The sequence below is a fragment of the Melospiza georgiana genome, chromosome 11, assembly GCF_028018845.1.
Source record: "Melospiza georgiana isolate bMelGeo1 chromosome 11, bMelGeo1.pri, whole genome shotgun sequence".
NCBI lineage: Eukaryota > Metazoa > Chordata > Aves > Passeriformes > Passerellidae > Melospiza > Melospiza georgiana.
The window spans coordinates 23,563,541-23,686,317 of record NC_080440.1 but is presented as its reverse complement, the minus strand read 5'-3'; the positions used below and the strand labels follow the sequence as shown (position 1 = coordinate 23,686,317).

The following is a 122,777-nucleotide window of genomic DNA, read 5'->3' as shown; positions in this document are numbered from 1 at the left end:
GCAAAGTGCTAGTTAATGTGATTATTCTGAGTGTGTTGTTATTTTTGAGTGTTATTTTGAATGTTTATCTATAAAAGTTTCAAGCAAACATTCATTAGTGATTGTTGGGAAAATCACTCAAACCACTCAAAAGATAGCTTCATCTGTCCTTTCCCAGGAAAGGAGGGGAGGATGTTGCTTCCCAATGCAAATGCAAGTTTCCCCAAGAAGGAAGTAATCACAGCTGAGGAGGGGATGTTTTTCCTTATCCTTACTGGTATCTCAGAGGTACCCTGAAAGCTGATCTGCCCCTTACCTTACCCAGCCCTGTCACTTTGGGACACACTGCTCCTGAACTAAGCCATCAGGTTTGATAGTTATCAAGTGAAAGGATTGTAAAATGCCCTAGGTCCAGCAACTGTTTAAAAATCTCAAAAAGCCCAAGAAAGCCAACTAACAATCTGGATCTGATTCTAGAGTACTTCTGAAGCAAAGGTAATACACTGAGTGGGAGCAGTATAATGAAAGCTGATTTTTGTGACTGTGCTGGAGAAAACCTGAGAAAAATTTTAAAATTTAGACCAAATCTATACTGACATCTAACCAGGACAATGTGTGTAATGTGTTGTTTGCAGTTGAAAGTTACATACATGAGCAAAGCTTGAGTTAGCTAGATGTAAATGAGGTGAGTTTAAGGCAGGCTGAAGTGAGTTAGTGCATGTCCAGACCTCCCATCAGCCTCATGAGAATATGAATTTAATTGAGCTGAAAATTACTTTCAGGGTAGAACCCCCAAATACTGTGGCTTTTGACTGAATCGTGTCATATTAGAAGTACACTGTATGTAGCCAAATATCTACCCTTGTGACTATCTTTACATTGCAAGAATTTTGAACAATTTTATATATTTGAAGCATCTCTGATGTTACTTTTAAAAGAAATATCAGCAGGTGGACATTTGGGCTCTGAATGTGCTAGGCTAAAATACTGTAGCAGGCTTAACAGGCAGGAGAAACTTCCATACTGATAATTTAGTATATGGTTTTAAAGCAATCGTAAGAGGAAGAAAAAAATGTTAAAAGAGTGAAACTTGTAAAATTGAATTCTCACTAGCAATCACACAGTCCATTCTCAATAGCATTTAAGGGTTTTTTTGAAACTGATCATTTCTGCTTTTCAAACAGTAATCTATTTGAGGAATTACAATACTTCATTTTTAAGGAGAGAATAAGAAACAATTGATTTAACTATATGCTTCTTCATATTGCTTGACATAATTTCTTTTATATTTTCTCCACAAAACCTTACTCCCTATTTTTTACACAGAAATTTTCAACATTGTCTCAGCATTCAGACACATGCTACCTCACATTTAGCGAAAAAACTCAATTTGGCATTTCTGTAATAACCAACAATTTCCCCTTAATTTCAGGTGGTGAGACTGCTACTAAATATGACAGTTATTTCTAATTATATTGACTAAACATTCAGGCAGCTTCCACCAATCTCAAATGTTGCTTAGCTTTTTTTCCTCTGTGGCTTCTACCCTGGAATTCAAATTAATGCACCTCAAAGCTTTATCAAAGGATAAAGAATGAAATATTTGATCCAGCAGTGAATCATCAGCTTCCTTCTGTTGCCAGATGAACAACAAACCTTTATTGAGCCATGTATCAGAGCCCTGGAGCTGGTGCAGAAACCTCTCTCCTGTTTAGCAGGATGTCTCCACCAGGAAGCAGTGCTGACATGCCATGCACAGTGATGGAGGGAGGTTTTATCATGTGATCTTCTCTAGGGAGTATCCTAAAATTACCATGCCTTATTAAGATGGGAAAAGCATTAATTCTTTTTAGCTGGTAATCAAGAGGTTGTTTAGTAAAAAGTCTCAAAAATAAGATTCAGTTTGTAAAAGTAAGTTCCTTGTGGTTTTGTTTTTCTCCAAGTGGACAGAATTCCCAGCTACCAGCTCTCACCAGTACACATTATTACCCAGTTGCTGAATGTCCAGAGCAACTCCCTTTGGAAGTCAGCTTGGAGAAATAACATTGACTGTGTTCTGCATGAAGGGAGGAGAATCCATGGTGTGAGTTGAAAAATAGTAAGAAACATAAAAGGGATGTGGCCCTTATGCCTGAACATGCAAAATATAATTATTGGCAGCTGTGTGGAATCAGGAAGCAGTTCTGGCAAAGAGCACGTGATGGCAGTGCCAGACAGCGCCAGAGAGAGACACAGAGGGCCAGGCAGGGCCTGGCAGAGCCAGACAGGTCCAGAGACGGCCAGGCAGGGCCAGGCAGCACCAGCCAGCAGGACTCATCAACTCACAGGACCCTCTGCTGCTTCAAGGAAAATGGGAGCTGAGAGCAGATCAAAGCTGGTCACACTTCTACACTAAGAGATATGACTTTTGTCTCAAGAATTCTCCCCTTCACTCCTGCCCTTCTCCCTTTTGTTCAGGTTTGCCACGGTTACCTGTGGTTACAGCTCACCTTAGATATATTGCTTGTTCTTTGAGCGAGTTACTGGCTTGGCAGCTCAGGGGTATGAAGCTTTATGGATGGATGCCAGTGCTGCAGGTGATTACCCTGAGTCACATGAGAGGCAATAAATGGAACCACAATTGTGAAGAAGTTTTTTTTTTTCTCTTCTTTTTTTTTTTTTCTTTAATTGCTCTGGTAACACAGTTCACTTCCTGAGTATTCACCATTTGTCCCTATTTCACATAACTGTTCTGGGCTTGTGCAGGATCTGTTGGGCATAGAACACTGCACAAATTAACTGCTTATTAATTTCAGTGCCTAGCAGGAATAGACTGGGCAGCAAAAGCTGTCTTCAGCTGTGTGTCAGGTCACAGGTTTGACAGAGTGGTTGGCAACCACTGGGAGTTCGGTGTGCACCTTCCCCTTTGCTCATCCATAACCCCAAGTCTGAGAGCACTGCTTCAATCAGCATGGCCAAGGATTGATCCCAGCTGAGTCCAGCAGCCAGCAGCCAGGCTGGGAGATGTGGCTACCTGTGAGTGCTTCCACATATTCTCAGCTCACCACTCACTGGCGTTGCCAGCTTGCGGGGGAACTTTGTGAAAGGTAAGAAGCCAGGCAGGCAATGCTGAGGGTCCTGCAGCAGACATCATCCTACTGTACAGAGAGAAACAAAGCTAACATTACTGAAATCAATCAAAAATCTCATTAGGTAATAATAGCATGGCCACATACACACTGCATACACGCCTAGTTTCATTAGTTTAGGCAGTTTTGCTGCCAAGAGCTGATGTGGAAGCTACAATAAGTCCCAGTGGCATAGCTGCGAAAATTGGTGTAATTTCTCACTAGCAGATAAATCTGCTACATTGAAAAGTAGTAAATAATTCTATTATTTAACCAACAATTAAAGGCTAATAGCACTCCTGGAAAGATTTGATTTCTCTCAGAGATTTGAAGGAACTCCACCAGAAACTCCACTCTTGGATCTTCAGTTCATCTCCAAATGTATTTTTTTACTTGTGAGTGAACAGTTGCTGCTGGTGGAAAGGTATTTAAGCCTCACAAATGGATTGCTAGTGAAGACCACACTACTTAAAGCCTGCCTTTGCTCATAATAGTGACAGCTAAGAAAATATAGATGTGAAGACAAACAGTCTAACATCTCCTGTCTATTAAGTATATCTATTAAGTATATATATTAAGTATACACAAGGTAAAAACTAAATCTAGTATATATTTTGGGAGATAAAAATCTAGGAAAAAAAGTGCTTTGGCTAAAAATCCACAGATTGTAACTTTCAAGGAAGTTCAGGCTTTGTATAATTTATATCTCCCATGTGACAGAAAACAGGCATGTCATTGCAGGGCAGGGCTGTATGTAGACCTTTCCCTCCACCTCTGCTTTATGCAGGAATTTGGTGATCACCCTGGGATGCTTGAATAGCTCATGACACTATTGAAATCACCAAGATCCTGGTAACACATAGACCAGCCAAGTCTGTGAGAAGAGCAATTGATGATGGCTGGTGTGAAACTTTATGAGAACCTTTGCGTAGTTTCATGAAAAGTCATAGAGAATCTTGTTTTCAAAAAGCATACATCTGTATTCTGGATAATTTAATAATAGATTACAGAAATATTGTACTAACCATTTTGCTTTGGGTTTTTTCCAGAGCTAAGTTTTACTAAGTATTTTGGCTTCAGCTAATTTGCTGGGTCACCCTTCAGTAACGGAGTGATTCCATAATTGATGAATTGTACATAGAGTAACAAAAAAAAAAAAAAAAAGAGATGAGAACTCTTTTATCAGAATTCAAAATGAGTCAGTGTTTGTTTCTGAACCCAGATTAACAGTGACTAGGGTGACAAAAATCAAGTGCTGAAAGTTCCCTCTTTCTGTTTAAAAGCTATACCTTATGTCTGTCAGACCACTGTGGCATGTATTAGAAATCAACATTTCTGGAGTAAATTTCTAATCTAGTGGTGCCCAGGAAAAAACAGTATTTACCTCTCCTGTTTGACAGAGATTCCAGTTTTACTACCTTTCTAATCAAAGCAGCAATCTGACAGAACCTCAGTTTGGCTGATTTCAGGGTGCTGAAAATCTTGAGCAAAATCTGCAATGTCCTTTAGATTATTTAATTTCTGAAAGGGCTTAACTCTAATTTGCTCATTGTTAAAAGCACTTAGGTACCTCTGTGCTTTTTCCTTTTGAATAATGAGATTTGTGTTCCTGAAAGTCATTGACTGCAAAACACATCACCCTTGATGCATGATTCAATTCTTAAAGCACATCTTGTTTTTGAAGGTAATGCAAAAGTCAGTGTTGTTTAAAAGTGTTCAATTGAATGGTGACAAGCTATAGCTCCTCATTTACTTTATAATGTGATACAAGAATAAATTATGAGCATGGACCTGAAAAAATCTTCTGGGTCACTGAGTTCACCCCCACAGCTGCAAATTAATGTGCACATCTGACAAGTCTACAGCTTTAAGTAATCCAAAATATAATGCAAACCCACAGTAAACAGAACCTAATCTATACACAGAAGTTTCTATAACGCTGCTGTGCTCTGTCATGAGTTCAGTCCTGGTATTCTGGTAACAGCCAATAAACAGAAAGACACTGAACAGGTGAGGATTCTGGTGTCTGTCACACATATTGGCTGTTAGCTAGTGGTCAGTAACACCTCCTCATCCTCATCGTCCTCTCTGGTGAGGACAGTCACACATCAAGTGTAGCCTTTCTGGTCAGCATATTATGAGTCCCCTAATGATCCACCCTCATTTTATACCCCAGAGACAGAAGTGAATGAATCCACCACCCTTGTATTGTAGCTCAATGGTTTTTTTTTGTCAAGAAATGGCAACAGGATTACTGTTTTGCCCAGCCCAGCATTTAAAAGGTGAAGAATGGCTCTTGTGCCCTCCTTGGACATAGAGGACATTTTCAGTTGTGAAGATCAGGCTTCAAAAACAGGTGATGCACTGATCATTCCATTACCTGTTGTATGAACCTAATTCTGCTTTCAGAGAGCCCAAATAATAACTCAGAGGTGTATTACCTTAGAAATATCTGAATCAATTTAAATGAAAAAAAAAAAAACCAACAAAAAAAAAAAAAACCTGTGAAGTCAGTATATAAAGAATACTAGTGATATTAGAAAGTCCAGGATTGGAAATGCCTCATTGCTAAGAAAAATTAACATTCAAGCCCCAGTAAATATTTACATTCAATTACTTCATGATGTGCAGCTAAAATACTATTCCAGTCTGCTATAAAAACCTCATGCAAGAGTTTAAAGGCTGCCACAGGACCCGTGTCCCAAATGGAGGGCTGCTTTACTTTTGTCTGCAGTTCCTTATTTCTGTATATTGTTCTGTGGGTTTTTTCTTCTGGATTCTTGGCTGCTGTGGTAAGAGGGGTTGGTGAATAAGGAATAGACTTGCTATTGCCTAAGATATCATTAAAACAAAACCCAAATCCTACAACAGTAGAGTTTTGGCTTAAATAAATTTTCCCTTGAAAACTAGCTTTGATCAATCATTTCTTTCAAACTTGTTTTTTTCAAATTTAAAAGCAACAGAATAACTTTCAGTGCTCCCATAAAATTTATTTGTTTTTATTGCATTTTCTGGTTTAGTTTGTAATGAGAAATAAAGCAGTTCTGCTTTATCTGCAAGTGCAAAGGCCCAGCCTCAAATTAATGAGAATGAGATTGCACAAATACTCAAAAGACGTCACAGTAATCTTCAAATCTTAATTTTCACATGAAAAATAGTCTTTTCAGAATGAGAAGAAACTCCAATCAAAATTCCAAGATTTATAAGTAAGGACTCTGTGCACAAAGGAACTCTGTGTTTGCCGTAGAGTGTCATGTGCTAAAGCACATGAAGGTCACCCCAAGGATTATGTGATCCGGACCAAACACAACATGCATCTCCTACAGGAAAAGCGCGTCAGAAAAACCCCATGTATTTGCAAAGCCTTGGCTTTTTGGTCTCCAATGTCTTTTTAAATCTAGAAGAGGCTATTCTTTCCCCCATTAAATCTATCTTTCCTGGACATGCAGTGGTAATCCTCATTGAACTGCAAAGCCTATCATGAAGAAAATTTACTTTGTATTGAGACAGCTCATCTTGTAACAGAATTTTAATGCAATATGACAGGCAAGTTTTTTATTTTTGGAGAGAAAGAATATCTGTATGAACTTTGCTAACTGCTCACACTGCATTTATTGGCCCTTTACTCTTACCCTTGCACACACGTGCATTAGATACCAAGGGATTGAAAACAATTTAAAACTGGCCCAAGATAAGGACCGTGTTCAATGACATTGCCCAGTGCTTTAAAGCTTAAAGAAGCTTTAAGCCCATTGTACTGGGCCCAAAGTAGAATTCACTGCTAAAATTTAATAAAACAAAGACCTTCAGGTCCTCAGCAAGGTCCAGGTCACTGCAGGAGGTTTCCAACCAGTTTCTAATCTATCTAAAAGAATCTTCATCTTCTTTGAGACTAACATTGTGAATGGCAGAAATCACAGAAATGTTGACAAGGCAGACTTGTTTCTATTATGACTTCCTTCATAAGACATGAAGGGAAACAGCTCATGTAACCACTTCTAACTTAATGAGACAGGTTAGAAGAAAAGGGCTCTATAGAGCTGAATATATATCTACTGCCAGCAACTCAGAGAAAGGTGGCATCCCATGCTTGTTACTCAAGAGTCACCATTACAAACTGTGCTGTAAATGATCTCAGGAACATTTTGCTCCTCACAGTTTTAAAGGATTGCATGCCTTTCAATTCAGGTGGGAAGAAAGTTCCAGATTCAGGGGAGGTGTCCCAGCAATTTCTTTTGTCTTCTTAAATCTGTTCTGTTTTGCTCTTTTTCTGGCAGCGTCATACCACCTTTTTCTTAGCTTTTATTCCCTCCAGTTCCTAGCAGAGCTGCAAAACAGAGCCCTTCTTTATTACTTACCTGCTGAAACTTCTCTCTGAGACCATACAATTTACCTTGGTTGGAGACATGGCTTATTTCCCAGATGTAAAGAAACTGACACTGGCCCTCTGTTACAATTTTGCTGCTCAAAAGTGATGGCTACAACTTGCTTAAATTGTTAACTCACTCCAGAATAACTTAACTGATTCTGGTCAGAGAAACAAATGCTGCAGATAACTCAGACTGTAGATAGTGAGTGCCTAAAATGAAAAATGGTCCAATTCTCAAGAAAAAAAACAAAAAAACAAAAAAACAAAAAAAAACAAACAAAAAAAAAAAAAACAAAAAAAAACAACAAACAAATCAAAATGCTGGCTAGGGTGGGGAAAGAATTGGACAGGATATAAATAGGTAATTTTAAGGCATGCTGGTTATTTGGTGTTCTGGTGCTATATCTAACAAGTTTAAATGCTTAAAATAAATCTTGTCTCAGCTTCACAATTTATAGCATGGACCTTGCTTCTATGAGAGCAAAGAACCTGGGAAATTTCCAACAATTTGTAAGTTTGTTTCTGCTGCTGTATCTCCATTGTACCTGATAACCATGCAGCGATGGCTGGCCAGCTTGGCTCTTTTCTGGTGAAAATGCTATGGAGAAGACCCACTTCATTGACCTAAAGGACAGGACTAATCTAAGAGAGCCATATCCATTTTTACAGTAATATATTTCTGAAATAATTTGTTGTGTATTAAATTTGTGTATGTATATTAATGCTTTAATGTAGGATTTGGAAAGTAACAGGTTGGATTTTCAAAGTGACAAAAAATCCAGATTGGTTCATCACTGATGAATCTGCTTTCTTACTCTGGTTTATCTAGACCCTATTCATAGACTTCATCTAGAACAGCTACTTTTGTTCCGGAATGATTAGTCCATGGAAATTATTTTTGGGAATGTCACTGCAAAACTGTGTTTCCATTCCAGCACACTACTGAAGATCTTGACAGTATATTTCCACAGTAATGCCTGCATCAACATTGGCTATTTCAGGGGGAAGGTAAAGAGCAATGACGAACTACTGGGTAATAAAAAATAGACTGAAGCCCAACACAGATAACTTTTCATTTTATTGCTTTGCTATTTTTTTCCTGAAGGTAAATGCCTTTGTGAAGACCATTTCACATATCTTTTGTTTTCAGTGACAGATTGCTTGATAGGTACTTTTGTTTTTCTTTGTATAATTTACTCCTTGTGATGAGGAGCTGGGAAATCTCAGAAAGCTCTCCTTTAAATATGTGCCTCACCTGAAGAGGCAGGGTTTTACCTCTGTGGAAGGAGCACTTCACCAGGGCTACAAAAGAGAGCATCGCCCTCCAACTCTGCTGCAATCCCTCCTACTTACAGCATCCTACTCCCTGTCCAGGCACAGAGTAGTGTGTCAGGTGGGCTTTCGGGTCTGGCTATTTAAGAAACTCTTGTTTTTTGGAGTGGTTCTGGGAGCTGGGAAGAGGCTGGCAGGGTTTGGTTCCCTCAGACAAAATTCGTATCTGAATTGCTCTCTGATGCGTCCATGGAATAACAGATCAGCCAGAGAAGCCATGCACAGCCCGAGGTCTCTCCTCTCGGCTTGTGTCGCACAGCCGCCCCCAGCAGCTGCACCGAGAAGCTTTTGGCTCCAAGGGCAACAGCCGGGGTAGAGCCTGTGGCCCTTAGGTTTCCTTTCCTAATCCTTGTGACGTGATTTTGAGCTTCGCGCTGGGTTCGCCCACTAAGGGGCCCATAAACACCCCTGTGGCATGCGAATGATGAGGAGTTTGAGCGCCTCTTGCTCCCTGCAGCTGCATCCCGGAGCCCACTGGTTCGCTCGGGGGCGAGTGGGATGCGCACGGTTAGCCCAGGACGGGTCTGGCTCAGCGGGAGCTCCTCGCAAGGAGCCACGCAAGCGGCAGGCGTTGCTTCCCCGGGGTCGGCCGGGAAGGGGGCAGGAAAGGGTGTTTTCCGCCCTCCCCTCGGCCCCCGCTCCCGGCCCTGGGGAGGGGCCAGCCCCGGCGGGTGCGCCCTTTGCCCGCCGCTGCCCCCGGGCCGGGCGCAGCCCCTGCTCCCCTGGCAGCCGGGTCGGCCCCTCCGGCGGGTCCCGCTGCCGCTTGGGCCGAGCCGGGCCGGGGCGGGGGCGCGGGCGCATCCCGCCTCCGCCGCCTTCAGGGGCGCCGCGTCCCGCTGGCGGCGCCTCATGGCGCGATGCAGCTGCAGTGGGAGGGAGAGGAAACCCACCCCCCTCGCCCGGCGGCCGCCTTTGTAACCGCCCGGCCCAGCTCAGCGCGCAGCGGCTCGGGGAGCGCCGGAGCGCGGCGGCGGGAGCAGATGGAGCCGGAGGGTAAGGCTGCGCCCAGCTCCCCGCGCCCCGGCCGCGATCCCGAGCGAGTTCTCGGTGGAGGCTGCGGCGGCCGCGGGGAGCTGGGCCGGGAGCGAGGCGGCGCCGTGGTCCCGGCGGGCCGCGGGGTCTCTGCGGCGCGGGCGGGAGGCTGGTTCCCGGGCCGGCCCCGCTCCAGGTGTGCGGGCCCGCCGCCGCCTCCTTCCCCTGCCCTCCCCTCGCCGGCCGGCGGGCGGGCGCGGTCCCGCCGGCTCTGCCGGCGCCAGGGCCCCGCTCCGCCCGCGCCCTCGGCGGGGAGCCTGGGGTCGGGCCGCTCCGCCGCGGGGAGGCGGGGGCCCAGCGGAGCAGCTCGCACGGACTCGGAGGCGCCTTCAATTAACTTTCTTTCTTTAATTGATTTTTTCTTTTCGTTCCCTGCCCCCGCGAGCGGCTGGCGCGGTTCTGATGCAAACCCATCGCCCGGGGGGCCGGCCCGCCCTCCCCAGGCTGGACCCGCAGCGGCGCTGCCCGCGCTGCCCGCGGCCTCCCAGGCGCCAGCTGCGGGCTCGCCCCGAGCTGCCCCCGCACACGCACCCCGCACCCGCCGGCCCTGTGCGCCTCACAATGGCCAGGGAATCCATGTTTGAGTAAATGCAGCGCTGAGTTGTGTAAATATATTTTTAGTTCTCGTAAAACCACACAAAATCAGTTCTGTTAAACATTAATTTCATTAAGACTGCTATTAACTGTAGAGATTAAATTTATTTCCTGCCAATCCATATTTAGGCACTTATGAAATGCTGAGGTTTTTTTCCTTCTCTCCTTTTTCAATACCTTTTGGAACTGTTAGTACTCTAAACATAAACCATTTCCAGTTGCAAATTGGAAATCTCTGAACCATAATGATCTGCTATGTTTAGCTGGCTGCCTCTCTAAAACCAGGATTCTCGTGGGAAAAAAAAAAAACAAAAAAACAAAAAACCCCCAAAAAACAGAAACAAGGAAGGAAGGGGGGGAAAAGCCCAAAAAACCCTGAAGAGATTTATGTTTAGAAAACTGGCCACATTCATCGTAGCTGTTTTTTAAACCTCAGTACCTATGTCACATTTTCCATTCCAAATATTAAGAGTGGTGTAACTATGTTAAAGGGATATACTCTACTTTCCATTGCAAGCTTTAGGGAATTTTAACACAAAGGAAAACAGCTCTGCAACATAAAAGAATCTTGCAGTGCCTGATACACAGCGGCACCAAGGAATCGGAGAGACTATTGGCAATTGTTAATGACCAGAATTGGTTTTGTTGAGAAGCATGCAGAATGGAAAGGGGTTATGTATGGCGACCAATACATTGATAAAAGGATTCTTGCATTCTTTAGAAGAAGTTTGTCTTTCATAGAAAACTGTTTTTCACAATGCTAGGAGGATGTTTTAGAGTTCGTACTCCATCTAGCAGAGCTGTGTTTATAATATCCCTTGGAATAATCAAGCTGGGTTGTTCCTGATTTAGCTCATTTGTGACCCAGTTTGTTATGTTGTAAGTGTTCTTACCTTAATAATGCTAAAGAAAAATTATAAAAATGACACTGAGTTTGAAGGAACTCCCTTTACAGAAATAAGTTCTTATTTTTAAAAAGTGGAAGTTTTCTGTCCCGTTTTTACCTACAAAAGTTGGGTCAACCTAGGAAAGATGATGGCGAGTTTCAGAGCTGCTGAAGTTCCCCACCTGCCCTGGATCCAGAGATATTCAGGCAATCTGACTTCTGGCACCTCCTGAACTTTGTGTACCAATCTTCAGTACATTAATTTTTAGAGGCTGGTCCTCCCACATGGGTTGGAGCCTGCGGTAGTGAAATGCCCATGCTATCAGCCTCTTGCTCTGTTAGTGAAAGAGTCAGGGCTCTCATGTCAATTGCTTGTGAATTGCAATACAAGCAGTATGTAATTGCAATGTCAGTTGCTTGTAGATTGGTGCAATATGTGTCCCTCTGTATGTGTGTGTTTGTGATTTCCTTGAGTGTGGTGCATCTCGCTAAAGAGCATCAACCAGTGAGGCTTACTCCTGTTTCCAGAGTCAGGGGACTCAGTGTGGTAATATAAGGGAAATAGAGCTTGCTTGCTCTTGTGGCTGTGATCTGATGTGCCCTGCTTGCATAGTCCTGGCTGGAATCCTTCTTGAATGGAGCTGGAATTGCTGTTGTTTGGTCATATTTGCCACAATTTCCTGCATTTAAATGTATGTCTAAAACTCTTGCTGAAAGTGGAGTCAGGACTTTCTCTTTCCAGAGGACCTTTGCCTCTTGCCGAGTGTGCAGATCTAAGGCCTGGCAGGTAACTTCTGCAGAAGCAGGAAGAAAGATGGAGTTGATACTAGGTTGCCCTTTCCTTAATGAAATCCAGTGTAGCATGCGAATGCTACGGAAATACTGACCGACACAATCCTTGTGGGTGTCTCCCCAGCTCCTAACAATGGCTGAGGTGATAATGTAGGACAAGGTTGGGACTGCAGAGTGTATTTGGTCTTGGAGTGTCTCAGTGGTGCAAGAGAGAATATTACATTCAAAACAATAAAAGCAGTAGAATCATAGTGATGATGGTCCCCATGGCTTTTTGTGTGGGATGAGCTTCTGTAGCGTGGTCCAGAATGAGGAAGACTGCCTTAGGCCAGTGGTAGTGGAAGCGGGATGTTGAAACCTTGTGACACCAGGAGTGACAGACTTGAGAAGTCAAAATCCCAGGTGATGATTTTTTAGTTGTGCATTGTTTGCACTGCATTGTTTTCAAGGCAGTTTTTGTCGCATGGTTTTCCAATGGTTTTATACTCTGAATTCCCTGATCAGGTTCAATGTGTTTGGTTTTGAGGAAGCTTTGTTCTCAGAAAAGCTGTGTGAGGTGCAGTGGTGTGGGCAGGGCTGCTCTCTGAAATATGACCTAAAGTCCAACTGTTTCCTACTGCTTATCAATGAAAAATGTACGACTAATTTCTGCAGGAAGTTTTGGGAACAGCTATGTCTTCCCATGTGTCTATAAGCTTAAAAAACACTGAATTTTCCTAACTGAAGCATGTCTGTTCCTGCGGACCAAGCTTAATAATTATGGATGTATGGAGTTTTTTTCCAAATTGTCTGATTGGTTGTTTTAGGGATCTTGATAAGATTATTGGAGATCAATAATAGTCCTGCTTTGATCAGTGAGTGTGACCAAGGGGTCTGTGTGAGAACTGAAAGGGCAGGGAGTATACATGCAGCAATGATGTGATTAATGCTTTAGTTAGTTTCTCTGACTGTGCACTGCTTTCTACCACATAGCACACAGAAGCTGTGAATTTCTGAAATGCTTTTGAGCAAGATTTTGAGTAAGATTAATTTTCTTCTTCAAGCTGTTTTGTTGAAATTTACATTTTAATTTTTAAATTTAAATTTTTCATTTACTGAAAACTCAATTTGAAACTAAAAGAGGTGACTGGTAAAACCTAAGTAATTAATATTTCTAGCTCCCTGGATACAGATATTGTGTTAGACATTTGAGCCATTGATTGCATTTGAGTTGAGTGAACAGTGGTGGATAAAATCAGTAATAACTACTGTAGTATCCATTTGTATTGGCAGCATCAGATTTGTGAAATTTGATGTTTCACTTGAGAGACAATGACTTGTGATTCTTACACAATGGTGAATATTGATACTCTTTTGAAAATATGTCTCTTGTTTCAAATTCTCTGAACTAGCTGAAAGTTCCTTTTAGGTAAAAAAATAATGTGACTTCATATATTTCAGATGTGGGAACAGAGCATATGACATAACCTGAGCTAAGATGGACTTGGGTATGACTGAGAGAGAGGAGGAGGAAAGTAGGAGGGAGTATGGTTGAAGTCCTGTCCTTGATGTGACAGCTCTTGAGCCATGCTGCCTGCCCGTCACCAGCTCTCAGGGCTCTCTTTTTGTTCTCTGCCAACCCCTTTGAACACCCTGCTGAGAACTGAGCCTGGCACTCCTGAGCACAGGACCCCAGACCTCCGTGGTGAAAATCCATGTGAAATTGAAAATAGATGTCTGCAGCTCACTGTTGCATTCTCTGGAGCATTTGGGAGGCAGTCAAGTCACAGCAAGGAACTCTGGCTGGTTTGGAGGTTATGAGTGGTGAAATTTGAGATGCCTTTGTTGGTGGAACAATAGTGAGGTATACTGGAAAGTGCTTCCAGGAGAACTTTTTTCTCTCCCTCTACTCTCCCCCCTCCCATTCACAGCCAGATCCTAAAAGCAAGGGTTATTATAACTTGATTTACATTTTACACTTTGCAGCATCTTAAAATTTAATGGGTCTTTGGGTTTTATTTCACAGTTTGTGGCTGTTCATTCTGTCTGTACTGCCTACAGTTAGGAGTTGCTGATATTGCAATACTGAGTGTTTGCTTTACCTGGGTACCCAGCGAGTAGTGTGCCAGCCTGTGCAGGAAGATGTGCTGGTATGGGCTGTCCCTGCTGGTGATGCTCGTTGGAGTGACAGCCTCATGCTCATCTCCACTCCCTTGGTGGTGTGGCTGTTACCTTTTCTGTCAGTGGTCACCGTGTCCTCTATGAGAAATACCCAGGTCTGCAGTTGTGGTCTGGCTTCTCAGGGTTAACTTGTTGAGTTTAAGTGGCATTATTTAAAGCACATTGCCTCTGTGGTTCCTGACCACTACCTCACAAAATGCTATTCTCCCTGCCTTTTCTTCTGGTTTTGCTGACTTCCATTGCTTTTTTTGTTGTTCTGTGAAAGAGTTTATTGGTATTACCTGCTTCCTTGTTTCCTGGGTTGCACTTTTCTTGCTATTTGTCTGGGATTAAGACCCTTGTGTGGGACAGAAAGCGAGTGATTCAACTGCTGTGAAAGGGCTAGGTGAAGAATTGAGGTGGAAGGCTGAGAAGTGGAGGTTGTTGACATAGCATAATCTCAATCATGGCATACAAGACTCCCTGCAGGATCCTTAAGGGGCTCAGCAAAGTGAGTTCATCAACTCCTCATTTGTAATAACCTCCATTAACAGAGGGATGAAATTCCTATTGTGAAGCCAGGCCGTTTGAGTAACATTTCAGATATGGGCACAATACTTTTGTCCCTCAGTCTTTCTTTTCTCCGTCTTAGTGTAATTAATTTTGTGGTTATGGACTCTAAAAACCAACAGCTCTTCCACAGATAACTATCAGCATAAAAAAGTTGCAGGAGTGCTAAAATGGGATTTTTCTCCTTGTTGAGGAGCTTGGCGGTGCTTGAATGATGTAATGTATGTTAATGGTGAGCCTAGTAAATCTGGCTTCACTGTCACAAGGCATCCCCAAGAGGCATTGTTGGTCCCTCTCTGTGCTCGTGTTGGGCACCAATAACCTGAGAAAGATGTTTTGTGTCTCAAAGAAATATGTCAAGTGTTACCAGCTTTGGTGTCTTAAATGCTGGTGAATTTCTAGAGAGCTCAGAGTACTAGAGGCAACTAGTAAACTAGCAAAACTAGCAAACTGTTTCTAAATTTTAAAATTTCATAGGCCTCTAGAGTACATTTAAATGTGCTGGAAGTATTGATAGCTGTTCAGAGAGCACTCTTGAGGCTGGGTCAGAAGCAGTCATTGGGCAGTGAATAGAGTAAGGTAGAATTAATGGTCTTCAAATCTGTTGACTTTTTTTTTTCCTAGTCATAGTAAAAATGCATCTTTTGGGATGACAGAACCTTCAAGGTACTGGCAGGGACAGAGCAGACCACTGACCTTTGCTGTGAGAGGTGAGGAGCTTTGAAACTTTTTAGGTCCTCATGCATTTCAGCATGGCCATGAGCAAGTTCTTTACTGTAATTGCATTTTAAAATCCTGAAATGTCCCCTTTTGCAAGATTGCTCTGGTTCTTTATTTCTTCTTTATTCATCTAACTTGATGCTGCTTCGCAGAAATTCTTTTGTTTAATGAATATTCAAGGAGGGAGCATTTTTATGCTGGACTATTGAACGAATCAATTGCACATGCAATTTGCCATTTTTCTCTCTTGAAGCATTTTGAGTAATCTCCACTGAAGTATACAGAATCACTGCTAAAAGTGTAGTACCTTTACAGGTAGATTCTGGTGCTCATCGAGCTGGTTAATTAATGTGAATGGCTAAAACACTAATAGAGAGTCCGAAGCTGACGCTGGTGAGATGTCAGCCTGTTATTGGAAGCCCAGCCTCTATCCTTGGGATGGAGCATTTGGGTACAGTGTGTGCAAACAGCATACACACCCCTACATGGCATCACGGCAATCTGGATGGAGATTTTTGGAGGACAGCAGTCTTCATATTAAAGAATCTAATTTCTAAAAGTCTGAGGAACCCAGTAGTCCCAGTATTTTTTGAAAGACAGGGTGACATCTAAATATCACTTGGATGTCGGAGGTTTCTCCTCTTTATTTTATACTTCTGAAAAACAGGCAGGTGTCTGACTATAATGAAGGAATTTATCACTGGGCTCTAGTTTTCTTAAACTCTTGGCCTCTTTTTATTCTTTCTTTTTGGGCTTGCAGGCTCTGAGCAGAAATTCTCTCTTGGTAATTTAACCCTGAGCAAATATTTACATTCATGAGATTCTTGCTACTTCAGTAATCATTTTGAACCGTGAGGTTGGGACAGGGTGAAAGTTAATGTACCAAACACTGGGGCAAGGAACTGTGAAAGGAAGACCAAAGAAGCCTCCAGCCATGGGTTTACCATGTTTGATATGAATCACCTGCTAAGTGTAATTTGGTTATCACTTCCAGAACGAGATCTACAGAAATACCGTGTTTTCTGCCACTGGCCCTATGTGTCTGATGGGGGCTTGTGATTTGAATTTTAAAAAGCTGAATAAAACTGTTTGTGTAAAAACTGAATGGAATGAAGAAGTAGAATAGAAGACTGTGATAAAAAAAGAAGGAAAAAGTTTGTACCATGCAAAAAACCCTCATAGGGGTGTAGGAAGAGATTTTGAAGAAAGAGGGTTTTAAAGTCAAATTAGTAAGTAATCTGAATTTTGTGGAAAAGGAAACCTGTACGAAACGCTCTGGAAGATTAACCTGTGGGCAGGTGAATTCCCTTACTGCAGAAGTGAGGGGAAAGTTCTCCAGGGTAACACCAGCAGAGAGCTGAATAAATGCAGTAAAGGAAGGAGTGATCTCTCTGCAGACCAGTGAATGAAAATACCACCAGATCTCAGCTTCCTGTGGGTTTGGTTTTTTTTCCCTGGATTTAACTGTTTCAATCCAGCATCGTGCCCTGTGCTGGCTGCAGTGTTTCTGGGAAAGACGGGGGATGAGAGTGTACTCAGTTCTCACACCTTTTGGGGGAGAAATGTGCAAGGTTTCTCATGGAGGTTCTTGGTGGAGGATGGAGCTTCCTCATACAAGCCCACCCTGGCCACACCTTTTGAGATGTGTTTGGAGCTGCAGAGATTTGGTAGTGGTGTGGCCCTTGGGTCACGCTGCAGCTCCATGCTGCTGCTGGATTGTGTGCACCTGCATGGGATACTTGAACACAGAATCCAGTGCAAGCTGGGCATTGTATTCCCTCTTAAATTGGATGGAAAAGGGGATTGTGCCCCCATAGGTAAAATTGTACTGTTGGGTGACATGGTTGTACTGGAGCTGTGCTGAACCTACAAAAACTGACAGTGATTAAGGCCTAGCCCTCAGGCTGTAGTAGTGTACATCTTGAAACTCTTAGAGGTTTGTATTAAAATAACATATATGGTTTTTCTATTTAATTTTTCCCCTTTTTTCCTTGTTTGTTGAATATCTGCAAAGCCCTTCACTGGGGGTAGATGCATTTTGCCCGGAGGAAACTTCAGCCATTCCAATTTCCTGTTGGAGCCAGGTGTGCCACCTCTGTGAGTCGCTCTCACTGGCTGTGGGAGTCATCCATTCACAGAGAAGTTTCCCACAGAGGAACAAAGGGTGCTGCCTGCTGTACTCTCCTGGATCTGTTTTACTAATTGCTATTGAAATTCTTACAGCCTGTTTCTTGGCTGTAGAAATTCCGGGGCCAAATATCAGCACTGTGGGGAGAAGTCCCCTTCTAATTGTGGCATGGTTGAGAAATGCGTTTCTTAAAATTTTTTTCATCTTATGCAAATACATGCCTTGCTTTGCCATTTCTAATTTACTGTTGGAAGTGCAAGTGTTCCCAGCTAGGGGAGAGTAAGATTTCCTCAAAATAGTAAAATAAAAGTAGTAATTTAAGAAAGTCCTGTCTCATCCATGCTGTGTGGGGTTGTTGGAACTGGGTCTTTGATTGGAGTTATGGCTGCTTGATCTTGATGGCTGTGCAGTCAAAAAAGTTGCTTCACTTGGAATGCAGAACAGATGCTTTTCTTATTCACTTGAAAGGATAGTCTGGTTTTTTATTGGTATTTTCCAGACCATGCAAGTCCCAAAAGTTATTTTTAAAACTGCTAATCCTCTTAGGACAAAGGAACTGCCGAAGCAAATGTTGAGTATAGGAGAGCTGCTGAGTTACTTGTCCATTTACTTTGGGGCTCTGGCCACAGACCGAAAACCTTTGTAGCAAATGGTTATGGAATAACTGGCAGCAAGAGGTGGTTTTATTATTTCTTTTCTTCCCCCTACTCTCAATTGTTTAAAAATTCCGTTGTGTCTTAAAGCTAGAGGGTTCATTGACTCACAGAATTCACGGCCTCCACAGAAATTGACATTTTCTTATGGCTGGTAAAGAATTTCTAGTCGTTCAGAAGCTGTATACAGAGTTGTGCCATGTTGCTTTACTTGCATGTTTGAAGTGTTAAAATGTTGTATCATGAAAATATATTAGGAGGGTGGGGTGGATGTTCCAACCCACTCCTCTGTACAAAGTGTTGAGTTTTGTGTTTGAGCTGATTCATTCAAAGCTGTAAGGAGGGTTCACATTATATCTGTTCTGAGGCAGGTGAGTTGCCTCCAGCTGCACAGTGTGCACGGTTTTATTGCTCCCTTTTCTCTACTCCCTCTTTGTTGGATTTTCATGGAGAATTGAGCAGGATCTTGCTAAATGATTTTTGATGACAGCAGAGCCTCCATAGGGTGGTGGCTTCCTCTCTCTCCCATGGAGGGTCAGAAACCCAGGAGTCATAGGTGGTGCCTGTAATCTGGGAGAGCCTTGGTGAAATGCTCTTAAAAATCTTAAACTGTGAGAACACGGCTTTTAAATGTGGCTGTTTGATTCCCCTACATCTGCTTTTGCACCTACATTGCTTGGGTCTGCCAACCACAAAGGTCTTGGCTGCTAAGACTATATTCCAAATTTGCCAAACACATTAGATTTTCCTGTCTCCTGGTTCCTGATCTGTTCCATTAGCTTTATAGGATGAACATCAAACTCCTGTTGAGTCCTGGTCTTCTGTTTGTCCCACTTCATAGTACCTGAGGAATCCTTGAGTACTACTGATGTGGCTTAGCATCAACCTAACACTTTTTTTTTTCCTCATTTCCAACTATTCTTGGTCTCTTCCCTCTGACATATTCAGTTCTGAGTGACACAGTTCTATGGAAGCTCCAGGATATTCCTGATGACATCTGTTCTAAAATGTTTCTGCTCTTGCGTCTGCTTGGCGACTAATAAAAATTAATAAACCCCAAGTTACTGCAGTTGGAGCTGAATTTAGCCTTGATCTTCAGATCGTTCTGGAGACCAAATTGCAAAAATGCACATTTTTGTGCATTACTTTCTGCCCTCTAAAACTTTTAGTTTCATATCCAAAACTTATTGAGGTTTAGATAGATTGTGTTTGTGGAGTTATGATAACTCTGTGCTGCTCTTTCCCTCATTTTTTAATTTTATTTCATTTAATTCCCACCTCCCACTGAATTTATGTTCCTCTATCTTGTGATGGAAGAAGTGATTTTGCATATTAAATGAGAGTTTTGAGCATGTAATCTCTTGGTGTAGCTTGAAGAATTCTGGGTGTGGTAATATGATACATAACAAAATCCATTGTCATTGTCATTCCTAAGTACCATGCATCCCACAGGGAATCCCTTCAGGCACCTACTGAGGAGGTGCTTGACACTAAAAGCTGATTTTTTATTTCACCAGATAGTGAGGAAAATAAGATGAGACTTAATTTAATATCCATTTGATTGGTAAATCAATATATTGATCTGTCTTTTGAAATGCATTAAACATGTTTAAATAACATATGTCTTAGTTTCTAAAAATACTGCAGAATCATCATTTGCAGTAAAGGCCTTAAAATACCTTTTTATGAAATAAAATTGTTTTTTCTTTTTAAAATGTTAGTAAGAATTTTCAAGGGGATCACATTTATAGAAGGGGGAGTAGTTGGAATATGATTCTCTAACTTCCATTTTGGTTTTGTTTGTTTTTTTAAGACTTGAAAATCAGATGGTGGTGTAAGGATTTTTTAAGTTGATGCTGGGGATTGCAGTGGTGTGCCCTTGCTGAGAAGGCTTGTGGCAGACCTTCAAATCCAAATCCTTACTTTTCAGTCTGGTGTAGTGAAGATTCCGTTAATTTATTTCACTTAGAAGCAGAGTAGGATTTTCAGCAACTTTGGTGTTAAAAGACACAACCCAAAGAAATTTTACAGCTTTCCCCCTGATGATTCTGCTGCCAGATAGATTTATTGGAGGGCAGTCACACTTCCAGGGATTAACACAGCCTGGAGCAAGATAAATCCTTCTCTAAACAGAGTAGGCAGAGCTTTGCCTGGGTATTGCTTCTTCGATGTCTTCCAATGTCAGTGGGTAACCAGTGCAGGACTAGAGCTGATAAGCCAGATTGCATGCCCAGATTGCATCCCCAGAGAAGGGGAATCTGTTGGAAAAAATGCTTATCCAAAAGGGAGCCTGAACTGGAAATATGGTGGTAACGTTCAACTTACGGATGGATTTATAATCAGAGTTCTGCTTAAAATGATGCATCTTAATTGTATGTATTTTTAGATCATGTTGCAGCTTGGTAATAGACTTGTGTAAATGTGTCTACTGAATAAATGTGTAATTAGTGTCCAGAATAGAGGAAATGTAATTAACAAGATTTTTCTTCATAAGGACCGCATTTATCAAATAGGTTTGTCTTTTCTATGTTAGCAACCTGGTCTAGTGGAAAGTGTCCCTGTCCATAGCCAGGGGATTGGAATGTGGTGGTTTCTAAGGTCCCTTCCAATGCAAACCATATGTAATTCTGTAATATGAATATGCAGAAACTGAATGTAGATTGTTATAGGTTCTTGTTTTGGCTTTGACTTGTACTGGGTTTGGTTTTCAGTGATGAAAATGTATTGCTGCATCTTTAGCTGACTCTTCAGCTGACTCTGAATTTGTCCCCATGCCCTGCACCCAGCTGGTCTATTCAAGATGTGGTGTAGAGTCTTCATTTCCACTTGCTGATATTGATTAAACTGTAGTGCCCAAATTTTTTCCTCTTCCTTTTGGAATACATTAAATGCATTTTTTAAGAGCTGGATGTCACAGTTGCAAGATTTGAACTAGTTTGTTCAAAAACTGGAAGTGTGTATTTTTTCTACATTGTTATTTTTAGGTTTATTTAATGACAGTCATGATAGAGGCTGATTTATGCAGGATTTGAAGTGTAGCTCAGCTGTGAATTTCTACAGCAGTTTATAGAAAGCGTAGAAATGTTAGTGGAGGCTAGATAGTGACAGTGTTTGGTTCTGTTGTTTGGCTGAAATAGGTAGCATGATCATTAAAGATATTGACATCTCTGGTCTCTTGGAGTTAACCTAGATAGTCAGTGTTGCTGCTCTCTGTCAATCCTACACATTATATCTGTTCTGATTTTCTGGTTTTGTTAATTGCTGATATTCAATCTAATGTGTTTTTTGACTAGGGTTTTGTCTTGTAGGGTTGGGATTTTTTTTTTTTTTAACTAATTGCTTTTTGAGGGAAATCAGAAGTATGGCTTCCTTCTTTCTATTTTTTTTTTCAGTGCTGGCAATTGTCTCCTGAATGTTGGATCTGAGCTGACAGATCCACACTCCATCATGCAGACCTGCTTCTGAATACATTCCCAGCACACTAACTATTCCAGAAAGCTAATGCAAACACCTCCAGTTTCTTCTTCCCGCAGCTTCTGTCACACTGACCATGTAGAAAAAGCTATTTGTGTCTAGATTTCATTTGTTTCCCTGTGCTAGTCTCCAAATTTGGAGCACTCATTAAGCTCTCTTCTGCTAAAACAACTTGCAGGTAGTCTGCTCCTTCCTTTTGTTAACAGGCTGTCCCTGTTAACTCACCTGGAATCTAGCCAGCATGGCTAAGGGTCTTCTACCTGGGAAGATAAAGAAATCTTTGTTACAAGTACTGTTTTGGGGGTGATTTTCTTGTTTTTGTTGGGTGATTTGTGGGGTTTTTTTGTGGGAGGAGGATGTGGTTGGTTTTGTTTGATATTTTTTTTTTGTTTGGGGTTTTTCTTTTGTTTGTTTTGTTTTGTTTGGTTATTTTGTTTGTTTGAGTTTTTTTAGTGTGTTTGGTTTTTAAGAAGACCTTCAAAAATAACGTTATGTGTTTTATACATGCTGGAATAACTTCATCCCAGTGAAGGCAAGCAGCAGATCCTTGGCAGTATAGCTCAGTATAGTAAAGCTCAGGTTTCGTTTCCATTATATGTTTTTTGATCCCTGGATGGATTTTCCACTAGAAAAGAAGCATTATCTTCTGAGTTCAGGTAGGCTAGCCCACTATTAAAAGTTGGCTTGCAGTGTTTGTAAATGTGGGCACATCATAGTTTTATATCATGTAACCAGGATTGTGGTTACTTGTTTTCTGCTCTTTGTTGACATGCTCGGTTTCACGGTGTCATGATTTGGGAATGTACTCCCCAGCTAAGTGTTCCCACCTAGACTCTCCAAGCCATGCTCCACTTGCTCTCTCTCCCTTGTGGCAGCTGGATAGGAGAATTGGAGGCGCAGCAGATAAAGATCATGAGTTGAGAGAAGACCAATTTACTGAAACAGTGATGAGGTTAGAAAATTAACAGTAAAGGCAGCAATAGTAATACAGAATGAACAGGAAAGAGGCCAACAATTCATGTGCTCATCACCATGCAGGACCCTTGACAATACCTGACCACACCATGCTGTGCCACCTGGAAGGGACTCCTTCCCCCATCCTGGAAAATGATGTGAAGTAGTACAGCATAACCTCTGGGCTCTACAGTAAAAATTAACTCTGTCTTGGCTTGAGCCCAGGACAAGTGTTCTTTTTGGGATGATGCTTCAGAAACGAGTACTGACACTTGAGGTTTTAGTACTGTAGTCAGCTTGCAATACTAAGCAGACCCAGTACAGCAGAGGAAAAATGTGTGTCTTGTTAGGGAAAAAAATATTCTTCTGAGTTCATGGGGGTTCAGTATATTCCCTTGCAGATTCAGCTTTGTAAGAAAACAGATATTTATTTTCTCCAGATTTAGGTCCCAAGTATGCTCAGAGATCTGAACCAAATGTAGAGTTCCCTACAAGTCATGTTATGAGTGTTCTCCACATTCAAATGTTGGATAATCTCCTTAGATTATCTTTAAAAGTGTTTGAGGATACATACAGATTGTAAAATAATCTTAGTTTAAGATCTGGGGTGCTTAGCAATTGAGGATTGTCTTCAACATGTCAATATCATTAGGTAAAAGCCCAGGCTATTCTAAATAGTTCTTCTATTATCTTTTCCACTCTGTATTTACAGGCTTGATAGAAACTTTATTGTTTATGTGGCATGAAAGACTTTGGTCCATAAGAGCAGGAAATGACAGGAAAAAAACAATCTTTACTGCCTGTTACACCACTCTGTTCCAATGGGAAAATAAAAGTAGGAACAAAATTTTGTCTCCCCCCCCCTTCATTTTCCTCTTTGTCGGAGGGGGTGTGTTTGTTACAGTAGAAATTGTTTGAGAAGCTATTTTTGTGCTTCAGCTTGTGAAGCGCATGGGTCCATCTGGAAACACTAGATTTCTTTCAGTTCGGGGGATTAGGAAAAAATTGCAGGAGTCACAGAAAGGTATCTGTCATTTTTTGAAGTAAACAAAGGATATTTAGTGATCAGTGGCTAAGATAGTTACGTGAAGGCAAGGGAAAAATGTGATGCTGAAAAGTGGGAGAATTTGAGTTCTGCCAAAGAAAAGAGCTTTGTAATGGTCTTATTCATTGGTGAGTAATCTAAACTGTTGTCTCTGCAGAGTTCACGGGGTCCTGCAGTCACAGTGGTAACAGAGGTTGTCTTATAATGGCTGATCAGGTCTGAGAGAAGAAAATAATTTTCTGCATTTCAGAGGTGTTCACCAGTCAGTGCTCTGCTGGTGTTACAGGAAACTCCTAATTGCTAATATTGTCAGGAATGGTCCTCTGCCCCCCTCCCCCGTTACAAACTTGAGTTTGTACTACTGTACTGGCAGCCAGCAGTCTTGGCACCAGCGCCAAAGGCAAAACTAGAAAGATGCGTGTTCAATGAATCTGTAAGATGTATGCCAGGAAAAGATTCTTGAGCTAGAAGCTGGTGTCATGGTGGCTTTACATCTTTTTGTATTGGATAAAGTGGCATTTGATGGAGTCATCAGAAGACCACAGATCTCCTTCACTGGAAAAAGTGGATGTTGTAGGAAACTCAAGATACGGCCCTGCTAATTCTTGTAAATCTCTTGGCTTCTTTCCATGCATCTAAACAGAGGGTTTGCAATCCCTAATTGGGCATGAAGACTTCTCACTGAAGTGGCTTTACTTGGCACTGTGGTAAGACATTCTGATGCCTTGAGAGGTAACACAGCTTAATTTTGGCACGGTGCTGCCCTGCAGTTTGTGGAGGAGGGCTCCTCTTATTATGCATAGACAGTGTTTTATTCTGCTAGGACTAATAGCAAGATCATATTTATATAGGAGCACTGGGACTAAATGCATGGTATATTGCAGTAAACTGATTAAAAAACAAAACAAAACAAACAAACAAAAAACCCCTAACAATTTTATTAACCTCTTTAGCTACCTAGAGTATTTTTAGATTTCACCCAAAACAACTAGGCATGGAACTAGGAGATTACTGAGAGGTAAGGTGCTGCTCTAGTGTTCTAGCTTTCTCTGCAATTAGGCAGACCTTGTTTTGCACTTGGTTGCTTGAGGGTTTCTAATCAGGAGAATCAGAAGCTTGTCCTGTTTCAAGTACTGACTTACACTGTATAATTGAAAAACTCACTTTTAGGTATTAGTATATAGTGCTTACAATTTGACTGAATCAGCTACTTCTGAATTGAGCTTTGAGGTAATGCTTTTTGGTCTTTGTGGGCTCAGTTGGACCTCTGACAGCAGTTGAGTAAGTCAAGAAGAGGATTGGCTGTGTTTCCTCTGACCTCCTGAAGCTTTTTGTCTCTTCCATAATTCATCTTGGTCAGTTGAGGACTTTACTTGGAGTCTGTAAAAAACAGGATTAGGTTATTTGAGCTGTCTGGAAAACCCTGTTAGACTTGGATCAGCTTTAAGGCTACCCAAAAGATTGGGCTGGATATCTAGGCTAGTGTGTTGCTAGCAAGACACCTCTTGGCATGAAGAACTAGTGGTATTTTGGATAACCTTTAAGATTTCAGCTTGATCCAGAGTGCGCAGATACATGCTCTCCCTTGCAGCTGGATGGATTCTCTCCATCTGTAGCATTGGCATTTATTAGTGGCAACTGTGACTTGGGATGCAGAGACTAACAGTCTCTACAAACCTTTTCTTAGTGAATGCTTCCTGTTAGAAATTCCTGATAAGAAGTCTGGTCTCACTTGCTCTCACAAGACTGGACTTGATGGTTGCCTTCTCTCTTTTGTCAGTTTTGGGGAAAGACTGGATTTGGCTTGTAAGGGAGGAGTATAAAAAATTCTTGGAGTGTTTCTGATTGAGGTGGGGGAAGCAGTTATAGCGGACATTGTTCCGTTTGGGATGTATTCTTAGTTTTTGGTATTTAGTGGTAGATTTTGCTTAGGTAAGATGTTTACTTAAAAATATCAAAGAAAGAAGAATAGCTTGTATTTGCTATGTCTACATCAGCCTGTGGAACTGGATCTGTGGAAGGAAGATGGTGCTGAGGTTCACCATCTGCCCTGGGTGTGAGCGTGAAGGGCTTTGAGATCAGCTCACGGTAGGCCCTGAAAGACCACGTGCCTGTCAGCTGCTGTTGTGTGCTTGCACACTCACTGAATGCCTGTCCTCTTGAGAGAGAGCGGGTCATAGGCTCCCAGGCTGTGCTTGGCTACAAACCAAAGCACAGTAGTGAGGTGGGAGATAGCTTCAAAGGACCCCTCTGGCTAGCACTAAAATGGGGATCATGTGATGATCATTGATGGGGATCAATGGTGACATATCACTTGTCATCCCCTGGAAAACCCGCACAGTGGAGTTTGACAGCCACCTTCGTGGGGCCATGACTCAAGGCTCAAATTGAGCCTTGGCCACTCTTTTTGATCCCACATAGGAAAGAAGCATCAGAGAGCAGATTAATTCTGTGTCTGTAAGGTGTTCTTTGCTCATCAAATTGACTTTGGATAATGATGAAATTGATGTTTGCAAATGTCTGACTGCATAACACAGAACAAGCCAGTCTAACGCAGAACTCAGCCACTAGACCCAAAAACTAAAGTAGGAGAACCTCAATCCATTGCACTCCTTCTGGTTTGATGGCAGTGACAGCAAAAGATACCCAGAGCCTGGAGATGGACCACAGGTCAGCAGGAGAGCACCTGAAGGACAGTGCAAAGCAATTCCAAGCCAGTAGATTGGCATCACTAGGACCCAGCTTAAATTCCCCTATGCACATGAGTACAGCATGGGGAATGAACAAGAGGAATTAAAAGCATACAGTCCCATGATTGTACCAGCTAGGGCTGGAGCTATGCTGAGAGAGATGGAGGCGTTCAGCCTGGAGAGGAGAAGGCTCTTGGGAGACCTTAGAGTCCCTTGCAGTGCCTAAAGAGTCTCTAAGAGATTTAGAGTGGGACTTTGGAAAAGGGCCTGCAGTGACAGTGACGGTAAATGGCTTCCCACTGCAGAAGGCAGAGTTAGATTAGATTTTAGGAAGAAATTCTTGGCTGTGAGGGTGGGCAGGCCCTGGCACTGGTTGTTCAGAGCAGCTGTGGCTGCCCCTGGATCCCTGGCAGTGCCCAAGGCCAGGCTGGACAGGGCTGGGAGCAGCCTGGGACAGTGGAATATGTCCCTGCCCATGGCAGGAACACCTTGTTGAAATGAAACAATCTTTAAATTGCCATTGAGCCCAAATCATTTTAGGACCTTGACAAATAAAGCCATGCTGTGAAGGCTGGGCTGCCTTCTCTGACAATTGGCTTTTGCTGTGATTTCAAACAATTAAAACTTGCTTTAGTGCCATCAGTAGCCATGACCTTCCACAATAAGCAATGAAATTGTTTGAAAGGTCAGGAAGATGTTGCTGTTTTTTCTGCCTCCTAAGTTGATCAACACTTGTCTTCTTCCTATAAACTGGAGTGTTTCCTGGAGGTGTATACCCCATTGTTTGCTTATCAAGATTGCTAAATATGTTTTACAATCAATGTCTTTAAAGTAATATGTTCATTTGGAGGGGGGATTACTTTTAAAACTGAAGCATTAAAACTGATAGAAAATAATTTTGTGGTGATCCTGGCAATTGCTCCTTTTTGTTTGTTTATTTAGGTTTCATTTTTAAAAAAAAATTTATTTTTATTTGTCTCCAGGAACTTCATTAGCAGGAATTTCTTGTAATCTGTCTTTTTCTTCTTCGCTCAGTCTCTTACTTCTCTTTAGTGGAAATAAAAGGGGATGTCTGGTTTTAAAAATCAGTATATCAGAGCTAATTAACATTGGTTGAGAGAGAAGCACAGGATATACGTTTCAAAGGCAGAGAAAGAAATACAAAGTTTGATTTCTAGTTAAAAATTTACTTTTATTTAAAGGTTTGCAGCATCTCTGTTTGCCTTGATTAAGGCATCTGATTTTTAATTCCTTTGAATTTTTTTTTTCCTGATGAGGGAAAACAGCCTGACATTTTACCCAAGGTGACAAATTTCCTTTAAAGCTCCAGTTCTAGATTCAGGTAGTTACTTATGGATCTCAGATTAGATTAAAAAACTAGATAAATATTTGATTGAGATTTTTCAATGTTTTTGTTGGAGGCATACAGCTTTTTAGACAGTAAGTCATAAAAAAATTGCATTTCCCAAATTTCAGAGAGCTAAGTCCACCAAATCCCTGGATGTGTTATAAAAATTGTATGGCTGATTTCATAATACTTGCGCCTGGCAGAGGTTTGTACTTCTGTTCTTTTCATTTCTGAGGCCACAGGTAAATATTGTCCCTGTTTAGTACATTTATTTTTTCCTCCCTAGCAAAATTTTTTGTGTGAGGTTCTTTGGTGCAGTTCTGAGTCAGTCCACCAGATGACACTTGATGCTTAAGGATGAAAACATGAGTGGTCCTGCATGAAAAATTCTGCATTCCTATGTTGATTTAGAAAAAATTTCAGATCTTCTTATTTCCAAAACGTTTTCTTTTGATACTTGTAAAGTTTGAGGGGTATGTACAAATGATGCTCCCCGTCCCTGGGAGTGTTCAAGGCCAGGCTGGACAGTGCATGGAGCAAGCTGGCCTAGTGGAAGGTGTCCCTGCCCATGGCAGGGTATGGGATGAGATGAACCTTGAGGGCCCTTCCATGATTCTATACTCTTGTTTAATGAGAGGTTACTGGTGGGAGTAAAGACTCTCAGAAGGGTGTTTTCTTGCCCTGTTAAACTCATCACAATGTGAGTAGTTTTAATATCCATTAGTGTGGTGGAGCCCCGGTGCCTTTGCAGGTGTTACCACAATATTGGCAGCAATTACAGATCCTCCAGGCTGGGGTTTTACAGGCCATAGTTTACAGGCCATGGTATGTGTTTGTTGTGTTCTTTGCTGCCCTCCCTCCTCCCTTACCATCTGTTCCCCAAATCTTTTCTTTTTCACTTTAACTGTTTTTTCAGAACTTTTCTTATAGTATTCATGATCAACTCTTTTGTTCCCTTCAGTTTTGTCTCAAAACCCCATAAAAGAATTAGATCAAAACCATAAAGCAGTAAGTGAGACAAACGGAGCTTTTAAACTGTGTTCAGAAGAGATTTGAAATTGAACAAGGGGAGGTTTATGCATCCCTAATTAGAGGCAAAGCTAAGTAAGCATGACAGATTTATTGATGACAAACCTCAGTCCTGTTTAAACATCTGTTGAAGCCCAACTTAATAAGTAATAGCAGATTATTGCTGCCTCAGATGCAGTTCCTGGGTGCCTGTGGGACTCTGGAGGAGCTGCGCTGTGATGTGTTTGCAGGGCCAGTCCCAACAATCCTGGGGCTCTGTCCGCTCTGCAAGGTTTACTACAAGTGTCCAGAAAATTGTCTTAAAATCAACTTGTTTCACTTAAAAAAAAAAAAAATCCAGAATATTCCCAAGGTGTATTACTGAAGGGGCCAAAAGATGCATAAAATTTATTTTCTTTTGGATTAAAGAGGATCTGAAGAGCTCTTAAAGTCCGGCAGAAGACTCTAATGTTCCAAGGGCAACAAAATATTTACCTTAATATGAACGTGAAATTACTTGTGTGGAAAATCATGTTTTACAGGTTGGGGAAGAGTGGAGTGGGACACCAGTCACAGGGTGGTTCAGTGCAGCTCTGTTTTAGTGCTGCTGGCATTAACTGAGGGCATGGGTGGTTTGTTTGACTGCATTTGCACACATTTTCTCAAAGTGGGAAACTTGGGAATTTATTGGAAGCGGTGTTCTGCCTTTTCTATCTTCACTTTTGCCCTGCTTTTCTTCCTGTAGTCCAACAGGTCCAAGTTTCATAACCAGTACAGTAGTTCTCCACCTTTTTCATACAGAGATCCTAATTTTTCGTATTCATTTAACTTGGGAGGATGTTTCCTTGAGAAAGTGTGAGTTTTTTTAAGCCAAGAGTGCATTGCCAAATGTTTGTCTAAAGGATGTCACTAGTATGGAGGGAGCAAATTACAGCCATCCTAAGTCCAAACCTCTTGGCAGCAAGCTACAACAAAGAGCTTTTTGGACTGTCTTGTGCCAAACATTTAAACCTGTGTGAGAGGCTGTGCTTAAAAGAACAACATTCAAACCAGAAGCCCTGCGTGCCATAAAATAGGCAACTCAGTTCAAGACAAATGCATTGTGACCTTGTTCCTCAAGCCAGGGTGCAGTTTCATGGCTATTTGAAAAATCAAAGGACTACAGTAAATGTTCCTTCTGCAGGCACTGAGCTAGTTCTGGGTCCAGAGCATCTCAGACCAGGCTCTGGTCACAGAGCAGTGCTCTCCAAATTGCCATGCCCAGCGCCCAAAATGGCAGCTGGCAAAATTCAAAATTGAGTCTTTTGATTTGTAGTTCTTTGTCTAGGTGCCTTCACCAAAAGCTTATAAAAATCTCAGCTAGGAAGTGTTTGAATGTCTGTAATTGATATATTGTTTCATATGAATGGAAATGTTACTTCATGAAGTGCTTTGGGATTTTTGGGGGGTTTTGAAAAACACCTTTTGTATATTAAGATTATTATTAAGCCAGATTTATTCTGATTGAACACATTTAAAAATCCAAGATGAGGGCTCTAAAAACTACAGGCTTGAGTTGATTTGAATTTTGCAGATCTTCGTACAGGCACTGATTTTGGATCAATGCAATACTGAAACTAGTAGAATTTTTTTCTTCCTTTTTAATTTTTTTTTTTAAATTTGTATCTATAAAGCTTAAACTTTTCCTTTGGTGTGGAGTGAGATGCATGGATTTGCCATGTCAAGCAAGTGTGCTGCTGCTGTTTGCTGGCAATGAAACAAGAGCATTTGTACCTCTTAGGCCTGGTAGAGAAATGACCAATTGGGTCAATTGTAACCATTTACTTTACAGCAAAGGATAAATTGAAAGGCAAAATTGAACAAAAATACTTTTTCTTTGTTTTTCATGAAAGCATGCATATATACAACTAATTACAAAAGCTGCAAAATAAAGCTTTGAGTGTTAAAGCTTTTTTCATAAACCAGAAGTAGAGCAATAGTCCATGTAAAAATTGCTGATATAATCACAGGCTCTTTTTTACTGTGCAAATTTCTGCAGTGTTTTGTTTTAACACCATTTTTGGTGTTTCTGAATCAATTTGGGAACTAAGTAAGAGAAAGAAGGACCGCTGGTGGTGCAGTTGTATGTTTGATTGGAGGAAAGCAGTGCAGCATTCTGCGTGCTCCAGCAGGAGATGCTGTGCTGCGCCCAGCAGGAGCCCAGAGGGGAGGTCTGCTTTTCCTCTGCGCTGAGCACTGATGAGGCTGCGCTGCAAATCCTTGGCTCAGTTTTGGGCCCCGCCTTGGGAGTCTGGAGCGTGTCCAGGAAAGAGAACAGAGCTGGGGAAGGGTCTGGAGTGCTAGGAGTGGCTGAGGGAGATGGGGGCAGTAAAGTAGGGTCAGGGGAGACTTTGTCTCTTTCCACAACTCCCCGACAGGAAGGGGGCAGCCGGAGGTAAATTGTGATCTGCTCCCAGGGAGCAAGAGACAGGACAATAGGAAATGACCTCTTCCCCACCAGAGAAGATTTAGATTGACTGTTAGGGAAAAGTTCCTTCACTGAAAGTGAAGCATTGGACAGGCTGCCCACGGCAGTGCTGGAGTCACCATCCCTGGAAGTGTTAAAAAAATGTTGCTGTGGCACTCAAGGATGTGGTTTAATGGTGAACGTGATGGTGCTGGATTGGCAGTTGGACTTCATGATCTCCAGGTCTTTTCCAGCCTTAATGATTCTATGATTGCAGTGTTCTGTCACCCTTAGTCATGAAGAATAGATGTTAACTGAATGAATCCTTACACTTCTTTTTGTCTAAGGCTGCTGTATTATGGAATTTGGATGGGAATTGGCCCTTGTTTTGGACATCCCATTTTTACATTATAGATTGTTACAGAAATATGGTTTCTGTTCTGGATAGTGTTACTTTGGTATAAATCCTTATATGAGCCCACCTGACACTCTCCATGTGCTCACAAGTATCTTTAAAAACAATTTTAATGGGCTTGTGTCCTGGTTTAGGACAAATTAGGGGAAATCTCCAAAAGGGAGCCCCCCAAAACAAAACAAACCTCCAACCACCCCTCCCCCAACACCGGGTTCGGGAAGGAATTTCTCGGAGGAGCAAAGTGGAAAACAAAACCTATTTATTTACAAGTAACAAAAGAGCACTCCCCAACACAAGAAAAGGAAAGAAACAGACTTTGTGTATGGTGAGGGCGTCAAGCTTCTCTTGCAAGCTCCAGATGTCCTGGACGTCTCAGGTCAGGTCCGGAACCGGTCCAGTATCTTCAGGGGAGGGTAAGAAAGAGGGAACAAAAGAAAAGGAAAAAAAAACAGCGCAAAAAGCAGAAAGCAAGCAAGCAAAGCGGCTAGCCAAGCCAAGCAGCAAAAAGCCAAAAGCCAAAAAGGCCTGGTCAAACACTCCCCCCCTCTCTTCCCCGCCCCGCCGCAGCAAGACGGCCGGGGGGGGGAAGAGAGAGAAAAGGCACAGCTGCCAGACACAACACACGATATTGGGATAAAGGCTGTCAACCCACGACACTCCACCCCTTATCCCATATCGTGAATATACAATAAAAACTTTCATTTCACTTACTCACACCTTTGACACTTACGCATTCCTCTCATCTTACTTGCTCAGACCTTTGACACTTACAGTTTCCTTCTGTCTCACATTCAACAAACAATGACATTCATATATGAGTCTCATCCCACAATCAGGTCTCCCTGAGGTACACACCGTGTTGTTCCATCTTTCTGCATTATCCACCATGTATAACCTGGTCCTTGAGCAAAGACAATCCCACGGATGGGTTTGTCTGTACTCGAGGCAGGGTTGATCCATACTGTCTTTCCCAACAAACCTCTGACATGGGCCACTGGGGCTTTATCCCCATCTACTATATTAAGGAGCTCAGACTGAGCAGGACCCGCTCGGTTGGTGGAACCTCGAGTGTTAACTAACCAGGTAGCCTTTGCTAAATGCTGCTCCCAGTTTTTTAAAGACCCCCCACCTAATGCTTTTAAGGTGGTTTTTAACAATCCATTATACCTTTCCACCTTCCCTGCAGCTGGTGCATGATAGGGGATATGGTATATCCACTCGATGCCATGTTCCCTAGCCCAAGTATTAATAAGATTGTTTTTAAAATGAGTCCCATTATCCGACTCAATTCTCTCGGGAGTACCGTGCCTCCAAAGGACCTGCTTTTCAAGGCCCAAGATAGTGTTACGGGCTGTAGCATGAGACACAGGGTAGGTTTCCAACCATCCCGTGGTGGCTTCTACCATGGTTAGTACATAGCGCTTGCCCTGGCGGGTCTGAGGCAGTGTGATGTAATCAATCTGCCAGGCCTCCCCGTATTTGTACTTAGACCACCGCCCCCCATACCAGAGGGGCTTCACCCGCTTGGCCTGCTTAATGGCAGCACACGTCTCACAGTCACGAATAACCTGAGAGATACTGTCCATGGTTAGATCCACCCCTCGGTCTCGTGCCCACTTATAGGTGGCATCTCTACCCTGGTGGCCTGAGGCATCATGGGCCCATCGTGCTAAGAATAACTCTCCCTTATGCTCCCAGTCGAGATCTATCTTCAACTCCCCTATCTTTGCAGCCTGATGTACTTGCTGGTTGTTTTGCTGCTCTTCATTAGCTCTACTTCTGGGGACATGGGCATCTACATGGCGAACCTTCACAGGTAACTTCTCTAACCGAGTAGCGATATCTCTCCACTCTTCCGCAGCCCAAATTGGTTTTCCTCTTCGCTGCCAGTTCGCCTCTTTCCATCTCTTCAGCCATCCCCATAGAGCGTTGGCTGCCATCCAAGAATCGGTATACAAATAGAGCCTTGGCCACTTCTCTCTCTCTGCAATACCTAGGGCCAGTTGAATAGCTTTGATTTCAGCAAATTGACTGGATTCGCCTTCTCCTTCAGTAGCCTCTGCAACCCGTCGAGTGGGACTCCATACAGCAGCTTTCCACCTCCGTTTCATCCCTATGACGCGACAAGAACCATCGGTGAATAGAGCGTAACGCGTTTCTTCTGCTGGTAACTGATTGTATGGCGGAGCTTCCTCAACCCGGGTCACTGGCTCTTGTTCCTCATCCGCGACACTAAAGCTTTCACCTTCGGGCCAATTTGTAATTATTTCCAGGATCCCAGGGCGATTTAACTTCCCAATTCGAGCGCGCTGCGTAATGAGGGCAATCCACTTACTCCAAGTAGCATTGGTGGCATGGTGGGTAGAGGGAACCTTTCCTCTGAACATCCATCCCAGCACCGGTAGTCGGGGTGCCAGAAGAAGTTGTGCCTCTGTACCAATCACCTCCGAGGCGGCTTGGACTCCTTCATAGGCGGCCAAGATTTCCTTTTCTGTTGGAGTATAGTTATCTTCAGACCCCCTGTAGCTCCGACTCCAAAATCCCAATGGTCGGCCTCGGGTCTCGCCAGGCACCTTCTGCCAAAGGCTCCAGGACAGACCATGGCTCCCGGCTGCAGAGTAGAGCACGTTCTTCACATCTGGTCCCGTCCTGACTGGACCAAGGGCTACAGCATGAGCGATCTCCTGCTTGATTTGGATGAAAGCTTGCTGCTGCTCAGGGCCCCAATGGAAGTTGTTCTTCTTGCGGGTAACCAGATAAAGGGGTCTCACAATCTGACTATACTCAGGGATGTGCATCCTCCAGAAACCTATAGCACCTAAGAAAGCTTGTGTTTCCTTCTTATCAGTTGGTGGGGACATAGCAGTGATTTTGTTAATAACATCTGCAGGAATCTGACGCCGTCCATCTTGCCACTTCACTCCCAAAAACTGAATTTCTCGGGCAGGTCCCTTGACTTTGCTCTTCTTAATGGCAAATCCGGCTTCCAAGAGAATATGAATTATCTTCTCTCCTTTCTCGAACACTTCTATTGCCGTGTTCCCCCAAACAATGATATCATCAATATATTGTAAATGTTCTGGAGCCTCACCCTCTTCTAGTGCAGCCTGGATCAGTCCATGACAGATGGTAGGACTGTGTTTCCACCCCTGGGGCAGTCGGTTCCAGGTATACTGCACTCCCCTCCATGTAAAAGCAAACTGGGGCCTGCATTCTGCTGCCAGAGGTATGGAGAAAAATGCGTTAGCTATATCAATGGTCGCGTACCACTTTGCTGCCTTGGACTCCAGCTCGTACTGCAGTTCCAGTATGTCCGGTACAGCCGCACTCAGTGGGGGAGTCACTTCATTCAAGGCACGATAGTCCACAGTCAATCTCCATTCTCCGTCAGATTTTCGCACGGGCCAGATAGGGCTGTTGAAGGGTGAGTGGGTTTTACTGACCACCCCTTGGCTCTCCAGCTCTCGGATCATTTTTTGGATGGGGATCACGGCATCTCGATTCGTCCGGTACTGCCTGCGGTGCACTGTTGAGGTGGCAATTGGCACTCGTTGTTCCTCTACCTTCAAGAGTCCTACTGCAGATGGGTTCTCTGATAGTCCAGACAAGGTATTCAATTGTTTAATACCCTCTATCTCCACTGCAGCTATTCCAAAAGCCCACCTGAATCCCTTAGGATCTTTGTAATAGCCATTCCGGAGGAAGTCTATGCCCAAAATACACGGAGCCTCTGGACCAGTCACAATCGGATGTTCCTGCCACTCCTTCCCAGTCAAGCTCACCTCAGCTTCCAACAAAGTCAACTGTTGTGATCCCCCTGTCACTCCAGCAATGGAAACAGGTTCTGTCCCCACGTGTTCCGATGGCATTAAGGTACACTGTGATCCGGTGTCAACCAATGCTTCATAGTCTTGTGGCTCTGATGTGCCAGGCCATCTGATCCACACCTTCCAGAAAACCCGGTTCTCCCGTGCCTCTTCCTGGCTGGAGGCAGGGCCCCTCTAAGCCAGATTGTCCTTCTTTCCTTGGGCATATGCCTTAGAAGTTCCTTCAAGGGGATCGGACATGTCATCGTCATCAGCATACTTAACATCTCGGCTACAAGCGACCGGAGCTGCTATCCTTTTGGTGATACTTTCTCTTTTCTTCAAATCATGCACCCGTTGTGCCAAAGCAGCGGTGGGTTTTCTGTCCCATCTCCTCATGTCTTCTCCAGACTCACGCAGAAAAGCCCATAACTCAGCCCGTGGGATGTACCTTCTCTCCCCATCAAAGGAGCGCCAGCGTTGGACACCAGGGCCTCTAATTTGTACAGCTGAGATTTGAATAAGGTCCTCCTTAATCTCTTCCCGGAGTTTCTTATGATTCTCCTCTATTTTGTCCTCTAGTTTCTGCAGTCGGGTTTCCACTGCTGCAATTCTGGCATGAGTTGGGCCATGCACAGCATCTGCATACGCTCGAAGCTTCTTTGCCATATCGAGCACAGTCTCATATGTATCATCCCGCTTCATTATTGCTAGGGCAGAAGCGTATTCAGGTGGCCCAAGTCGCACAAGTTTCCTCCACATTATAGGTGTGCATGGTACCAGGTCCGGATTCCTAGTTGTTGTATCATCTGAGAAAATGAGCTCTGCCACCGCCATCTCTCTCAGGCGTTGGATCCCCTGTTCTATGGTCTTCCACCGTGTCTGCTGCATATAGAGATCATCCGTACACAGGTATCGTTCTGCTACGCTTCTTAGGACCCGTTCCCAGAGGCTGTGAGGGTTAGCCCCCCTCATCATACCTTGATCAATGACAGGATCATGTGACAGGGATCCCAAATGCCTCGCTTCAGTACCATCCAAAATCGTAACCTCCCCTGCAGCATCCCAAAGGCGGACTAACCAACTAATTATAGATTCGTCAGGTTGTCGTCTGTAATCCTTTCTTAGGCCTCTGAGGTCCTTCAGGGAAAAGGAGTCAATATTAGCTCCAGATTCTGTGCCCCTTGATGTGGCCTCTGATTTTGGTGAGGGTCCTTCTCCTGCATCATCATCATCATCCTCCACCTTTCGATCAGTCTTGCCTTTACACTTTCCACCTCTTGTATTAGCTGCAACAGCCATGGGTTGGGGCCTATTGTCTGATTCAGCTGCTAGCCTGGAGCCTGGGATGTTAGCTGCAGCCTGGGTCACTGGGATAGTAACTAACTTATCTCCCTGTTCCCTTTCTGCTATCTGCTGCTCCACAGTATCTAGCAGAGTACGGTAAACAAACGCCAAGGCCCAGCTCACTGCAGTAACCCTTTCCTCCTTAGTATTACCATGGCACTTCTCCCTCAAATACTTTGCCACCTCGACTGGATCCTGAATTTGATCAGATGGAAAGTCCCAATCTATAGGATCGGAAAATTCCTTTAAAGTCTGGCCCATGTCCTCCCATTTCCCACTCCAGTCAAGATTTTTCCTGCTTTGTTTTACTCCTAAGTCAGGAGTGTCTCTAACCCCTCTAGAAATCTCAGTCTTCATTTTATACACACTCCAGACAGTATAGAAAAGGCTTAATAAATTAAATGCCAGAAAGATGGTTTCTTTCAAACTCAGGGGAAATTCAGTATTTTCTAATAGAGATGTCAACAATTTGGAGGACAAGAAGGAGGACAAAGGCTGAAAAGCCCCTCCCCCTTCTTCTCCCCAAACAAACTGAGTAAACAACCATAACAGCAACCCATACATTCCTGAAATAAAGTCCAGCATTTTTATCCGACACATCATCACACATAAGACCAGCACAATGACTATTCTGGTTAGTGCCCCCCGCTTACAAAAGCTACTTATTAGGGACAACATCAGAGCTATTTTTGGGTAAGGAAATAACCCCAGGGACCACAAAAGTATTAAAACTTCAAAAACCCCTAGGGACCAGAAATACCGGCAAGCTTCCACTCCAAATGACATTATGAATCACCAATATGCCCACCAAAATAGCCAAAACCAAAATATTATTGTTATAGGTTTTTTTTCCACTGTTTTTTTTTTTTTTTTGGCCTCCGTTTCCCGGCCAACGCACCAAAAAGTATATTGTCCTGGTTTAGGACAAATTAGGGGAAATCTCCAAAAGGGAGCCCCCCAAAACAAAACAAACCTCCAACCACCCCTCCCCCAACACCGGGTTCGGGAAGGAATTTCTCGGAGGAGCAAAGTGGAAAACAAAACCTATTTATTTACAAGTAACAAAAGAGCACTCCCCAACACAAGAAAAGGAAAGAAACAGACTTTGTGTATGGTGAGGGCGTCAAGCTTCTCTTGCAAGCTCCAGATGTCCTGGACGTCTCAGGTCAGGTCCGGAACCGGTCCAGTATCTTCAGGGGAGGGTAAGAAAGAGGGAACAAAAGAAAAGGAAAAAAAAACAGCGCAAAAAGCAGAAAGCAAGCAAGCAAAGCGGCTAGCCAAGCCAAGCAGCAAAAAGCCAAAAGCCAAAAAGGCCTGGTCAAACACTCCCCCCCTCTCTTCCCCGCCCCGCCGCAGCAAGACGGCCGGGGGGGGGAAGAGAGAAAAGGCACAGCTGCCAGACACAACACACGATATTGGGATAAAGGCTGTCAACCCACGACAGCTTGTGACAATCAATCCAAGGGTCTTCTACTTGTGGAAGACAAAATCTTTGATCTATTAAACCTTGTATGGCAGCAGTGGGATGACCCTGTTTTAGTGTGCCATGAAGAGGATTTAGATTCTTTGAAAAACTTGAGGTTTTGCTTGGAAGAACTGATGTAAACCTGATTTCTTTCAAATACTCTTACTGCTCAGTGCAACTGAATCAATATGGGATACTACTCTCTTCTTTTTACTGCTTCTTGCATGAAATGATACTAACTTCTCTGCGTGATGTCAGTCTCTCTGTGCTTCTTCCCTTTTATTTTTTTTTCCTGCAGAATTGTGCATGCTGTTTGCATTGGGCTGTGACTAATGTACAGATTTGCTTTCTGTAGTGCCAGTGATGTTCTGCCAGTGTTGTAGTAGGGGATTCCCACAAGAATTCCCCTGCCTCCGCCATGTGGAGGAGTTGTGTGCACCAAGAATACATATACTTCACTTATTTACTTTGTGGGGTGGGAGAACAAAGGTTCCTATTTACTTCTTTTTATTTGAAACAATACTACCAGCTCGCTAACCAGTGCTGAAGGGAGTTAGCCCTGGCCCAGGAGCTGGGTAGGACACTGGCCAGGAGTCCATGCTACACTTCTGTTCCTGCTGTGAAACCTTGGCAACACTTAACTTTTTTCTTTTTTTTTTTTTTAATTTCTTCCATTTTAAAGCATTATTTGATTGAACTGCTAACAAAGCCTGTTTTTAGTAAGTATTTGTACAGTGCCTATCTTGATGGGCTCTGCTTTCTTTTGGGATTGCTGTGTGCCTTTGTAGGAATAATAAAATTAGAAACAGCCAATGGTCCAACAAGCTGCTATCAAAGGGCTCTCACCAAGAGCAAGCCCTGGTGTTCCACATCCCTGAGCTTCCAAAAAATGCAGACAGCTTCCTGGAAATGCAGACGGCAAGTTGCTTCATTATACATACGCACGTATTCAGCTAATTGCAGAGATTCATGCTCCTCTCTGGTCACTTCAGTATGTCACAGACCTGAGCACAGTGCTGCTCTTGTGCACTGTTTGCTATGGGAGCAGTGATAGGGATTTTGGGAAGAAAATTGTTCAGTGATGTTATTTATGGATAGATTTATATTAATATTTTTCTTAAAGAGATGATACATAAAATTAATCATGAACAATTACTGTAACATTAGCAAACTATGTTTCCTTAAGTTTGAAATTATTAAAAGGAGTGGTTGTCAAGTTGTATATGAGTACATATATATATATATGTATAGTGTATGGATGCATATATACAGGTATTGAAAATTTAGAATTACATATAAAAAATTAAGAATAATGGGCTTGGCTCATGCTCTTACTAAAGTTGTGTGGTGTTATGCACCATTCAGAGCATACAACTGTTGTTCCCCTTGCACAAAGACAACCTTTGTTTTTTGGGTGAAGTCATGGTCTATTTTAAACCTCGTGTTTTAATAATGAAGTTCACTGTAAACTGAAGGAAATGAGACCATAAGATTTTGTCCTGATAAAAACCAAACTGGAACTTGCAAAGTCAACTGTGAATAAATGTGCATGTCATAGTTTATAGTTTCTGCTTTCAAATCTGGTTCCTCTTTTCCAAATGTTTTGGAAGAAAAATACGCTCCCATCAGTGACCTCATACAAATAAGTTCTATTTACTTTCAAAGCATTTTCTGACTATGAAAATAAAATGAAAGTTGAAAAAGGTACTTCATACCTCTCATACTTGTTTGACAGATTCCATTGAGTTGAACTTCCAGCTCCCCCTGTTCCCCACTTCATGCTGGCTCAGTTCTGGGTTTTCTCCTGGTGTGATTCCAGGGCAAAACACTCTGGGGACATGCAGCTCCAGGATGAAACTCAGAAGTGTTTGTGCTTAAAGAAATGGTCAGCACTGCCTGTCTGTTGTCAGTGATGATAGTAGCAATTATAGCCTATTATTAGAACAGTGAAATTTAATGCGCTTATTGAAGATGTGGTATGAAATGGCTGGATCAAAGGTGTCTGAAGACCCATTTTCTAGCTGTATTGAGGAGTATTTGTTTTGGTTGATCTAGTAGAAAAATTACCCAGTTTAAGTAGGTGAAGTTATTTGGGTGTTTAACCTTTTTTTGGCACCATTTAGACCATGTAAGTGATTTAAACCTCTCTCTTTATTTTTACTGCAGGCCTTAATGCAGGGAGTTTCTAAAATAAGTTTCAGAAATTTGTATGACCAAGGCAAAAATTTCTGTTTAGTTTGTTTAAGACTAAAAGAGCAAAGATATTGGGTTCTTAAAGGAATATATTTTGGCAGCAGAAGTGATTGACAGCAGACCTACTTCTATTTTCTCGAAAGTTATTTTGTTTTCAAAAGCTGCTCTTGCAACAGAACAGTGATAAAATCCCCTTGCTGTCTTAATGCCTTTAAGATAACTCCTAGTGGATCGGAATGATCAATCTTTAAAGTTGCAGTGCCCCTGTAGTGATTGCACATGCAGGGGAAATAATAATTAACGAGCACTGTATCATATAGCTTTTTAAAATTGATATTTATAGCAGCCAGGGTCAGTAAGGTAGCACCTGTATGCGTTATTAGTGCATATGAGGAATTTTTCTGCTGCCATATGAGAAGGAAATGGTGGGTGTTAGCAGAGATGGTGTTGTAATGTTGAAAACTCAAGGAGAAGGCTTGCTCCACTGTGCCTTGAGAGATTTATTGCATATTCTTAGTTTGGTTTTTTGTTTAACTTTGGTGCATGCAACTAGTGAAAGTAGGAATATACAGCAATGCAAGTGCCTGCATCAGATGTTGCAGTTAGGCAAGCTGACTTCTCCTTTGTTTCATTGGCAGATGAATGTAGTTGTCAGAACACAAAAAATAAGGAATAGCTATCAACTTGTTCCCTGTTCTTCTGGGTACATTATTTGAAATGGTAGTTTATCCTTAACAATGTCTCCTTTTTGGTTTTGGGGTTTTTTTTGTAATTTTATGTCTGTTCTTCCAATAAGAGGTTATCAGTCATCTAAAAGCTACCACCGCCCATGAGATCAACTCTTCATTTCTTTGCACATGCAGTGTTCTGATAAAAAGCTTCAATAAGATTACAGGAGGATCATGTAATAATGAATAGCCAATCATTTGTCAGTTTTGTTCTGTTTATGTTTTTGCAATAAAATACTAAAGTCTGTTTTTCCCCTCAGCTTTGCACATCTGATACCTTGCCTTGTTATTAGGAGACGAGGTATGATTTTTATGATGTGTATGTCCCTGGAGCACAAAGGTTTTAGCCACATAATCACAGAAATGTTGGCCGGTCAGTCTGTTGCTATTTAGCTGTTAGAAAGTCTAAAACAGTGATGCTTTTTTGTTTGTTCAGGGTGGCTTCAAAGAAATCTCCTGGCTGCCCTTTCCAAGACATACCTGGGTATGTATGATACACATAAAAATCAATATATTCTTGACTTCTAATAATCAATATATGCTCTCCCTGCAATTTCTTGGCCTTCTGCTCAGCCTCACTGTATACCTTTGTCTCTCCCTAGCAGGTGCCTTTTAAAGAAAAGAATAATCAATCTGAGCTGCTCCCTGGTCTTGTTGATCATCCCTGGTAGTTGATGGTGTGGCTTTTAATCTGGTTTCCTGAGTAAGTGAGGTTTATGCATTGTGCTTTCTGTCCCTTCTTCCTCCTCGGGCTCATTTCAGACTGGTCAACAGAAGGGCTAAGGAGCTAAGCAAATGTTTTTTTTCCTTTTCCTTTCTGTTTTTCCCTAAAGTCTATTAGCCAGATAGACTGGTTCCTAGAGAGGAGACAAGCGGGCAGAAGCCTCAGGATGACAGCTGGACAGTGGACATGAGCTGCTCTGGACTAGCCCCATCCTGCACCGCTTGGTGCCTGCTGGAGCTGGGAGCGGGGCACAGTGGAAAGCTGGCATGGTGTGAGGCAGTGTGGCTAGAAACACGTAACCCATGCCAGGTGAGCCCTGCAGAGCTGCTCTGTGCTTTTGGCCTGCTCTGGTTTCCAGCTGTTTGGATTTTTTAAGCCCTTTCAGCCTTTCTCCATTGCTTGTGTGTAGTAGCTAGCATTTTATAGCACTTTGCTGGGCTTGCATTGGCAGATTTAATTCTGCTCTTCCTTGACTTTGTGTATGAAGTGAGATTTTGCTGTGAGTGAAATTTTGCTGTTGGCAGCTATAAAGACATGATGGCGAGGCCGCCTGGGGGAACTTGGGAAAGCATGGAGAGTTGTACTGTGTGATCTGGGTCAGGTGTGATCAGCAAAACTGATTTTTATTGTGATACCATAAAATCAAATTTGTGTTTTATTTGTATTAGGGTTTTTGGTTTGTGGTCTTGTAAAGAAATGTTGAACTTGTATTTGGCTGAGGAGGAACACAGGTGGAAATGATGGGTTGGACTGTTTGCTCCTGCCTTCCTCAGGTCCCGGCAGTGTGTGTTCTAGAGATTTTATATGTGTAAATGTAATGTACTAGTTCATCTTACTGCTGTGACATGTTGCAAAAACCATGTTTTCATTTTTTTTTTTCTTTCTCTGAATTCAGATTGGGACAGAAATTGCTGCAAGTGAGAGAGGAGTCAGAAAGGGACCTAGCCTAGGTTACTTCTCAAACCAGTTCTCCCCTGGTCCCACTTTGGTAGACGATATCAGCCACTTCTCTTGGGGCCTCAGTGGTGTCTCCTTTTCTCTGACATGGGACTGGAGAGATGAGGGAGCTCCAGGGAGCAGGCACTGCGTGGGGGCTGGCTAGAGCAGCTGTGGAGCAGCCAGCACTGGGGTTTTCAGAAGAAACTCCAAAGCCTGACAGATTTTTTCCAGCCTTGTGCCCAGCTGGCTTGTAATTGCTCTCACAGTATCTCCACCCTGGCTTTACTCTGTCTTTTTATATGGCCCACAACTTGCTTACCTCCTCTCTTTTTGGCTTAAGTTTCTAAACAAGCCCATTGGAATTGACAAGTAAATAAACGGTGGATTTTGAAGTGGATTGCCTTTAGCTGCTGTTCTTGCAAATCAAAGTGGTCTTTGTGTTGGTGCAGGCTTCTTGGTATCCTCTGCAGAGAGGCTGAGGAAGGAGGAGGTCTGGCTAGTGTGCCAAGGTGGAGCTCTCTATCAATTAACTGCTGTTAAAAAACGTTTTCCGTGTGTTCAGAGACAGTGCTTGGAGAATTTTTTGATGTGCAAAATTAAATTACATTGGTAATAATCAGTGGTAAGCTGATGACTGTGGAAGTTGCTTTGTTTTGTGGCAAATATTGGACAGTGAGTATTGCACTTTGGTCCAAGCAATGTGTTAATGTCACTGTAGTGAGCAGCTCTTACCTGTTTCTGAGGTTGGAAAAGACCTCCAAGATCATCAAGTCCAACATTTGACTGAATCCTATGATGGCCCCTAAACCATGTCACCAAGCATCATGTTTGCTTGTTTTTTGAACACTTCCAGGGACAATGACTCCACAGGCTCTGGTTTGCCTGTTCTAATGTTTAGCCATTCTGTTTCAATGAAAGAAATTTTCTTAATGTCTAAAAAATACTACTAATAATATCCTAAAAAAACTAATTAAATTTGTATAAAATATAATGAATATATTGATGAAATTGGTGCCAGGCTTCCACCTCCCATGGATTATTTTGGTTGACTTTCCGTGGGGACCCTGACAAGACACAAGGAGGGGAAGGGTGGGATGGTGTGAGTCAGGATCTCATGGAGGAGCACTGTGGAGCAGTGTGCCACAGTGTCCTCCTTGCTTTTGTTGAAGAATTTTTCTCAGTTTCACAAGGGGCAAGATCCTTGAGGTGATCTGTCTCATACTATATCCGAGAATTTTTTGTAAAGGAAAGGCTACCTTGTATTTTCATGATAAAGTGATGCTTCTTATCAGGCCTTTGTGAAACTAGTCCTCCTTGCTACATCCTCAGCTCTGCAACATGTTCATCTTTGTCAATCAAGTTTTAATTGCGATTGAGCATTAATTCCTATCTGTGTAAATTCCAATATGTAAATAAAGTTTCTTCAGCTCCTCATTGGAGGGATCTTACACTGCACCTGTTTCAACCAGCATCCCCTCAGCATCTCAGGGAAGTTTCATGCTTTTCAACTATGTGAAATCTGGTGCAAATGAAAGGAAGTGCAGATAAAATTATAGTAGTAATAGTAAAATACATTTTCTTCTCCTGGACTACACTCCCACACAGTCTGGCTTTAGAACATCTCCACCGAGTAGCAGCAATTGCCATCAGTGAAGCCCCCTCCCCTTCCCACATTTATTTCCATGGTAACCCACAGAAGGCATTCTGCAGCCTCAAAACTACTTTTGCTCTTTCATCATGCAAGCTGGCATTGTCAAGGGCTGAGTGTATTCCTACAGCTTTGAATGAATATAAAAAAAAGAAAAAACCTGAATTTGGCTGGGCAATTTTTATTTGGGAGGCCCTGCAGCAGAAAGGAACAGGCAACCTTCAAGTGGCTTAGTGTCCGTACATTGCTTAGTAAGGAAAAAACAGTCTTGCTTCATTAATTGATTAATGGGGAGGGTGCCGGTCATCAGAATGGTCTGTGTGTGAAGCAAATGCAGTGATTTCCTGAATGCTGGGAGGTGGCGGGCAAGGGCAGATGGCTGGCCAGGCTGGGCTGGTGAGCTGCCGGTAAGTGTGCATGCTGTGATCTGCTCAAATAGCGCTTTCTTGTGGAGTCTGTAATGCTTTTTCAGGTATGATGTAGAAAATGGTGTCTTACTAGATGCCTCCTCCTCGACTGTGTTATGCATTAGCCTTTTCCTGGTGTAGAAGTGGGGGGGTTTGGCAGTGTTGGGCAGTGCTTGCTGAGTGTGAGCAATTTAGTACTGGTAGTAAAACATTTGCTCTTTCTGTACAGCGCCATAATGAGCTGTATTGATTTTTTGCCTTTTTTAATCCATATTTATGCAGTATTTGCATGTAAATGTTGAGAGGATTTTATGCTTTTTGAACCGGCTAAGACTGTTTGATTGCTCTGTATGATAACAGCGGCATGTGGAACACAGAGTACTTGGTAAAAGAAAACCAATTGCTTGCAAACAGTGTCTGCAAATGGGGGATGAATTAAATGATATTGTAAGTAATTATTTTTTTAATAATCTGAAAGCAGAAACCTGTCTGGTTTAAGTGTGTTCTGAGTCTTGTATGATAAAGGGATTGGATGGATTATTAATTAGAATTTTCTGCTGATGTATTCCGTGTTGTCTGAGTATCTGATTCACAGTGCAGGAAAAGTATTGGTTAAAATATTTCAGGGGTGCTGCCTGATCAAAGGATTTGGTTGCCATTTGGTTGGCTTGGGACAAGCTGGCAGGGTTTTTTTTCCATTCTTACATTATTTGGCAGGGAGGGGTGAAAATATAGCCTTTTTCTAAATGTGTCTGAAGTACATAAATGACTGGGAAGTCACCATGACAACATGGGGACCTGGATCAGACTTCTCTCCATGCTTATGCTGTTTTGTTTTTGGTTTTTTTTTTTTTTTTGTTTAATATTTGTTATTTGGGCATTCCCTAAGCTGTTTGAGAGAGTATCTTACAGCTCCTGTTGGTATAGGACTTTTAATGATATCCAGCTCTTAAAGTAAATTATTTATGCAGGGCTTTTTTGGCTCAGTCCAATGTGTTATTCAGTTTGCGGTATAATTAAGGTAGAATCTAAACAAGGACATGAGCACCTTCAGCAGGAGTTAAGGGTCTGCCTTTACTGCAATTTTGGTGTTGCAGATCTGAAAACTTCTGATGAGCTTTTCCATGGTCCTGAGGATTCCTGTGTGGTGCTCCCATGTAGGACCCAGAGCCTGGAGATTCCTCAAAGTTATGTGCAAGCTAAGGTGTAAGAGAATCTTTGTACAGGAGTGCCTGGAGTTAGGGGCAAGCTCGGGGGCAGCAATAAAAGGGACTGATCATGGTCAAGAAACAAACAGTTCTTCTACCCTCCTTTGCTAAGGGAGGCTGAGTGTAGCTCTCAGGGAAGAAGAGGGTTTTGCGAGATATGTTGCTGGCTGTTCCTCTGCACTTGTTGGGACATAGTGAAGTAATGCGGCCCAAGGGGAGTAAGGTTTGTGTTCAGTTCCTTTCTCCATCACCACTTACAGATTTTGGAGTGGTGAACACAGACTGTGAGAAGTTGGACCATACAGGGCATTCTGAGCTCTCCTGAAGCCCTGGCACTGTTCAGAAGGGAATGAAAGACTCCCCACGTTAGAGAGGGTGTGCAGGGAAGGCAGTAGTGTCAGCACAGTAAAAGGCTTTGATGGGGAGTTGTGGAGTTTGATTTCTGGTCTCCACTGCACAGCTATGGGCACGTGTGTGGAACTAAATGTGCCTGTTTTGTGGTTAATATTTTAGGGTGATCCAGCTTAGGAATCTTCTAGAAGAGTATTTACTTTGGGGAGGAGACATCTTACCTATAGATATCTCCCTGGTGCTGTCTTCTGCTCCCTCCTGGCAGGGTTACTAGGGTTGGAGAGGTGTTTGTTTCATACTTGTAGCAGCAACCTATGTAATTGATAGTGAATTTGGTGGAATGATGTACTAGATGTTCTGTGGAAGTGGTGTTTCAGTGTCAGCAGAGGAGGGTAATTACATGCTTCTCTTGATGGAAAAAAACCATGGTAATTTGGGTAAATGAAAGTAAAGTCATTGCAGTTGTCACTTGTGCCTATCTAAACTTGGAGAGAAAGTAGGTCTGTGACGTTTTCTGAGAGTGTATGGATTTACTTGCCCTTGTGGCAGAGCTGTGAGTATGTTTCAGTATTGGGGCAACTGAAAAGTAAGTACAACATGACAGTGACTTTCACCTTGTATTATTACACTACATCTTAACACGAGAATGTGAAGAACCATGCATTTTCCTCTTGACACCCATTAATCTAATGTTTTATTGGATGCCAAATGAATAATAAAATGACTTTTTTTAATTTGGAAAAATGTTGAGTTCTGTCTTAAGCTGGAGCAAAATTTTCAAGTAATGCTGAAAAGAAATTTTCTACATCTGGGTAGGATTATCTCCTTTGAAGAGCAGTATGTCTGTGTGATGTAGCCTATTTTCCCTTTTTCTTGAAGTTACCCGATGTTATAATTTTGAATATAGAAAATGTGAGGAAAATTTAGTCCTTCAGAAATCCATCTCACATTTCTGAGAAAAGATTTCTTTTGAGCTAGAGGCTCAAATAATGAGATAAATCTGTTATGAGAAAAAACAAGTAAGAGCAAGAGATTGGTGGAGTTTGTTATATAGACTTCTGTGGTTACATACCTTGCTTTCAAGATTCTTACAGTTATGATACATAATATTAGAGGCAAAAACTTGAAAGTCCCAGATTTAGGAGTAGCTAATAAACAAAACAAACATAAACCCACCCTTCCTTTCCCTGCCAAAAATCTCCAACTGCAAACAACAAAATAAACCTCTTCTTACTTCTTGGGTTAGAGGCAAACTTGATGCTGTAAGGAAATCAACACCAAAAGAAATAGCTCTAACATATGAAAATCCGGTGGGGATAGGGCAGAGTGACACTGGTGATGCCACTACAGCAGTCTTGGTACTTTAGGATTCTGATGATGCAAATGATGCTTTTTACTCCACCTGCTCTCAGCAGTAGTGCTCTAAGAGTCAATGACAGTCACCTGAAATCAAGGCATTTGTATTTATTTTTTCTTATTAATTTTTTCATTTCTAAGTGGGGAAAGAAAAGTCTTGGCTTCAGTCCTACAAAATAGGATTAAATTAATTTGCAGTATTTTATTATGAACAACCTGGTTTTGCTGTGTGTCAGAGACTGGCACTAGCTTGCACTTTAATCCTGCTTCTTGTCCCTTCCTAGTACATGGAGAGTGTGGATGTATGGACTGCCATGAAGAACTACATCCAAAGTTTAAAAATTCTTTCCCACTTACTGGGTCCCACTTACCACCCCTTCAAAAAAAGGAAAGACTTCATCATAGTGTATAAATTCACAATTCAGTGTTAAAAACTGAATCTTGGTTTTTTTAGAGCTATTGTTCTTTGCCTTGCTCTCCCACTCCCCCCCCCCACCAAAAAAAGAAGTTTTTGCATATGCAAGTTCCAACAGGAAACCAAAACTCAGCCTTTTCACTTAAGCATGGGATCAGCTGAAGTTTAATTTCCCCTGTAAATGTGATATGGCAATGAAAAAACCCTTGCCACAAAAATTGTAAATGTCTAGAAAACACACTTCACTGAAAAAGCTCAAGGTCTTGACCTCTTTGGTTATAAAAGACAAACTGCTTTAACTTGGGTTATATTTAGTGAATGAGTGGTAAAAATGCTATGATCTGAGAAGGTGGAAAGATCAAACTAGAGTTATTTCCCTTGTAAAGGTGACTTTGCTTTTAAGAGGAATAAATGGTATCAGTTTTCGAATACTTCTTTCAATACTTCTGATTCCCAGTGAAAAAGTATTTTGTTGCAGAACAAGAGGTTTTGATATATTTTTTTTCCATGCCATTAGGTAATAATAACTGAGATGAAATGTTTCTGTTTGCTGGCCAATTGAGTTGCAGTAAACCATGTCATTCCCAGGGTTCTGCAGAGTGTAGGACCTGTTACAACAGCAGCCCTGCTTGCAGTTCCACTGTAGAAGATGCCTCCAAGCCCAATTCCTATTTCTGCTGCCTGTGGTCTTACTGGCTTCCATCCTGAGTGCAGCTTTCACACTACTGCTGCCCTGTGTATGGGATCAGTTCAATCAGTTCTGAGCCGGGTCAAAACCTTCCAAGTAAGAATAATGTAATGCCTGTGGTTGAGGGAGCAGGGCAGGAAGACTCTTTCAGTAGGAGGATGCTAAGGGTAGTATTAAACCACACCATTAGTCCCACCACATGTATCTTGCACCTGTGAAAAATTCTGTCCTTTAGCCCAGGATTTACCATTTCTTTCTGCAATTGGGTGTTTGGTCTGGTTTGTTAAAATGGAAAATACTGCTATGAGAAGCAGAATGACAGTAGATACAAAACATGGAATGCTAGTGGTGCTAGTGTGCTGTTCTTACCAGGTATTGAGTTTCCCTTCCAAAGGAGCTGCCCAGTCTTCTTGTGTTTCTACTGACCAGCCTGGATGGAAAAATATGAAGGGCCCTCAAAGAGTTAAATACACAGAAGTATTAATCAGTGAATATTTAGGTCATGGAGGACTGAGACTGGAGAAATACAGAACATTACTGACAGCCAGAGGGGTTTATGTTGGTAATGGACTGGGGGATATCTTCTTGTCGAGTAGTAGCACCAGACTTTGACTTTGTAATTGTAGTTTCTGTTGTGTTTGTGTTCTTAGTTGCACTGCTGTTGCTTTGCAAGATGTGAGGTGTTCAATAAGTCTCTAAATGGGCTTTCTAGAACCATTACTTGTGTCTTTCATCATGTCCTGCAGCACTAGTTGGAGCTGACTTCCTAGTAATCGCAGACATTTTGAAGATTACCTTTAATCTTCAGGTAATTAATTTGTAGTCTTTTCTGAGGAAATGATTACAAAATTCAATGTCTTACTGACTTTTTGCAGGGCTCTGACCCATAAATCACTTCCCAGTGACATGGATAGTTCCAGTTTGAAAAGTGTGGTATACAGGCTTTGCCCTGTCCTCTAAGGCTTTGGTGCCTAAGGGCAGGACTTTTTAGTCTTATCTGTCTGTAAAATGTCATTGAAGATCCATGGTGTGATCTGCATAAGAATGGTAATGATGAGCTTACACTGTGTGTATGTCCCTGGGGAGAGAGGCAACTCCTGCCTGCTGTCCCTGATGCCCAGATGGTGGTGACTTTTAAAAGGCTTGTTTGCATCCTCTTTGAACACCAAAACTGCTTGAAGCCTTTGTCACTTTCAGGTGATTAAACAATCAAATGTAACAATTTGTTTGTTTAAATTTTTTTTTCAAATGTCAAAACCCAGTAGTTTTAACATTATCATGTGTATTTCCAATAGATTGCTGAGTGAATTGGAACTTTATGCTGTTAAATGTTATTGCAATTTAGGTTCTTTAGTCAAAGAAGCCAATATATTGTTATGGCTTGTATATAACTATTATATTTTTAATTCTGAAAATGTTTTGAAATAAGGCATATCTTACTGTACAGAAGAAGGAGGAACCCTAGTGTATAATAGTTTAGAATGTGTGATAAATTGAATTTTACTTGATATTAAGAAATTTGTATAGTTTTCATAGCTAGAATGAATTCTTTCATGGAACTGTAATATAGCTGTTGTAATTCCATCATCAGATGAGGTCTCTATAAACTGAAATATTTGGACAACATCCGTGGTTGGGTCACTTATTCTGAAAACTGCCTATGCTTTGTGTATGCTATGCACTCTGGCATTCTAATGTTATTTAATGTTTTCAAATGACAGGTGCAGAATTGTAAGATTGCTACATGTATTAGGTAGCCACTTCTATTAAGTTCTTTTTGAACTGGAGGTTGATGCACTTAATGTTTGTTATACTAAGCCAGTCACACGTTCCTATTATCAAAGGTAGAAGATACATCAAATGTTGATAATCTTGTAGAAGATCAGTAGAAGATTAATATAGTATCCTCAGTAGAGTGCATCTTGTGCTCTATGCCTTTCTGAACATATATCTGTTGCACGGGATGTTGCCTTTTTGTGCATCTGAGAATTCCAAACTGGCTGCTCTGAGAGGAAGAGGGATCTGTTTGGTCCAAGAATGTTCTTTGTAGATATTGGGTTTGGGAGTGCTGTAGGAGTTGCATTCAAGTATCTGGTCAGGAAGAGGAGGTTCACTATGGTAAGAAAGAAGACACTCTTGGATCTGTGACCAGAAAATTGAAGAGATTACCTAGGATTTTCAACTTGCTTCTAGTTTTATTTTGTTCGTTTTTTTCACAAGACCAGATTGGATGGGGCTCTGGCCAACCTAGTCTAGTGGAAGATGTCCTTGCCCATGACAGATGTTGGAACAAGATATAGTTCAAGGTCCCCTCCAACCTAAACCATTCTGTGATTCTATAACCCTGCAGGGAGCAAAATACCTGATTCTTCCTGACCATTAGTGCAAATGGGCTTTTCAGTTAAAAGCCATCTTGAAGCAATTATTTTGCTTGACAGTTTGATTTTTCCTTTGCCACAGCACCTCACAGAAACTGATCAAAGTGTTCCATTTTGAGAACACAGCTTTAGCCAGTAGACACTGGAGCTCAGGGCTGGTCCCTCTGAGTGTGTCTCTGTGGAGTGTTTGCAGGGAACACAGAAGAGGAATGGCCCCACAGCACAGTGGTGTGGTATGGAGTGAGGGTGGGGGAGCAACAGGACTGTGTGCAGGTCTGTGCACGATAGGATGTGCACGACAGGCTGTGCACTTGGCCTAACTTAGACATTGCCAGAACTGCAGCAATCCTGTTTGGCTTCTCTGAGGAGAGCTGTCCTTCTTGAGCAGTGCAGGTGGGGAGACATGACTGGTGCAGACATTTATGAATGCCAGATTTGAATGTGGAGGGATGACATCTGAGCTCTAAGCATCTCTGAATTAGCCCCAGTTTATTTGTGAGCTAGGATAATGTGGCTTAAGGTGCCTTTTGAGCAGTAACTTTGTGTGGTGACAATCATCACAGTGCATTAAGGGGTCTGCCCATCATGTGCAGAAGCTGACCCAACTGCTGCAGGGAGTGTGGCTAAGGACTGTGCCACACAGTGTCATGATCAGTGGCAGTCAGAGGGGTGGGTCAGTCATTCCCAGAGTGGAGCAGGATGGCCAGGGCATAATCAGGCCTTATTGCAATTCGTGTATGCATGTGTTTGGTGGTTTTTGGTTTTATTTTTTGGAAGGGCTATGGAGGGCTCAGTGGTGTTTGCTGACACCAGCATGCTGCAAAAGGAATCAGGAAGTGTCCTAGGCAATCTGGAGTTGTATTAATGTTATTGTTTTGTTCTTTATTGATGGGTGCCAACTCAGATCCTCACTTTACATGTAAAGATATTGCTCTGAAAGGTGTCTTGTTCCTCTCCTTGTGAAGTTGGCAGTAGTTAAAGCTCTCTGGGGCCAATATGACATAATAGATCTGAAAAAAATCCAATCAAACAAAAATTATTTATCCATAACCCATTCTAAGCAATTGATAGGATTATGATGTTATTACTAAATTACACTTTCACTGTCAATTATTATACGAGCTCAAGATTGTAAATTCATTACAAGAGTCATTTATTATCTGAAATAATCTTGTAATGATATTCTTTTACTGTTTTTCTTGTACAGTGAAAATTCTTTGCATTTGTCTTAATAGCATCTAAATTTCTGTATTGACTTTTATTTTTAAATCCCTCCAGTCATCCTTTCTTAATAATGCAGCTTTGCCAACAAACATACATTGTATGCATGGAGATTTCTCCAATAATGAAAGAATAATATGGAATAATGTTGCAGAAATTATAGAGAAACCAGTAATTTATTGAAACAGTGACTGCCATGCAGTATGTGCTGTTTTATGCAATATTATTTTAAACACAAACATTCAGCTATCCTGTGCAAGTGACATAGTTTATAATTATCCACGTTGGCTATGCATACATATTGGAAAATGCTAGTTGCCTGTTATATTTTATGTAATGATAGACCACACTCTAAGTTAACTTCAGAATTGAAAGCTATCACCTAAGCAAGACAGAATGTGTACTATTTTCACAATAATAATTTGAATGCATATTTTGGGTTAATGATCTGATTCTGAAATTGTTGCCTGTTCCTGTCCAGCTTTAAAAAAATTATTTATTTTAAAAAATTATTTTAAAGTAATTTCTGGCAGATTTGAAATTCAATTTTGAGATTGTGGTTTGTTTTTTTTTTTTTTAGAATGGAAATTTAGCAGTCATTCACTCGGATTTTATTTTTTGTGATTTATAAGTTATGTCCCAAATGATAACTTGGGTTCTTGAAAAATGTCCTTTGTTTTCATGTTGTATTGGCTATGGATTGGATGAAAGTGCAATTGTAGATAACTGGAGAGATGGAATAGCTGCTATAGATATAATTAATTAACTGAAGTTTTGTTGAGAAAACTTAATTCTAATTCCTTTTACTCCAGTTTTTCTCTGTACTCTATATTACAGGCCTTTGATCTGGTGTTACTTTCTTTGGAGCTTGTCAGGCTGAAATAAAAGATACTTTATCCTATCCTGTGACTGGGATCCAAAATACTGGAACTGGTTCAGTGGTTTTCAGTCTCTTCCACTTTATTTATCTGTGTGTTGTTCCCATGGACACCTTTAACCTTTCCCAGGTTCTTTTTCTTGCTCTCACTTTGGATCTTAGAGACTATGGATCACAGAGTGAGGAAGCATTCATCTAAGATAAGGAGATGGTCATGCAAGTGAAAAAGTGCTCTTTGCTCTTGGTTCCTCCATCTGCAAGGTACAGAATGTGGTTGTGTGTCCCCTCAGAGCTGGAAGAGATGTGGAGTTTGACCTGGGAGTGGCTCTGGGATAACCTGGGTGTGCAGGTCTCTGGAGGAGCAGGGTGCAGAGCCTGAGGCCACAGCGAAGGGCAAAGATGGTGTTCTCTACTCAGCTGAGAAATCAGTGCAGTGTAGTGTGGACCTTTGGTCAATGTCATAGGCTGCTCCAAGTCTCCAAAAGGTAGAGACTCACAGTGGCTAGATCCCTCCAAGATTTTCTTGCGCTGGATTTGCAGTCATTGTGTGGAATTGCTTTGTTGGAAGTATAGATATGAGAAAGAGGCACAAGACTAGGGATGCTTTTGCTGTTAGCCTCTCAGTGCTGTCCAGGCTCTTAAAGGCTCTTCCAAACTGCGACTGTGCTTTTGTGAGCCCACGTGGCACTCAATCACCCAGTCCACAGCCGGGGCACCACAGCGACCTGTTTGCTTCTCATTGCTGCCCTTGTTCAGATTATCAGTCAGAAATGTTTCATTCTGTGTCCTTTTCTCAATACAGGAGTTAATATTTGAGAACGTTATTTATTGGTAATTTACACTGTTATTTTGTTACATTTGTTTTAAATGGGATAAAAAATATTATACATGTCACATTGTAATATGTGTGATTGACCTAGTCAAACCAGCAGCCTACTCTGAGTGGCCCTGCTTTGAGCAGAGGGGATGGACTGGGTGATCTCCACAAGTTCCTTCCAAACTCAAAGAATCTGTGGCTTGGCCGTTTTCTATCAAAGCTCTCAACTTCAAGTAGAATGTTACTGAGCCACACTGAGAGCTGAAATATGTCTTCTTCTAGTGATTATTTTGAAATTGTTCTGAATTTTGAAACATGCAGCTCTGCTGTCAAAATAGTGTAAAAGTTTTCCTTTTGTGTTTCAATAATGAAGTTGTATTTTCTTAATTTCTGCAGTGTGGAGTGACAGCACTTTGTGATCAAACAGAAAAGCTAGACCTGCCCTGCAAAGCTTGCTTCTGCAGCAAAGAACCTAAGCTCAGTTTTGAGCTACTTTTCACTTACCTGCTTTTATTTAGTACCTAAATAGACTTTTAAATCAGCAAAGGCTAATTATTGGTTTACTAAAACTAATGAAACAATTCAGGATTATAAAGAGAAAGCGAGTTGGTTGGGACACTGTTGGAGATGAATTATATTGTCATTAAATCTTAAGTGGAGGGTAATTTTTACTCATTTTGCTGGTTAAATAAGATCTTACACATTGCAATGTGTAGCATTAAGAAGATGCACAGGCACATCTGCTGAGCAGAAAGAGAGATCCTTGCATGCTGCTTTTGTCATTAGGAATAATTTAGTAAGCTTTCAGTAAGAGAAGAAACAAAGCACACAAAGCATTTTTTGACATGGTTTTGAATGAAGGCTGGAATTTGCTCATAGGACTTGACTGGGCTGTTTCTCATCATTTTGTCTTTTAAATCACTGGAAGGTGGGCAGTGTAATGCTTTTCTCTGTTTGGAGAACAGAGAAACTCTTCCTGCAACTCTGGGAATTGGAGATCTGCCATCTTTCTCTTTGTTCTTGGGAGAGAATCCCAAAGACAATAAATCACACAGCTGCAGGTAACCTGAAAGGAACAAATTGAGATGGCTTTGACTGCAGTAATTTGTTTGTAGAATAAATCTCTTTAGGTTTTCACAGTAATGGATCGCTTTGGTGTTGCAATTCCTGTGTTTAAGTAGTACAGATGTGAAGTTGTGGGTATAGTATTAGGCTGAAATAGTTCATTGATTTGCAAAATCAGAAATCAGTGTAATTATTAATTGGGACTCTTTCATCATAATGAAAAACCTTTTACTTGTCAGGGGAAAAAGAAAATAAAAAACAAACTGTGCTCATCTAAGAGGAAAGCCTCAGGAATGCTGAATAAAGATTCTGTCTGCATCCCTTCATCAGGATCTGGTTTGTGCATCTTACAGGAGGCTCATCCAGTGTGGGCATCTTAGAGGTGGTATAGATATCTGACATCAGTGAGGGCTCTGAGGCTGTCAGGCAAAATGATAGCTTCATCTTTGAAAATCTGTGGTGAAAATGCATTTATAGTTGCAGCTACACACTGCACCTCGTGCTCAGCTGCCTCTGGGGACACTGTAGAGAGATCAGTTTGGTGTGGGGTGTTCCCTTCTGGGAGACCAGGAGTTGTCCGTGGGTAAGCATCCCTGTGTCATGGAGGAAGCAGCCAGACTAAATCTGGAGACCAGAGCTAAACCAAGTTAATTACCAGAAACATGAGATGCAAAGTGAGTTTGAATGGGAAAGAGGCAGGAGGAGGAAAAGATATGTTAAAATGCTGTTGCTGAAAGACTGAAAAGTGGTGGTGTGTGGGACTTGTCCTGTAAGTCAGAGAAATGCCCTTGCTTATGCTCACCTGGCTAGAATAAGAACAATGAGGGTAAAATTATGGTCAGAAATACTTCACTATAACTAGAACTTCCTTTGAGAGAGTTCTAGGCTGTTACAAGTGCTTACTTTATTTTTTACTCTGTGCATGTTATCTGCCCAATATTCAATCCTGAACTCAGGAAAAAATTAGAGGAAGGCCTATTTATCTTCCATCTTCAATGAATCCTTTTGCAAAAGAAAAAATCAAAACAAAACACAGTCTTTCGAATTAATGAATTCTGGGTTTCATGTTAGTTATAATGAAATATATGAATGAAAACCAATTCCCCTTTTCCCTTCTAAATTGGGCACGTGCAACAACTTAAGATGGTCTTTGATATCTAGACCTCGGCATCTGCACCTTGGCCAATGCAGGAATTAAGTCTTGAAGTCTACTGCTGAAGTTAAACAAGTTGCTTTGCATTTCATCACACAAAAGTAAGACAAGACTTGTATGCACCAAAGAAATGAGTCTGGCTGGTCATCCCTGCTTACCTCCATTTTCTCTAGTAGAGGAACAGTGTTTGACAGTCCCATGTGATGGCTGAATCTCCTGTTGTGTGCAGCGTTCTGGCAGGGCTTTTGTCTCCTTCAATGTCAACCTGTCTGACACCTACCCCAGGCTGCTTCTCCTTTTCTTTGTCACTCTTTATGCCTCAGTCTTTTTATGTCATCTAACCTGCTTTTCTTACTAGATGGAGGAGTCTCAGGGGTTTTTCTCTTCTGCCTTTGATCTTGTGTCACAGAAAGTAACTGTGATGATCATTTTTGCCTAATTAAACCATTTCCTCATTTGAGGGGGAAAATCAGCTAAATGTTTCCTCCAGAAGAATGAGATTTTCACAGCCTCTTTGTTATATTTTGTTAGATCATAAAAGTTTGTAACTGCCTTCATTTATGGGGATTTGATGTTCAGGATCCCCTAACATCCATTCTCTATATGTCAATATGAAGAGCAGGCCAAATGTAAATACTGAGAAGACTATGGCCAAATGCAGGAATTTGCTTACCAATGAATAGTCTCCAGCCCTAGACAAAGACAATAAACGTGTTTTTTTCAAATTGGCAACCTGTTTCCCGTGTGCCTTGTCTGTTTCCTGTATGGGAATGTCACTGGAGGTTTGAAATCATAATGCCAAAGTTTCAGGGACCAGATCTGTAGATATGACAAATTCTGAGGTATGACAGAAATGCTAATGCAAAAGTTACTGATGGGCATCTGTGTCCAAGTCAACTGAGAGACAAAACCTAAGGCCAAACTGATACTCTCCAAAGGGATACAAATATAAACAAAATCTGAAAGAATAACTTTGGTACAAGTTTGTCACAGAATAGCATGGAAGAACTTGAGCATTGCCACTTTGGTGGGTGTCAGTCTCTTCTCCTATGTAGCAAGTGACAGGACAAGATGAAACAGCATCTAGTTGTGCCAGGGGAAGTTTAGGTTGGATATTAGGGAAATTTTTATCACTGAAAAGGTGGTCAAGCCCAGCACAGGCTTCCCAGGACAGTGGTGGAGTGCTCAAAAAGTGGAAGTTTTCAAAAATGTTCAAAAAAATGTGTAGAGGTGACACTTGGGGGACATGGTTTAGTGGAGAACATGCAGATAATGGGGAGATTGATGGTTCAACCTGGTGCTCTTAGAAATCTTTTTCAATCTTAGCCATTCTGTGATCCTGTGATACTGTGGAGAAGCACACAACGTTGACATTGGTTCAGGACATTTACTGCGTAGTTCATTATCACACTCAGCAGCACTGCAGACATAGATCTAGAAATTACAATATTTGTGTTAAACCACATGAACATATATGACTACTTAAAAAAAAATCTCCCAAGCCCCCACAAAATCCATTAATCCTCATCTACTCTCCAGCAGAGTTTAGATTATAATCACTTAGAAGTTTATTAGCAAAGAAATAATTACATGTGGAGTTTTCCACTCTTGGGACTTTGGTCCATGTAGAGCTTTGATAACAGTGTTGATGTTGTTGATAACAGGAGATCCTCAGGCTGGACTGGTCCCTGGAGTGCCAGCTGGATGAGCCGGGTGCGTTCTCACAGAGGGGTTCCAGTACAGCCCTGCAATTTGGGGCTGACTGCTGGGGCTGAGCAGCAGACTGCATGTCCTCAGTCTGTGTGCATGTTAACAGAGGACTCAAAACACAGTCAGTAAAAACACAAGACTTTTTTTTAACTTTGTACCAATAACCCCGGGAGCTGAAGGTAAGTTCTTGCTAACTGCAGTACCACATCCTGTTTCATACAGGAAAGAAAAATATTTTTGTTTTGAGGCTTTATTGTGCCTGTTTTTAATCTTGGAGGAGAATATATTCTGTGGTGCTTTTTCTTTCTCATTTTCCTTTTGAGTGAATTTATTCTGTTCTCAGTATGGCTTTTCTGGTTGTTGCTTCCACTCCTCAGGCCCCCTTGGAATCCCTAGGGTTGGAAGCTGGCCCTTCTTCCCATTCAGCTGATGTGGTTTTCCCCTTCACTCATTTGTTGGACAGAATTTGCTTGGCAGCCTGCTACAAAATAAAAATAAAATAAGAAATACCACTTTCCTTCTTAACTAAGGAAAGATGACCTTCCATACAGTTAGTGACAGATTCTGATTTTTTGTTCTGGAAAGGAGTTTAAATTTTCTCTGTGGCAACTCAGTGGCAAGTTGAGTTGATTCTGTATTATGTCTCAAGGGATGGTATCATTGCCACTATGGTAGAAATGATGGGGCATATTTGACTGGCCTTGGCAGGATCCTTGCTTTGTGCTGTCTGTGGGGGATGTAGTGGCCAGCTGCACTCAGAGCAACATAAAACACCTGACAGTAGAGTGTCTGCTTGATTTTTTTTGTCTGTTTTTTTTTTTCCTTGCCCCAGTGTAAAATTGTATGTAATGACTTTATAGCAGCAGGATTTCTGAGATGTGCTTGTAATTTTGCCTTTTCTTTACCTTGTCATTGGCTAAGTATGAAGATTTTGTCAGGAATTTGTTTCACACATCTGTGTTAACTAATGCTGCAATAAAGAATTAGATGTGGATGCTTCTCATTTATGTCACTCAGAAATCTTCTCCTGACCATTGTAATTATATAAATGTAAAGTAAACACTTAAAAATCACTTTTATAACCAGTTTTCAATAGCAGTTTGCCAGCTAACCCATATCTAAGAGAAAGGCTCTAGTGCCCAAGCTGCCCCTGCAATGGTGGGGGGGCCAGAGAGCCTGTACTGACACTGCATTCCTGATTCATGTAGAACTAACAGTGCCAGGAGTGTTTCTAGCTGGAGAAATGTGGGTCTGCAGTGTGAAGTTTTTTTATTTACATGCAATATAGAAAATGAAGACTGTACTGTACTACCCTGTCTAGGGAGCATTGAGTGGGACAAGGAGTGTGCTTTATCGTTGTGAGGAAAGGGCTGATGTACATCTCTTGAAAAGCTAATTCTTCAAATGAAAGTATACCAGATTAAATGAGTAATGAAAATTCTGTAATGGTTCCTTTAAAGCAGTTGTGGAGAAATCCTTTGCTGCGGGATCAAGTGTGAAATGTCCCAGTGGCAGAGAAGTGTTGGAAAAGCTTTGCACAGGTACCTGGGTTATGTGCTGTTCTGGACAGGGCAATAAAAACAAGAATGCAATGACAGATACAGAGACTGCACTCAAATGAGCGTGTAAAAGAGGTTTTTACTCTTTGTATGTAAAAACCTGTTGGAGAACAGAAGTCAGAGCTGAAAACTGCTCAGGAATATGCCTGCTGTGATTCAGATGATGAGATGTAAGGTGTATGCTAGTGCTGGTAAAGCACAGCCTTTATTTGGATTAGCTTGCAGGAATGTACCATAGGAAAATCTAATGAGAATAAAGGCGGGGTATTGTGATCCAGATTTATGGAAGATACAATGACAATGATGTTCAGTAGTGACACTTGAGAAGCTATGAAACATCTGTTAGAGAAAGCATTCTCACCTAAGGCAGTTAAAATTAGTCAGAACAGGATAAAGGTACACCAAATCCCAAATAGTGTTATAGGTCTAGGGAAGCTTTTGGTCCTTTCTTGTGCTTTACATGCAAAAATTTGTTAACTTCAGCAATGTGCTTCTTTCACAAAAACCTTTTTTTGTGTCTGTGTTTCTGTGGTGGGGTGAGATGAACTGAATAGACCAAATTTCTGGCAGCCCTGCTCAGACTGAGCAATTTGTCAGGGTTTGTCAGGTTTGTGTTTTTTGTAAGAGTTCAAAGCAGCAGCCGCTCTGTGTCTCCTTGAAGATGGAGTCTGTCCTGCAATGCAGCATTCATTCAAAAATTTTAGATTTTGCTTCATCCTTTATCATTTCCCATGGAGATTCTGATGGGAGAGCAAGATGGGAGAAGAATCTTTGAACATCTTCAAGACATTTGATGTAAATCTTTGAACAAGCTCCATCCCATGCTGGTAGAATTGCACTTATTGTCACTTTTGTGGTCCCTCATTATTGCCACTTTTTGTGGTCCCTCATTTCCCTTCTCAGACTGTGAAGCAGACTGAGAGTTTGCATGCTGAGAACTGTGTTTTTGTTGGTTTCCATGACATGTTACTGCTGATACTGACTGTTCCTGCATTAATAGCAAACTATATTTAATTTAAAAACTCTATAAAAATATGAAGGAGGCCTACAAGAGAGCTGGAGATGGATTTTTTACAAGGATATGTAGTGACAGAACAAGGGCGAATGACTTCAAACTAAAAGAGCTTAGGTTTAGGTTGGATGTTAGGAAGAGATTCTTTTTGAGGTTGGTGAAGTCCTGGCACAGGTTGCCCAGAGAAGCTCTGGCTGTTCCATAGCCAGAAGCATCCAAGACCAGGCTGGATGGGACTCTGAGCAACCTGGTCTAATGGAAAGGGATTGGAACAAGATGGTTTTTGTTTAAAGTGCCCTCTGCTCCAAACCATTCTGAGAATCTATGATTCCATAATCTAGCTTTCTCTTTTCTATTTCAGAAGATTCAGGCTTCTAAACCATCCACATCCTTTGTATCGCATTTCAGAGGGTTTGAAAGTCAAAGCCAGCAGTAATCTCGTGTGACTTGTGCTTAGCACAGCTCCTCCGTGGGCATTTGCCACGTTTATGTGCTTTGACTCACCAACCGCAGTGGTGGTCGGAAGTGAGCTGGGGGAGGTCACTTCCTGTGAACATGGCATTTAACCCATGAAATGGAAGCTGCAGCAGGAGCTGTTCTTCCTTCTTTTTAGTTGTCCTACAACTTAAGCAAGTAAGAAAAAATGTGTGAGTCTCTGCTCAAGCACAAGTAAGTGATATGCCTCTCTTTTGGTGGGGAGTTGCAGTCCATGCCAGATTCTTGCTTGCTTTGGAACATAATGTTTGTTTGATTTCATCTGTTTCCGAAAGCTTATGGTGGTATCTCTGCTATCACTCGTTTTGCTGAATTTGATGTTTTGGAATGTCTGAAAAATGTAAGCTGACTGTTGTCAGTGTCACTGAGCTGGGTTCTATAGCAGGGCTGTACAGCCTCAGCACAAACACTGCCTTTCACCCCTGCCGAAGTCTCAGCAGGAGGACGGGAGGAAGAGATGAGCTTTAAGTAGGTTTGAGCAAAATGCTGGAGCTAATAAAGCAGCATAAGATGAAGAATTAATGTGTGAATTTATAAAATAAGGGTCAAAACACCTACTTTGCAGTACTGTAAGTAGCTCGTAAGAGGTTTTAGCCTAGACAAAAGGGGTGTCTGGTGGTGCCACACATTTGAAACCAATGAAGGAACCACTAGCTTTTGTTTTCAGTATAAATGTAAGGTGGCTCACAGCAATGAATCCCAGGAGGAAAGACGCAGGAATTGGGGTTTAATTCCTTTTGAAATTTCACAAAATGATACCAACATGTGACAGTGGTTGAAAAAGAATGGGGAATGCTTAGGGTAACTGGTACTTTATCCCAAGCCAGCATGGGGTAGCTGGGCTCAGCTTAGGATGTCCAGCTGGGGATGTCGTGGGGCTGTGGTGCCTGAGGGCAGGAGAAGCTGTGGCTCTCCTGCTTCAGCGCCGGTGGGGGACTGTGAACGTGTCTGGCATCTACCGGGAATTCATTGCTTTGCCAGATCTGAAACCAGTGCTGTGCCTGTGTCATCACACAACAGAGCACAGATTAGAGGGGTCTTCTCATATTTTCTAGAGCTATGGTAGGGGCAGAGATTTGTCTGTTGAGGAATTGGATCACTGAAGCAGTTTTTAAGAACATACAACATTGCTAGATTGCGTTCCAGTCACATGCTAGTGAATACCTGCTGAAATATTGGGCTCTGTTTTCTGCATGCTGCCCTTTTAATTTTCTCAAATTCAGGCATTTCCCTTGTGCACTGTTTTAATTTCTGGCTGTGTTGCGCTACTGGTCATAAGGAAGAAGTTCTAGTCCCTCCCCTTAAAATCTGGCCTGTGGCAGCACTGCTACTGTCACAGGGAGCTTTTGGTACCCAGAGCCAAGCCATCAGCATAAATTCTGTCAGTGATGATGTGTTTGCAGTAATCTATTAATCTGCTCTAATAATCCTTTCTGTTTTCACCGCATTTTTCTGTTAAATGAAATTATATTTGAATAGAACTTAATACTTAAAATTTCCTGGTTTTAGCTGGAAGTATGTTTTAATAGCTGGTCTCAAATCTGCTGAAAAGAAGATATTTGTGGTAGAAATGCTAATGAAGCTTCGACCAGCAGCAACTGGCATCCATACATGGGGAATTCAGGGATTGTATATTTGGGTGGCAGAGATCAGTAAGTAGATTTGTGCCATCTGAATCTATTTTTGACAACAAAATCCGCAGTCTGAATGGCTCAGACTCCAGGGGCTTTATTCAAAAGGTCACATCCTGATTTAATACCATTAATATACATATAGGAAAATTTAGTTGATGTGAATGGGAGTGCTTTTCATTTCAGGCTTTTGATCTTAATAGGAATCTGGGAGAAAGTAGGTTGCATTTTTGAAGCTAAAGCCATGTTGTTGAAGATATCACAGAAAGGCAAAGACGGGTTTTTCACCTTTAGATGTATTCTTTCTATGCGATGTAGGCCACCCTCCACTCTGGTGAGATTCTGGTAAATTCAGCTAGTCCATTTCAAAACAGTAATAGGGAAAGAATGTTTTCTTTGCCATTTTTTAGTGCATTTATGTCAAATTTCTAAATTTGATGTGTTTTCCATTTCTGAGTACTGCCAGAACCCCATATATTTATATGTTCAAAAGCAGCAACTTTAAAACACATTCCTTTTAAAATTCTTTTTTCAGCCTTCTTATCACACACTAGAAAAGCTGATGTAAGGGTTTTATGTAGCCTTGCCACAAATCCAAAAAAACTCCAAATTAAATACTGCGGGGTCCATGTTGGTTTGTTTGCTGAGTCTTCACAGAATTGAATCAAGAATGTAAAACAAAAAAACAACAATCATATTAATCACTTCTTTCTCTCTGTTGTCACTGGATTGTATCTTAATGGCATCTTCTACACTGGAGCTTTTGCAGGCATGTTAATCTTTTATATAAGGAGGAATAATAATTAACTGGAGGGATTAAATCTGAAGAAATGTCACTTGTACCATTCCCACCACATGGAACATATTTCTGAATCATCCTTATACAGTTGTATTTTATCAAGTAACAGAACATTATATGCTACAACACTTGTATTTCTTTTTGGAGAAATCATTTTGAAATGTTTTTTAACTTTTATATTTGCTCTTTTATTTTGGGTGCCTATGGTAAATATGTAAATAATTCATTAAAGACAGGATTGCGGAAATTCTGCCTGTCTTATCAGTCAGGCAGTTTAACAGGATTATTAATGCTGGTATATTGATTGTAATAACTTGTGAGTGAATGGCTCATCCCTCTCCTTTCCCCCTTCCCTTCTTCAGGAACTTGAATGAGTGATACAATTCCAGAAGTAGCACAAATTTTCTTCAGGATCAATAGAACACATACTAACATTTTCCTTCCTTCCTTCCTTCCTTCCTTCCTTCCTTCCTTCCTTCCTTCCTTCCTTCCTTCCTTCCTTCCTTCCTTCCTTCCTTCCTTCCTTCCTTCCTTCCTTCCTTCCTTCCTGCCTTCCTGCCTTCCTGCCTTCCTGCCTTCCTGCCTTCCTTCCTGCCTTCCTTCCTGCCTTCCTGCCTGCCTGCCTTCCTTCCTGCCTGCCTTCCTTCCTTCCTGCCTGCCTGCCTGCCTTCCTGCCTGCCTTCCTCCTTTCTTTCCTTCCCTCCCTCCCTCAGGTTGCCCTTGTTCTCCTTTTCCAATCAAGTGTCACATTGACTCCAGTCCTGCGTTGGAAGCATGTGGGGAACTGCAGCACATCAGCTCAGCACAATGTCTCCATCAGGCTGGAAGGAAGCCCAAAACCAAAACTGCACTGGCCAAAATGCATCCTCTACAGAAACCCCAAGGTAGGTGGCTTTGTCCTTCTAGAAATTGTACAAGTTTCTATTGCACAGGAAGTATAATATTTTAAAATTATTGCTTCAGTTTGAGTCACAGAAAACCAGTTACTTTTGCATTCTAATGTATAGCTGGTATGGTTTTATTATCTTCATTTCCCAATGTTAAATAACCACCTAGAGAAGCCTTCAAGAAGAAATTGATTCAGCAATAACCAGTTACTTAACTTGTCACTTTCTATTTCTTGTCCTGTAGGTGTACCTCATGCAGCTGTGAAGCATAAGTTGAATTTAACAACATTGTTTATATTTTTGATAAATTTTTTTAGAAGCATTTTAGGTAATAATATCTTATTGTCAAAACCTTGTCTGTTTTCCATTTATTTTAAGAACTACATATGGCAACAGGAAATGCCTAAATGGAGCAAATGTATTTTGAAAATATGACGTAGAAGCTAAACCAATCACCCGTGGGTTGTGGTACTTCCACAGAAGTGCCAGCTAATAGTCAAATAGATGGCACACCCAAAATATGATGGAAGAGGAGCCCGAAAGTAGTGTGTTCCAGCTGTTCTTCTGGTCTCCCCAGGCTTCTGAATTCCACAAAAAAGATTGCAGGTTCTTGAAAGAGTAGAAATTGTTTTCATGTTTCTTCATCAGTGAAATGACATGTGGTCTTTGTAATGCCAGCTTGCCAAGAGTCCTACTCTTACCACCCCATGCTTTGTAGAATTAATTGCACTTATGCGTGTAATAGGTGCTTGCCTCAAGGGAATTGGAGATGCAAAAAGCATGGAACTTGAAAGGTATTTGAACAAAGCAAGCTAAGCCTCAAGAAGATACTAAGTTCATAAACCAAAATGTTTAGAAGATATGGGTTCATGTGATAGATGGTCATTGTCATCTGAAAAAGAAGATATTCTTGTGTTGTACGCTCTAAGCCATTGCACTACCACCCCATCCCAATTAAAATATCTATACAAAAGCAATTCAGCCTTAAACAACAACAAAGAAAGCATAGTATTTTCTGCTTCTGGAAGTAAACCTTAAACATTAAATTAATATACTACTTCATGCTTGAAACATCTCACAAGGTCTGTGTCTTTGTGGAGCTTTCACCAAGAGGTCTTGGTAGCCCAAGTTTAATTAATGATTGTTCCATGAATGAATTTTGTTATTACTGGCAACAAAAAGGAATAGCGAAAGTGTCTGTTCAGTGAGAACTGGAACGAATTCATCTGGTGCAAATACTTTGCTGTTGTATTCATAGGCACTGATTTCCAATCACTGAGGATGTTTTTTCTATGTGTGTATTTCAGAAAGTTGGAGGGGCCCTAGATAGCTTGATTCGAAGCCATGAGCTGCTGTGTAAAACCTTCAGGAGAAGGAGGAATGAGGAGATATCTTCCCAGCATATGGCTTCAGCCTTCAGGCGGCACCTGAAAGTGCTTTGTAATGTTGGTATCTTCCATGTAGCAAACTTCTAGTTTTCATTAGAGCCAAAGAATCACAGTTTGGGTGGAAAGGGAAACTTAGAGCTTATCTTGTTCCATCCCCTGCTACAGGCAGGAATGCATTCCACTAGACCAGGTTGTTCCAAGCTGTGTCCAACCTGGCTTGGACACTTCCAGGGATGGAGAAACCACAGCTTCTCTGGGCAACCTGTGCCGGGGCCTCACCACCCTCATGGGGAAGAATTAATTCCTAATTAATTAGGAATTAGGAAGAATTAATTCCTAATATCACTTCTAACCCTGCTGTCAGTCAGGGAGCCATTCTGTCTTGTCCTAGTGCTCCAGGCCCTTGTCCAAAGTCTCTCTCTCCACTTTTCTTGGAGACCCTTTAGTCACTGGAAGGGGCTCTAAGCTCTTCCTGGAGCCTTCTCTTCCCCAGGCTGAACACCCTGCCAGCTTTCCCAGCCCAGCTCCCGAGCAGAGAGCCTGCAGCCCTTGCAGCATCTCTGTGGCCTCATCTGGTTGCAACCGGTCAACATCATTCTCGTTTTGGGGGCCCCAGAGCTGCAGGTGGGGTCTCACCAGAATGGAGCAGAGGCAGAGAATCTGCGTTACCTGGTGCTCATGCTATAGGTGGGGATGCAGTCCAGGACACGACGAGGTTCTGGGCTGTCAGTGCGTGTGCTCGGGTCATGTGAAACATCTTGACAGCCACACCCCAAAGTGCTTCTTCCTGCGGCTAATCTTGATCCATTCTCCTCCCAGTCTGCCTCTGGGATTGCCCTGACACAGGTGCACTTGGCCTTGAACCAAGGTGGCCTTGAACATCTGGTGTGGCTGAAATTTTGCTTGCTAAGTAGTCCTTGGTAAGGTTAGTGGCTTTGCCTCCATGTTGAAGTCTTCATTTCTCAACATTACTTCAGTAGGTAAAAATTCAGAATTAACGAAAGGGTTTTCCTGCTTCCTTTTGGTCCAGTGCAGAATTTGTTGTCTGATGTGATTCAGATGAATCCACTAACAGGAAAGACATCAAATGTTTACATGGACAGCAGTGAGACCCAGTGTAAATGCTTTGATATTATTATAAAACCTTGGGTGTATGAAAGGCCTGATGGGTTATGTGGGGTAGGTTCTGACATGTCTGCCTGCTACCCTGTGCACCCTCTGTAAGGAGCGCAGAGCTTATCTTTGGTTGATGGGCCAGATGGCTGTGTGGTTACTTGTTTTTAGGTTGTTTTTTTATTTTTACATGGAGAAACATGGTCAGACGCTCACTGATCATGTGGTGTGCACTTCAAAACCTGGTGAACAAAACACAGATCTTCACCATCCCATTTATATGCAAGAAGATTTTCTTCTCCTGTTTCCCTGTTATTCCTATATAAGATAGGGCTTGTAGAGGTCCTTTCAGAATTGGACTTTAACATCTTTATTTTATGATAGGAATTTCAGGTGATTTTGGAGACTGGGCAAATCAGTCCTCTTATAGGAAGTGTCCTCTTAAGGCTCAAATCTTTAAAAATTTTGATTTTATTCTTTCATGCAGAAATAAACTCAGTAATGTAGGAAGTCTAAAATGTGACCTATACTCAAAACTCCAAAATGCTTTAACACCTCTTCATCACTGACCTCAGACACGGTCTGGCTATGGACTACTGTGGCAGCTCCCCATTGGCTGGAGCAGGGCAGACATCTGGGCTGATGTGGATCTTAGAACAAATGCAGAATGAAGGGACTTATGCAAGGAAGGGACAACTGGAATTTACTTTTTGGGTGCATATGCCTCAGTTTATCCTCCTAAAGAAAGTAACCCTGGAATGACATTCAGAACAGTTGTCAACTCAAGCCCCATTACAATGCTGATCACATGTCCCAACTGGATGATCAGAGTCAGAAGCGGCTGAAAGAAACTGTTTTCAAAAATGTTTTTTCAAAATACAACATGTAGTTAGAATTTCCTCACGTAATGTGTCAATTCATTGGATAGTCTAGATTGAAGGGCACACTTGGCAATCCTACTCCATGCAGTGTGTGCTTTGGGAACAATCCCACAGCCAGTTTTCCTGCCTTCCAATGTCAGTTTTTCCTATGGGAGTTGTTTTCCCTGTATGAAACCATGACAGCATGGGAATTTGTTGCCATGAGTTACTGCCTGTCTATGCTAAATAATTTACTCTGCAACTAATGTTAAGGTCTGAATAATCTTTTTAGAATGACATTACAATTTAATGCCATTTTAAAAAAATACTGTATTAAACTTTGTGCCTTGGCCTCCTTGTGAGTCCTGAAGAGTGATGTGAGTGTTCTTACAATACTTGTTTTATTTATACCATATACAACGCAACATAGAACCGAAAGAGGAAGGAAATTTGTGAAGACTAGTACACCACAGAAGAGAGGGGGGAGAGAGTAGGAGAGGAAGAAAAGCCATTATGTTCAGCCTGTGGCATTTTGGACCAAGCAAATGCAAGGCACTGAAATCCATGCTGGGGTTGGGTTTTAAAGGTTTATTTTGGGATATGGTTCATCCCTCTACCTTTTTTTCCCCAATATAAGACATTCAATGGGGTACCAGAATTTTGAGAAGTCATGGAAGGGGAAGCTCATCAGTGTGATTGAGAGAGCAAGCAAACTTGCAAACTGAAGCGTAAGCTCTGCATCCTGTTTGGTAATGAGGAAGCAGTGCAGTGCTGCAAGCTGCTCAGTTTGTTAGCATGGCTAAGCCAGCTGTAGAGACACAAAATAGAAGCCTGTCATATTTTCTTTAGCAGCTTGCTTTGGTGCAAGCAATACTTCAGGATTGCACCAGTGCCGCTCATAAAAAATGAGGAAAGAATGGATACCTCTTGGTCTGGATTTTGTTCCCAGTTTAGGATAAAGAAGATGGAGATTTATCCTCCTGTCTTTTCTCTTCTCTTTCATTAGTACCTCCTAAGCCTGTCCATCTCAAACCTGGGCAGGAAAGAATTCCTCCTGCACCATCTCGGCCTTTGCCAGCTGATCCCAAATCATCAAGGAGCTTAGCACCTGGAGAGGAAGAAGTACCAATATCAGCAGGAGTCAACACGCTCATTGAGAAATTTGAAAGTATTAGGTAAATATGGCTTTGCCAGATCTGCTCTCCTATCCCTTTTCTGCATTTTTAACTTAAAATATAATAGTAGAAAACATTAACTATAATGATTCCCTGGAAGGTCCTCTTGGGATGTTTTCTACTGGAAGTGCAAAGTTTCACTGAGGATAAAGAATATTTTTAATACAAGCTGCAAATTTTAGTTTGTAACATGCAGTCATGTTTAAGGAGCTTAAGACCTGCTGAATTTGGTAAGATTCTAACAAAGGCAAGTAGCCCACAGTCTGCTTTTGGTAAGTTGGCTAGATGTGGGAATTGCATAGTAGGAACTTGATTGTTATGACATGAACTAATTTAGCATTTTGTCCGACATACAATAAACATCAGATCTTGCTTCTTGGAGGCAGGGAAGGATAGAGGGTACTGTGAAACAATGTCATGTAGAACAGCAGCTGTTTTAAAACTTTGTAATGAAAGACACTAAATTGGATAAAATATATATATATTTTGGTGTAAAACCAGCTCAGTTTGCAAACACATCAAGAACTTTTTCTGAAGAACCAATCTGCCTGATGGAGCTAAATGATGGGGTTTTTTCCACAAAGAGGGAGATGGAGACAGTCATCATACTGTGCCTTGGAGTGTTATCACCTGGGTGAACCTGGTGTCTTCCAAAAAGGAAAAGTAGTGCCCTCTCATGCTTCAGTACATCCTCTCTGGCAGAAAACACCTTGCCAAAAGGGCTTGGTTCTGTTGAAGAATGAGAGTTTCTGTTTAAATGAGCCCAGAACCAATTGCTTCTTTTTAGAGGCGATTTCTTCTCCAAACCCTCAAAGCAGACTGTTCTTCAAGGTGGCATGGAAAGCACTAAAGGCCCAGGATTCTGGTGGTGCCATTTCAGTAGCATGTAGGGGTGATGTTTTTTTGCTGGGTGTTGTTGGGTGATCATTATTATTGCAAATGTGCACAGTCTTGCCTTCTGGGATTGTCAGTGGGATGCTTGAATCAAATGACAATCACACCCTCTCTTTCAGGGCACTTGTGAAACCTGAGTATTAATATGACTGTGGTGCTTTGTTTTCACTCACAGGCAACCTGTACATATTCTTCAAAGAAACCAGCTAAATTTAGCTCTTAAAATGGAACCTGGCCTGGATTCATCCAAGCAGATGAGCTTGTGTGACCGTGACACAGTGGCTTCCAGCGACTCTTCCACAAATGACAAAACTGAATTGGATGAAACTGAGCCCAACATACCATGCAGCATGGATCTAACTAACACAGACATAATGAAAATTAAAGAGCTGAGCATAGGTGATAGCAAAAGCCATGAAGACTGTACTGCTGTGACTTTGAGCAAAGAGTCCCAAGAAGAGCTTGGCAGTAAAGACTCAACTGCAGAACTGAATGGGAGTGGTAAAATTCCCAACAGAGACAGTGGCATTGACAGTCCTTCTTGTAGTGTGGCTGGGGAAACATTCCCCAGTGAAGAAGGGGCCGAGCAGAAGAAGTCCAGCATGGCTGGGAACCCAGGAGAGATGGAACCTGACAGAAAGGGCACCAAACCTTCCTCTGTGGAGCAGAAGAGAGACTCCACGCAGGATGACGACAGTGACATTGATGAAGGAAGCAGTGAGGAGCAAGAGATAGCAGAAGTGCCAAAGTTGGAGTATTTGGATGTAAACAAGGTAAGGGAGTTTGTTTGTTGCTATCGCGGGCTCAGAAACCAGTTCCTGACACTTGCATCACTTTAATACATTGTTTGGATCATTTGGTTCGTTGGTTTTTCATCAAAGGATCATGATAGTCAGTATTGTTTCCTGCTTTGTGCAGGTCCTAACTTGTTTCTGACCTAGATAGTTTTTTAGAAAGGTTCCCAGCTACTTCAAAAGGTTTAATATAAGAGAATCCATCACAGCCAGAGGTTAGCTGTTAAAATTCAGATGCTTTTGTAGGTCAAGACTCCTACCTTGTGTTTGTTGCTTGGGTTTGTCTAGGTTCAGCTTGTTAGAGCATGTTCTTTTCCATGGAGCTCTCTGTTATTCAGGGAGTTAATCGGCTAGTGCATCTTGCAGGGTCAGGACCTTGCATCTGAGTAGAATGGGCAGGATCAGAATCTTGTCTCACAGAAAATTTGAAGTGTTTTTTTACAGAAACCTCTGCTGCTTTTGATGTGACCACTTCTTGAGGGCAAAGAAGTTGTTTTAATGGTAGTTATGTCAAATTACTCTTCAGGAAACTGTAGCTGGAAAAGAGATTTTTCTTTGATTCCAGAGTAATATAGTCCAGTTGTGTGTTTGCAGCAGCTATGTAAGATTAATGACAGACTCCTTTGATTATCAGCTTGTCAAGACAGTTATTTTTGGAAATAGTGCTGTTAAAAGGGATTCGATTTTTCCAGAAAAACAGAAGAGAGTATTGCAAAATATTCTACTTTTTGCACTTTTTGTTTGATGGCTGTTTTTGTTTGTACTTGCAGGTGTTTGGGTTTGTTAGAGTTTCCCCCCCACCCCAAGCCATGATGATAGTAAAGTTAATATGTGGGATTTTTGTGTTTTAAAGAATATGATCAGCAGCTGCAGCTAATGATCTGTAGCTAGTGAAATGCAGGGTCCACACCTCAGTTTTTATAAATCGTGTGGTTCTGTTGAAATCACCAAGTATATAATGATTTGTGCCAGTCAAGGGCTTGCCCCTTGGGAAATGTGGACATTAGAATGCATTTCTTAGTTTCTAGGTCAATCATCTGATATAAATAAAAGAATGATGAAATGCCATGCAAGTTCTGTACCTCAGAGCTTGACAAGTGTGTTTATACCTACATACACACACTGTGACATACTTTAATTGTTTTATATTCATAATGTGCATGTATGTGCATGTGTGCTGCTGAAATATTATTTGAAAGATATGTTATTAGTTGCAACAGGCCAGCAAGAAAGCCTAGAATTGTAGAATTTCCTGAGTTGGTAGGAACCCATAACAATCATCAAAGACCAACTCCTGGAAAATAATATATTACATTAAAAATCTATAATCTGGTAATTAAATTTACAGTTTGGACTAGGAATGCTGTATCAATCCAACTGGAACAACCCCAAGCTGAACACTTTGCCATCTGATTAAGAAGTGCTTTGATGACAAATACCACTGTTTCATATGATATCAATGATTTGATGGCTGGTTTTGAGTCTTGTTCCTTAGGTTATGTGTCCATATAGTAGGAAATAAGGATGACACAAAATTATGCGGCTATAATTCTCTGGAGCTCACCTGGTAAATTTATGAGAGGTATCTCCAGAAGAAAACTCATTTGTTTTGGTTTTTTGTATTACCCTCCCTCCTTTATGTGATGCTCTGCAGGTTTTCCCATGCAGTTTGAGTTTATTTCCCCTTCCCAAAGGCAGTTTTGAAGCTCACCAAGCTACACTAAGTTACCTGGTTTTTGCAGTCACATGGAGGAGGAAGGCCGAGAGGGCAGCTTCCTCTTCTTTCAGTGTAAAGATTGTGCCCTCTTCTGGGGACACATTGGGTGAAGCTAATTTCTGTGTCAAGTGTCCACATAAAATCATAGAATCATTATGGTTGGAAAAGACTTCGAAGATCATTGAGTCCAACCACTACTCAAACTCTGACCGGTCCACTGTGTCCCGAAGAGCCACATTTACCTGTCTGTTGAACACTTGCATGGCCGGTGACTCCGCCACTTCCCTGGGCAGCTTCTTCCAATGCCTGACCCTTCAGTGAATAATTTTTTTTCCTAATATCCAATCTCTAAACCTCCCCTGGCATAACTTAAGGTCATTTCCTGCTCCACTCTTTGATTCTGTTGCAGATTTGAGGCACTGTGGACTCAGGGTTAGAGTGAAGGGCCACAGCTTCCAGCAAGGAGAGCTAACGTGATTCAAAGTTGACTTGTTCCATGGTTATTCTTAGGCTGGAATTTCACATCATCCTTGACAAAACTGATAATTTTCCTGCTTGAAAGAAGAGAGAATTCAATTGGCATCAGCTGCTGGCCTGGGAGCCGGGGAGCCCTCATCTCCTTCAAAAAGCCTTAAGTTGGGAAAGCATTTTTCCTGCTTTTCCCCTCCTACCCCTAGTACCAGGCTTTGCAGCTGCACCATGAAGGTAGCCAGTGGTCTCATTAAATATGAAAGCTGTTATACTTGGAGGAGAATCATAAATACAGCTGCAGAGTGATTTAATGATGGATCAGTAACTCCTAGGATATCAGTGTAAGTGAAGATCATGAATAACTATTCTTTTCTACTTCAGTGATCCCTCTATCTTCCACCCAAGCTTGCACACAGCTCATGCCTGGGGAAGGTAACTTTACCTGATATGTGAGTGGTAATGTTTTATTTAGTCTAGGCTTAGCTATGCAGTGATTCGTTAGGAGTCTGCAGCAGTCTAACAGGGCTCAGTATTAGCACAAATTATGTTTTTAAATCTCAGGAGTGATTTACTGAGATTTCCAGTTATCTTTTATCAAAATAAAAATTAACCAAGGGGAGGTTATTAGTTTTGATAATGTCTCAGAAAATTCAGGAGCTCCAGGAAGTGATGCACATTAATATGGATGGTTACAAAGATGGCTGCAAAGAAAAGAAGTGACATAAAAGTGAGACTGAGGGACTGTCGTGCTCCAAAGTCCCAAGACTTCTGCTGACTGCCTGAGAGTCTGAGTAATGCTTCTGGGAGGGGTATCAGTGCTTCAGAGGGGTTTTTTTAGGCATTTTTTCACTAAGAGTCATTTGTAATCACCACAGAATGCTTTTCTCCCTCTGTCATGCTTCCTGATGTGTAAATAGTAACAATGGAGCCCCCCTTGGGTCTCATGCATTCATGGACACATGCTTCCATTCTGCCTGTATGTGGCTGGGGTTTCACATCTGATTTCATTGTCTAGTGAGTGTTGTAAAATTTGGCTTGCAATCCTGCTACTATGACCTTTGGGTGAGATTATCTCCATGTATATTCAGAAAAAAAGTCTGTATGTCAATGTTTTAGTCATAATGTTGGTTGAGAAAATTCAGATATGACACCATGATGATTTAAATATCTTAAGGAAAATGTGATTTCAGTGCAACAAAGACAACCAAGCATCGGATAACTTTTCTGTATTATTTTCAGGATTGTTGAGTAGGAAGTGGCCTGTAATCTTTCTGTGACTTTTTGTGGTCTTTGCAGGGCTGACTGATGGAGTTTTGATGCATAACCGTGTATGATTTTAACCTAAGCTCTATCCCAGCAGCTCTCTTGCAAGATTTGCTGAAAGCCCTATGTGCCCTATGTGAGACTGATGCTGACTGAATGTAGTTGTGCACACCCATTGTATGGAAAATGGTTGCTGCAAGATTTAAGGTCCAAATGCATTCCAAGTGTGAATCTGACCTTCCTTAGAAACTGGTTCTGCTTGATTTCAGGCTGTTGTTTCTTTTTATTTAAAATGTTTTATGGACAGCTGCAGCTGAAAATGAATTTTTGAATCGTTCACAAAGTGAAAGTGCATCATGCTGCCTTGAGCACTGGAGTGAATTTTGTGTTGTGAAGTCAACACCTCCCTCTTCAATTTTCTCATCTTTCTTGTCCCCCCTCCAGCCACACTGTTCTGTCCAGCCTTTGCAGTAGGTGTAAGGTTCTAGGGAATGACTGCACAGGAGATGCTCTGGCTTGTGGCAAGCAGTCACTCAGCAAGAGCACTGCACAAAGCAGAGCATAATCTCAATTTGCAGGTTTGTTTTACTTTTCCTTTAGAAACATGGACCATGAAATATCTTGTTCCTAGTGAACTGAATGAGGGCTTGGGCTCATTGTTAAAGCTATCCCACCATGGCACAAAATGAAGTTAGAAGAATGGGACTGCTTCACGTTTAATTAATCTATAGTTTCATTTAAAATGTTATGCCCATTGAAAGGCAAATATGTTGCAAATTTGTCTGAAAAATGTGCCTACCTCTCTGCTTAGCAGAGAGAGCAACTGAAGATAGAGTCACTGTAAAACTGAGCTCAAGCTGAGTCTGTTAAGCCCTTGTTTAGTATTTAAGAAGATGTCAGCAAGTTTTCTTGAAATATAAGCTGAATTGCAGATGGTGAAGGTCAGGAGCTAAAAAACTACCTGTGCTATGTAAAAATTTACTTCTGAGTACAAATGTATTTGGTTGGAAATAAGTATTTTTCCAATTCTGAATTCAAACAACTCAAAGGATGCTCTTGGTGACTGGCATGCCAGCTGGTTACATCAGTGCCTTGTATTTGAGCACTCCTTTGTGCCCAGCAACACCAGTAGATAAATTCTTTCTCAGTGAGAGATCCTTGTAGTTACTGGGTTTGACTGGGCCAGCAGAGCACTGCAGTGTAAACTGTAATAAGATGTATTTGCTTGGAACAGTTTCAAGACTTATTGTGCTGTGGTTTGTTTTGTTTTTCACTTCCCCTAAATAGTAATATATAGTGAACAGAGCACGATGTTGTGTAGCATGTTGAAAGAGTGTAAAAGAGTATTTGACTTGGAATAATTTGAGAGGCGGGGCAGATAGAGTCCCTGTCAGAACTTCATGTTTTCCTATCTTCAGATTTGTGCCTGGAAATAATTCAAATTTGTGCCTGGATTGCTTCAAAGGAAGTCTGATGTTGCTTCAAATAAAGGAAAGCTATTTACTTTCCTTCAATAATACTTACATCATGGAGCTATGAGTACTTCATGCCAAGTGGCACCTCATTCCATGTAGGATAATTGTGGGTCTGATTTGTTGGAGTTCACGGCTTTCTTTGAAAAACCTTTGAAGTTTTCAGTTGTACTGCAGTTTGTCTGAATCTCTGTGGAGGGCTGATGTTTAAATTTTTCTCATCAACTTTATTTGGAAACAAAACACGGTAATGTTGAAGAAGCTTAAAGAGAGCCTTTATTTGATGTTTTCCAACAATCTGATGGCGGCTCACAGGGTTACATCTACAAGACCTTGCCCCAAATGTGAGCACCAGAGACAGACATTTGGGATTGAGCACTGCTACTGGTGACAGGCCCAGGCACTTCCTGAACTGGCAATTGCCCCATGTGTTTAATAGACTTCAGCTAAATTTTTCCTCTGTGGATATTTCTGGTTCTTTTGTGAACCTGTGTGAAGGTTACTGCCAGCAATGTTGTGTTTCTTGAGGAAGCAGCACCTTGGTGATTTTATTTGATGCCCTTCAGTTTTCCCATAGAAATAGTGATTAATTGCACCCAGTCAATGTTCTGCATTCCAGGAATCGTTAATGCACCTCTTACCTTCAGTGCATTTGTCCAGTAAAGTTTCCCTACATTGGATCATCCTTTCTGCCCATTTTCCATGCTTGTATTCCTGAACACAAGCCAGCCAACACTGTTTTGGACTGGTTTCATTATATGTAGGCATGGTGTTTAAAATCTAACACTTTAAAAGATTGTTGGGAAGCTCAAACCTGTATTCTAGTAATTCAGATATTATTAAGCACTTAGTGAATGAAGGGTCTATGTAGCTTTTGGCTGAACAGTGCCTAAAGTCAGTGCTTTAAAACTGTATTTAGAGTTGTTAAGTAGTCCTTTCTCTCTCTCTCTCTTTTTTTTTTTTTTTTTTTTTTTTTAATGAGCTTAATGAAAGGCTTCACTGAGTAATTTGGGTTACCTTGATGAAAATTCTTTCCAGGGAACTGGCCTGTGTATAAAGCTGCACAAAAATCTTAGAAATATGCCATAGAGAGTAATGCTGTGCTAGCAAGAGTAGAAATCTGGCCAAACAACCTGATTTCTAGTTTTCATTTTAGTTACAGGACCTGAATCCAAAAACGAGAACAGTTTATTTACAATCCGTTGCCTTATTTTTCAAATTACAGACTTGTTTCCAGGTTTAGAGGATGTTTCTGGTTCTTTTTATAAAGTCGTAATGAACTCAAGTGATGTCCTGACCAGACACTTGACTGCATTACTAATTGCTCTTTCAGAAAACAGCATTAAAATATCTCTGGAACAAAGTGATCTTTTGAGAGGTGTGGGGTAGATTCTGGAATGTGTTAACCTCTTTCACTCCAGGCTCCTCTGGTGGTAGGATTTAGGCCACTGACAAAATGAAAAACAGAACAGTTGGTGGAACTTAGGTGTGGAGGTGCAGATGGATTGTGTCATTTGTAACTTTTTTTTTCAGTGTACAGAGCCCCAAAAGCTATTCAACATCGCCAATGAGCTGCTCCACACAGAAGAAGCGTATGTTAAAAGACTCCATCTCTTGGACCAGGTAATTCCATTTTGAATTAACTCCTTTCTTTCCAGTGAGCAGCAATGATGTCTCCTGTCCAGTGCCTAAGCTGTAGCTCAGTACAGATGCTGTGTGTAGGTGGAAGATGGAGTTTGCCTGCCAGGCTGTGTGCCGTGGATCCCAGATGTGAGCTTTGAGCAAGAGGGTTCTCTGAAAGGAAACAGAGGATTGGGGTGGCAGAAAGGGAAATGGGAAAGCAGCAGTCCAAGACACGGACACTGCCAGCATTCGGTTCCTCCCTGGGTGTGTGGGGAGAGGAAACCACAGGGATAATGAAGGCACTAAGACATGATGAAATCTGTGATTGCTCTTTGATGTGCAAGAAGTTGAAGTTTTACTAAAATCAGGCCACATGTGTTAGCCCTGAGCCTACAGCCAGCTATTTTTTTACCAGTGTTTTGTAATTGTTGCCCATCATGTTTACACATGGGGGTGAAGTGAAACTGGTGTGATGAGTCTGAACTTTGTTCCCCATAGACTTGGAGTTGATGCTACACAATTCAGACATTTCTATAATTACCTCAAACAAAAAAAAAACATGAATATGCAGGAAAGAAATAAAAATGAGGATGAGACATATTTCTAGCAAAGTGCTTTTTAAAAATGAGTAGAAGAAAAAAAAATAGAAAACTGTCACCTGGCAAGAAATACTGTTAGAAGCTGTAACTTGGAGAATGCTTCACCCTAACAACTCTTGGAGCTGTATGAAAGACTTACAGTGCTTGTATTAGATTAACAGAAACTGTTTCTGGACCATAGAAATCTAGGGAATGTCTTTTCCTTTTGTTCAATATAGTGTAATTTTTCCTACTGAGAAAAACCCAATCACATTACTTATTTTGCTTTGTGTAAATAGCAGTAAATGCTTTTCAGGGACTGAATGATGTTTGCAGCTTGCACTCAAATATGAGATGTCTGATCTTCCCAGTCATTTCAATCTTTTTTGAATTATAGCTCAGACTTTCCTAGTTTTTTCAATGGCCTATAGTGATATATCTAACTCTGGGTGACTGTCCGCTTAAATTTTGTGAACCTCCTTAAGACTCCAAGGACTGGCTACCAGGGGTCAAAATCTGCAGCTCTGTTCTAAGCAGTCAGCTTTGCAAAATTGCAATCTAAAATCAGCATATCTAGGACTGTTTTTCGTTAAAAATGTTGGTACTGTCTTTTTGCCTTCTGCAGGTTTTTTGCACTAAATTGTCCGAAGCAGGGATCTCATCTGAAGTGATAACAGGCATCTTCTCAAATATTTCTTCCATCTATTGTTTCCATGGACAATTTCTTCTTCCTGAGCTCAAAACAAGAATTACACAAGAATGGTAGGTAGCTGTCACTACAATTATTTTAAAAATACATTTTCAAGAAACTGTTGCAACCATAAGGCCTAGTCTAAGTCCAAATTTTTTATTGTTTAATGCAGTAGTTACATTAGTTATTTACTAACTCTCAAACATTTCTGACTTAAGGAGAAGGCCTGAGCACTCAAAACTTCCAGAATACATTGCGAGCGTTTTTTTAGTTGGAAGTATTACCAGAGCTGTTTTCCTTACTGCATTCCTACTCTCCTATTATTGCAGTACTATGAAATTACAGTACTAGGAAGGAATAAAATTGCTTCCTTTGGCCCCATAGCTGAAATAAATATTTTCGAATACCATTTAAAATTTGGCTGCTTTAATGAGGTTGAAGGTAGATCTTATTGGTTTTAGAGGTCTTTTCCAACCCTAATGATTCTGTGATGCTGTAAGCTGTAGAAAAGGCAGAAACACAGTGGTAGGTAGAAAGGTTAATTGTAAGTCAGATCTAGGAAATCCAATTTGAGGGGACACATTGGGTGCATGGTGTCCTGCAGCGGCAGGTGCAGATAGTGCTGACCTTTGCAGGTCCCCTGATTGATCAAGACAAGACCAGGGTTTGCCTCTCTCTTGGCCGAGTCCAGCCTCCACGCGTTTGTCAGTGACCAGAAGGGGTGAATGAGTCTCAGCCCCTCTGTGCCTGACTTGCACGTGCAGGGACAGCTGTAACAGAGGAGAGGAAAACTGCAGAGTCTGGGAGTCAGAGGAGGATAGAAGCTTGTCAACTGGCTAAAGAGGGGCTTGCGAGCAGGCTGGGGGAGAATGGCTGGCTCTCTGCCTGGCCCTGTCTTTGGCAGAGAGAGATTTGTGGCTACTGCTGCTCCAGCCTGGGGTTACTAGCCCCTAGGGATTACCCTGTTGAACTGAGCCATCTCTTTGCATTAAAACCAATTCAGATGTTGGGCTGTGGTGGAAGAGATTATTTTTAATAAGTAAAAGTTTCCCACAAGATTTAGTGTTGCGCAGAAGTTCTTTTAATGATGTATAGTCAGTCTGCTTTTCACTTAAGACAGTGAGGGGAGAAATGTCATCCCTTTTACAACAGGATTCATGTTTGAAGTTTCATCTAGGATATTGCATAGATTACCATAAACTGAACTTAGCCTGTCTTGATTGCACATATGTGTAAATGCTTCTGCATGTGGGAGACAACTGTGGAACTCTTACAGCTGTGTTTTCTCTCTGAAGATACCATTCATTTCCAGAGATTTCAGTACTTACCTGTCTCTTTACCACAGGAGCGTCAACCCACGGCTAGGAGATATCCTGCAGAAACTTGCTCCTTTTCTGAAGATGTATGGAGAGTATGTAAAGAACTTTGACAGGGCAATGGACATAGTGAACACGTGTATGCAGCGGTCCTCTCCCTTCAAAGATGTTGTTCAGAATATACAGGTATGTTTTTAATTCACATAATAGGACTTGGAGATTGTGATGGTTTAGGAATGATACTCCCCAGTTTAGAGACTCCAAAACCACACTACTACTCCTTTGTTTTCTCCCACTGCCCTTTTCCCCTCCTCTGAGAGTATCTGAAGAGGAGAGCTGGAGGCCCAAAAAGCAAAAATCATGGGTTGAGGTAAGAGCAATTTACTGGAAACAATGAGATGAGAAAACAAACAGTAAGAGCAACAATATTAATAATAAAAATAAAGGTGTACCAAAAAGAGAGTGCAGAGTTCAATCCAGCTGCAGCTACTCACCAAAACCACTCCCTCCAGTCAGGACCAGCATCACCCAAACTGCTCCATGTGCCACACTTGCTCCCCCATAAGGAACCTTCTCTGAAATGAAACCCTCTCCTCCAGCCTGGCAATGACCTGAGGTGTTATCCACTAACATTGAGGCCCTGGCCACACCCCTCCTGGCTACTGGAAAAAATTAACGCTCTGCTGGCTAGAACCAGGAGTGAGAGATCCTCACTTAATTCAGTGTATTTATTTGTTTCCCAGTTAATGACACACATTGTCAAGATAATAAGACATACTAAAATTACACAATTTTAGTGGCATTCCTTTCTTCTTCTTTTTTTTTTTTTTTAATTTTTTTTAAACTTACAGAGGCCAGGGTTAGATTGGATATTGGAAAGTAATTCTTCCCTGTGAAAGTGGTGAGGCCCTGACACAGGCTGCCCAGAGAAACTGTGGCTGCCCCTGGATCCGTGGAAATGTTCAAGACCAGGCTGGATGGGGCTTGGAGCAACTTGGGACCGTGGATGAGGGTTGGGCTGGATGGTCCCTTCCAACCCAAACTATTCCATGATTCTGTGGTTTAAGAAGAGTATCAGATCACAGAATTAAACTTCACCCTTGGCCCAGTAATTCTGACTCTTTTGAATTTGTCTTCCTCATTTCTAACTTTAATTTTTTTTTAATTAAATACAGTTTCATTCTTAGGTTTGGATATGTCACTAACAGCGTCTGCTGTTTGTCTGGTTTTTCTGAGGCTTCCAAAGTGGCAAGCTGCGCTCAGGGTCACAGCTCCACAGGAGGATGCTTGAGATGGATTTTCATGTGTTTTCTCATAATTGCACAAAAAGCTGTGCAGGGAGAGGGGAAGAGCTCTGGTTATGCTGGTGTATCCATAAAACTGTTCTATCCTGCTCGTCCCCTGGGCCAGCTGAATGGATGCAGGCTCCAGGATGCTCATAAGCATCTCTCTGCCAGTCTTTGGAAGGCAGATACCATCCTTTGGGAAGGAAGGGCTGGCAAGGAGTGGGTTAAGCTGAACAGGGAGCACAGCTGCCTGCCCTAAATGGGAGGACTGTGGCTGGGCCAGCTGTCGGGAATCAAGTAATCCCCTGGCAAGCTGGGAGGGGAGAGGCCCTGAGTGGAGGTTTAGGGCTGTGTCAGAGACTCAAGACAGAAGTTTGGAGAAACAAGGACTGGGGGAGGTCCTTTCCTGCCATGCTGCTGCTCCACAGGACCTTTTCTTACCCTTCTTTTGCCTGTACCCGTCCTGCTCCCACTAAGGGCACACACACCAGCACTGTGTTTTGCTGTCCTCAGCCAGTGGCAAGTCATGGCTTTCTGCAGGGTAATCCATTTGGGACTATTTTCCCTACAGCACAGGCAACTCCCTTCTCTGAAAGTCCACCTGTCTCTTCCCACCAAGGAGCTTCCAGCATAAACCATGTATGTCGCCTGTTGGTCTTCACCGGTTGCAGACCATGGGCAGCTCTGCTGTTGCCTGGGCAGAGCTCTTGCCAGGCAGTGTGGGCACTGGCGATGCAGGCGGGAGATGCGCCTCGGACGCCTGCTGATGACAGAATTGCACTGCAGGTTATTTAGTCACACCTACACAGCACCTTTTGCTCTGTTGCTCGGTGATTATAGCTGCAGGAGGCAGAGATTGGACCCAGAATGCTTAGTCCACTTATTTGACATATCTCTGCACTATCAAAAGCCCCTGATAGTTTTCAACATACCAGTTGAAGTATGTTGTGATCCTTCAGGGATGCACTGTCTGCCTAAGCTGCTAACGGAATAGTGTATATATAATATACAGCGTTAGGCATTCACTGTTACTAATTATGTTAAATTAGGGAAAGCAGAAAACAAAAATCAAATGTTACTAATAAGTTGATGACTGTGACTTATCAAATTTAGTCCTTTGAATTTCTGGAAAGATAGCTAATATTTTTCTCTCAGACATTCATCCCATTATCTCCAGTCTTGCTGTGAGAATGGAGCGAGTCAGCAGTGTGGTGTGGGCTGGAATATTTATGAGGAAATTGCAGATACTTGAAAGAAGTTCCTTTCTCTGAGAAATACACAGTGAGATTAACATCGTTATAGAGAGGTTGTTTACATGAGAGCAGACCACATTAGTGGGCTGATGTAAAAATAATGCTGTGTAGAAGAGCTTGTGTGTGTCTGTGGTTAACATGCTGCTGTGGAGTCAGATTACATCACTAGCAGAAACTTCCTGTGTGCTTTAAAGCAAGTTACTGGTTCTTACTGAGATTCTCATCTCTCCTCTTTTAAACGAAAATATTCTTTTGCTTCACGGGATCCTATGAAAACAAGTACACTGCAATACTCAGTGCCATTGTAAGCAGAGCACATTGGTGCCTTATTGGATGATGTTTTGTGTAACCAGACTCAAATCTCCTCCCCTTCTTGGCCAAGTGAAAAAGAAGCAGAATTTGAGAGAGCTCTGCCTTTCAAAGCTGATGTGTGAGCAGTGTGCCTACTGCTCATACAGTGAGCTCTGGCAAGCAGTACATTCCTGGGGGCATTGTGATTTCATGAAGTTGGGAGAACAATGCTGCACAGGGCCATGGATGGGAAAAGCTTTTCTGAGCCTTCTGAAAGAAGATAGTTGCATATCAGCAGAAAATGCCCGACATGGGATGAAGATTCACATAAAAGCTGCCAGCTCTGATAATCTGCTGTCAGGCTCTCCAGCTCTGGAGAGGTTGGGTCATGGGCCAGTGATTGAGGCTGAACAAGGCCAAGTGCCAGGTCCTGTCCTTGGGTCACAACACCCCCAGCAGCTCCAGGCTGAGCCAGAGGGGCAGCAAAGGCCCTGGGGGTGCTGTGGCAGTGGCTGAACAGGAGCCCAGGTGGGTAGGAAGGACCAGGGCACCTTGGGCTGCTCAGCACTGGTGTGGCAGCAGGGCCAGGGCAGTGCCCATCCCCTGTGCTGGACATGCTGGGGTCAGTTTTGAGCCCCTCACAACAAGAAAGAGCTGCAGGGGCTGGAGTGTGTCCAGAGCAGGGAACGGAGCTGGGAAGGGGCTCAGCCTGGAGAAAAGGAGGCTTGGGAGGGACCTTCTCACTCTGCACAACTGCCTGACAGGAAGAGGCAGATGTGGGACAGGTTGGGCTCTGCTTCCAGCGAACAAGAGACATGACAAGAGGAAATGACCTCAAACTGTGCCAGGGGAAGGTTTAGATTGGATATTAGGAAATATTTCTTGATGGAGAGGGTTGTCCAGCCCTGGCTCAGGCTGCCCAGGGCAGTGATGGAATCACTATCCCTGGAGGGATTTAAAAGACATGCAGATGTGGCGCTTGGGGACTTGATTTAGTTGGCATTGGCAGTGTTAGGTTTATGTTTTGACTCGATCATCTCAGTCTTTTCCAACCTAATGAGTCTGTCGACCTATGATGGCTTGAGAAGCTCCTGTACACTCTTCTAGTTGTATGTGAATGGTCCTTTTTCATTCTGTTATACACCAAAGGCAGAAAAAAATCAAACCTTCCTGTTCTTGCTTTCTCTCCATTACAGAAACAGGAGGTGTGTGGAAACCTGACTTTGCAGCATCATATGCTTGAACCAGTGCAAAGGATTCCTCGTTATGAGCTTCTCCTGAAGGACTACTTAAAGAAACTTCCAGAAGAATCTCCAGACAGGAAAGATGCTGAAAGTACATGTAAACGCCTCTCTGTCTAAAAGCACAATGAAATCCTGGGCAGTTTTTCTTTGTGTGTTCAGATACTTACAGCCAGGACTATGGTAGAAATGGAGATTTGAATTAATCAAATTATTACCAAACAAAGGGATTTTGAATGCTTTTGGAGTTGAGAAGAAAAGGGTTGGAATACCTGCTCTAGGAATGAAAGCAGCTTTGGCAAACAAACAGTGACAATATGTTGAAGTTTGCTGTAGTAGAACATCTAACTTTTTTGTTTACTCCATTGTGTGGCTAAGGACAAAGACAGGAAGACATCCTTGCAGTAGCCAGAGGAAGAAAGGAAGAATGGTTTTAAATTTGTATTGAATTTAAATGTGTATTTCTTGCCAAGAAAACCAGATAGACTCTGTTTATATGGTGAAACAGGAGAAGTGGACTTCTCTTGATTACAAGGAGTTTTTGCTCTCAACCAAAAGAGTGTCCGTATCACCATAAGCTGGCAATCCCTTTTTTAGGAAAACAAAAATATGCTTGAGAAGACTTAAGTGAAACTTGACTTTTAATAGGTGATTGCTAGAAAGTGAGGGTTCTTTGTCACTGTGTGCTTTGGCTCATCTAGATTTTTAGGAGAGAAGGATGAAACATAGATCAGTTGAACAGGCAGAACTGATTGTGTACATAATTGCTTATGTATCATCAATTTTGAAGGAAAAACTACTCAGAGAGGTGAACCTGTCTCCCAAGGTGCTATTAAAATATATAATCTAGAGAATGCATAACTGTTGGTACCTTTATTGCAGAGTCCCTGGAGCTGATATCAACAGCAGCAAACCATTCCAATGCAGCCATCCGGAAGATGGTGAGTAGCAATTCCAGAACAGAATTGTGATCTGACTGAAACACTTGGCTCAGCTGAGGGCCTCCCGTTGCAACAGGCTCAGCACGGTAACTGGAGAGGAAATCTGCCTGTCACTCAGGCTTTAAACATGTGCTGGATGTCGGAGTTCTTTTTATTGCAAATGCAGTTTTCTGTGGCTTGTTTGGCTTAAATTCCACCTCCCTCATTCTTAAGGACCCAATGAGTTGAAAAAGGAAGTCTTCATAAAACCCGTTATTTGCTTGTCCTTGAGAAGTGTTGGAAGTATTCCAATTAGACCCATTCACAAGGTGTCCTTGCAGATTTTCACACTGTTTTTGTAGTCCTACAGTTCTTCAGCAGAATGAAGGTTGCTTTGATTTGATTTTGGCCCATCTTAAGTGCACAGAATGTGCATTTTGCATGCATCAGTAGCTTCAGAAAGCTGTGCTTCAAAAGCTGGGCAGTCAGATGTGGAGATTTTGGACATTAGCACAGGTTTTACACATAGAAGAGCTAGTTCATTAAAGTAAATGGGCTTTAGAGCTGCAGATGTTATCCCTTTGGTGCACCCAGGTGTCTCAGGATATTTTGTATCAAACAGACCTGAAATGCTGTGTATCTGGCCTAGGTCCAAGGTTTATGTTCACTTCCCTATCAGACCATTACTTCCTCTCTCAGCTGGTGGGGACACCATGGGACCATGCTTCCTGTGGCTGCTATGGGGAAGTAGCCAGCTGATGTCTGTGTATTTCCAGTATGTCTGAAAGCATAGTTAGGAAACCATCTGTTTCTATTTGAGTCTGGCATGTTCTCTTGATAAGGATATATTTTGGTGGAAATTTTTCTGGTTTTGGGCCTCTTAACTCCTGGGAGCTTTGTACAGTATCTCTGCAGATATCAGGAATATGAAACAACTCGTTGGCTCATTGGTTTCTGTGTCGGTTGCTTTTTCTGTTAGCACACAAGAACACATTGGAAAAGGCTGTTATAATAATTTTGCTGCTTGAGGTCCAAGCCAGACTGAAAGGAAAGGAAATGCTGTAGCAATATCCCCAAAAGTTAGTGGAGGGTTGAATTAATTGTTGGCTGCTTACTCTTGTTGTAGTGCAGTAGAAGAAATAAATCATGCTTCCATTATTTGGTAGTGTACAGGTCTCCAGCTTGGCCAGTGATTTTATTGGACATTGCTTCTAAAGTTCCAAAGATTAATATTTGGACTTGATGATCTTAGAGATTTATTTCAACCTTTATGATTCTATAATACATATTTAGCATTGAATAGTAATAGTATAAAAGTATCAAATAAATTTATCTCAAAGTGTCATTAAATGGTACAATCCAAGTATAACTAATCCAGTATGACAAATCCAGAGTGGGGAATAGCACGGAACAATATGCAATGCGTTTCAATATAAATGCAAAGATATAAGACTGTTTTCTTTCAACTTACATACATTTACCACAGAATTTAAAGAGTGGCAAATAGACCACATGGAATATTTTTTTTTTAATTTAAATTGCTGGATGTTTGTACTGGCAGGAAAAGATGCACAAGCTTTTGGAAGTCTATGAGCGCCTGGGTGGTGAAGAGGATATTGTTAACCCAGCCAACGAGCTCATTAAAGAAGGACAAATTCAGAAACTTTCAGCAAAGAATGGCACAGCACAGGATAGGTATTTATTCCTGGTGAGTGTTTCAGCTGCTCTATTATTTTCAGGGCTGTGCTCAGGTTGGATGGGCCTTAGAGCACACTGGTCTAGTGGAAGGGGTCCCTACTCATGGCAGGCAGTGGAAGGAGATAGGCTTCAAGGTCCCTTCCAACCCAAGCCATCCTTTGAATCTATGACTCTGTGGTATGTTTACATCTTCCCAAGCTTAAAGACAAAAAGCATTCACCAGCTGAGCCCAGCTACTCCTTTTGAGCAGCAGTTTTCTCTTGTAGTTTTTTCCTCAAAGATTTCCTTCTTTCTTTCATGCTGTGCCTTTACTGGCCCAAAGGGGTCTTTTCCATCTCCCTCCTCAGAGGCTGAGTTTTTGCAGAGTGCCACAGGAGGTGGTTTCCAGCCAAACCACCTTGCTGCAGGAGATGGCCAGCCCTCACTGGCACTGGGAGAAGAGCTCTCGTGCTTTCAAGGCAGTCCAATTCAGAGGGAGGGGCAGAAGGGGGAAGTGACTGGCTGAGGTGTTTCTGTGTGCCCACTTCTCTCAGTAATGATCCATCAGTCTCACTTTCACCTTAAATCTCTTCTTGAGAGCTGTCTCTTAGAGTAAAACACACCAGAGCCCTAAACCTTCACAGTGCAGGCTGTGTCTAGCATGTAACTGCCTAAGTTAAACTCTTGCCTCATTGCAGTTTAACAGCATGGTGCTGTACTGTGTGCCAAAACTGAGGCTGATCGGCCAGAAGTTCAGTGTCCGAGAGAAGATGGACATTGCAGGACTGCAGGTTTGCATCTCTTCTTTCCTCTTTTTTTAATGTTCTTGATAGCTTTGGATCCCTGCTGAATCTAAATACATAACATCATAGAGTAGAATTCTAAAACCCAGCTTTGGATCACTTTGGATCAATGCAGTTTTTCCATGACAAGAAAGACCTTAGGGTTCTGGAATGTGTCCAGAGAAGCACAACAGAGCTGGGGAAGGGTCTGGAGCACAAATCTGATGAGGGAGCTGGGGGGATTCTGGAGATAAGGAGCAAGACCTTCTCACTTTCTACAGCTGCCTGAAAGATGGGTGTAGCCAGGTGAGGGTTGGCCTCTTCTAACGTGTGACAGGATGAGAGGAAGCGGCCTCAAGTTGCACTGGGGGAGGCTTAGGTTGGATGTTAGGGAATATTTCTTCACTGAAATGGTTTTCCAGCCCTGGCACAGGTTGCCCAGGGAAGAAGTGGAGTCACCATCTCTGGAAGTGTTCAAAAAACATGTGGATGTGGCACTTGAGAACATGGTTTTGTGGTGAATGTGATGGTGCTGTTTTGATGGTTGGACTTGAGGATCTTAAAGTTCTTTTCCAACGTTAGTGATTCTATGATTTTATCTCTTCTTGGGTTTTTTTGGTTGGTTGGTGTTATGAACCAGTTTAACACAGAAGACCAAATGAAACTAAGCCTCTGTGAATAAAATGGATCGAACCCAGAAAGGTTCGAAATGTACCCCGAAACTTGATTAAAACCAAATGAAGTTCGATGTTGGTGCCAAAAAAAAGTGATATATTTTATTTAATAGTAAAAGAGGCAAAGAGAAAGAAAGAGAAAATAAGGACAGAAATAGAAAAAGAGGTGTGCATGGGTGGGGAGAAAGGGAGAAGGTGACACCAGTTGGGTGGAAACATATCACCCTTCCCAGGGTCCCAACAACATCTCATTGCTCCCCTCCATCTGCTCTTCTTGGTGGTGAGGGTCCCCCTGCCAGCTGTGGCTGCAAAGTGTGGAATCCAGTGGATTGAGAAAGTGGTTTGGGCCAGGTGGGAGCACCCACATGCCTCCCCTGCGTAGGGCACATTTTACACTGTCCTTTGCAACACTATGGATCTGTTGCATCATCTCTAGTGCAGGGTCTGGGGACCCCTTTGTAGGGGGGTGTTTGGTGGACCATGACTCTGCTGTCCTTCATGTGGATGCGGTTTCTGCCAGGGTGAAGGAGCCCAGAGCTGAGCTCCTCTGCACAGCAGAGGATGGGTGTTCACTGCTCAAATCAGAGGCTTTTTCATCACACACCCAAGACCTCTCCTCCCCCCAGCCTTTGGTGTGTGGGTCTGTTCCAGCCTGGCAGCTGATAGCCCTGGGGCTGTGACTTCCACCCTGAAGGTGCTAAGCTTGATCTCTCTCTGAATGTGTTCTTCTCCCCTAAGTCACTTTACCTTATCTTCATCAATGAGCAGTGTAGGGCTCCATTCAGGGTTTTTGTGGTTTTCTCTGCATCTGTTGTACAGTTTTGCTATAACAAGCAAAAGTCTTTCATGAAGATGTTTAAGACATAAATTATAACATTTCAGTCTCTGACAGCTGGGCTTTTGAAATTTTTATAAGAATCATTCAAAAAGAGAGTATAGTAATGGTGACTGTGTGACATGTTTGAATTGAGAGCCTTACCTTGTTCCCTGGCTGGCACACCTCCCCCTTCTGCCATAAGTGTGTGATTGGTGATACAGACACACAAGTTTTGCCACAAGACAGCTAAGTATGGAAACAGTCCCTTATTTTTTCTACTTCTATACTTTATTCCAATTGGTCTTTTTGACTAAGCATTTCTAAGAATGACTGTATTTGTAAGTCATTAAAAATGTTGGAAAGACAAGTTCAATGAGTGAAAAAGCTGATGTGCTTTTTACAGGTCCAAGAAATTGCCAAGCAAAATGTGGCTCATACATTTTCCATAACAGGAAAAAAGAGATCATTGGAACTGCAAGCCAGGTATGATACTTGTTCTGTCTTTGAAGGTTTGTGAAATTGATCTACAGGCTGTGCTAGTGTGACAGAGCTTTAAATTATGAGGTGAGCAGCAGAGGTGGGTAACAGATATGTAAGAGAATCTCGGTCCTAAGTCAAAATGTGTTGATTGCCTTTACTGAATGCAGTGTTTATAGTAGTGCTTGTAGGGTCCGCTGTGTCAACAATTCAAGTATTTTTGGCATTCGGTAATAATTGCTGTGAATAATTATCAATAGTGTTTTTTAAATAGTGGGTAGCAAAGCTAAAAATCTAATGGATATAAAGCTGTGAAGCTGTGAATTGAATTTACTGAAAATGTTTTAAGTAGAACAATGATGTTTTCTCTATTTTGCTTTTATTTTAACAGGACAGAAGAGGAGAAGAGGGAGTGGATTCATGTTAGTACAAAGCACCAATGATAAGGAGGGCAATCACCATGCAGGCAGCAGTTGAAATCATCATTTTGGGGTTCTGAATTAATGTGGCTGTGCAGGGAAGCTGGGTGGGCCAGTGTGGTGGAGTTGCTCATGGAGAAGTGTGGAGCTCAGTCAGGGTCCTGGTGCTGACCAGCTGGCCCCAGAAAGCATCTGGGGGCTCCAGCTGGGCTCCCCTTCCCTGCATTCCTCAAGCCCACTATGAGAAGAGACTGAGGCACCAGACCTTGTATATTCTTCCAGTTTGACTTGTAGAAATACTGTCTGATGGCAGTCTTAGTTTTTAACTGAAACAATAATGGGTTTAACACCACCACTTAAGGCTTTTAAGTTTCCCTTTCATTTATACAAGTGTAAGGGTTTTTCACCAAATGGTAATCCTACCGATCTTCCTATGAGAGAAGTTTTTTTTTGTGATGCTTCTTATCTTTGCTGACATCTTTGTCTCAGGTCATTCAAGCCACAATAGAAAAGCACAAACAGAACAGCCAGACCTTCAGAGCTTTCAATAGCTCTTTTTCACAAGAGGAGGAGCATCCTCCTGATTCCTCAGTAAGTACCAATGCTTCATTCTCCTTTGCCAGAACAGTTTTACCAGCAGTTGAGACTTGCACAGCTAACTTTAAAATAGTGGAGTCTTGTTCTGGATTTTTATATGACATTAAAGGGCAGTAATCTCCATTTCTCTGGCTTTCAAATGTGTATCAGTCACAGTTAGTCAGCCGTGCAGATACAGAATAAATTACCCAGGACAATTCAATTGCCTGAGACCCATCAGGCATGTTTTCCAGGCTGGTGGCTTTTTTTAGCAGAACAGGTATAATTCCTCAATGTTATAAGTGCTTAGCGGTCTGGAATGTTATTTGTGTCCCTAAGAGATATTATTTATTACTTTTCCCCATCTCATCAGAGATGCATTTTGGGATTATTTCTTCGATGTTATTTTATTATTATTTAAAATATTTTAAAGACTTGGAAGGAAAATTATGCATTTTAAAAGGATCTTGAAATACTGTTCTTCTAGATAGTAAATATATTTCAGAAAAATACTCTTCAACTGAATATGTAATATAGTCTTAAAAGTTTGTTGTTTCTCTACAGCCATAAGGTATCACTCTGTGTTTGCTAGGAATTTTGTTTCAGAAGTATTGACATCAGGACCGTATCTCTCCATTGAACTTGAAAATGATGGTGATAACCTTAGCAAAGGCATTTGCTACAAACTAAAGAAGAATGGGGCTTGAGAGAGCAAAATGTTTAGGAATATCATATGGTGCTGCCTATGACTTTTATGACTTCAGACGTGGTGGATCTTGGAGTAGAGGGGGAGAAGGTCCATCTGCAGAGATTGAACTTTGGGAGCTTTTTATCTTCCCCATTCCCTGCCAACTAAATTGTTTGCTTGGGGTTCTTTTGTTTTGGTACCTAACCATTTTTGACATCTCTCCTTGGAGATTCAGGACTGATTTGGTGACTCGACTCAGATAAAAAATCTGGATTTTTTTATCTGCCAGATTTTCCAGAGGCCTCAGGAGAGATGTTGGATATGCCTTTCCTCCCCACATAGTCAGATTGACAGTGAAGATCTCAACACTCCATAGAGTCTAGAATACTGCTACTGATAGCTGCCAGCAATGAGCCATTTTCAGAATCTGGCATAGTTTACTTATCCTGAACTATTCATCAGCTAAAAATACTTGGGGAAAAGAAATAGAAAATAGTCAATTCATGCCTATATTTTTCAGTTAACTTATGGCTGCATTCACAGCCAGGCTGCATTCAGAGCCCAAATAATAAGTAAACTAATAAACACATTTCTTTCTATGGAATTAAAACACAGCGTCTGGTAAAATTCATTATTATTATCTTACTTTGTAAATTCAATTTGATTTTGCTTCTGTGTTCATGGTGTAGCCTCCTACTTATATTCTACTCTTCATAAAAGCCAAGCAGAGCAGGAGTCTGGTTTATCCCTGGCTGTGATATTAATGCAGTCTGTACTGTAATTTCTTTAATGCCAGAATACTAACCTGCATTTTTAGGAGATTATCTTCTCTAGATAATCAGCTTTGAAACTGATGTCACAGCTAAATGTGACAGAAATTGCTGTCAGTTAAAAAAGGTAAAGTATTTCTGTAAGGAAAACTGGGCAAATACTGAGAACATTCTAACTGCAATACACTGCACTAGGTAGCATCCACCAGCCAGATCATCTATGGAACACTGGGCAGCAACTTTAGAGGGAAAAGTGACCCTTGTTTTTCTCTCAAGAAATGGATATGCACTCATGGATTCCTGTCTGGATCTGTAATAGCCACTAGAAATTAGCCTGTGCAAAAAGAGTCACATTGGTTTTTTCCCATCATTGGCCATACATTTTCTCTGTTAGGGTGCTTAGGACTGGTTGCAGTTCATGACCAGTGCATGCAACTCTGAACATGCTTGTGTGGTAGCAGCAGTAATTTAAGAAGGGTTTTTGGAAAGCTTTAGGGTTCCTTTGTGGTTTAGTTCCTCCCTTTTCACCTGCAGCATTTTCAGGCTGTGTGAAAGGTGTTTTTAAAACCATCTAAAAATGTTCCCAAGGAAAAGGACCACTTTCACCACTGCTTCATCTCAGAAGAGCTGGAGGCACCTGGTGTGGTGATGGACCCAATTTGTGCAGTCTTGGAAGGCTGGCAAGGAAAGGTGCTGCAGAGAGCTGAGCTCTGTGGAAGTGACATCTCTAGGATCTGAGATTGAGAATGCTTCTGTTAGTTAAATCATGAATGTTAGATGCTGCTGTTTCTTTCCCCATAGATCTGAGTGGTTCTGACAAACATGTCAATAACTGTATTGTTACCAGCTCTGAGACAGTGTGAGTGGTAATGGTAATGTTACAGGGGGAAGCCCTTTTGAAATATTTTCCAGGTAAGAGTAGAGGGTATTTGATTTTTAGCCCATTATTCCAAATAGACAAACAGACAAGGGGATCTGAGTAGGCAACTGGAGTAATTTACTCTTTTCCCTAAATTTGCTGGGGGTTTTCTCAAGCTCTTCTTCAAATCTTGTTTTTCCTCCACATTTTTCTTTTTCCAAGTCCCATCAGAGCACAGAGATGTCATTTTATTAGGCAGAGTAAAACCCTGGGTTGATTAGGATTCCACTGAAAAGAGCCCCCTTTGCAGAGGACTGAGGAACAGATGATGTGAACACCTCAGGGTTGCTGGGTTTTTGCAGAGGCAGAAATATCTGGTTAGAGCTAAGTAGTGATGCTTCCCTTAATTCAATTATATTCCCTTAGGAAGTGCTCTAGGGTGGGACAGCCCTGGTGCCAGGGGATGCATTTGCTCCTTTCCTTGTTCTAAAGAGTTGATTGATTGTATTAGAATATAAATAGACTCAATGAGGCATCAGAATGAATAGCTCTTCAATTTGGCCACTCAAACAGAGATTAAACCTTCTTGCTTTAAAATGAAATGAAGCCAGAGTGCCAAAATGCACTGGCCATTTGGATAATCTTCAAATAAGAGATGTTGTCTGATCAGCAAAGGAAGAATGACCTATGGGAATAACAGGAGAATTTATCATAAAGAATTTAACAGTTTGAAAACCTTGTGTAATCTAGCAAACTCCCTGTAAATTCATTTGCAGATAAGGTGGTTTTCCATTCTTTTTAGAATGTAGCCTGTGATTTTGGTACTCAATGTACAAAGCTTATTTGCACTTTATATCTATTGAATGCTATTGAATGTATATATATGGTTTACATATATATATATATGAATATTATATATTAACTCTATAGGAATATATATATAGATAGATATACAAACATCTATGTGTATTTAGTACATTTACATCTCCATAACTGTATAAATGGAGATGCCACTTCACATTTATTTAGGGATTGAAATGGATTATGAAGAAGAGAAACTTAATGGAGTGGTGTTTTAATAGAGTAAATTTTGTTCCTCTCAGAATCAAGTACCTTCACAGAGCTTTTGCTGGTGTGGCTGGCAGGCTCCAATAGAGAAGTGTCCTTCAAACTTTGGCACTGTCTTTCTGCAGCATGTAAGGGACAGGCACAGGTTGCACCCAGAGGAAGGTTGGCAGTTCAGTGCCATCTGTAAAATCATCCACATCACAGCCCACCCCATATTTGAGGATGGCTGAGCACATGTGCACCTGGGGGTAGTGGAAGGTGTCCCTGCTCATGGCAGGGGGCTGGAACAAGATGAGCTGTAAGATCCCTTTCAACTCAGACCATTCTATAATTCTGTGATCTGATTCTATAAATTAAAGTGTGCTCACAAGCAAAGAATTGACGGGCTGAAAGCAAACTCTCTTTCTTTTCTCTTCCCCCCACCACCCCCACCTTGTTCCCTTCCCTTCCCTTCCCTTCCCTTCCCTTCCCTTCCCTTCCCTTCCCTTCCCTTCCCTTCCCTTCCCTTCCCTTCCCTTCCCTTCCCTTCCCTTCCCTTCCCTTCCCTTCCCTTCCCTTCCCTTCCCTTCCCTTCCCTTCCCTTCCCTTCCCTTCCCTTCCCTTCCCTTCCCTTCCCTTCCCTTCCCTTCCCTTCCCTTCCCTTCCCTTCCCTTCCCTTCCCTTCCCTATCTATTTGAGGAAGAATGTCCATGTTGAAGCTGTTCTGTGTCATTCTCTTTCTCCTCAGATAGCCAGCACCAGCTCAGTTGAATCAATGCCAGGAGCAGATGGTGGTGGTGCATTAGGAGGGGTGAGTAATTTGAAGCTAATACTTTAGTCAGAGCTGTGTTGGGAGGTGGGTTATGTTTATAGCAGGAAAAAATAATCATACTTCAATATAGGTTTTATAGAGTTTATATCCTGCTGTCTGTGGCCTCAGCTGTGCTGTCATTAGTTTCCTGGCTAAGTTATACCCACAGCTAGTTGCCATTTGCAGCATCAGGGAATTTGAATCCTGCTCAGATGTGTCACAAAAACCAGGAAATAAACTCTTCTACCAATTTGCTGGGTTAGAAAGTTGACATTACTTTACTGAGAGTGCTGGATGTGAGGGCGTTTCTCCTCAAAGCATGAATAGACTTCTTAGAGCAATATAACTCCTTTGGTAATAGATACATGCTGCACACACATCAGAGTTGATTCCTTCAGTTTGTAGCACTGGGTTTGGAGAGGGGGAGATTTGTGTGGGCTTTTTTGTTTGTTTGTTGTTTTTTGGCGATTTTTGGTGGGGTTTTTTTTGTTTGTTTGGCTTTGTGTGCATGTATTTAAATTATGATAGGGAGCTACACTGATTGAAGGGAAAAGGGCAAAAAGATACCAGGAAATCTATCTGATTAATGCTGTTGCATTGTATAACTCAGGATTTCATTCCAGAACCACATTTTGAATAACACTTCTTCCACAGTATGCTTTCCATGTTTCTGCGAATGCAGAGGAAGAGATGATAGTACTTTTGTATGTCTCTGGCCTGTAAAACATTGGCTGCCACAAAAGCAAAATATACTTTCAAGATATTATTCATTTTGCTCAGTAAAATAGCTATAACTGCTGCTGAATCCAATCAAGGGTTTGAGTCCTTAATAAGGTCTATTTTTTATTGTTCTTATCTCTCTCTTCTAGAATAAAAGATTTTCAGGAAATGCCTAGGCTTAGTTGAATTTACTAAAAATTAGCCTTAACAAGAACAACCAACCACCAAAAATACCCTTACCTGTAGAGACATGGTGTAGGATGTTATGTATTAGCATGATGATTTTAGGAACTAAGGAGCCATTTAGCAGCACCTCCAGACCTCTGGCCAAGCTTGGAACCTTCTGGTAGAGTGCACAGTGTCAATGCATAGCTGTTAAACAAGCCAGCAACCTGACTATACAAAAACCAAGTTATAAGAGTTTGTGATTAGTGTGCTCCTTGCTGGTTATTTTTTTGTCTTCACTTAATATTTTCACTTAACAATTTTTACTTTATTTACAGTTTTGTGATTAGTGTTTTGTGCCTTGTGTTGCAGATGCTGTATTTAGTGAACTACTTTGAAAAAAATATATTTTAAAGTATTAAAAAAAACCCCAAGCCTACATAAAAATTTTGGGGTGGTTTTAAGTATATAGATTTTATTTGTAATTGAATAAAAAACTTGTATCTTTTTAGTTGATTATAAATTGTTGTGTCAGTGATTTACATATGATAGCATATCTTGATATGTTAAGTAATTTTCCTTAAATCATGTATTTAAAGAAAAATTTAATTCCTGACAGAAAAAAAATGGAGTTGATCAAAAAGACAAAAATACCCCAAATTTTTTAGTGGGGCTCTAATTTTGCTAAAAATGAATAATATCAAGAGAATAATTAATAAAAATGTTAGTTGCAGGTTCAGAAAATATGAATTTTTGGTGCTGGCATCCCTTTAGTGCCGCTCAGTGAGAGCACAAGCAATACATTTTGTGGTCACTCGGTGGTAGTGGTGGCCAGCACACTGGGAGCTCCTTCCTGTGCCTCCCCAGCCTGCCTGAGGGGCTTCTGGCGTTTTCTTCAGCATTCTCGTTCACGCTTGCATAACCAGACAATGAAGTCCTGCTGCAGGAAGGATCACCTGCTTGTCTATTGTGTCACGGTACCTCTTTGCTGAATTCTCTTGCTGCTCTGCACTGCTAGGGCAGGTTATGCTCAGACTTCTGTATGCAGGAGGAAATGTGAGCCTGTGTTTAAAATGTCTTACACATAATCTTGCCAATATAATGTTGGCATGCAGAGAAACAAACTAAAAGATACAAAGTACAAAATCTGTTATATAATTTAAAATTATTTTTCACTTATAGTTAGCACTTCCAGAAACACTTGCTGATTGCAAGCCCATTGTGGGTTGCTCCAGGTAGTTAATTTATAAATGGAAAATACACCTGTAAGAGAATAATGAGAAGGAAAAGAATTGAAACTGCTTTGTAGCTCAAGTGTCTGCTCATGTTAGAGTCTCATCAGACTGTATTTATGGGTCACATGAACAACATTGGGGCTGAATTTCTACCTGCTAGCCCAGACAGAATGAAATAGCTGGCACAGAGCAGCTGTGGGTGCCCCTGGATCCCTGGCAGTGCCCAAGGCCAGGCTGGGCAGGGCTGGAGCACCTGGGACAGGGGAGGTGTCCCTGCCATGGCATGGTGGCACTGGGTGGGCTTTAAGGTCCTTCCAACCCAAACCATTCTGGGACTGCGTGATTCTCCGACTGTATAGCAAGTAATAAATAATGGTAACAGCAGCCTCCTAAGCCCCCTGCTTTCCTTGTTGCTCCTACCAGCTTTTTGGTGATTCTCCCCTGCATTTCAGAAGCAAATGGAGGCTGCATAGTTCACTGAGTTCAAGATGTCTGCTCACCTAGGACGGCCTGCCACAGGCCTTCATCTTGCAGTCACATGAGTTGTACCTCTTGCTGGGATATATGCTATTTTTCCACCAAAATTTTAAAATTCAAGCAAACTGTCAAGATTTAGAGAGTTAAATGCAGTAGAGTAAAAGCAAATTAGCAGTCAAAACAGCCTAGTCTGAAAGAAGTAGATCCTGGCTCTGAACAAATTTTATGTGAGTGTTTTTTCCTGTCAGACTTAGCAGCTTCAAAAGAGAGTTGGGTATATTGAGAAAGATGAGAAATATGGCAATTATTCAAGCTCATTATTATCAAGATGCTGAAGCAAGGGTAGCTCTGTGTTAGCACCTCATTTAAAAGGCATCAGCAGCAAATAAAGTAGCTTGTGTAATAAGTGACACTGTTGCAAAGTGACTGTTGAATTTATCTAGGGTGAACAATGTGAGTTACAATGCGTATCCTTGTTTGCTACAAAAGCCCCTTTGTTCAGACCATGTGTGACGAGTCTGTGGTAAAGTCACCTGAGCCATCACTGGGTGGCATGAGGGCATTGCCAGTGCAGGAAGGTCTCATCTTTTTCACAGGAATGGAAAGGGATTTTTTAAAAATTCTTTCTCAGTGTCAGTAGTTAAATAACATTTTGTTGAAAAAGTCTTTCTTTTATAATAGCTCTCTGGAATTTGCCAAGTAATAAAGACTTTTTCATTTTTATTATTTTTTTCTGCAGCTACAATGCAATGTTTCAAACTCTTCTGTTCTCACTGTATTCTGACAATGTTGAGAAATACTGTGAAGTGTTGCTGGCATTCTTCAAACACTTAAAGACATCTTTATACGACATGTTGTATTTTTGTGATCTGCACGTTGGCATGTTAATCGTGGAGTCATGGAATGGTTTGGGATGAAAGGGACCCTAAAGATCATCTCGTTCCAACTTCCACCATGAGCAGGGATGCTTTCCACTGGACCAGGTTGCTCAGAGCTGAATCCAACCTGGCCTTAAACACGTCCAGGCATGGGAAGTCCAGTTTATGCTGGATCCAGTAATGCTATTCAATTTATCAGGAAATTGTGCAATAAGGTTTGCTGAGTGACTTTAGGTATTGGCTTGGATTTAGAGGCTAACCTTGCCTGGCCACCTAGACAGCAGGTCCCAGAGAGTGCAGGGCCCTGGCAGAGGTGTCCCTGCCTTCCTGAGAAGCCTTATGCTTCATCTTGTGCTGGGAGGGAGACTAAGGAAACTTCTAAATTAAGCATTTGAAGTTGGGTGGTGCAAAGTCCACTCCTAATACCATTTCCTTCTTCAGTCAAGCCGTTTTCCCCCAAATCTTCACACCTCCTTCCCAGCAAGAGAGGGAGGTTTACAGCGCACCCACAAAGTCAACATGCACCTTGAAAAAGGAAGGGATGAGTGCTGGAAGAGAAGTTTTCTTGAGGTGCCCACCTTGACCATTCCTCCACCTCTGCGCTGACAGACAGGGAGAGGAGATTGCTCTGTGGTGGTGAGGAGATGAGTGGGCAGAAGGGGCTGAGACTACATTATGTCTGCCCGAGACGCCTGATGGTTGAGCCAGCCCCCCAGCTAAGGCAAGCAGCAGAGTCATGCAAATTCTTTCCCAAAATGGTGTGAACCCCAAAGAGGATCTACGAACAATGTGGCCATTATTTTTTAATCACATACTTGTACTTTTAATTTCAGAGTGATTCCTCTAGGAAATCTTCCAAATCCAAGCGAGACAAAGAGAAACAGTCTTGTAAGAGCTGCAGCGAGAGCTTCAACTCCATCACAAAGAGGCGGCACCATTGTAAGCAGTGTGGGGCTGTAAGTATCCCGGCACCCTCAGCTCTTGGGTTTCTTCTGCAGAGAAGACAATTTTTTGTTTTATCAGTACAGGGACTAAAAGACATCCTGGTTCATGGCAAGTCATTGACAGAGCAGGTTTTTCCACTTGCTTTACTCTCTGGATATCACGGGGGAAAGCAGCAAAACTGGTGCAAGGGTCCTGGTTTGTGCCAGTTTAAAGGCAAATTCAATGCCTCAGTGGACAGAAAGAAAGGTGGTGCTTTTTGTGGGGATGGGCATATATCTGGGAAGGGAGTTGTAGTTTGTTTGCAGAAACAATGGCCTTTAGACAGCCTCACTTCACCCAGACAGCAGCTCTGCTAAAATGAACAGCTGAACATGCAATATTAAAGATGGTATTAAGCTACTAGAGAGCATCCAAAGGAGGGCAATGAAGATGGCAAAGTGGAGCCATGTGAGGAGCAGCTGAGGGCACTTCTTCTCTTTAGCCTGGAAAAGAGGAGGCTGAGGGGAGACTCACTGGGGTCAACAACTTTCTCTGAGGGGAAGAGGAGGGGCAGACTCTGATCTCTTTCTGTGATCTCTTTCTAGAACCCAAGGGGAAGGCCTGAAGTTGTGTCAGGGGAGGTTTAGGGTGGATGTTAGAAAGAGGTTCTTCCCCCAGAGAGTGGTCAGGCACTGAAAGGGGCTCTCCAGGGAAGCAGTCAAAGCACCAAATCTGCCAGAGCCCCAGGAGATTTTGGAAAACGCTCTCAGGCACACAGGGTGTGATGCTTGGGGATGCCCTCTGTGGGGCCTGGAGCTGGACTTGGTGATCCCCGTGGGTCCCTTCCCACTCAGCACACTCTGTGATTCTGCGTTTCTTTCCCTAAAGAAATGTTGTGCAAAAGTGTTTTCCTCCTGCTTGAAAAACCAAAGAAAATCCATCCCAGAGGCTGGGTTACTGAAGGCCCTTAGCCACCTCCCCTAGAGCCATTTATCAGTGCCTGAATTCCCTTTTTTTTTTCTGTAAATCAACTATGCCCAAGATGAGATGGATTTCTGCAAAATTATTTGAAACCTCATTCAGTGTTCCTAATGTAACTAAGAGTAATGTTATTTAAATAATGTTAGTGATTTGAAGTAGAGATAAATTTTCAGCTGCAGAGAGATCTAAATGTATAGTTAAGGTGTTAAAGGAAACCTCAGTCTTAGCAACTGAAATTAAATTGTGGAGGAGGCATTTCTACCCTAGAGTTGGGATTTTCAGTCTTCTGGGTTTGCTTTTATTAAATCATGAAATACATTTCTGGGGGTTTAAAATATCCCATTGCAAAGTCAGTGCCACTAGAGAAATGAAATAATGGCTTTCCCCCAGGAACAAAGAGATAACAAGAAATACAAAATGAATAATTTATCATTAAATCACCATTTTTTGTGCAATGCCTTGTGGTGTGGCAATAGCATTCGAATGAAAGAAGTTAATTTTTCTGAAGGAAAGACTATCATGTTGCTAAAAATGCTGCCTTGCTTTTGTTTGGGTAACACTGCCTGAATTAAGGCAGTCTTCTTCATATAGTAAATATATAGTAAACAGTGAACCATATAACAACATATATGTGTGCTGTGGGTTTTTGGTTATTATTGTACAGAAAGTCAGAATGGATGTCCATCAGGCTGACACCCTGGGGACAGTTTGTCTCCCTGGAGCAGGTGTATTAGAGACAAATTTTTAGCACGAAAACAGGTTCTGGAGCTGAAGATCCAGCATTGTTTCCAAGCACTGGTTCCTTGGGCCCAATGTGCTATTGCATGCTGTTGGCAGCTGGGATAGACAAATCACTTTTAATGGATAATATATTGGACTATGTTCTTAAAATAGTTGGTACTTTCTGGATTACTCAGTTCTCCAGGATGTCCTTGATTGATGAGGAGTGTCAGCCACTTTCATTCTGAAAATGAGTCTTTCTTAGACCATTAAAAAGCACTAATTGCTTTGTCAACTTAAGCTCTTTTTGACTTATAAAAGCTTGTAAGAAAAGGCAAGAAAAGCAAACTTGCATGATGTTAGTCATACAGTATCTCCCCAAAGACATAAGTTTTCCTTAATTTGGTATTTTGGTATATGGCATGGGATCACAAGCACATTAATTATTAATGGAGGTAGACATAGTGAATATTCTATTGGTCTCTCTATCTTACATTTACATTAGCTTTCATTGAATTTTGCTTTACTAACAACCATTCTGTAAGTCAATTTCTTTGATAAAGGATTGTGCTTTAAACATGACACCATTAAGCACCACCTGTCTGTTGCAGGTGATCTGTGCAAAATGCTCTGAGTTCAAGCCCCTTGCAGATAACAGCCGCCATAACCGCGTGTGTAAGGAGTGTTTCCTGCAGCTCCCAGCCAGCCCCTGCAGCCCCGGCGTGGAGGCAGCTGGGGAACAGAAGAAAAGACTAGCTGCAGAGGTACAGTCTTTGGCTAAGAAACCTTGCGAGACTCTCTCTGTTTTTTAGTGTATTTAGTAAAAGCTAATCAAATTAGTTTTCTTTTCTGCCCCACCATGGTATTTAATCCTCTGACCTATAAATCTTATTGAACACGCTTGCAGCCTGGATGCTGTTTGTAGATGGTAAGCATTCATCATAGGATGCTGATCACACATGGATGCATACAGGTTTGGCAGCTAAGCTTCAGCTTCCCAACTTACAAAAAAAAGGAAAACCCTCTGACTTCTTTTTATTATGGTGTATTTCCAATCTTGAGCAGTGCATAGTAACTTTTCAAAAAATGAGATCTGTTTTTTCACTTTTAATTCCATGTAGCAACTCTGTTGCTTGGGGGCTTTGACAGTTTTGTACCTAAACACGTCCAAGATCTCAGCAATAGGGTGGGGTAAAGCCACAAGTCCCCCGTGGCATGAGCTGCCAGGTCTGCAGAGTGCAGTAACAGTTCTGGATCTGGAAGCTGACCCCATCAAAACCTTCAGATATGGTATCAGATAGGCAGGAGGTTGGAATGAGATGGTCTTTACAGTCCCTCTGACCCCAGCCATTCTGTGGTTCTGTGATATATGCTCCAGCTGTGACTACAGATTGTGAGCTCTTTATGGGTGCCAATACAGCCTGTGATATCTCATGACAAACTTTGCAGCACTATTTCAGTGCAAACCTGCACCTACACAGGAAGAGAGAGCCCTGTTGATCTGGAAAGCTGAGAGGCAAACCAATGAAATGGGACCCATGGCTTTACTTCAGAAAGCAGATTACAACAAAATGCTGTAAAAACCCAAGGACAAGTATCAATTTTTCCCTCCTCTACTCAGGCTGCTAGTTTTTTTGTTAAATCTTCAAAGGATGAGGTAAAATGCAAGAAAGCCAGGGTATAGAAAGAAAAGATCAGTCAGGCTTTTTCTTTCCCTTCTATTTACATTAAACTTTCTTAACAAGCTCAGTAGAATCTGAAGAGATTGCCACTTAACAAATGTTATTAGCAGCTGCCAGAAATCTTTGGAAGGCTTCTGTGTAAATCCTAATGCAAACAGGAATTTTGATTTTCTTTGCTTCTTCCATTTATTTTTTTTTTTGCACTCTGATTTGACTCCACAAGAGGTTCTGTTAATAAACCCTTTGCATTAATTTGAAGTCATCTCCCAGCCTACTTTGCTAAGCAAGAAATGAGGTGCATCATCTTAATTACCATTTTCAGTTTACTGGGTGGAAGTTGAATTTAGCTTCATGTCTGCTGGGAATGGTGGTTCTGCCTCTGTTGCATGGAATTATGCTATTTCTTAATTGTATATAATAATTATTAATTTCTTATTTGGTTTTGGCCTACCCAACATTTGCCCTCAAGTGTTATTTGACTCTGCACCACTTGAGTATTTTATATTTAATTTTAAGTATTTTGCATACTTAAACATAAATGGAAACAGCTCTGTTTAATTTTTTCCCCATCATCCAGAAGCAAAGCATCCTTGTGGCTGAAAACAGCCTCTTCAGCAGCTACCTCCAGTTCCTTGAAAAAGGGAAGACTTGGAACAAAATGTGGGTGACCATCCCCAAGAGTGAACCTCTTGTTCTGTATCTGCAAGGAAGCAGCCAGGTGAGATGGCATTCATGAGGGCTAACACACAGAAAAAGAAAAGCATAAGTTTAAACATGTCGAGCTGAGAAATGGGTCAAAGGATTTGGCTTGGTTTCAACAACAGAACTGAATTTCCTATTCTGGATAGCACAAAGCCTCAGAGATTTTAGGTTACACCTTGTTATCTGTACTTACTGCTGATACCATTGTGAGCAAATATTAAAGCTCATTGCTTTTTCATTCAATTTTTTTAAAAAAAGAGGACAAAACAAGGATAATTAGGTTATGCTTTAGCTTTTTTAAGCTTTTATACAGGTGTAATCAAAGGTTATATTAAGCTGTCATTAGGGAAAGCACTTTCCTGTTAAATATATAGAGCTGCAAAGGAGGCTGGATATTGCAATTGCTGTAGCTGCTGGTTCAGGCGTTTTTTTTTTAAACCTAGTTCTGGATTGATGAGATAGGGGAATTTGTGAAAATGTAGATGTTCTTCGGCCTGAAAAATTATAAAGCTCCTTGTCATAGCATCATGGGATTTTATCTTTAATGGAAATACTGACATTTATAAAAGTTTTTTGTCTCTAAATGTACTGTTGAAGCTAACTAGCATTTGTGTGTGATGAAAATCAAGGGATAGAAACATCTATATCCAAACCAGAATATCTCTCATGCTTCCTTAGCACTGAAGAATAACAATGCTGAAAGGAGATTCCCCATATCCAGTTTTGCATTTGGCATTTGACACATTTATACACAGCTTTGTTTTATCTCCTCTGTGGGATGGAAGTAGTAATGGAACTGAATTCAGCCAGCAATTACCTTGCTGTAGTTGTAGCGATAAAAAGGTTTTCTTTTTATTAGCATCTGTTTGTGGCTAGGATCAGTCAAGGAAATAAATTTTCCCTGTGATTTTATAAAGCATTTCAGAGTAAAGCTCACCCTTTATCTGATTGACAAATACTACACCTTGTCGTTAGAGCTGTGTTCATTTTGCAGCCTGTCAGCAGGAGCACCTCTGGCTTTTAGAAAGTTTGTGTCATGTTTGAAACATAGTGCTCCCGAAGGCTGAAAGCTTGAATCTGGAGCTTCATGCCCCTTGGCTCCATCTGTGGTTCCAGCCCCGCAATGGGTAAGCCTCCAATTTGTCCTGCAGACAGCGTGGCTGAAATTATACATTGGAAAAGCAAACAGCCTCAGTCAAACAGCCTGGCTTTCTCTGGAGCCAGGGTCTGGAGAAAGGAACAATGCTTTCAAAAGCCAAGCAGAGAGAGCAGCTTTTTTCAACTGATGCGCAAGATGTGCTCAGCCAAGGGCCAGTGCGAGCCCTGCATCCACACAAGCAAGCCAGATTGCCTCACACTTGGGCAAGGAGAGTGGGAATAGAGGGAGAGAAGTTTAAATTCTTTAGCCTTCCTCACACAGAAACATGTGTCATCTAAGAGGTGGTGGGGGGAGAGGTTGGGAGGAAGCAACACCCCTTACACAGTATGATTGAGAATTTCTCTTACTGCCCAACCGATTGTTGCACTACAGCACAAATAATAATCCATGGACATAAATCACCCGCACTCAGTGCAAACTCAGTGATGATTCTGCAGGCCCCACCTGACAGTCATGCAAAACCACAGATGGAAGCTGGGGAAACTTCTCTGCTTCAGTTGCTGTGTACTTTGTCCATGTCCTGCCAAATTTGATCTTGAGCCTCTGCTGATATTATTAGTGAGATCCTATTTTTTTAGGGAAAAAGGGTGCCAAAGGCACTGATTGTCAATTTTATGACAGTTAAATTTAGAGGTTAGTGTCCTCAACTATTTCAGGGGTGAGAGAATTCTCCCAATAAAGTATCAAGAAAGCAAAAGAACAAGGTTTATCTTACATTCCAAAACCAGCATTTACTGTCAGAAATGGGACTATAAACAAGAAGTTATTCCTTTCTTCAAGAGCCTGCCATTCCCATTTGTATATTTCAATTTGCATCCAACTGCAAAAAAAATTCAGGAAGTTCTATTTCTTGATATTAATCCAACATTCTTCTTAATTCTGGTTTACACAGGATACACTAAAATTCAGGGGAAAATCTCTTCCAGAGCTTCATTACTGGTGTCTGAATGTCTGGAATCAGTTGGGAGCCACTCATATGCTTAAATATTCTTTTCCCAGGCATAGTTCTTTTTTGCATAACCACCTCTGTGGATCTCACAGACCTCTTTAGACCTGCAAAGAAGCATTTCAGGGCCTGAGATGTGTCTTTTGGGAATAATATTGCCAACAAAACTATTAAACTCTTGAAACATAGAGTAGAGCATGACTGTAGAAGTTTGAAAGTTGGGGGATTGTTGTTAAGAAGAACAGAAAGAATAGAGAATAGCTGCCTCTTGGGAAGAAGGAGCAAACCAAGCTGAATCTGGAGCTTTGAATACAGTGAAAGCTTCTTCCTCTGCGCCCCTGGCCCTCATGCCAAAGAAGGGATGCCAATGCAGGTACAAACCTGACTCACAGATTTAAAATAGCAAGAAAACTGCTCTTTTTACTCTTTTGTTCCAGGAGAATGAATTAATCTCCTGAGTGTTCACAGTTCAAGTCTTGCATAAGACTTCACACATCAGGTTTCCCAGTTTATTTAGGTTTGGGAATCATATGAATTTGATTTGTCCTCAAATGGAGTCACAATTTGTACAGCTGTTTGTCGTGCTCATCTCAGTGAAATTATAAGAGTTTACTTATAAGCAAAGGCCACTTCAAGTGTAAGGAGCAGCAGTTTTAAGATAAATTAGTCTTCTCAAGGGCTCCACCTGGACCGTGTGCCCCTGTTGGCCTTGTAAAATGCTCAGCTATTTGCAAAGCTCTGACATGAACTTACCTGAGTGAGATGTGCAAAGGCTTCCAGGATAGCTGAAAAAGTAATGGATTTTGAAGAAATATGAAGGGTAAAACTAGTATAGCTAGAGCTGTACTAGTACATTAGCTATATTTATGTATATATCAGATATATAGCTATATTTATATATCTATCAGGTCAGGCTTGATCCAAGAGAAAATTTTGCTTTATAAAGAAGAGAAATTTTCCATTCATCATGTAAATGTGATTTACTTTTAGAAAATAAGGGAGTAGCTAAGTTTGAAATTGACCTCAGGGTTTTTTGAGAAGTTTGGGGTTTTTTGCTTGCCTGTTGATCCTGTTTAGTAGAAGCTTTACCTTGCCCTACAGTAAACTCTGCTTGCCCTTTTATGGTTCTGAAGATCACAGGAGTCTCTCGATGACTTGTGTAAGGTTGGGGTTAGATCATGAGTGGATAAAGAGTAGAGTTTGGGTAGAAAAAACCATGGATTTTCTAAGCCCACTTGGAAGTAGGAGGTGGATAATGCCGTTGGTGGGTCATTGTTGTCCAAAGGCTTATACACTGCAAAGAACTGTGCAGTGCCAGAGGCATGTCTGTATGCAGGGGTGCCTGAAACAGAACTGCCTGTCTGGTGGCACTGAGTATTCTGTTCCCAAATCTTAAACCCTGGATGCTGCAATGGCTGTAACAAAACAATAAATACATGCTGCTCTAATGACCTAGGCAAATAACCCATTTGTGTTGTGCCGCTGAGAGCCAGGATGAGTGCACAGTGCATGTGATTGCTGACAGTGTTACACATCCACTATATTTTTATCTATCACTCACACTATCTGAGGAAAATTATTGTAATCAGCCCTAAAGTGAAGCTCTTTCATCACTGGGTATTTTGCTTTGATGAAATACCAGTACCTTGCAGTTGTACTATGTTGCACAGAGAAATATTTTTTTAAATACAGTCCAACCAGCCAAATCCTGTAGGCTCTTAAAAACATGAATTTCATCTCTCTTATAAGGCCTGTAAATCCTACTTACATACTCAGTTTAAGGCTGGAATTCCTCATGGGTGCATAATAGCTGCTGGATTTGCTGGGCTTCAGGTAGGAGGGAAGGGCTCAGCGGCAAAGGACATGCACGGATGCTGCTGGTCCCAAAGACAAGTCTGGACTGGGGGTGGGGTGTTCCTCAGGGCCAAGTGCTTCACCTTTACCTCTCAGTAGTACAGCTTTTCAGAGATAATGTAAATCCCTTCCTTTTGGATCAGGCAGGTACAGACAAAGTGTCAAGGGCAGCATATTAAGGGAGGATGCGAGACCAAAGGCAGACTGCTTAATTTGCCTGTGTCTGCACATGTTGGGTAGGTGCAACACATACAATTCAAACATCAATTTGCTCCTACAGTGCACTTTGTGGCTACAAATAATATCATTTGTCACTGTCATGGGCAACCTACAATTTTCCATTTGACAAGTCTAAATGTCTGCTCTTCCAAACCAGGACCAGTGAAACAGGCATGGTTGAGCATGCATGTGCTCTTGTGCATTTGTGTTCATCAGTCTTGTGTTTGCTTGCTTGAACAGCGCCACGTGTGCAGGAGCTGCTCTGTACATGCCAGTTCCTCTGCATGGGCAAGACCTTCCTGTTTTTAGGGATGTTGCTGTGGTTTCAGGGAATAGAAACTGTGCTGCATTTAGGACAACTAGTTACACTCAAATGGGAACTGAGTGTAACTTTAGTGTTTAGTCTAAAGCTGCCTTAAATCTTGTTGAACAGTGCTTGATCTTCAAACAATTGGACTCTGGCATTTTTGCATGACAATAACAAGCAATAGATGAATAAATCAAGAAGCCTGTATTGATAAACTATTAATTAACTGTGATACATTTTTTACTGTATTTCCTGCCAATTTAGTTCATGTATGTGTCTGCATTAATGTGAGCAGTTTTGATACTTTAATTATTTTAGACAAAATGTGGAAAAAGTAGGCAACTTTTTTGACCATTGTTCTCAGAGTTTTGGTCCTCTTCCAGATTTACCAAGTCATCTGCATTTGGTATGGGCTGACAAAAGAATGAGTTTGCCACCTCTCTGTGGGATGCTTTGTTAGCTGTGGTATGGGGCTGCAACACAAGCAGCTGCTACAGAAGGTGGCAGCTTTGTACAGATGCTTGATGCCTATGTGATTCAGACTTCAGTTTGGGGACTCATCTTTAGAAACACTTTGCTGGGACCAGTTGAAGAGGTTGCTTGGCTATGGCACACCTTGCCTTGCTAAAATATGTCTTTCTTGAGAGATTAGGAAAGGAGTTGGTTGATGCTCAAGATGTGACTGTTAGAGAGCTGTATTGCTCCTTAGATCTGTGAGTCAATCTGGCTTTGAAAGCATGGTCAAGAATTTGAGCACTGGTTTTCTTTACATCTCCCAAAAGCATCATAAATTACTGAAAATCAAAAATTGTCTTTTCTGTCAAAAACATTTCCCTTGCCCTTTAGTTGCCTTGGTATCTCACAGGGTCCAGCTTTGCTTAATTGCTTCCTTTTAACCAATCCTACAAAATATCCCATGATGTTCAAAAGGGACAACATCAAACTCTTCTAGGCTGGCTCCCGTTGCCTGTACCTAATGCAGAGGAAGTTTTGTAAAAGGCACACGCATAAATTACATGAAATTATATGAAAATCCCTGGCCATATTTACTGTGAAAGGAAATCAGTGAAGTAAGAATGAAGCACCACTAGGTCATTGCTTTTTGCTGGTTTAAGCTGAGCAGTCGGTATTGCCTTGTCCCGCTTCCTCCATTGCAGCGCTGAGCGAGGAGCTGGGACTGCGTCTGTGTGCTTCCTGCAGTGTGTGCCTGCTGGCTCCATGCACTGTACCCTCCTCCCACCTCAAACTGCATTTCCTCCTCAACCCTTACGTTTGTTTTCTCTCCTTTAGGATGGACGAAGCCCACGTCCAGTCCCTCTGCCTGGCTATGAAGTCAGTTTACCAGGTTCTGGTGAGAAGTTTGATCTGAAGCACGTTTTTAAGCTTTGCCAGTCCCATCAAACTCTCTATTTCAGTGCAGAAGATGAAGAGCTGCAAATGAAATGGATGGAAATTCTCACCAAAGCTGCCAAAGGAGAGACTGAGGATACAGCTGAAGGGCTCAGCAACCCATAGAGCAAGTTTCATTTAGTTTCTTTCCTACATGCTATAAACCATCACTTGAATTTGGTATTCATGGCACTTTGGAATCTATATGGCTTTATATTTTCATGTGTCTGCATAGGAAGTTCAGTGGTTTCTCACCTTTTATTGTACATTTTTCAAGAATAGTAGTTACCTGCCATATATTATGTTAAAGAAAGAAGTAGTTATAGTTGTTGGTGGTGTCAATGCTGGTTTTAAAACAAAAGGCAAGGAGCAAAGCATTAATTTTAACAAAGGTAATGGAAAATCATCAGTCTTGTTTTCCTAAATGTATATTTTCCAGTCCTTTTGATTGCTGTTGAGTGCAGGATGTGTATATTCTGTGATTAGTTCTATAAATGCTGCCTTTTAAGTTAAATGTTGTAAAGGCTTGTGCTGGCCACTGACATTCCATTCTCTGCCTCGCCCTCCCGGTAAGGTCTTTGTGATGTGTGAGCAATGTACTGAGTATTTTCCTGTTGCTAAAACCATGTCTCTGCTGTTTTGAGATGAGCTGTTCAAATGACAAATAGTGTAGAAGGGACTTCTAAAAATGACTGCAAGTGGTGCAGAACAGAACATTAAGAAGTTGATTTTAAGCATTTATTATATTGATTGCTTTCTTCTGGAAACAATACCTTCCTTCCTTCTATTGGAACCCATTTTGATGTAAGTGAACAAACATTTTATACTGCAAACTGGGTTATGATCAATAAACAAAAACATTTTTAGTACATACCATACAAAAAAGTGACTTTTTTGTTGTATTGGTTAATTTAAGTGGCCTAGATTTTATTTATATAATTTGTAAATAATGTTTCATAAGTATTTTAAGAATTTTTAAAAGACCTCAGCTAATTAACAGGATTTATTACATAGTGTAAGAGATATTTGTATGAACTGAATTTGTAATTTAATTTTCCTGTTCACCTGTTTTTGTCTTATTTTCAAACATAAATGCTTATCTATTTAAATAAAAATTCCTGCAGTTAACTCCTGAGCCAGATTTCCTAGGCACAGCAAAGTTTAGGTCAACATTTAATATAGGTTAAAAAAAATTATAAAAGTCTAAAACAAACCAAAAAAAAAAGGCATGTTTGTTCCTAGTCGTAGTAAGCATGTAGTATCGATCAAAATGAAATAAAATCTGTCACAGTACTGTATTTTTTAATGGTTTGGTTTAACTTTTGTTTCCTCTTCAGCCTTCTACATTTTCTGATAGAGAGGAATAAATGCTCCATACAGACAGAGTTTTTTAGGATTGTTGAAAATTAGTGATCTGCATCAGTGAATATTTTTCAGACCTACAGAAAAGGACTTATCCTTGTTTGGGGTTTGGTTTATTTTTTACATTGGTGAATAAATCACATATCTGAAGTCCATGATGATAAAAAATTATAGGCCATGTATTTGATTATCTACTGGAAAATTTTCTTGAGACTTGCATGTTTCTTCCCTATCCACCCTCTCCCAACAGTCTACACAGAAAAGACTTCCTGAAGAGTAGCTTTTACCATGAAAAGGAATTTTTTCCAGTGTGTGTTATTTCTTCTCCCAAGCTTCCTTGAAAATGTAATGATGTAGAGTGCTTGAAAATTTACTCTTTTAGAAACATTTCTGGTTTGGAGGTGGGCTTTTTGTTTGTTTCTTTGTTTATTTACAATGTACTAGCATTCTCTCATTCTATGATTTTAAGCAAATCAAGGGAAACGTGCATAGTGAGTACATTAACAAACCAACAAGCAGCAATGCAAGAGCAAAGCACCCTCAGAGAAGAGCCCTAGGCTACAGAATGCTGTTGTGGGAGAGTCTCTCTTGGTCGGCATTGACTGACTAGCACAAGGCCCCAGAATACAGTGCTGCTGTGAAACCACAACCAGGCTCTGAGAAATCACCACACATCTCTGAAGGCTTGTCCTAAATTTACAGCAGGATCTAATCTCATCCAGATCAAAGGCTGGAGGGTTAGGACCTTTGTTTCATTCTCCTTCCTCATCTTCTCTCCTTCGGAAGGAAGTAGGAACTCCCAGAGCTGAAGAAATAGGTGTTGCTGACAGTATTTGTCATAAAAGCTGTAAGCTTTAGACTTTCCTTTGTCGTAAAAGCTGTGCTGCTTAGCTCAGCCTGCTTCTGTGCAGAGGGTTAGCACAGGGATTAAGCATCCCATAAATACTACATATGCCTTCGTATTAGTGCATAAATAAGATTTAAGCTGCTAATAGCCCCTTTCTAGCTCTGCATAGAGCTGAATTATATATGCTGGCCATGATGAGACCTGAGAAAAAAAAAATTTAAATGTGGCTGCAGCAGTTAAGTTCAACCAGGGGACTGAATTTTGGTTGAGTGGGGATTAAAAGCACAATACCCATAGCTGTGGTGTCCTGACATCAGCAGATTTCACAAAAGATGCCAAAATCTCACAATAAGCCAAGAAGCTTCTCTGTGCATGAAGGATGTGGCCTGTGGAGCTGCACCAACAAATCTTCTCCACTTTGCTGCTTGCAACCATGAAGTAAAACCCACCAGGTCTTTCTGATTCTGCCTATCAGGTCAAGGCACTGGACCCTACCTGCCAGATAGACACAACATTCTTGCTCTGAGCATGGCTGGTGCAGAATTAAACCAAGCTGTGGGGCTCTGGGCTTTTAGGCACTGCAGGATGCCAAAGTTCTGCTGTGTTTGGGAGCTAAACCTCACAAATCTTGAGAGAGCTTTCTTGGTCCTTCCCGTCAACAGCTGGATAAACCTTTCCTTTCCTTCTCCAGGAGCTGCTGTCTGTCTCCAAGGTGCCCATCATCTCTTGCCTGAATTAAACTGATGTCTGTCATTTTTTTTCTGTAAATTGGCAATCACAGATAAAGGGTTTGAACAACCCTGGATTTTTTTCAGGAAGATTTCATTAACAAATCAATTAGCTGTATTTAATCTCATTCCCACAAATTTTTCATTCTGAGTGTTTATTTATTAATTTTCCTATTAAAATGTGGTGTTATGCCTTCAGAAAGAAGAGCTGGTAAAGGCAAAAATACAAAGAACTGGCAAGAGAAAAAGGCAGTGACAGAGCAGACAGACGGGGCCAGTATCCAATTATTTATTTGTTTCCTGGAGGTGGGATGCATGTTGGTGGGTGGCTTATTTTGTAGATGGTGAGAAAGTGAAGTGATCAGGATGAGGAACGACATGGAACTCTGAGAAACACAGCATTCCAGAAATTATCTGGATCCAGTTGATTCACCTACATCATATCCACCTACATTTGAGCCTTTGGTACTGTACAAGCAATACCCGAGCTCTACCGCTGTCATCTTTGGACGAGACTCACTGTCAACACCAAGACTACAAAAAATCAAGCCAGTCAGTTAAGAGTTTTTATTTGAAATCAATGTCTCCATTCAAAATGATGAAGAAGGAAGTTGTGGTTTTGCTAAATGATGCGTGGCCTTTTAATATCTCTGGCCCCAAATTGCTGACGGGTATCTAAAGTATCAGGGGTATTGTGTCCAGGGTCCATCAGGGGCAAAGTCAGCATGGACAAATCTACTAAGAAACAGGAAAACTGAGAAATCTGCTGTGTCTGCTGCAGACCGTCAGCACCAGGGAATCTGGGCCAGGTTTTCACAGAGGCAAATGGGACTGATCCATTCAGATGGACTATTTATTATTTGCCTTAATCTCTTATAAAAGGCTAGATTTCAGTGTGCTCATTTGGTTTACTCATCTTCCAGCCTCTGTTGGCTGTGATGGGTTACACAGGGGTCATTGACTGAGGGTTCAGGAGAATTAGTGCCACCATATCAATGCCTGGTTGTGAGCAAATGAGGGCTTTTGCTAAATTATAGAATCACAGTATCGTATGGATTGGAAGGGACTTTGAGATCATCTTGTTCCACCTCCTACCATGGGCAGGGACATCTTCTGCTATCCCAGGGTGTTCCAAGCCCCAGGGCCCAACCTGGCCTTGGACTCTCACAGGGATGGGGCAGCCACAGATTCTCTGGGCATCCTGTGCCTGGGCCTCACCACCCTCACAGGGAAGAATTAATTTATTTCTTAAATCCGAGCCCCATGAGACCTCACGAGGTGAGCACAGTCATATACATGTCTGTAAAACTGCTTCTAAAGGTGATGCAAGGGAGGGAATCCCAGATCTTTTGTTTTCATGGAATTCCTTGTCACTGACAGATGCTCACAGCTTCTTGAGAGAGAAAGATGACAAAGCTGTGAGTTTCTTGTTTTTTGCTGAAGCTGCTCAGAGAGATAAAATACAGCAGAGCAGTGAAAATGGGGGATATGGTTTTATGTCCATTATAAGCATCTTCAGAGACGGAACAAAGTAGTCACTGTGTGCTGGAGCACACTGAGACTGTGTGTATGTCCCTCTCCAACACTGATGTGGAGATGAGGCTTGTGGATTTGGGAGGTGAGCACCTGTACCTGTGCAGAGCACACAGCTTAGCCAGGTGAGGAACCTGTCTCCAAAGCAGATGTGAAGGAACATGTGTGACTGCCAGCTGCCTGATGCTGAAAGATATCCCAAGCTAGAGATGGCCTGGCTTTTAATAACCCCGTAGAGGATTTCTGACCTAGAACTTAGCCAATGATATTTTTCACTGTAATTTTTTTTTTTTTTAATATCCACAATATCTTGTGTCAAAGAATTCTGAACCTAAACCCCACTTTGGCTAGAAAGCTTCTTCCCTTTTTTGAATCTGTAGTGCTGGCACCTTCCAGGTCTGGCCTGGGAAGCAGCACTGAACAGCTTCCCTGTAACCTTCCTCAGGACCCTGAGCTTGCACAGAACTCTCCTGGGTCTTCCCAGGTGTCTCTTTCTGTAACTAAGGAGTCTGTTTCTTTGTTCCTTGCTGGGTAGCTCTGATCACATTTGTTTCCCCTCCTTGAGTCTCTTTTCTTTGGCCACACAGGACATGAGGTGGATCAAGGGCAGATGCTGGGCCAGGGGATTTTTTTTCTCACATTTCCATCCCAGACTGTTTATATCTGGGGCAAAGAATACTTGAATATTCTCTTTTTTCAGCATCTTGTGCCATTTTGACTGTCTTGAACAACAGTGATGTGCCAGGGCTTTGCTGGTGGGCAATACTTCTCTTGTTCAGTCCCTTAAGCCAGCTGGAAGAAGAAATACTAACCAATATCAGTTCAGTCTGTTTTGAAGTTGATGCTGGACATGTGTACGCATATCCTTCAATCAGTGCCCTTTGCTAAATGAGCAAACTAACAATGTTGCAGAGCATCTGTGCAATTACATTTGAATGCACCACTCAGAGACCTTGACAAATCCATTATGTGAATTGAAAAGTGCAAAAGGTTAAAATAAAAATTGCTTAATAGAATTGCAACAATATAGTATTTGCAGGGATCCCCGTGGCAGGGAGGACTCCATCTTATCATAAGGCTAATTAATTACTTTATAATACTATATTATTCTATATTATATTACACTATATTATATTACATCTAAACTGAATCTGCCAAGCACTCAACTGCATACAACTGCACAGCATCTTTTGACTGTCAGCCAACAGTCCTGACACACACTCACTTGGCCCTGATAGGCCAAGGAAACAAAACATCACTTTGGGTAAACAATCTCCATATTGCATTCTACCTTTACACAAACACAGGCACAGCAAATGAGATAAAAATTATTTTTCCTTTCTCTGAGGTTCAGAGAATGTGAAACCCAGAAATATGCTTGGGAAGAATTGTGCCTTGCTTTTCTCTGTGAAGAGAAATGTGGCGACACAACAATCCCTTTAAAATTTCACGGAGGAAATGCAGAGCTGTGAAAAGTACTGAGCATCCACCATAAAATAAAAGAAATCTTTATTTGCTAGAATGGACACTGGGCAGCTCCTTGGCTGGTGTAAATGGATGGATTTAGTTACAGCTCTCTGTTAAATTAGCTGAGGATCCAACCATACAGTTTTGTTTGATCTTTAAGCATTTCTGCTTCCTACCAAGATTGAGATAGTCAGCGATTTACAGCACAGCTTTTGCTGTCCGTAGATGCACAAGAAACTTGAGCAGGATGTCTGCTCCACATCTGGAGACAAGACCCAGCAGGTTTTCATTGGTCTTGGCTTGCAAATAGTTAATGTTCTCCCTCTATGGTGAATTTCCCGCCATTCCTCCTAGCACAGAGAAAACCTGACACTACAGTGTTATTCCAATAGCTGCTAATTTTTTTTTTTTTTTGCCTGAGACATCAGTTTTGTGTCAAATTTGTAGCATATTAGCAATTCTTCCCTGATTTCTGAAGCATGCAGTAGGTTTAGGATAATAATGCATTTCTATAAGTCTGTACTGAAATTGTCACTCAGGAACGGTACACTAACGCTTTACTATGCTCCTTAGAGAATGCTTCCTTTTGCTGTTTTGAAAGGATAAAAGCAAATCTAATATGCATCTCATGCAAGGGTCTAAAGCACTTGCTGGTGTCGCATGAGCTCAATCCTCTCCTGAGTTATGCAGACCAGGTCCCCAGGATTTGATCACACGTGCCAACTTCACCACACAAACCTTACCAAGGCGCCGTGGTTCAGGACAGGTTCTGAGCCGGTTCCACCAAGTGAGTGGTGTTTCTCTGAAATGAGGGAAATTTACTTGATTTCACCAGGGTATAGAGCAATAAGACAAGGGGAAGCAACTGTAAACTGAAGGAGGGCAGTATTGGACTGGATATTAAAAATAAATTCTTTACTAGAAGGGTGGTGAGGCCATGGCACAGGCTCCCCAGAGAAGCTGTGGCTGCCCCATTCCTGGGAGTGTCCAAGGCCAGGCTGGATGGGTCTTGAAGCAGCCTGGGCCAGTGGAAGGTGTCCCTGGCCAATGTAGGGGGTGAAACTGGATGGACTTCAGGGTCCCCTAACCATTCTGTTTCTGTTTGCTTGAAGTTTATAAAATATAAATCTCATCTCTGGTAGAGAATGACCAGGTATAGAATGAATATCCTGACATTTGTAAAAAGTTGATATTAGGAGAAGGAAATTAACAAATGAATTTGTAAGGCCATGTCTGCTTAACTGGAATCGTTCTGATTAGCCTCAAACAGTGCTGGAGGAGATAGCTTTTGTGAGTGTTCACAGCAACATTATATCTTGGACTGAAGACACGAATGCTTGTTCTCAGAGTGTTTGTTTTTCCAAGCTACTGACAAACAGAATGTGTATTGATGCCACTTGGCCTGTCACACTGTATTTATTCATTTCTATAAAAGAAGGAACAAAAATGTTCCCTCCTCAAATTAGTTTAGCATTTTCAGGCTCGGATGGGATATATCTGCTGTGTTTTTCTATACTGTGACACTGGACTGCACTTAATGGTAATACAAGAAAATAGTTCCTGGCTGTGGCCCCAAGCTGAATCCACCATCTCCCTAACACCTACTAGAAACAAGGAAAACACAGTGGAGTTTGCAGCAAGCAAGCAGGTCACATGTAATCAGCCATGAGCCATCTTTACACGAGCACAGCAGAGCTCTGTGCACTGACAGCCCAGGGGAGTCACCAGAAGAGCCAAACTGGAGCTGGGCATGGGCATTCAGCGTGTCCTTGGCAGAAAGGACTCTCCAGGTCCCTGCATGCTGTATTCCCTGGTACAGGACTGTGGAAGAACAGAATGTAAGAAAATAAAGATAGTGCAGAAGGTAGTTTCACACCTGAGGAGTTGCAGCTGTACTAATCACAAAGATTAGGAACAGGCCTGCCCTTAATAGACCACAGCTGTGTCCAATAAGAAGACAAGTGCTACAAAAGAGTGGGTTAGCTCGTGGAGGAGAGAGATGGAGTTTGTTGGTTGTGCTGTGAAGAAGGAGTCAGTGTTGTGAGGAGATACCCATGAGAAATCACTGAGAAGGTATGGGAGCTTCACAATATGATGACAACCGTTGGTGACCCTCATATGATTCTGACATGATCCTGAGGTGATTCAGGTAGAGAACTGTAGAGAGAACAGTAAGGAGGTGATCCTGTTGTGGTTTGGGAAAAAGGACATAAGTAAGACAGTGGAGTCAGGCAGACCAAGAGCCTGAGAGCCTAAAAATCCACATGAGCTATACCCAGGCAGACCTGGGAGCCTAGAAGCTGGGACAATGTATGGGATACTACCCCCTGTCCTGTCCCTTGTCTGTTCCAATGGCCTGGAAAGGCTCGGGATGGCCTTGGGGCAGCCCGCACTCCAAAGGACGAAAGGAGTCTTCAGGTTTTTCGGGCTTCGGTGTTGTTTATTAAATCTTATCTACAATATTTTCCCCCGGCCCGACAGAGGTCCGCACAGCAAGCCAGCCATGAGCACACTGAGAGCCCCCGGGGCGGTCACTTATCTTTATACTAAAAACTACATATAAGATATTTACCTTTTCCCCCCAATACTTTTCACCCTTATTGACAAGTGCACATCCAGTAAGAACCAATCCCAAAGTGCCACCACCACCACTGAAGATGGATGACAAGAAGAAGAAGAAGAAGAAGGACAGGACACGCCCTAATTCCTCCATCTTGTCCCCATAGAACCCCCCTGTACCGAGATTCTAAAACCTGTGTTTCGCACCATAATTAATCTATCCCTTCACCATTTATCCCCGTGTGATCCTCCCATCCTCATACAGGTGTTGCGTCCTGTGCAGGATCAAAGTCCAACCACCAAGCACTTCTGGCAGCGTTCCAGGACCTCCGAGCCCCCCAAGGGTGGTCTCGGTGACTCTGCACATCAGGACTGCTGTGCTGAGTTCCCACAACCCCCAAGAAGAAGAGTGCTGGATATGAGGAGCAGACGCCACACACTTTGCTGCTTTGGTGCATTGGAGCAAGCCCTGTGCCCGCTGCCAAGGTATGGCTGCAGTCCAGAGGGGACCCAGGACGGTACCGGGTCCCCCGAGTGGCAGCGTGTGCAGCAGGGCACAACGGCAAAGGCGCCACTACATGAACAGACAGCACGTAAGAGAAGATTTCTAAAACTGTATCGTGGCCATCTCCACAGTAGCCTGATGTGATTGGGGATTGGGCTGTAGGGCGAGGTGCAGCCAGAGAGGGAGCCCAGCACAGCACTGAGAGCAGCTGGGGAGGCTGCCTGGTCCAGACCTGACGAATTTCAACACCTGGAGCACAGGTGAGCCACGGGGACACAATGGGAAATAACATATCAAGAGAAGAATAGATTGTTTCATCAACATGGAAAACAGAGCAAGAGAGGCTTGAGGTGGCCAACTAATACAACAAAGAACTGTAGAAGGAAGAAGAGAATTATTAAAAGAGCAGTTGGAGCTGGGGACAGAGTAGCTCCATCATTCAGTATGGTGTGTTCGTTTGCTGATGAAACGTGCATTTTGTTTGTGAATGGCAACTATTAATCTTTGATTAGGCATAAATGTAAAAGTTTATATTCCATAAGCATAAGTACACTCGACAGATACTGGATCGATGTTCTTCGAATTCTATAGCTATTGATAAAATTATGTAACTGTTGATTTGTTACTATCCTAATACATAGCCTTTAACTTATTCTTGTTAGTTGCCTTTTAAGTTGTACATCTATTGATACTGTCAATATTCTAGAAATGTAAGTGTAAGAGTTTCTGGTAATACATAATGTAAGTTTGAGTAATAAATCAAGGTCAGCGCACAGACACGTTCCAGAGTTAAACAGAAATTACACAAAAAATTATTGTACTGGGTTTACTATCTTTTGCAAAGGGCCCTGCAAAAGATAGGAAACACATTAGTTTATTAAAAGCCTTAGGTTGATGTTCTTGCTGTGACATGTTGCCTGAACATTTGTATACTGTTAGTCCTAAGTGAGATATGTGAATATGTTATAATATCAATTTACTCAAACATATCTTTCCAGAGATGCTGCAACTTTGTAATTAAAAGAAAATGGGGAATTGCGGAGGGATAGAATGTAAGAAAATATAGTGCAGAAGGTAGTCTCACACCTGAGGAGTTGCAGCTGTACTAATCACCAAAGATTAGGAATGGGCCACAGCTGTGTCCAATAAGAAGACAAGTGCTACAAAAGAGTGGGTTAGCTGGTTGAGGAGAGAGATGGAGTTTGTTGGCTGTACTGTGAAGAAGGAGGAGTCAGTGCTGTGAGGAGTTGTCCATGAGAAATCACTGAGAAGGTATGAGAGCTTCACAATATGATGACAACACAGGACCAGGTTGGTTTCTTCCACACTGGAGAGCATCACTCCTCCCTGCTTAGAGAAGCCACACTTTATGCCCACATGTATCATAAAATCACAGAATGGTTTAGGTGGGCAGTAACCCCATCTCGTTCCACTCCCTGCCTTGAGTGCTGTGTCCAGTTCTGGGCCCCCCAGTTTAGGAAGGCCATGGAGGGGCTGGAGCGTGTCCAGAGAAAGGCAGCAAGGCTGGTGAGGGGTCTGGAACACAAGTCCTCGGAGGTGCAGTTGAGAGAGCTGGGGTTGTTGATCCTGGAGAAGAGGAGGCTCATCAGTCCTCATCACTTTGTACAGCTCTCTGACAGGAGAGTGCAGCCAGGTGGGCGCTGGGCCCTTCTCCCAGGCAATCAACATGAGGATAAGATGAGACAGCCTTAAGCTGCCCCAAGGTAAGTTTGGGCTTAACATAAAGAGTGCTTTGGCATTGGAAAGGGCTGCCCAGGAAGGTGGTGGAGTCGCCATCCCTGGAGATGGTTAAGAAAAGACTCGACATGCCACTCGGTGCCATGGCATGGCTGACAAGGTGGTGTTAGGTCATAGGTTGGACTAGGTCATCTCAAAGGTATTTCCAACCTAGTTAATCCTGTGATACTGTGAGTGAAGCTTATAGCTGGGAGAGGAGGAAGAGGCAAAGTCGGGGGCAGAGTGAAGCCATCTCCCTGGGCCAGCAGCACACCACTGATCCAGTAACGGCAACAGAACTGACAACCCACCAGATCATTTCATGTCATTTCTAAAGTTCACATTTTTCTTTCAGCAATCTAATTGCTGAGTTTTTAGCTATCACACCTGTGCATGTGTGATCTAACTAAACAGAAGCTGAGGCTGAGAGCTAATATTCTCATTTTCAAGAGTTACAGAACAAGCAACAGAGTCTGCCTAAGGCTCTGAACAACGTCGGCAAACCCAGGAGTCGCTGCCTGGCTCTGAGGGGCTGATGCTCTGCTGAGCCAGCCTCAGCTCCTGAGGCTCAGGGAAGAAGGGGGTGGCAGCAGGGCCAGCCAGGAGAGGAGAAAGGGGATCGGCTTGCTGCTGCTGGAAAGCTGCCATCACCGACTGGGATCTGGGAGCATGTCCCTGTTTGGGTGGCCAGTGAGTGGCAGGCAGTCCCTGTCTGGTGCCTGCAGCTGTCCAGGCAGCTTTGCTGGGCACTGTCACTTCAGTAGTCTTGTGCCCTTGGCATGCCTGGGGCTAGCTCTAGTAACTAGGATTAAAAGAAAGGCAATGTCTTAGGGCAGTTTAGTGAACTCCAACAGTTAAATAATCCCTAAGAAAAAGCAGGAACTGTCTGGCTGAGGCTGCATGGCTTCCCCTAATGCTCAAGGTGAAACCAGTGGCATTAAAAATTATGAAAGCACTCACCTGCAGCTAGGGAGGTGAGTGATGTTCTGGGGTGTCATGCCACAGGGCTGCCTGTGGTGTTCCAGGACATGTGGAGCAAAACCAGTGCTGTTGCTGATTTGCTTACAAAGCAAATCTGAATGCTGCCATGAGGTGAGTGGAATTCAGGTGCTGTTGCTGAATTTTCTTCTGTAAGTGCTTGTAAGGAAAGATTTGACTTGCTTGTGTACACTTGCGTTCAACTTGCATTTGTAACAGCAGCAGCAGGGGTACTGGCTTACAGAAAAAAATACTTCTCTGTCTTTGGTAATCCTCTGGTTTCACTGGACTTGACTGGAGGAGCTTCAGTTTCTTTTTGACTTAGATTAATATTTGGCATTACTAGAAATACAAACCCAATTCATAAACTGCAGCATTTTCAAAAATGCTGGTGTTTTACTATAATGTGACCAAGCATTGCTTTATGAATGTGGTTTAGTGGTAGAGCTAGAAATAGCAATCCCTTATATCTGCAATATTCCTGAGGCCTCTCTGACAGATAAGCTCATAGCTCCAGTGCTATGGCCAGCAGCACACTGAGCTGTTACCATTTCATGTGGGCATGATCCTGCTCTATTTGATGTTTCCAGAAGAGCCTTAAGAGGTTTTTTAGTCTATTTGGGTTTCGAGTACCTTGGAATTTAATCTCTATAATCTGTTCCTGCAAACTATTTTTTCCTTCTAATTCCAGGTGAAAAAAAAATGAGAGGGTATAACAAGTGGGAGAGAGTGTGAATAGCTGCAGTGCTTGGTGTGGGCCCCAGACTATAGGCTCAGCACCAACATACAGATTTTCTTCAGCAGAGCTAGTTGTTCCTCCTCTTGTTATCTGTGGACACAAGTGCAGACCATTAAAGGTGTTTTTTGGATCCACTGCCAGTGTCAGCAAATCAAGGATCTCAGCCAACACTGCTGAGACTCAGACTCACTATGGTGATGCTGCAAGTGCAAGTGGCAGGGGAGACATGGCCAGGATGTGACAAGCACAAAATGACACACGCAGTATGCACAAGGCACTTGGGTTTTGCCAAGCAGCCTGTGCATGTTTGTGTGTGCCACCGAGCTCCGGACAGGATGATGGATCTGGGAACCATCCACTGGGCTTCCTTGCAGATCCCAGTGAAAACAAACACAACTTTGTACACCATAAACTGGATGTATGTGAGAGATTCTGCTCCTGGAATATAACCACATAAAGAGCAGTATACTGTGTTTGCTAGACTAGACCCATGAAAACCAGACCGAGGTACCTGAGGCTCTGCAGGTTTTGAGCACCAGCCTGGCTGCATCGGGGGCTGATGGCAGGCAGGAAGCAGGGCAGGCGGCGAGCAGGTTAGGCAGGGCGGGCAGCGAGGGGCAGGCGGTCTCTGGCCGCCGTGGGGCGCCGCGCGGGCCGGGCAAGGGCCAGGCCACAGCCCGGGGCCGTCAGGGCACGGCGCAATCCCCGGCTCGGGCTGCGCGGGCCCCGAGCGGCCCCTCCCTCGCCCCGCGGCCCCTCCTCCCCGCCCCGCGCTGCCGCTGAGGGGCCGCGGGGCGGGCGCCCGGCGGGGCTGCCCGGGATGGGCCGAGCCGCGCTGCTCCCCCCGGCCCGGCCCCGGCGGAGGGCGGGCGGGTGCGGGTGCGGTGCACCTGCCGGGCGGCTCGGCGCGGCGGGGCTCGGCGGCGCTCGGCGGAGCCATGCCGGCCGCCAGCACACCCGAGCTGGACGCGCCGCGCACCTCCGCGCTAGGGCGGGACGGCGGCGGCCCCCGCGGATACGCAGGTACGAGCGTGGTCCCGCGTCGTTCCTCGCGCAAGTTCCCTCCTGCCTGGCGGCAGAGGGGAGGGAGGATGTCAGCGGGGGTAGCGCCAGACCCCAGTCAGGGTGCAGGATCCCTCCCGCGTAGGGATGCGGGGTGGCCGGGGTAGGATGCGGTATCCCTGGACAGAGGTGTTGTACGTGCCCGGGGAGAGACGTGGGAGACCCCAGCCGGGGCTGCGTTACCTTCCCGCTCAACTCCGGAACCCCGCGCCGGGCAGGGGCCCCTCCCGGCCGGTCCCTGCAGCCGCGGAGCGCGGAGGGGACGGTGATCCGCACCCTGAAGTTCTCGGGCACGCCTCGAGACGGGTGTCCCGGAGCCGCCCCGGCGGGTCCCCGCGACCCTTGGGCGGCTCTGCCGGGGCTGCGCTCGGGAAGCCGAGCGGGGCCGGCGCTGGACCG

General features: G+C 42.2%; 2 protein-coding genes across 2 annotated transcripts in view; both read left to right on the top strand.

Annotated features, from left to right (window-relative positions):
- Positions 1–9,285: 9,285 nt before the first annotated feature.
- FGD3 (FYVE, RhoGEF and PH domain containing 3) lies at positions 9,286–110,627 on the top strand. Its single transcript, XM_058032077.1, is given in 20 exon segments — positions 9,286–9,397; positions 9,400–9,780; positions 64,387–64,557; positions 68,928–69,096; positions 70,166–70,763; positions 77,241–77,330; positions 78,534–78,670; positions 79,945–80,101; positions 83,942–84,080; positions 84,869–84,927; positions 86,468–86,614; positions 87,282–87,374; positions 89,260–89,339; positions 89,725–89,755; positions 90,242–90,343; positions 94,441–94,503; positions 98,812–98,934; positions 101,215–101,367; positions 102,863–103,003; positions 108,763–110,627. Coding segments are annotated over 20 exon segments (3,171 nt in total). The 3' UTR covers positions 108,988–110,627.
- Positions 110,628–122,254: 11,627 nt separating this feature from the next.
- The window catches only part of SUSD3 (sushi domain containing 3), a 24,769-nt gene continuing 24,246 nt past the window's right edge, over positions 122,255–122,777 (top strand). Inside the window, exon 1 of the mRNA XM_058032140.1 lies at positions 122,255–122,339. Within this exon, the coding sequence (XP_057888123.1) occupies positions 122,255–122,339 (85 nt within the window). The remainder of the gene's footprint in view (positions 122,340–122,777) is intronic.